Here is a 144,179-nt window from a genome sequence, read left to right on the forward strand (position 1 = left end):
AGGTTGTATTGGGAAATTTTATTATCCATGTGAGATTTCTGTGTGGTTTGAAGTATGAAGTGTATTTTTATCAACTCTAAATTCAAAGATTCTTATATATGTCTTGGGGAGAATATCAGTTAATATCAGTTGATGTAAGTTAATAGAGTGAGCTATAAATTACTACTTCCTTTTCTTGAGATGTTCCTGAAGAGAGGAAGATTTTGAAGCAACTCATAAAGAGAGCATTACCTCATGCCTCTACCTGGAAAACCTGGTTAGTTGAGAAGGAAGGTAATCAGCAAAAGGTCACAGAAGCCCCCTAGCTCAGGATGGAATATCCTTAAGAGAAGAATAATGTGAAACAGCTAAATTGTCCAACAATTTTTGGTTATTTTGCTGTAAAAGCTTTAAAAAAGGACCAACTGGGGTTTCAGTTCCAGCTTTTCTTCTCAATAGCTTTATAATTTTGACAAGTTGACTAACCTCCTTAAGTTTCCATTTTTGTCAGTAAGATGGAAACATTAATAAAACATAATTCAAGTGATTGTTGTGATAATGAGATGACAACATAATTCCATGTGAAATATTTCTCACAAGGAGTACCTGGGTTGCTCAGCTGGTTAGAGATGTCATGACTCCTGGTTTCAGCTCAGATTGTGATCTTGGGGTTGTGAGATCTAGCCCCATGTCAGGCTCCATGCTCAGTGGGGAGGCTGCTCAAGGTTCTCCCTCTCTTTCTGCCCCTCCTCCTGCTATATTTCACTGTCATAAATAAATAAATAAATAAATAATAAATTGTAAAGAAAAATAAAATGTTTCTCACAATGCTCACACATAGTGAAAATCCCATTAGTTATCAATCACTGCTAAGTCATTTTGTGCTTTAGTCTGGGCTAATCTTCATAAAGAAAAAGGTGATAAAGGTGGACCAAGCTATGCCTTCTCCCACATGGTGCTCACTGGGGAGAAGCCGAGTTCCAAGAACCCAAGTTCTTGACATCCAAGATGGCATCTAGAAATGAGAATGGATTATGACTTTCTTTGATGACCCATCAGTAGATCCTAAACATTGGTTTTTGTAGTTATTGCTAATCACATTCTCTTTTGCATCTTGTTTGCCTCTGTAATACCATTCTGACTCAATTCATCCCCAAAATTACATCTCCCTCTCACTTCTCCATTCTCTTTTTCATTCATTCTTCCTGCATTCTCTTGGGAGAGTGGGCAAAGAAATAGAGGTAATACATACTTAAAATCCTATATTTAACTTTTTCATTAGAATGTGTCATACATAGAGAAATAGGCTTACATCATAAAGTGGACACCCCCATTTAAACACCCAAGGGAAGAAAGAGAAAGAGAGAAAGAGAGGAGGGAGGGATTGAGGGAGGTAAAAAAGAAATTTCCAGCACCCCAAAGCCCCTTCATGAGCCATTCCCTTTCACCCCCTCAAAAGCAAATGTTATCTGTTCTGTGACACTATTAGACTAGTTTTTCTTTCTTTTAAATTTTACGTAAGTGTAACCATACAGCACTTATATTTTTATTTCTATATTATTTTGCTTGATTTTGCTTTTCATTGTATATAGTATCTATTTCATGAATATTTTCATTGTATATAGTATCCTTTTCATGAATACAACATATTTCATTTGTTCACGTCCTTGTGGATAGTTATCAAGTTGCTTCCAGTCTGGGATGGTTACTAATAAGGTTATGAGTATTACTGTACATAGTTTTTGATATAGATGTGCACTTACATCTGATAAATATATACCTAAGAGTAAACTCATGATCTTAGAAAATGCATATGTTCAAATTTACTAAGAAAAATGCCCAGTAGTTTTTTTTTCAAACTATCTTAACAATCATGTTCCTACCAACAGTGAGTGGAGTTCCTGTGCTCTTCTTCTCCCCCAATGGGTATTTGTCAAGGCTTAACTTTCAGGCCACGTACATGTTAGTGGCATCTCAGTGTGTTTTAAGATATATGTCACTGATTACTAATGAGTAGCACATCCTCTCCTATACTCACCATTTGTACATCCTCTTTTAATAGGTATTAAAGTTTAATACTTAATAGCTTTTAAGTATTTTGCCCATTACTCTATTGTATTGCTACATTCCTGTTTCTTTATCTATTTGTAGAATATTTTTAGAGAGAGAGTGCAGGGGGACAGAAGGGAAAAAAAGAGTCTCAAGCAAAATACATGCTGAAGTATGGAGTCCAATGTGAGACTTGATCTGACCTGAGCCAAAATCAAGAGTCAGATGTTTAACTGACTGAACCACCCAGGCGTCCAATAGGGACTATTTTACAAATAGTGTAGAAATTTTTAATGTGCTCTGGCTATTATATCTTTACTAGTTATGCATATACAAATATTTTTATCCAATTTGATGCATGCCTCTTCATTTTTCAATGTCATCTTTGGATGTAATCCTTAAACTAGAAAGGCAAAATACCAAAACAACTTTGAAACAAATAAAATGGGAAGAATCAGTCTACCTGATATCAAGATTTATTCAAGGTATAGTAACGAACTCTAGGAATTATTAGAGAAGGGATAAACACAGAGACCAATAAGACACAATAGAAAACCAAGAAATAGGCTGATACAAAACATGGCTAACTGATTTTTCACAAAAATGAAAAAACAAATCAATGGAGAAAAAGTACCCTCTTCAATGAGAGTTGCTAAAACAACTGGACATTCACAGGCAAAAAAAAAAAGTCTTTTTAAGTCACACACAGCTTATACAAAAGTTATAGATTATAAACTCAAATACAAACAGATGACAGATCATACAGAAAGTTCTTACACTTGGTAACAAAAGTACAGTCCATAAATGAAAAACTAGTAAATTGGGCTTAATCCAAATTAAAACTTTCATTCAGTAAAAGATCTCATTAAGAGAATGAAAATACAAGCCACAGACTGGGAGAAAATATTACAGTATGCATAAATAACTCTTAAATACCAACAATAAAAACACCTAATTAATCCAAATGGGTAAGGCAAAACCAAGTGATGTCACCAAGATGGCTGGGTAGGAGAGCCAAGATGCATTCTTCCCACAAAGATCAACAATCAGAAGCTATCCACAAACAAATACAGATTCTTGAGAACTATGGAGTCCACTTAAGGAGTTTCAGCTACAGAGTGGAACAAAAAAACCTTAGAATAACTGAAAACCCCAAAGTCTCCACTTCCTAGTGCAATCACATTGGGCATTAGTCTCCAACATTAGAATTTTTTTTTTTGGTGGGAGGAGAAACAAACATGAGACCATAGCATTATTTTCATTTGTATATTTTTTATTCCCTTTTGATTTTCCTTTCTTTGATATGTCATTTGCAAATATCCTCTCCCATTCCACAGGTTGCCTTTTAGTTTTAGATTGTTTCTTTCACTGTGCAGAAGCTTTTTATCTTCATGAAGTCTGAATGGTTCATTTTTTGCATTTGCTTCCTTGCCTCCAGTGACATGTCTAGGAACAAGTTGCCGTGGCTGAGTCAAAGAGGTTGGCTCCTGCCTGTGTTCTCCTCTAGGATTTTGATCGTTTCCTGTTTCACATTTAGATATTTCATCCACTCTGAATTTATTTTCTATTTCAGCCAATGTATTATTCCAAAATGCATTTTTGAAGTCCTATCCCCACAACATGATGATATTAGGAGGTGTAGATGTTGGGAAATGTTAACCTATGAGGGTGGAACCTCCAAAAATAGGATTAGGGCCCTCCTAAAGGAGACCCCATAGAGCTCCTTAGCCCTTTCCAGCAGGTGAGGACACAATGAGAACTCTGCAGCCAGAAAAGAATCCTCAATCAACCATGCTGGCACCCTGCTATGAGACTTCCAACAGCCAGAAGTGTGAGAAGTAAATGTGTGGTTAATACATTACCCAGTCTGTAGCATTCTGTTTGTAGCATTTTTTGTTTTCTTCATTTATTCATGAGAGACACAGAGAGAGAGGCAGAGACATAGGCAGAGGGAGAAGCAGGCTCCCTGTGGGAAGCCTGATGCAGGACTCAATCCCAGGACCTGGGGTCACATCCTGAGCCAAAGGTAGATGCTCAACCACTGAGCCACCCAGGTGCCCCTATAGCATTTTGTTATAGCAGACCAAATGCACAGAGACGGATGCCAAAACTTATGAGATACAGCAAAAGCAGTTCTAAGAGGGAAGTTCACAAGAAAAACAAAACAGGATGGAGGGGCAAGATGGCAGAAGAATAGAGTCCCCAAGTCACCTGTCCCCCCCAAATTACATAATAAACTCCAAATCATCCTGAAAACCTACAAATTCGGCCTGAGATTTAAAGAGAGAACAGCTGGAATGCTACAGTGAGAAGAGTTCGCGCTTCTATCAAGGTAGGAAGACGGGGAAAAAGAAATAAAGAAACAAAAGGCCTCCAAGGGGGAGGGGCCCTGCGAGGAGCCGGGCTGAGGTCAGGGCGAGTGTCCCCAGGACAGGAGAGCCCCGTCCCGGAGGAGCAGGAGCTGCACCAACCTTCCCGGGCGGAAAGGGGCCCGCAGGGAGTTAGGGCAGGACCCAGGAGGGCGGGGATGCCCTCGGGCTCCCGGGGACACTAACAGGCACCTGCGCCCCGGGAGAGTGCGCCGAGCTCCCTAAGGGCTGCAGCGCACACGGCGGGACCCGGAGCAGCTCGGAGGGGCTCGGGCGGCGGCTCCGCGGAGGGGGCTGCGGGGCGGGAGGGCGAATCCAACAGCGCAGGCCCCGGAGCACAGGGCGCCGGGACACAACCCAGGATCCGGCCTCCCCCCGGGACAGGCAGAGGCCGGGAGGGCCCAGGACAGCGAGGACGCTCCTGCCCCGAGCTGAGCAGATCAGCGGCCCGCACCGGAGCCTCCAGACCCTGGAGACAGAGCTCCGGAGTTACTGCAGGAGCTGACTCCAGGGCTCCAGAGCTGGCCCCGCCACTGGGGTCGTTCCTCCTGGGGCCTCATGGGGTGAACAACCCCCACTGAGCCCTGCACCAGGCAGGGGCAGAGCAGCTCCCCCAAGTGCTAACACCTGAAAATCAGCACAGCAGGCCTTTCCATCAGAAGACCAGCTACAAGGACAAGTTCCAGGGGGAGTCAAGGGACTAAAGTATACAGAATCAGAAGATACTCCCCCGTGGTTTTTGGGTTTTTTTTTGTTTGTTTGTATGTTTGTTTGTTTTTTGTTTGTTTTTGTTTCTTTGTGTTTTCTTTGTGGTTTTTTTTTTTTAATTTCTGATTGCTTCCCCCACGCCTTTTATTTCCACTTTCTTTCTTTTTCTTCTCTTTTTTCCTTTTTTCTTCCTTTCTCTTTTTTCTTTTTCTCTTTTCTTTCCTTCTTTCTCTCCTCTCATTGGCTCCTTTTCCCGATACAACTTGTTTTGGGCCACTCTGCACTAAGCAAAATGACTAGAAGGAAAACCTCACCTCAAAAGAAAGAATCAGGGGATCCCTGGGTGGCGCAGTGGTTTGGCACCTGCCTTTGGCCCAGGGCGCCATCCTGGAGAACCAGGATCGAATCCCACGTCAGGCTCCCGGTGCATGGAGCCTGCTTCTCTCCCTCTGCCTATGTCTCTGCCTCTCTCTCTCTCTGTGACTATAATAAATAAATAAAAAAATTTAAAAAAAAGAACTCACTTGAGAAACACTCCTCTCTCCCACAGTGTTACAAAATATGGATTACTATACATTGTCAGAAAGCCAATTCAGAAGCACTATTATACAGCCAATGGTGGCTCTAGAAAAAAGCATAAAGGACTCAAGAGACTTCATGACTGCAGAATTTAGATCTAATCAGGCAGAAATTAAAAATCAATTGAATGAGATGCAATCCAAACTAGAAGTCTTAACAACGAGGGTTAATGAGGTGGAAGAACGAGTGAGTGACATAGAAGACAAGTTGATGGCAAAGAGGGAAACTGAGGAAAAAAGAGAGAAAAAAAGTTCATGAGGATAGATTAAGGGAAATAAGTGACAGCCTCAGAAAAAAAAATCTAAGATTAATTGGGGTACCCGAGGACGCCAAAGGGACAGAGGGCCACAATATGTATTTGAACAAATCATAGCTGAAAACTTTCTTAATCTGGGAAGGGAAACAGGCATTCAGATCAATGAAATAGACAGATCCCCCCCTAAAATCAATAAAAACCATTCAACACCTCGACATATAATAGTGAAGCTTGCAAATTCCAAAGATAAAGAGAAAATCCTTAAAGCACCAAGAGACAAGAAATCCCTGACTTTTATGGGAAGGAATATTACAGTAACAGCAGACCTCTCCACAGACACCTGGCAGGCCAGAAAAGGGTCCTAAATGAGGAAAACATGCAACCAAGAATACTTTATCCAGCAAGGCTCTCATTCAGAATGGAAGGAGAGATAAAGAGCTTCCAAGACAGGCAGGAACTGAAAGAATATGTGACCTCCAAACCAGCTCTGCAAGAAATAGTAAGGGGTACTCTTAAAATTCCCCTTTAAGAGGAAGTTCAATGGAACTTGATGACACTAAACTCATATCTGTCAATAATAACTCTGAACATGAACGGGCTTAATGACCCCAACAAAAGGCGCAGGGTTTCAGGCGGGATAAAAAAACAGGACCCATCTATTTGCTGTCTACAAGAGACTCACTTTAAACCTAAGGACACCTCCAGCATGACAATGAAAGGACCATTCAAATGGTCCTCAAAAGAAAGCAGGGGTAGCCATCCTCATATCAGAAAAATTACAGTTGATCCCAAGGACTGTAGAAGAGATGAAGAGGGACACTATATCATATTTAAAGGATCTATCCAACAAGAGGACTTAAAAATCTTCAATATGTATGCCCCGAATGTGGGAGCTGCCAAATATTTAAACCAATTAATAACCAAAGTGAAGAAATACTTAGATAATAATACACTTATACTTGGTGACTTCAATCTAGCTCTTTCTACCCTCGATAGATCTTCAAAGCACAACATCTCCAAAGAAACGAGAGCTTTAAATGATACACTGGGCCAGATGGATTTCACGGATATCTACAGAACTTTACATCCAAACTCAACTAAATACACAATCTTCTCGAGTGCACATGGAACTTTCTCCAGAATAGACCACATACTGGGTCACAAATCGGGTCTGAAATGATACCAAAAGATTGGGATCGTCCCCTGCATATTCGCAAACCATAATGCCTTGAAATTAGAACTAAATCACAACAAGAAAGTTGGAAGGACCTCAAACACGTGGAGGTTAAGGACCATCCTGCTAAAAGATGAAAGGGTCAACCAGGAAATTAAGGAAGAATTAAAAAGATTCATGGAAACCAATGAGAATGAAGATACAACCGTTCAAAATCTTTGGGATGCAACAAAAGCAGTCCTGAGGGGGAAATACATCGCAATACAAGCATCCATTCAAAAGCTGGAAAGAGCTCAAATAAAAAGCTAACCTTACACATAAAGGAACTAGATAAAAAACAGCAGACAGATCCTACACCCAGCAGAAGAAAAGAGTTAATTAAAATTCGAGCAGAACTCAACGAAATCGAGACCAGAAGAAGTGTGGAACAGATCAACAGAACCAGGAGTTGGTTCCTTGAAAGAATTAATAAGATAGATAAACCATAAGCCAGCCTTATTAAAAAGAAGAGAGAGAAGACTCAAATTAATAAAATCATGAATGAGGAAGGAGAGATCACTACCAACACCAAGGAAATACAAACGATTTTATACACATATGATGAACAGCTATACACCAATAAATCAGGCAATCTAGAAGAAATGGACGCATTCCTGGAAAGCCACAAACTACCAAAACTGGAACAGGAAGAAATAGAAAACCTGAACAGGCCAATAACCAGGGAGGAAATTGAAGCAGTCATCAAAAACCTCCTAAGACACAAGAGTCCAGGGCCAGATGGCTTCCCAGGGGAATTCTACCAAATGCTTAAAGAAGAAATCATACCTATTCAACTAAAGCTGTTTGGAAAGATAGAAAGAGATGGAGTACTTCCAAATTCCTTCTATGAGGCCAGCATCACCTTAATTCTAAAACCAGACAAAGACCCCACCAAAAAGGAGAATTACAGACCAATATCCCTGATGAACATGGATGCAAATATTGTCAACAAGATACTACCCAAGAGGATCCAACAGTACATTAAGAAAATTATTCACCATGACCAAGTAGGATTTATCCCCGGGACACAAGGCTGGTTCAACACTCGTAAAACAATCAATGTGATTCATCATATCAGCAAGAGAAAAACTAAGAACCATATGATCCTCTCATTAGATGCAGAGAAAGCATTTGACAAAATACAGCATCCATTCCTGATCCAAACTCTTCAGAGTGTAGGGATAGAGGGAACATTCCTCAGCATCTTAAAAGTCATCTATGAAAGCCCACAGCAAATATCATTCTCAATGGGGAAGCACTGGGAGCCTTTCCCCTAAGATCAGGAACAAGACAGGAATGTCCACTCTCACCACTGCTATTCAACATAGTACTGGAAGTCCTAGCCTCAGCAATCAGACAACAAAAAGACATTAAAGGCATTCAAATTGGCAAAGAAGAAGTCAAACTCTCCCTCTTCGCCGATGACATGATACTCTACATAGAAAACCCAAAAGACTCCACCCCAACATTGCTAGAACTCATACATCAATTGGACAGTGTGGCAGGATACAAAATCAATGCCCAGAAATCAATGGCATTTCTACACACTAACAATGAGACTGAAGAAAGAGAAATTAAGGAGTCAATCCCATTTACAATTGCACCCAAAAGCATAAGATACCTAGGAATAAACCTAACAAAAGAGGTAAAGTATCTATACCCTACAAACTATAGAACACTTCTGACAGAAATTGAGGAAGACACAAAGAGATGGAAAAATATTCCATGCTCATGGATTGGAAGAATTAATGTTGTGAAAATGTCAATGTAATCCAAGGCAATTTACACGTTTAATGCAATCCCTATCAAAATACCATGGACTTTCTTCAGAGAGTTAGAACAAATTATTTTAAGATTTGTGTGGAATCAGAAAAGACCCCGAATAGCCAGGGGAATTTTAAAAAAGAAAACCATAGCTGGGGGCATCACAATGCCAGATTTCAGGTTGTACTACAAAGCTGTGGTCATCAAGACAGTGTGGTCCTGGCACAAAAACAGACACATAGATCAATGGAACAGAATAGAGAACCCAGAAGTGGACCCTGAACTTTATGGTCAACTAATATTCAACAAAGCAGGAAAGACTATCCACTGGAAGAAAGACACTGTCTTCAATAACTGGTGCTGGGAAAATTGGACATCCACATGCATAAGAATGAAACTAGGGATCCCTGGGTGGCGCAGTGGTTTGGCGCTTGCCTTTGGCCCAGGGTGCGATCCTGGAGACCCAGGATTGAATCCCACATCAGGCTCCCGGTGCATGGAGCCTGCTTCTCCCTCTGCCTATGTCTCTGCCTCTCTCTCTCTCTCTCTCTGTGACTATCATAAACAAATAAAAATTTAAAAAAAAGAATGAAACTGGACCACTCTCTTACACCATACACAAAGATAAATTCAAAATGGATGAGAGATCTAAATGTGAGACAAGATTCCATCAAAATCCTAGAGGAGAACACAGACGACACCCTTTTTGAACTCGGCCACAGTAACTTCTTGCAAGATATATCCATGAAGGCAAAAGAAACAAAAGCAAAAATGAACTATTGGGACTTCATCAAGATAAGAAGCTTTTCCACAGCAAACGATGCAGTCAACAAAACTAAAAGGCAACCTACAGAATGGGAGAAGATATTTGCAAATGACATATCAGATAAAGGGCTAGTTTCCAAGACCTATAAAGAACTTATTACACTCAACAGCAAAGAAACAAACAATCCAATCATGAAATGGACAAAAGACATGAACAGAAATCTCACAGAGGAAGACATAGACATGGCCAACACGCACATGAGAAAATGCTCTACATCACTTGCCATCAGGGAAATACAAATCAAAACCACAATGAGATACCACCTCACACCAGTGAGAATGGGGAAAATTAACAAGGCAGAAAACAACAATTGTTGGAGAGGATGCGGAGAAAAGGGAACCCTCTTACACTGTTGGTGGGAATGTGAACTGGTGCAGCCACTCTGGAAAACTGTGTGGAGGTTCCTCAAAGAGTTAAAAGTAGACCTGCCCTATGACCCAGCAATTGCACTGTTGGGGATTTACCCCAAAGATTCAGATGCAATGAAACGCCAGGACACCTGCACCCCGATGTTTCTATCAGCAATGGCCACAATAGCCAAACTGTGGAAGGAGCCTCGGTGTCCATCGAAAGATGAATGGATAAAGAAGATGTGGTTTATGTATACAGTGTAATATTACTCAGCCATTAGAAACGGCTAATACGCACCATTTGCTTCGACGTGGATGGAACTGGAGGGTATTATGCTGAGTGAAATAAGTCAATCGGAGAAGGACAAACATTATATGGTCTCATTCATTTGGGGAATATAAAATATAGTGAAAGGGAATAAAGGGGAAAGGAGAAAAAAATGAGTGGGGAATATCAGGGAGGAAGACAGAACATGAGAGACTACTAACTCTGGGAAACAAACTATGGGTGGTGCAAGGGGAGGTTGAAGGGGTGGTGGTAGTGACTGGGTGATGGGCACTGAGGGGGGCCCTTGAGGGAATGAGCACTGGGTGTTATTCTGTATGTTGGCAAATTGAACACCTATAAAAATAAATTTATAATAATAAAAAATTAAATTAGAAAAAAAAACAAAAAACAGTAACTAAAATTGTAAATAAATGAAACCTGCAGAATCAGGAAGCCGATATATAGATATATGTAGTTGCTATTACAGGTTCATTGTTTTAACGAATACAGAAGACTCATCAGTAGACATATCCTATTATTTTTATTATTTTTATTTTTTCATATCCTATTTAAATACTGAAACTGGAGCCACAAGTGAAGGAAGATCAATTCAGGAGGCACTAAATACAGTCACCCAGAGTTTTACTTCTGAAAAAGGAATCTATACACCTTTTTCAGTGTGTCTTCCCCTCTCCAATCTAAATTTACCTTATTTCCAAAAAATGCAGTGAGTCTTGCAAAAAAAATTATCCTAAAAAACTTCTGTGATAACTTGCAATTGTTATATGACAACTCTGTGTCAGGGCCCATCCTTCTAAAATTTTTAATATAAAATGAAAATTAGGTAGTATGAGAAGTACGATCAGATTAGTGAGAGGAATGCACTGTAGCAATATGGCACTCAGGGTTTCTAAACACTATACAGTACCTGCCCCTCTGGCCTATTCCAAGGACAACTGCAACTTATTGAAGGGTAAAACAATCATGATGGCATCGCGGGATAAAAGAATTGAGGGTAAAAGCTTACCCCACAACTGAGTAATGGTGGGCTGAGTTTGGGAAGTGCTAAGTTTCAGATATTGGTGGGACACTCCAAAAAAAAATCCTATAAAAGATAGGGATTTGAAAATGAAATTATGCATTTTGAAAATTCATAGCCTACAGATAAGATTGGAGACAACACCATTTTGGAAAGAATGTTGCGGAACACAATGGGGAATTTAAAAGATGAAATGAAAAGAAGGAAAAGATGAAACAAGGGAGAGAAAGATGAAAGAATAAACAGTAAAATTACCGAAAACTAGGAAGACCAGAGTTAGAAGAAAGAAGAGGAAACAGAATTGCACAAAACAAGACTCCAGCTGACGGCCTCCTCCCCAGAGAAAGAGTCTGTACTGTTATGTAGCTGTAATCACCCTCCAACTCTATCCTGTCTATCCAAGCATCCAAGGTTCTTCACTGGACTGAACTAAAAGGAAACATGATGGAGTGATTCCTTTGAAGACTTTTCTGAGAGAAATGTGCCACATTGAAAGGATTAAATGTCCCTTTCTTGATGGCATGAGAGCACTGTGCTTTATTAATAGACTGGGAGAGAGAAACAGGATGTGGAAAGGGAGAGACAGACACACGCACAGAATGAGGGAGAGACTAAGAGAGAAGGGAAAACAGAAGAAAGAAGAGAGAGAAAGGAACAGAGAGGGACGGAGCACAGGCATAGACACAGAAGAGGGGTTAGATAGAGATGACAGTGGCTAACACTTCTGTAGACCTCATTGTGTGATATAGGATGATGAAGAGAAGATACTAGGTTGACAGATGATGATGGATAGATAGATGACATAAATGGATGATAGATGATAGATATCCATTACAGATAGGTTATAAATATATATATATATATACATTATAATAAGTGATAGATGACATTAATGGGTGATTGATAATAGATATAGATAGATAATAGAAATAGATGATAGATAGATTAGATAGATAGATAGATAGATAGATAGATAGATAGATAGATGATAGATGATAGATACAGGCAGACCTATTTATATAAAAATTCTTTTTAAGTTTTTCAAAGAATCATGTAAGATGAGGACTATTTTTGTGCTCACTTTTTTTTAAGATTTTATTTATGTATTCATGAGAGACACACAGAGAAAGGCAGAGACATAGGCAGAGGGAGAAGCAGGCTCCCTGTGGGGAGGCCGATGTGGGACTCGATCCCTGACCCCCAGATCATGCCCTGAGCCAAAGACAGACGCTCAACTGCTGAGCCACCCAGGTGTCCCTGTGCTCACTTTTAAATGAGTAAACCAAAATGTGAAATGGTTAAGTGACTTGGCCATGTCACAAGTGACTGAGACTCAAGTATTCACTGCACTCAACCACTACACTATACAACAGAGTTGAGCACAGAGAGAAATTTAACCTAACTGGACTGAAGAAAAAGAATCAGATAGTGTTTTCTTTCATTTCTTTTTAAAGAAATGTGCCAGATTCAAAGGGTTGCATGCCACTTTCTTTTTGCCATGAGAGAAATATGTCATAAACACTTGGGCTGACTGGGCTCAAGGAAGAGTTTCTCATCATATTTAGGATATCCCAACCCTATCCCTACTTCAGTACCAACTGCTAAAGCAGTATTTATACAGAATTACACCCATCTTTTAAGAACTTCTCATAACAATTAGAAAGATTTTCCCAACATAGTTGAAGTTTTCAGGATGGTGTTTGTTGAAACACAACAGTCATGCCCATCCTCTAAATTGTGTGTGTCTCTCCCTCCAGTCAGACATAAGGTGGGTACCATGGAAGGAAAAAATGTGTTTCCCCAGCACAACTGTGTTGTTGGGCTTCTCAGACTATCCATGGCTAGAAATGCCCCTCTTTGGAGTGGTTCTGGTGTCTCACACCCTTACCGTGATGGGGAACAGCTCCATCATATTTCTTTCTTTTCTTTTCTTTTCTTTTTTTTTGCTCTATCATATTTCTTTCCATGGTGGAATGCAGACTCCAGACCCCCATGTACTTCTTACTGGACAATCTCTCTGTGCTAGACCTCATGTCACCTGCACCATAGTACCCCAGCTGCTGGCCAATCTCGGGAGGCCAGAGAAGACAATTGCTTCCTGGGGCTGCATCACCCAGGCCTATCTCTTCCACTGGACAAGATGCACTGAATGTACCTTGTTGGCAGTAATGGCTTTTGATCACTATGTGGCTATTTTCAGGCCTCTCCAGTACACTCTCATCATGCAGCCCCAGGTGTGTGTGCAACTGGCAGGTGCTGCCTGTACCAGCATTCTACTTGTACCTCCAGCCTCCTGCCAATAGAACCCAGGCCAAGTTAATGTCCTTCCTCTACTGTCTTATCACCCCACTGCTCAACCCACTCATCTACACCTTGAGAAACAAGGATGTGAAGAAAGCGTGAAAGAGGATCCTACAACTCCAGAGTGAGGTAAAATCCTAAAAAGGATGGAAGTCATAAAAAAGGCCAAATAATCTCTCTCTATCTCCTGGGCCAACCACATGCACAACTCAGTAAATACTGGTAGGTCTGTTTCCAAATGAGTGTCCACAATCTCCAAGGAAAGAGTCCCCATCTCTGTCAATGTCAACCACCCAATGTTTAGAGAAACTTCCAGCTAGAAAGTGCTCAGTTCTAAAATCTCAAGTGGACCAATCTTGCTCCTTTTTGACCCTCCCCAAATGTCTTGTTCTTGGTGGGAAGAATGAGTTTACACATCTGTAGAAGGGTAAGCAACACTCTCTCTTCAAATCCCATTCTATAAAAGCTCCCTTTTATCAGAGAGCATTTGAGAAAAATTGCTGAAAAGATTTTGTACAGATCCCAACAACACTTTTAAATAAGAATTCATTGGGGGATCCCTGGGTGGCGCAGCGGTTTGGCGCCTGCCTTTGGCCCAGGGCGCGATCCTGGAGACCCGGGATCGAATCCCACGTCGGGCTCCCGGTGCATGGAGCCTGCTTCTCCCTCTGCCTGTGTCTCTGCTTCTCTCTCTCTCACTGTGTGCCTATCATAAATAAATAAAATTTAAAAAAAAAATTAAAAAAAGAATTCATTGGATTCATCACATCTCATATCCAAATCATTGTAATCTCTCCTGTCTCTGAGCATCTCAGGTGATCTCTCCTTTCTCAAATACTTTATCATCCTATCTATAACTTATCATATTCTTACCTCATTGGTGTCCTCACCATCCATCTTCAATTATTCATTTAAAAAAACAATTAAAGGCACATCTAGCTGGCTCAGTCAGTGAAGCATGGGAGTCTTGATCTTGGGTTTGTAAGTTTAAGACACATGTTGGGGGTAGAGATGACTTAAAAATAAAATATTTCAAAAAAAAGAGAAAGAAAGAAGAAAAAGGAAACATCCTCATAACAAATTTCTTACACTTCTTTCAATTAATTTATGACAGATATGATTCAATATGCCTTTATGTTTCCTAAATATGTATAAACTAATTCCCTCATTTGTCTAATTTCTCTATTTCACTATATGCTTCTGAAGATTTGAGACAGATTTCTATTATATACTAGCCAATAAATATTAGGCTCTAAATTCCCAAGGCATATCTAACATACAGCAGGGGTTGAATGAAAGTTTGAATCAAGAGTAGAGTACAAAGGTAGTCCCCACTTATTGGGGATCAAAAGCACATAACGTCCTCACCAAGCTTGTTTTAGACATTTGCCAGAGCTCTGCACAACTCCCTTTGTTGAGTGATGCCTACTTTTGATCTCTTGTAATGAAGATCTATAGATGCCAGTTAACTAATAGACTTGAAACAGTTTAATACTAACACCTTATTTTCTTTCCAGGATATTATTTGAAAGCACTTATTACCTAAACTTAATTTAAGACCCTCCTTTCCAGAATGAAACTAGACCACTCTCTTGCACCATACACAAAGATAAACTCAAAATGGATGAAAGATCTAAATGTGAGACAAGAGTCCATCAAAATCCTGGAGCAGAACACAGGCAACACCCTTTTTGAACTCAGCCACAGTAACTTCTTGCGAGATACATCCACGAAGGCAAGAGAAACAAAAGCAAAAACGAACTATTGGGACTTCATCAAGATAAGAAGCTTTTGCACAGCAAAAGATACAGTCAACAAAACTAAAAGACAACCTACTGAATGGGAGAAGACATTTGCAAATGACGTATCAGATAAAGGACTAGTATCCAAGATCTATAAAGAACTTATTAAACTCAACAGCAAAGAAACAAACAATTCAATCATGAAATGGGCCAAAGACATGAACAGAAATCTCACAGAGGAAGACATAGACATGGCCAACAAGCACATGAGAAAATGCTCTACATCACTGGCCATCAGGGAAATACAAATCAAAACCACAATGAGATACCACCTCACACCAGTGAGAATGGGGAAAATTAACAAGGCAGGAAACAACCAATGTTGGAGAAGATGTGGAGAAAGGGGAGCCCTCTTGAACTGTTGGTGGGAATGTGAACTGGTGCAGCCACTCTGGAAAACTGTGTGGAGGTTCCTCAAAGAGTGAAAAATAGATCTGCCCTCTGACCCAGCAATTGCACTGCTGGGGATTTACCCCAAAGATACGAATGCAATGAAATGCCGGGACACCTTCACCCCGATGTTTCTAGCAGCAATGTCCACAATAGCCAAACTGTGGAAGGAGCCTCGGTGTCCATCGAAAGATGAATGGATAAAGAAGATGTGGTCTATGTATACAATGGAATACTCCTCAGCCATTAGAAATGACAAATACCCACCATTTGCTTTGCCATGGGTGGAACTGGAGGGTATTATGCTGAGTGAAATAAGTCAATCAGAGAAGGACAAACATTATATGGTCTCCTTCATTTGGGGAATATAAAACATAGTGACAGGGAATAAAGGGGAAAGGAGAAAAAATGAGTGGGAAATATCAGAAAGGAAGACAGACCATGAGAGACTCCTAACTCTGGGAAACGAACTGGGGGGGGGGAGGTGAAAAGGGAGGTGGGTGGGGGGTGGGGGTGACTGGGTGACGGGCACTGAGGGGGGCACTTGATGGGATGAGCAACAGGTGTTATTCTATATGTTGGCAAATTGAACACCAATAAAAAAATAAATTTATTATAAAAAAATATTTAAAAAACAACCAAACCAACAAACAAAACCAACTCATTTTAACTTGCAACAAACTATGAAGGTAAGGACTATGGCTTCCTACACTTTCCTGGTCACATGAGTATAGCACAGAGAGGTTAGGTAATCTTCTCAGAGACACACAAACAGTGAGTGACTGACCATGGGGTTGAACCTGTGCCTTGGCCACACTCTAACTGAAATACATGCTCCACAAGTTACTTTTCCACTCTGACTTTATGGCCACACCTGCCCAAAAGAGTTAAAAAATACAGTTCTCATTCCTTATTATTGGCTTATTCCTTCTGGCCTTCTAAGATTTGCCATTAATTGCAGATATTCCAAGCTCACACACTACATCAATTACCAGCTAACCCCTCAGACACTAATTAACCAAAACATCAGGGATAACTTCTCAGCAGAGGAAGACAAGGTTTTACTCTCAGTGTCTGGGGAGAAAAAGCAGAGCCCTTATAGAAATGAATGGAAGGAATGAGGTCAAGAGTAACTTCGGGGTAATTTTGAAAGTAGGGGGCATGACACAGGGATGGCTTGTAACCTAAGAAACGTATCTTCAGAAGTAATCTCTACTGCATAAACATAAGAGCTAGCTGCTCCACGGTATCAGAGTCTCTGCAGGCCCTCCAGGCACCATGGCTAGAGCAGATCCGCAGAGCTCCTCATTACCCAGAAAAAGTCCAGAAAGCAGAATATCCCCAGTGAGCAGATTCTCCTTCTTGCCTGAGAATAATATCTCCACACTTGCTCAGAGGGTGAAACTCAGGTGAGGAGAAGGTCTCAGCAGCCTACTCAGAGCAAACAGGTTGTGTCTTCCTAGAATAAAAGAGCATTCCCAATGACTCCATCCCTAAACACCCCTCCCCAGCTAAGACCTCCACAAGCTAATAAAGCCTCCATTCCTTAATGGAGCCCTCTGAGGAAGCCAAAGAGCCATGGAAGTAGGTGGTTAGTGGACTGTAAGGGAACATGAGATGGAGGACGAGTGAGTCGATGTATAGCAGCCATTTATTAAGCAGCATGTGTAAAATTGTGTACTTCAAGCTATAGGCAGACCAGCTGTCCAGTACTCATTAGAAGAGAGGATGTTGCTCATAGTATGTGAGAACCCGGAACCTCAGTTCTACTGCAGCTCAGTATTTTTTAAGACTTATTTATTTTTTATTTATTTTTATTTTTAAAGATTTATTTATTCATGAAAGACACAGACTGAGAGAGAGGGAAAGACACAGGCAGAGGGAGAAGCAGGCTCCTTACAGGGAGCCGGATGTGGAACTCAATCCTGGATCCTGGGAGATCGAGATCATTTCCCCTGAAATCAGCCCCCCAACCGCTGAGCCACCCAGTTGTCCCCAGGCTTCTTTTTCTTAGAGAAAAAGTTGAGAGCTGCCTTCAAGGAATCCTTGTGTCTTGGAGTTATGTACAGTGCATTTCCATTGGCCTCCACAGCAACTGTTGTCTTAGATTCTAACTCCCTTATGTTAGAGGTTGTCAGAAGCTGCATGCAAGGAATCCTTGTTTCTCAGAGTGCAGTAGGCCGCATATCCATGAGCCTCCACAGGTACACTGATCTAGAGTCTAAGGCAAGGAGGTCAGAGGGTAGTAGAAAGCTGCTTTCCAGGAAGGATGGTTGCTGACAGGACACTATGTAGCATTTCCATGGGCCATCCAAAACTGTCGAGTTGTTTCATTCCTAGGTAACTGGAAGACTTAACGGTATTTCTGCTCTCGAGACCTGAATCTTAGAAAGACAACTCCACTGTGAACGTGAGTAATGAGTGGATAAGAGGGGTCCAGGGGATGGTTCTGGCCAAGGACAGCTGAGGCAGAGACACAGATAGCATGTGCTGCAACATTAGGCTAGGAAGGCAATATAGGACAATGTTGCTGGTGACATATGGCCAATGAGGAATGTTGTCAGAAATATGCTGAGCACTGCAAGTCAGGGTGCAGAGGCAGCCAGGAATAGGAAGGAAGGTGCTGGACTAAAGTTGGAAGAACAGCTGACTAGGTAAATTAGGGATGCTCCCATGACTGGTGTCAAAAAGATTAGACGTCAGGGAGGAAGTGACAGCTAGAGACACAGGTCTGGAAGGACTCTGCTGAGTGTGACTGTGGTAGACATGGAAATCACTGGGTTCATCCAGGGAGGCAAGGCAGTGCCCTGGGGAACACCTCTATTTGGGTGATAGAAGGGGGAAGGAGGTCCAGATGCAAAACAGTTCCAAGTGGACAGGGCAGGACCACAAGGCATCAGATGCAGAGAGAAGAGGGCCAAGGTTGGGCTGATGCACAGCTCTGCAGTCAGCCCACTGGGTGTGTGTGTCCATGCATGCCCAGCACACTGACCTGGAAATTAGTGTCTCCCCTCACCCTTTTCTCCTGGATGACATTACTCTCCTGTTTCTGTCATGCTTTACTGTCTCACTGATGTGTGTGAATGCTGTCCCTGTTTTTAAAAAAGCAAAGTACTAAACAGAATAGTGTTAAGAGCGAGAGGTTAGCTTTCAGTCTTGGCTTTACCACGTGTTGCTATGTAAGCAATCTACAGTACACCAGTTGTCTTCCCCAAGCCACTCTGCTCAACAGCAAATGGGGGTAAAAACATCCCCCTCACTGAGTCAGAAAAGTCCTAAGGAACCACAGCATCTGGCTCAGAGGGAGTGTTTAATAATCTGCATTCATTATGAGGTGTGACCCATACCTACCTTCTATCTTTCTCAATTCGCCATCCTTGTATATCTTTCCTCACTATCCTTGCAATGCTTCTTTTCTCATCTGGTGTAGACTCTGAGAAGACACTTTGGAATCAGAAATCTAAGAAAGGAAATGGTGTGATCTTGAAAGGTGAACAAACCCAATTTTGCCCCACCCAGATCACTGAATCGAAAATGGTGTCCTGAGCTCCCATTAGAGATAAAACAACTGTGTTCTATAAGAGTCTCCCTAGGAGTATTTCCCATAGAATAGTGGGAGCAGTGTAATAACTGGCTGTTCCACCAGAATGTTGGAAACAGTATGCAGTTTTGAGACAACAAAGGGAGAAAGGTAGTTTGCACATACATATCCATTGAAACCCCAGAGGTGGAGCTGTTTTCAAGGAATATCAGGATTCTTAAGAATGCAGGACTTGGAGGGGAGGGTGGCACTTCATTATTGAAGCAGTGCTGAATAGATCTCCATGAATTTCATAGTTTATGCATAAAGCACCTAATAATAAACTTAGAACTAATCTTTCATAAATAACCTGTACTCAGGATTTAATTTCTTCTCGGTCCTATCATGCACCATATCATCACCGTCATGAACTTGAGGGTGTGCAGTCCTGGGAGGAGCGTAGGAGGTGGGGGCTGGTGGAGTTCAGTGGAAAGGACCCATGAATCAGCAGGTGGCAACCCAATTGCTTCCTAAAAGCTACAGAATCCAAAAACCAAATCAGCTGTAATTTTTTATTGTGATAAGAAGCAGTGCTTGGCAAAAAAAAAAAAATTGTTCAAGAAACATAAATGTCACTAAAACTGCCCAATAAATGTGAGCTCTGGAAGTAATCTGACCCTTCAGAGACAACTCCAGGGACTGCAGTTCTTACATGGTCCAGATCTTTCTCATTCTGCTTAAAACCCAACGCTCTGGGATCTTGTTAGGTGTCATGACCAAGTCAACAGCTAAAGTGACTTAGCTCCTTCACTCCAGGGTCTCAGAGGATCTTGGATTGTGCCTTTTTTTTCCTTTTTTTACTGCAAAGTGCATAAGAGTTCTGCTATGTGGGAGCTGCCTTGAGACAGAGACCAGCATGTGCAGAAAGCCAGAGATCACCTCTTCGTGGTGACAGAGCCAGATGTAAACCTTAGCAGGTAAGTCGAGCATGTTCCTCTCTTGCTTTCTGCTATTTCTCATCCTCCTTCTACCACCACTTCCAAAAGGCAAAGCAAGAAAACCAAAATGGTCAATTCCCTGTTCATGAGTTTGTAGAGAGAAATCAAATATTGTAATAGTGGTAGAAGATACAACAGACTTTGACCAAACTGGAAGAAAATTCTCGTTTATTTTTGGTACACTTCCCCAAACACCATGCCACCCTACCAGCCCCAGAACTTGACAGTTGAAGCAAGTATTTTCTCCCCACATCACAGATGGAGAAACCGAAGTTCAGAGATTAAATGATATAGTCAAGGTCATAGAGCAGGAGGCAGAGCAAACACATGGGCAGCTGCTCTGCCTCTTGGTTCTGACTTCCCTGCATCTCAGGGTCTCCATGGAGGTGATACAGGATGCAACTCTGTTATATCATCCATGAGGAAAACTGCTGTTCTCAGGTTCTGTTCGCTTTGACTCATCACAGGCACCAGAGGATGTCTCGGCATGAGAGGTGAAAACCAGAGCTTCTTGGGGGGTCCCCCCAAGTACTTCATCCTTCTAGGTGTTTCTGACAGGCCATGGCTGGAATTCTCTCTGTATGTGGTCCTGCTGGTGTCCTACCTTCTGGCCATGTTGGGGAACATTGCCATCATCCTGGTGTCCAGACTGGACCCCCAACTCCACAGCCCTATGTACATTTTTCTGAGCCACCTCTCCTTCCTGGACCTCTGTTACACCACCACCACTGTCCCACAGATGCTGGTCAACATGGGCAGCACCAGGAAGACCATCAGCTTCGGTGGCTGCACAGTACAGTATGCAATTTTCCACTGGCTGGGATGCACTGAGTGCATTATCTTGGCTGCCATGGCCCTGGACCGCTACGTAGCCATCTGTGAGCCGCTGCAGTATGCCATTATCATGTACCACCCTCTGTGCCAGAAGCTCGTGGCTGTGGCCTGGATCAGTGGCTTTGGAAACTCCCTTGTTCAGGTGGTCCTGACAGTACAGCTTCCTTTCTGCGGGAGGCAGGTGCTGAACAACTTCTTCTGTGAGGTGCCAGCCATGATCAAGCTGTCGTGTGCTGACACCACCATGAACGATGCCATGCTGGCTGTACTTGTGGCCTTCTTCGTGCTGGTGCCCCTAGCTCTCATTCTTCTCTCCTACGGCTTCATTGCACGTGCGGTGCTCAGGATCCAGTCCTCCCAGGGAAGGCGCAAAGCCTTCGGGACTTGTTCCTCTCACCTGGTGGTGGTCTCCCTCTTCTACCTGCCTGCCATCTACATGTACCTACAGGCCCCTTCCAGCTACTCCCAAGAGCAGGGTAAGTTTATCTCCCTCTTCTATTCCATAATCACCCCCACCCTCAATCCCTTCATCTACACCCTGAGGAATAAGGATGTGAAAAGAGCTCTAAGGAGACTCCTGTCAAGGACCTGGAGGTTCTGCAGGAGGCTCTGAGATGTGACTGTCTCCATGGGTGACAGAAGCCTGGGCACCCAAACAACACAGGTCTTAGGACAGATTCAAGAGCCCCTCAAGCCCCTGTCCCAACATTTCACCTTCTGTGTGGTCATGGTGCCTGAAATCCCACTTCTCCCAGTAGTCTTTGTTCTGAGAGGCCATTTGTTTTGGGGAATCATTTAAACAGAATTGGTGTTCAATAAGCATGTGTCAAATTATTTCATTTCTAGTTTCCTAATTCTTGCCCCTTTTATCTTCCTTTTTTTTTCTTATTTCTCTCCCATTTGTCTCTTTCCAATCTTCCCTCTTCCATTTTCATTACTTCTATCTATGTATAATGTGAAACTGAATCAATATCTGATATTATGTATAATAAATTTGTCTCCTTATATTTGAATTCCATAAATTCTATATAACTTTATTTTTCCAAAAACAAAGAGGATTACTTTCTTCTTTAGATGATTCTTTTTTTCTAAAGTCTAAGTTTTTTTCTTTAGGAAATTTCCCCTCCATTGGTTAGAAATAAGCATATTCATTATGGATGCATAAGGCTCTATATTAGGTTTATGGGTACAAACCAAAATAGCATATCTAAAAAAACAAATAATGCTCTAGTTGAGAATACAAGATATATAAATACAGTCAAAGCAAAGGACACTAAGACCTTAAATAACAAGTTCAAGGTCATTGCAACAACTAACAAGGCCCCCAAGATGCAGGTACTAGATTAAGTGTGCTTATGCGTGCCATCTTGTTTAAAATGATGTAAGCACTTTTATATTTTTCCTTTGTCGTTTAAGAATTTGATTCTTGGAGAGGTTGCCACAACTTGGCCATAGCTACTCTAGTACCTGAGGAATTGAGCCCAGCTCAAAGTCCATACTGGCTGCCTCATTTAGCAGAACAGAGCCACGATGCTAGGACTCTATATTTTTTTGCGTTTTTGTTATGTTTTGTATTTATTTATATTTAATTTATACATTTTCATCCTGATGCCACACATATGCCAGACACTAACATAACCTAGCAGAGAAAATATAGGAACAACAACAAATGTATGACAATCAGGACAAAAGGAAAATTAAAGAAGTCTTTCTCACAGTAAAGAGCAAAAAGAAAATATAAATTACAAAACTATAGCATGTGAAAGAACCATTACTATTCCCATTTCCCTGGGCTGCTACAGCAGCCCTTGAGTAATAACAGATAGCCCTTTAGAACTGCCTTAGTGACATGCATACTGATATATAAAAGCCTCCTCTTCTGACTTTTCCTAGTGGCATAGGTCCAAGACAGAGTTCAGGGAAAGCAATATAGCATAGACGTGAAGACCTTAGTCCATCTGTCTAGCTATGTAGTGATACGACCTGATTTTAGAACACATTTGAAAGGACTGTGGACTGTTTCTCAAAATAGGTGGCTAGAGGTAAAAATGCTATTTCAGATCTTCCACGGTGAGACCATAAGAAATCTGCTGGTGTCAAGCTAATACATTCTTTCTGGGTCTGTGAGCCACCAGGTGAAAAGGCTGTTAGCCCTAAAGTGGCCATGCTGAGGAGACTATAGGTGGATGCTCTCACCTGCAGCCCGGCCTCCACCAGGCTTCCCCCAGTCCTGCCACATCTGAGAGGAGGTATCCTAGTGCCTCCTTCCCAGCCTGCCCATGAGTTCAGTTATGCCTGGTGACCTTGGTACCACAGCACAGAGCAGAAGAACCTCCCAGCTGAGCCCTGCCCAAACTCCCAGCCCACAAGATGGTGAGATTTAATAAAACAGTTGTTTTCCTAAGCCACAGGGTTTGGAGATGGTATGGCAGGCAGCTGGAACACTGGGGACCGCTAGAAGAGTCCACATCAGAGTTACATGAAAGCACAAAGTAAACAGGGTGAACTTTCCAGAAACATGGATAGTCTTTGACACATGAAAAGATATTTAAATAATTGAACTGATAATGAAAGGAAAGCATTTCCATTATAATAAACTGACATAACAGATAGAAAAATGTAGATTAATTTTTATCATACAACCCAAGACTTCAAATATTCTGCATGCTTTGGTGTGCTGCTCTATATATTATGGTAAGTTTCCTGAAATTCACTTTCCTCTGTGTTTCTGAGTACTTTGTGGAAAAGTGTGAGAAACACTCAAGAAGAAAACAGGATAGGGTGTGTGCTTTTCAGGTACTCTTCCAAAAATGCCACTTTGCCAGGAAAGTTTTGGAAATCTATTGGTCTGTACTGTGATGATAGACTATTTTGGGGGAAGGGTGGGGTTTGTCAAATTAATTTTATTAGGCTCCATGATCAATTGCCTCAGTGCAACATCCTATCACTATACATTAAAAAAAAAATAACTTCACACACTCAACAAAATTTCAGTTGGTAAATGGAAATAAACAACTGAAAAGTCTTTATGAACCTCACACACACAATAATATCTGGCTAGCTGAAATTATCTATCACGTAGCATGTAGATATAAAAGGTCTCTGCTAGTTTGTCAAATGCAAAGGCTAGCAATCATTTAGCTGCCGTTTCTCCGGGAGGCTTTCAGATGGACAGAGCATGGGTGCAGTGATGCCCACAGTGCAAGACGGCAGAGAGCTCAATGTAGACTTGGTCTTCATGCTGGGATTGACACCCACAGCTGCTAGGTTCTAATCCGTAGTAACTTAGACTTTGTGTGACAATAGCGGAAAGACTTTTATTCTTTAAGGTGAATAAACTCAATTACCTTTGGCGAATGTTATACCCATCTTACCTGTTTAATATTGTGTTTCCAACTCAAAGAGTTGGCCCTGTCCTTTACCCAGGGCAGCTCCTGATAAATACTCGTCATGCCAAAGTCAACTGGAAAGCTCTGAATTCCTTGGCCACGAGTGAAGATTCAAAATTGGCATTATCTTCAAAACATATCTAGGATATTTAAAATGTTTTTTTATAATGTCAAAAAGAAAAACATGGGAGATGTTTAATATAACTTAAGATAATCATAATGTTCTATTTACCATTTGCACAAATTCCTAATTCTATGGGTTGGTAGTTATCCATTCTCATCCACACCAGACCCAGTGTTACCAAGCTGAAGCCACAAAAGGTTTCCAACAGGAAAAGACACTGTTTTTGCAACATGCAAAAATCCTAGAATCTTTCTGATAGGTTTAAACTACTCTTGCAAGAAAGGTAACATTTTTAATTATTTTACTGCACTTCAGCTTTTAGCAACAAGATCTTTTAAATGGTTTCTTGTGATAATTAGATGCATGATCACGAGAATCGATGTGATAACTGGTTAAAACTCAAGCAAGGATCTGTAATCGTCATTAATTGGGTGCTATAGTCAACGTGGCCTGGCATCCACCTTCTCAAGGTGTCCACCTGAGTAGAGGACTCTTCAACAGAAAGCCAAAATCTTCCTCAAGAAAACTTGATAATAACACTCTAAAAATTTCATTGACACCGTAGAGGATCTGCCTTTGGTCAATAAAGGTATCTCACACACTAAATAGTGTTTGTAAAAGATTCAGGTAGTTGAAAATTTATTAATAATAAATTAAAAATTTTTGTGTATTTTTATTGGAGTTCGATTTGCCAACATATAGTATAATATCCAGTGCTCATCCCATCAAATGCCCCCCTTAGTGCCTGTCACCCTGTCACCCCATCCCTCCGCCCACCTCCCCTTCCACTACCCCTTGTTCATTTCCCAGAGTTAGAAATCTCTCAGGTTTTGTCACCCTCTCTGTTTTTTCCCATTCATTTTCTCTTCTTTCCCCTTCAATCTCTTTCACTATTTTCTATATTCCCCACATGAGTGAAACCATATAATGTTTGTCCTTCTCTCAATGACTTACTTCACTCAACATAATACCCTCTAGTTCTATCCATGTTGAGCAAATGGCAGGATGTTCTTTAATATCCACGTATTTGAGCTTCTTCCAAATTTCTTCTTGTGAATTGAGTTCTAGCTTTAAAGCACTGTGGTCTAAAAATATGCAGGGGAAAATCCCAATCTTTTGGTATTGGTTGAGACGTGATTTGTGACCCAGTATGTGGTCTATTCTGGAGAAAGTTCCATGTGCACTTGAGAAGAATGTGTATTCAGTCGCATTTGGACGTAAAGTTCTGTAAATATCTGTGATATCCATCTGGTACAGTATATCATTTAAAGCTCTTGTTTCTTTGGTGATGTCATTTGCAGAAAGTGCCATGTTGAAGTCTCCCTGTATTAGTGTATTATCTAACTATATCTTTACTTTGGTTATTGATTGATATACATGTCAGCTCCCACATTAGGGGCATAAATATTCATGATTCTTAAGTCCTCTTGTTGGATAGATCCTTTAAATATGATATAGTGTCCCTCTTCATCTCTTCTACAGTCCTTGGGATAAACTGTAATTTATCTGATATGAGGATGGCTACCCCTGCTTTCTTTTGAGGACCATTTGAATGGTCCTTTCATTGTCATGCTGGAGGTGTCCTTAGGTTTAAAGTGAGTCTCTTGTAGACAGCAAATAGATGGGTCCTGCTTTTTTATCCAGTCTGAAACCCTGCGCCTTTTGTTGGGATCATTAAGCACATTCATGTTCAGAGTTACTATTGAAAGATATGAATTCAGTGTCATCATAATACCTATTCAGTCCCTGTTCTGGGGTTATTTCTTTGGGCTTCCTCTTTCTTTTACAGGGTCCCCCTTAATATTTCTTGCAGAGCTGGTTTGGTGGTCACATGTTCTTTCAGTTTCTGCCTATCTTGGAAGCTTTCTGGCCTGCCAGGTCTCTGTAGAGAGGTCTGCTGTTAATCTGATCTTTCTCCCCATCCCAAGTTAGGGATTTCTTGTCTCTTGCTGCTTTAAGGATCTTCTCTTTATCTTTGGAATTTGCAAGCTTCACTATTAAATGTCAAGGTGTTGAGCGATTTTTATGATTTTAAGGGAGATCTCTCTATCTCCTGGATCTGAATGCCTGTTTTCCTTCCCAGATTAGAAAAGTTTTCAGCTATGATTTGTTCAAATACAGATTCTGGACCTCTGTCCCTTTCAGCGCCCTTGGGAACCCCATTTAAACATTGATTTTTCTTCCTCAGGCTGTCACTTATTTCCCCTAATCTATCCTCATGATCTTTTGTTTGTCTCTTTTTTCCTCAGTTTCCCTCTTTGCCATCAACTTGTCTTCTATGTCACTCACTTGTTCTTCCACCACGCCTCCGCCATGTTAGGTCAATTAAAATACTCTATTTTTTTAAATTAAAAAACTAGATTTAGGTAGTTGATTGACCAGATTGTGTTGTTACAGGGTCATCAGTCATTGGGACGTGTATGTAAAAGAGAACATTTACTCTCATCTTTCTTGGCACTCTTTCTGACATTAATTATTTAGCAGAGCCAAACATCTAATTATACCACCCCCATGTTTTCATGATTTAAAAAAAAAATCAAGAGTCACCTGGGTGGCTCAGTGGTTGAGCATCTGCCTTTGGCTCAGGTTGTGACCCCAGGGTCCTAGGATCCAGAGCCACATCTCAGGTCCCTGCAGGAAGCCTGCTTCTCCCTCTGCCTGTGTCTCTGCCTCTCTCTGTCTCATGAATAAATAACTAAAATCTTCTGAAAAAACAAAAGCAGGGTAGCCCAGGTGGCTCAGCAGTTTAGCGCTGCCTTCAGCCCAGGGCCTCATCCTAGAGACCCAGGATCGAGTCCCACATTGGGCTCCCTGCATGGAGCCTGCTTCTCCCACTGCCTGTGTCTCTGCCTCTCTCTCTCTCTCTCTCTGTGTCTCTCATGAATAAATAAAATAAAATCTTTAAAAAAACAAAGCAAAGTCAAGTGTATCCATTTTTTAAATAATCTTAAAGAATTACTACTCTCTTTCATGTTTTCCTCATTAACCATCCTCAGATGTTTTTAAAAATAAATGATCAGTTAAGTACACAAATTTGACCATATCTTTCTTTCTTTATTTTTTATTGCATTATAATTAATGTAGTGCTGTATTAGCTTCAGGTGTGCCCCATAGTGAGTCAACAAGTCCATACCTTTCTCAGTGCTCAGCAAAGTGAGCATTATATTATCACCATCACCTATTGCTCTTCCCCTCCGGTACTCAGCAGTTTGGGCTCTGTAGTTAAGAGTCTGTGTTTTGTTTCTTCTCTTTTTCTTTGTTCATTTGTTGTTGTTGTTGTTTTATAATAAATTTATTTTTTATTGGTGTTCAATTTGCCAACATACGGAATAACACCCAGTGCTCATTCCATCGATTGATCCCCTCATTGACCGTGACCCATTCACCCCCACCGCCTGCCCTCCTCCCCTTCCTTCACTCCTAGTTTGTTTCCCAGAGTTAGGAGTCTTTATATTCTGTCTCCCTTTCTGATATTTCCCACACATTTTTTCTCCCTTCCCTTATATTCCCTTTCACTATTATTTATATTCCCCAAATGAATGAGAACATACACTGTTTGTCCTTCTCTGATTGACTTACTTCACTCAGCATAATACCCTCCAGTTCCTTCCACGTTGAAGCAAATGGTGGGTATTTGTCGTTTCTAATGGCTGAGTAATATTCCATTGTATACATAAACCACATCATCTTTATCCATTCATCTTTCGATGGACACCAAGGCTCCTTCCACAGTTTGGCTATTGTGGACATTGCTGCTATAAACATCGGGGTGCAGGTGTCCCGGCGTTTCATTGCATCTGTATCTTTGGGGTAAATCCCCGGCAGTGCAATTGCTGGGTCATAGGGCAGGTCTATTTTAACTCTTTGAGGAACCCCCACACAGTTTTCCAGAGTGGCTGCACCAGTTCACATTCCCACCAACAGTGCAGGAGGGTTCCCCTTTCTCCACATCCTCTCTAGCATTTGTTGTTTCCTGTCTTGTTAATTTTCACCATTTGTGGTATCTCATTGTGGTTTTCATTTGTATTTCCCTGATGGCCAGTGATGCAGAGCATTTTCTCATGTGCATGTTGGCCATGTCCATGTCTTCCTCTGCGAGATTTTTCTTCATGTCTTTTGCCCATTTCATGATTGGATTGTTTGTTTCTTTGGTGTTGAGTTTAATAAGTTCTTTATAGATCTTGGAAACTAGCCCTTTATCTGATACATCATTTGCAAATATCTTCTCCCATTCTGTTTCTGTTTTTTATATTCTGCACATAAGTGAAATTATTCATATTTGTCTTCCTCGGACTGACTTATTTCACTTAGCCGAGTGCTCTGTGGGTCCCTTCTTGTTGTTATGAATTGATCTCATTCTTTTTCATGGCTGCATATTAATTCACAAAGATATATGTGCCCCTATGTGTAGTGCAGCCTTATTTACAGCAACCAGGACACAAAGGCAATCCAAGTGTCCTTCCATAGACAATACATATGTACCATCTACCATTCAGCTCCCAACCCCCAATAGTGCACAAAGCCTTCCTTGACAAACTGCAATTAATTGTCAAAAATCCTCATAGTGGGATGCTGGGTAGTTGGTTACATGTCTGATTCTGGGTTTCATGGGTTTCAGCTCAGGTCATGATCTCAGGGTCCTGGGATTCTTCAACGGAGAGTGTGCTGCAGATTCTCTCTCCCTCTCCCTTAAATAAATAAATAAATATTTTTAAAAATTCTCCCTGTTTCCTGTTTCCTTACTCCTAACTTCCAACACCTCATTTAATCATCTCTTGACACACACACTTGATTCTCAAAAAAAAAAAAAAATTTTTTTTTACACCCATGCTCTCTACTAAACAGTACTGTGTCAGCTCTGTGGCTATGGTCTTTGGACATCAAGTTGAGCGCCCTATACACACTCTGCTTCATGATGACAAGTTGGGGCCTGGGCAACAAAAATGACGCTCTCAGTCGGCTGCATCCTGGGAGCACGTCCAGTGGGAGCCAGGCTGTGGGAGACAGGACTTTCTTTGCCGGCTGCGGTCTGCCCATCCACATGTTCTCCACAAGCCTGCCTCCCGCCAGGCCACGGCTGAGTCCCCTCTGCACACCTGCAAGCTCAGCCTTTACGGCCTTCAGGGGTGGACACCCCACAGTCCAGAGGCATTCCCTCCAGCCCTCCTCCAAACACCTGCTCTGGTAAAGCCAGCTATCATTTGCTGATCTCACGCCCCCCCCCCCACCCAGCCCGAGACACGTTACGTCCTCGTTCTCCTCTGATAGCCAAGCCCTAACTGACAGTCCTTACATTAAGTTCCCTCAGCTAAAACACTGGTCTAGGGCAGCCTGGGTGGCTCAGCAGTTTAGCGCTGCCTTCAACCCAGGGCGTGATCCTGGAGGCCCAGGATCGAGTTCCACATCAGGCTCCCTGCATGGAGTCATTTCTCCCTCTGCCTGTGTCTGTGTCTGTGTCTGTGTCTGTGTCTGTGTCTGTGTATGTGTCTGTGTCTGTGTCTGTGTCTGTGTCTCTGCCTCTCTCTGTGTCTCTCATGAATGAATAAATAAATTAAAAAAAAAAACACTGGTCTAGGCTCTGTTTCTGGCTGTGCTCTGAGACACCCGTATGTCACTCAGATGCTGCCATTACTGCTCCAGTTACCGAAAGGCAGGACTCCTACCTGACAACTCCTTAGTTAGAATGCGTCGCACAGTCTCAGGGCAGAAAGGCACTTAATGCAAAGGAGTTCCTGCTGCCAGAGCCGTTCCTGTGCTCCAGGCAGCGATGCCCTGAGTCCCAATGAGGCTCACGTTAAGGTAATTCTCAGCACAGCTAAACAACGTACCACAAAGTCGAAAACAGATGCCTTTTTCCACTCATGGTCACAGAATGAACTTTTCTACCCTGGGAGCTGGGCTCCAGGGGTCCCATTCCCAACAAAGTCCCCCAATCCTTGGAGAACATTGCCCACTAGAATGGAAACTGAAACTGAGCCTTTAACCCGTGACCCTGCTCCTGAAATTTGCCCCTCAAAGGTGATGAGAGGTGAGAGGAAAATAAACTTCATTGTACCCCACGCAGTGCTCTGAATGCAATAGTAGGCTTTTTAAATCTCAAAGTAAGAAAATGACACACATAATCATCCCTCGAGTTTCTGCACAAAACAGAGAGTAGAGTGACTAGCCCATGGCAACGAGGCGAGTGCTTGGGACCCTACATGCTTGCTGACCGATTATTCACCCCAGTCAGGTGTCCGATCATGCAATCCAGTATAGACACTAGCTGAGGAGTTACCACAGAACTCACAGGACCCCCCCTCCCACTTCAAAGGCTGGTGGCAAATCTCAAGGGCCACCTACAGTTTTGAATGATTTACCTATAAATTCTGAGCTTCCCACAGCCCACCCTTCAGGTGCAGTGATCTGCAAGAACTCACAGAGCACATTGAAACATGTTATGCCTGTGATTACCACTTTATCTTGCCCAACATAACTTGGAAACAGCCAAAATGAGAGAGATGCACAGGGTGGGGTCAGCTACAGGGAAGGGAATGCAGAGCTTCCAGGCGCCACCCTCAGGGGCAGAGTGCATCACTTTCCTGCACATCAGTGCATGTAGCTCTGTGAGACCTGGATGCCTGGAGTTCTCATGGGGGTTTATCACACAGGCATGTACTTGTGACATTGTAACTGGCCCAGTCCATCCCTTGTGCCCTCCCCAGAGGTGGAGGAGATGAAACTGAAGGTCCTCAGTGCTTAGTCTTTCTGGTGGACCAGTCCCTCCCTTGAAACCCTGCAAAGATACCACATGAGTTACATCCGCATAGACCCAGGTCTGGTTGAAAGGGGCTTTTTCCCAACACTCCGAAAATCCAAAGGGTTTTTGAAGCTCTGTGCCAAGCACTGGGAACAAGGATCAAATATACACATTTTTTATTTTACCTCCAACACTGAGTACAGAAGCCTCATGTCATTCACTACAGTGTCTTCATATAAAGGGAACTAGAAGTTCCAACCATGGGGGACGTGAAGAGCATCCCTGGGGGACCCAATTTATGCCAGCCTGGAGCATGAGAACTGCAGCTGGAACAGAGTAGCACAGGTGTGGTGGGACAGAGGGGAGACATCCAGGCCCCGAGGCCCCATGAGCAGCGCATCAGTGTGTTCCTGATGCTGGAAGGTCAACACCAGAGCTGAAGGGTTGCAGTATGTCCTAGGAGCTCAACAGTCTCCAAAAATCAGTGCCTTGGACACAGGAGCAGGGTGAGGTCAGCTTCGGGCAGGAGCTCACAAAGATCTCTGGTTCAACAACCTGCAAGGCCCCAGGACCTTGGTTTCCTGCATCCTTCATGCTTGGCTCCCACTAGGCACAGACTGAAGGAAATCCATAATCTATACTTTCTCCAGAGGTCTTGGCAGACCTGAGGCCTCATGGGCCTGCCCCTGCTCAGGCTGCATTCCCTACATGGCCACTGTGTTGCTCCAGTTAGACAACTGAGTCTGATGTGCAGAGAGGGAGGCTGAGGACACCATCTGGAGCTGTTGCGTCACAGCTTTCCACCAGGTCTGCATGCCAGACTTGAAAGGCAACCGCTTATCCAAGAAAGCAGCATTTCTTTAAAAAGAAAAAGGAAAAGAAAGCCTTGCAAACACCTGTCATTGACTGCTGGTGCTGTTCCCAATTCTTAGCAACTTTGGAAATGTAAATCATGGATGTCAAATTGCCCTCATGAGGGCAACAGCATTTATCAAAGGCGGTGAGTCACCCTCAGAGAAATCCAATTAAACATCCGGATTTCAAATGATCCTGCTTTTTTAAATGTATTTATGTATTTATTATTTAAAGATTTTATTTATTTACTCATGAGAGACACAAAGAGAGAGGCAGAGATACAGGCAGAGGGAGAGCAATCTCCTTGTGGGGAGCTCGATACAGGACTCGATCCTAGGGCCCTGGGATCATGCCCTGAGCCAAAAGCAGATTCTCAACCACTGAGCCACCCAGGCATCCTGAGGACTATTTCAAATGATCCTGCTTTGCATTCTGCTATCAATACAGTTTCTACTCTGGGCCCCTTAGCGTTTGGGCCTCCTGTGCCCTACTGAGTCTCCGCCAGTTTGCTAGGTCCTCTCCTAAACCTACCTTCCCCGCTCCCACGGCCATCTCTCATGCTCATACAGTACTAGCAGCAGCTATCATTCACCTGAGCACATACACAGGTCGGGAATGGGACCTGGTACTACCTCATTTCATCTGTAGGGCAGGTATTATCATTCCTAACTTTATCTAAGACTCAAAGAGGTTAAGTAAATCATCCAAGATCACACAGCTGGCAAACATGAAAGTAAGATTGAGGGCACCTGGGTGGCTCAGTGGTTACATGTCTGCCTTTGGCTTAGGGCACGATCCTGGGGTCCTGAGATCAAGTCCCACATCAAGATCCCTGTAGAAACTCTGCTTCTCCCTCTGCCTGTGTCTCTGCCTCTCTCTGTGTGTCTTTCATGAATCTTAAAAAAATAAATAAATAAATAAATAAATAAATCTTTAAAAAAGAAGAAGAAAAGGAAATATTGGCATATGCAATGACATGAATGAAGCTAGAGTCAAATAAGTCCATCAGAGGAAGACAACATCTGATTTTACTCATGGAATTTAAGAAATGAAACAGATGAACATATGGAGGGAAAAGAGCAAAGCATAAAACAGACTGTTAACTTTGGAGGACAAACTGAGGGTTGATGGATGTCAGTGAGCAGGAGGGTGAGCTGAATGGGTGATGGGCTTTAAGGAGGGCACTTGTCATGAGCACTGGGTTTTGTATGTTCATGTTGCAGGACTAAATTCTACTCCTGAAACTAATATTACAAGGCATGTTCACTAACAGAAATTTAAATAAAAACTTGAAATGAAAAATTAAAAAAAGAAAAAACAATAAAATCAAAATTATTGGAAAAAAAAAAACAGTGTCTTTATCACTCCTGGAAGCTATTTGTATGAGAAATAGTGTTCCTGCATGTATGGCAATTCGTCAAAGCCAGGTTCCTGGACTAGACCTTCCTTCCTTCATCATTTTCAGTGCCACAGATTGCGTTTCCATGCATTTCTACACCTGCACATGAACTCTATCCTGCCTCTAATACGTAGACCAATTATAGCACCAGAATATGTGGTGAAGCAGATCCTACTAGGTTGTCAAAATTTCCCTCTATACTCTGCCCCACTATTTCCCAGATACATTTTCAAAATCATCTTGCTCAATTCTATTAAAATCCCCATTAGTATGTTAATTGCAATTGCGCTGCATTTTTGTCGATGGAAAGGCAGTGGAGCTCGGAACCTTCCCATCCATGAATAGTTCTCCATTCATTTAGGTCTCTTTTGTATAACTTTTGTACAGTTTTTGATATATTTATTCCAGGTATCTGATAGTTTTTATTGCTATAATTAATAGGATTTTATTACATTTTAAGTTGCAGGTGCTTAGGAGTGCTATTAAGCATTTTTATTTTTTATTGTTTTATTACTTTTAATTAGGAAATAATGCCATATGTACAGAAAAGATACAAGAATAAGAATGATAAGGGTGTCTGGGTGGTTCACTTGGGTGACAGGATGACTCTTGATTTGACTCGGGTCATGATCTCGGGGTTGTGTGCAAGGCTTTGTGCTCTGCACACAGTCTAAGTGAGATTCTCTCTCCCTCCACCCACTCTCCTGAGTTCTGTCTCTCAAATAAATAAATCTAAAAAAAAGAAAAAGAATATGAATAGCATAGAGTGCAATCCAATAACCACCCCCCTCCCAAGAATTACCTGTTATCAATACTGACATGGATGTTCTTTTTTTATATATATAAATTTATTTTTTATTGTTGTTCAATTTGCCAACATATAGAATAACACCAAGTGCTCATCCCATCAAGTGCCCCCCTCAGTGCCCGTCACCCAGTCACCCCCACCCCCTGACCACCTCCCCTTCCACCACCCCTAGTTCGTTTCCCAGAGTTAGGAGTCTTCATGTTCTGTCTCCCTTTCTGATATTTCCTACCCATTTCTTCTCCCTTCCCTTCTATTCCTTTTCACTATTATTTATATTCCCCCAAGTGAATGAGAACATATAATTTTTGTCCTTCTCTGATTGGCTTACTTCACTCAGCATAATACCCTCCAGTTCCATCCACGTTGAAGCAAATGGTGGGTATATGTCATTTCTAATGGCTGAGGAATATTCCGTTGTATACATAGACCACATCTTCTTTATCCATTCATCTTTCGATGGACACCGAGGCTTTTTACACAGTTTGGCTATTGTGGACATTGCTGCTAGAAACATCGGGGTGCAGGTGTCCCAACATTCCATTGCATCTGAATCTTTGGGGTAAATCCCCAACAGTGCAATTGCTGGGTCATAGGGCAGGTCTATTTTTAACTCTTTGAGGAACCTCCACACAGTTTTCCAGAGTGGCTGCACCAGTTCACATTCTCACCAACAGTGTAAGAGGGTTTCCTTTTCTCTGCATCCTCTCTAACATTTGTGGTTTCCTGCCTTGTTAATTTCCCCATTCTCACTGGTGTGAGGTGGTATCTCATTGTGGTTTTGGTTTGTATTTCCCTGAGGCAAGTGATGTGGAGCATTTTCTCATGACATGGATGTTCTTGACGATGACAGTCCCCTCTTCAGATAGAATTCCTCTTTTCAATTGTACTGTCTCATCTGGAATTGGTGCAGTGTTTCCCAATGACAAGATTCTGCGTATACATCCTGTGCTGCAATTATTCACCAGGGATAGCAATCCCTTCTTAAGTCATCTCACCAGAAAGGAAACATCCATTTGCCTCCATTGATACCTTTTATGAGATGGTTAGGATGCTATCTAATTTCTGTTCCTTACATAGTTAATATTTTTCTTTCACAACTGATTAGCCAACTGTGGAGAGAGACTCCCCAAATATGTAAGTACCTGCTCTTCTTTCACATCCCTTTAGAGTTTAGCACTCATCCATTTGCTTCATACTTGATACAATTTTTACTATGATAGTTGGAAAGAATTATTTTTTTCCAGTTGCATGCTGTTGATGTTTGTATATTAATCTTCTATCCAGCAACTTTGCTTATTTTTTGAGTTCTACTGGTGTAGGAAGCCTCGTGGATTTCTTCCAAATTAATAGTCATATTGTAGCATTTTTATTTATCCAGATATTCCTCTGGGTGAGTGATTGGTAAACTCTCAATTCAGTTTTAAGTTCCTGGTGCCCAGAAGTTTTTCTCTTTCCAGAATAAGTGTGTTTTAATTACATTTTACCCTGTATGTCAATGCGTGTGTGGCAGGGAGACAGTGTGTAATAGCTCACTTCACCAAGATGCAGAAAACAAAAATCTAGATCAGAGTTACTCCCAAGAGCTGGTCCTAGACAAGAAAAAAAGCTTGCAACAAAATATAAATCAGACACTGTTTCCTTTATTGAGGCATTCTTACCAAGAAAAAAAAATCAGCTTATCTAAAAAGCATGCTTAGTAATGTGATTGATCTACATTCTTGCACAAGTTTCTTATATCAACAGTTGGCAGGCAGTGCTTTGAGCAGCAGAACTCTGGATGCCTCATTTAACAGAGGAAAGAGTGTTTCCATCCTGAACAATCCCATGTGGTTCAACAGTTGTCCCATGCATAGAAAAGCAATTAATCAATATGAAGTATGGCAGATGAACTGCTCCTGAAGTCAGATAAACCCAAGATAAACTCTTACAATTGAAGGTAAAATGCATTTTCTACATAATACTTCTATTTATTAGTATAGGCTCCATGTACTCTAAAACCTTCTTTTGCATGATTTTCAATTTTCTATCCCAGCAGAGCTGCAATTTCAACCACTAGAGTCAGGGTAAGATGATTTTTTTTCTTCATCTATTACTATTAAGTCATTTGGCAAAGAGATTTTTTTATTTATTTTTTAGGATTATCTTTTTTTATTTTTATAAATTTATTTTTTTATTGGTGTTCAATTTGCCAACATATAGAATAACACCCAGTGCTCATCCCGTCAAGTGCCCCCCTCAGTGCCTGTCACCCATTCACCCCCACCCCCCGCCCTCCTCCCCTGCCACCACCCCTAGTTCGTTTCCCAGAGTTAGGAGACTTTCAGGTTCTGCCTCCCTTTCTGATATTTCCCACTCATTTTTTTAAATGCATAAAGCAATTTAATTTATCTACAGTAGTTTATAGTAAAAAAGATTTCTAGCCAATTTCTTTTAAAATTAAGGGGAAAAAAACAATTTAAATCAATAAATACCAAAAGGTCTTATATTTTCTGAATTTTCAACTATCTACAATAAACATGAATTCTTTTATTAGAAAATAAAACTGTTACAAAAACCAAAAATAAATAAGTCATTGTCACAAAATTGCAACATAATATATAGTTTACTTGTTCTGTTATAGTCAGTTAAGGGAAAGATAGTAGGAGTGGTGATGTGTGAAAGTGAACAGAACAAAGATGGGTAAAAAAGATATGGGGGAAATGGGATTTAGAGAGAGTAAGAAGCGAAAAAGAAACAGAAAAAGTGCTTTATTAAATGAGTTAGTTACATGAGGTCACCAAAAGGAACATATCTGACTAAGGTTCTATACTGAGAACCACCTCATTTGGATGATGTGATTGTCCTGTGTCTTCAAACTGGGACAAAGGGGGTGCTCACATTCTCTGTACAAAGGCACCATCAGCAGGATTTGGCATCCCACCCTGGACCAGGGGAGTCGTCGAGAGATGGTCTTCACCCTGGATGGAGGAGTGCTCGCTCCCACTTGTGGACACCTAGATGGCAGGGAGCCCAAACGCTGGCATCTGGCAGCCTGCTTCTGTCACTACCAAAAGGCTCAAAGACAATGGTCAGCTCAGGCTTTTCTTCTTGAAGTGTTTTTAATGCACATTTTGTATCATAATTGAAATACATTTCACACAACCTGCAAAAGGAAATCAAGAGCCTTGCATTATGTTCTTGGAAAAACACTCTCAGAGTGTTTGCCTTAAAAGTCTCATCTCCTTATTTCCCTTAACCTAACACATTCCTAAACTCTCCAATGCTATAATTCATGCCTCATGTTTTCCGGTTATATTTTTAACCTTCAAGTTTGGAAATGTTTAAATATATGTACATTCACAGAGAATAGTAATGAACCCCTAGGCCTGTTACCCAGACTTGACAACTCATGGCCAAACTTGTTTCATCTCTCACCCACCTACTCCTCACATCAGTGGATTATTACAAACACAACATTGCATGCATCTGTAAATATTTCACTATATGACACTAAATGAACGCTTTTTAAAAACACAACCACAATTCCATTATCACACTTTAAAAAGTTAACAGTGATTCTTTAATATCAACATATATATCTAATCAGTGTTTAAATTTCCTCAACTGGCTGATACACTTTTTATATTATGTTCATTTAATCAGCAGCCATGTAAGTTCACACACTGCAATTATTCGGTATGTCTCTCAAATCTTCTTTGATACACAATTTCTTCCCTATTGTCTCTCTCTCTCTCTCTCTCTTTTTTTTAAGTTTCCCTTACAACTTAGCTAAGAAATCATTCCATTTGTCCTGCATCATTTCTAACAATCTTGATTTGTTTGTGTGACGGACTGATTATGTTTCTCCAAAATTCATATATCGAAGTCCTAATCCTCCATATGATTGTATTTGGAAAGAAGCCTTTGAAATAAATTAGGGTTAGATGAGATCATGGGGGTGGGTCATCATGATGGGATCAGTCCCCTATGATAAGAGAAGCCACAGCACACACTCTGTCTCCCTGTCCTTGTCTCTGTCTCTCTCTGCCATGTTGGGACACAGGGAGAAGGCAGCCATCTGCAAGCCTGGAAGAAAGCTCTCCCCAGAATCTGAATCTCTTGGCACTGTGATCTTAGGCATTCCGTATTGAAAACTGTGAGAAATGAATGTGTGTTGAGCTAAGACATGTTGACTGCATAGAGGTTCCTCAGTCTATTTGAAGCCTGTCCCTCATCTCCAGAGAGTCCTTCAGGACTGGGTGAGCAACTCCACATACAGAAATGTCCCAGCTTCATCCTGGCCTATCCTTCCCTTTGTCCCTCTATTTTCTTAGCTCTGAGAATTTTGGCTTTTCCAGCAGCACATGTGCTCCACTGTGTCTGCTTAATGATGCAATGCTGATGCATACTTCTGCTTAAGCGAACCTGCATTCCAGTTGGTTCTCAGCCTTGAGGTCATGAACTAGAAGTCCCAGGACTGATAGAATTTATATTATTTGAGTAAGATATAGATAATAAATAAACAAGAAAATGATATTGCATGTTTGTACAATGGTGATCAACACTATGGAAGAAAATAAGCAAAGAAAAGGGGATGAGGATATGCTGGACTGCTGTTTTCAGTAGGATGATCAGAGACAGATATCTAGAAGACCTTTCAGCAGAGAATTTAAAGACACATGGGAACAAGACACCAATGTCAAAGGGGAGAGAGGTCCAGCAGAGGGAACAGGAAGTGCAAGGTTCTGGGGGTGACAGTAATTTTGCAAAACTACAAGGAGATCAGTATGAGTGGAGCAGAAGGAAAATGAATTTGCATAAGAAGCAGGGGCCAGATCACAGGGGGCCGTGCGCACTGCCATGAGTTTGTGCAATTTGCTTTAAATGTGACAGGAAGTCACTAGACCATTTTGGTAGGAAAGATATGATTACTTGTTCATGTTTTAGCTGCACCCTCCATCTGCCATGGTAATAATAATAATAGATGCAGAATGCCATCAGAACATTCCAGACAAGAGGGCACAATGGCTTGAACCAGGGTAGGAGTCACAAAACTGGCAAGAAGAGGTCAATAACAGGTATGTTATGAAACCTATCAGGGCATACCAATGAGTTGGACGTGTGCATAACAAAAAAGAGGTGTCAAAGATGACACAGGTTTTATTTTTTCTTTTTTTTCTTTTTTTTTTTTTAGCTTGAGAAATTCACAGTGAGTAACCATTGACTGAGATGGGGACAAATCAGTTTTTTCGCAGAAGGGGTAATGCGGTTTGGATTTGGACATGTAAAGTTTAGAAGGTTTATTAGACATACAAACAGAAAGGTCAGACTAGCACTTGGACATGGAATTCATGCAGGTATAAGTTGGGTAACACAACATATATATGGTAAAGCAAGCCAGAAGACTAGATGATGTCAACATGGGATGAAGTATAGAGAAGAAAAATTAGCCCAATGATTGAATCCTGAGGATTCAGCATGTGCAGGTCAGGAGGATAAAGAGAATCCACAAAGGAGACTGAGCAGAAACAGCAAATGAAGTGGAAGAAATCCACTGTGAAGAAGGTGTGACCCCCTAACACTAAGTGAAGGGAGTGTCTTCTGTGGAGAATGTGATCGTCAGGGCTGACAAACGTACAGGACTCATTAGGAAGCTCTTACTGGAGAGGTAATGAATATCTGGTGGTATCACTAATAATGAAACCCAACACAATGCACATAAGCTGGTTCATGGAACTTCTAAACTTCATGTTTCTGGAACTCTCTTTTCCCACTTAGAAATCCTCAGAACACCCCCCTGTGCAAAGACCTTTGCGATTAAGATGAACCACGGATGCTCTCATTCTCAAAGTACGTATGGTCACTTAAAGAGCCATATAGCCCTAGTCTTCCACTTTCATTGGGACTTGTGTTTTTTGGGGAACATGAATGGAAACTTTTCACACCCAACTGAATGTTAATTATTCTGACTGTCTAGATAAAGTTAAATACTGGTTCATAACTCATACCCTATAAAAAAAAGTCTGGGACAAAAGGCTCAGGCTCAATCTCAGTCTGAGTACAGATGAAACTATCTGGGGTTTTGATAACTGATCAACTTGTCCTTGGGACTCTGAATGATGCCACATGAGTCTGTGCAGAGCACACTTACTTCAGGTTTCGTAGGATACAGCCCTGCTGTTTTAGCACTTCGCAGAGCAGCATGACCCCTAGATCTCCCAGGTCATTGCTGCCCAGGCTTAGCTCCCGGAGGCTCTTGCTGGAGGTCAGAAGCGTGGACAGATCCCAGCAACAGTGTGAGGTGAGGCTACAGCCATCCAATCTGCAAGGAAGAGGGTGATTTAGAAAAAATGCCCTGTTCACCATCCCCCCAACTCCACAAGCTCTCAGCTTGCAATGTTTCAAATGCACAAAAAGCGCAGTATTAACTAACTTGGAATAACTTTTTGTGCCCATGGTTATTTTTCTCCCCTTTTTCAGATGAAAGTATTTTTTCCAGTCTACTAGATTGTGAAGATCAAATTAGTAATTGTGAATTGATTTTTGCCAAATTCTATGCCTCTCTTCAAGTTTCCCTAAAACACAGTGCAAATCACCCTATTCTTTTGTGGTAAGGGAAATCCAGTATTTACAAGAAGTAGAAGTCCTCTCAGTCTCAGGATCCTGAAATAAGCTGAACCTCAAGAGGACACCATCACTTCTCAGATACAAGTCATCCCATTATTATACCCCCACATTAGCCACCATGCATCCCCATCATTGTAATTAGCTATGAGACCTACTCTAATATCTGAAGCTTGCAGTTCGGGTGCAAGAGGCCCTCACAGAGTAGCTTCACCCCTGTGTCTCCAAGAGCATTGCCCCGTAGGTAAAGGTGTGTGAGCTTCTGGTTAGTGCTGAGCATGGAGGCCAGAGCTGGACAGCAACCTGGTGTGAGGCCAGAATTCACCAACCTGGAGAAGGAACAAGAACAAGCCTTCAATTTTCAGCCTTCCTTGAACATGGCTCAGCTATCTTGCCACAGGAATCTCATCTTATCTAAAAAGGTGCATCCTTGCATCACCTGGGGGACTCAGGTTGTGATCCTGGGGTTCTGGGATCAAGCCCTGAGTCAGGTTCTCTGTTCAGTGGGGAGTCTGCATCTTCCTCTGTCTTCCTGCACTGCCCACTGGTGCTCTCTCTCACTCACTCTTTCTCTCTCTCAAATAAATGAAATCTTAAAAAAAAAAAAAGTTGCATCCTTCAACTTCAAGGGCAGGAGCCAGCATCTTGCATACAATCTTAGGAGAGCATAACTCTGCCTGTGGACCCATAAGAGAGACAAGTAATGGTCACAGCAGATGTCTTGCTGGGATCATTAGAAGAGACAGAGCAAAAGCAAACTGATCCAGATTCCTTCCACATTCTTATTCTTTCTTACACATATTCCCTCTCCTATGCATGCTCCTTACCACCACATCTTAATACAAAAAACAAATCCCAGATTATCCTCCACTGCTAATTCCTATAACAATGCAGGCACTTGCCTTATTTGATTCTCACACTAACTGAGCGAGGTGGCAGTGCAGCTGTAACTATTATATATCTTTTACAGATTACACATCTGAGGTTATCAAATCACATGTTTCTCTTAAGGTCAAAGAGCACGTGTTTAGTGGAGAGGGGACCTGGACGTAAGCCTTATAGGGTCATTGCTCCTCTGTGTCCCTTCTATCCATATCACTCTTCCTTCTTCACTGGAAGGGGTCTCTTGGAGCAGAGATCTAGATTTGCATTACACTCATTAATTACACTCAGGGATTGAGATGTTTGGTGTGCTGCACTTGGGTCAAGGTGAATATATCCTATCACCCAACAGGAGCATGATGCTCTGAGGTAGAGAGCTGCATCATTCTAGCATAGAAGCTCAGAAGGTGGTACACATACACAGAAAGCCACATATGCTAGACCTTCAACAAAACTTTGACTTAACAACATCTCATGCAATCAAATTCTTCTTGCCAGAATCCTTAACAATGTTATGTTTTTAAGCTCTAAGCTGTTTTAGAATCAGGAAAAACAGACACATAGAAAGTAGTACCAGCAGGTGATCAAAAGAAAGCAGAAGTACTTATCTACACAGTGCTTTCCATCTCCCCAGTCAAGGATGAATCATAATTTAAAAAAAAAAAAGAATAAGCATGACAAAGAGGAGAATAAAGCCCAAGATGGATGAGTTTTTTTTAAAAAAAAAAAAAAACCAAGGCAAGTTTTAAAGGGCTTCTAGTAATAACTTTATTTCCAGCTAGGAACAATTTCATCAGGTGGTCCTTAATTAGGATACAGAAGGTATTTGCAAGATTATCAGCTGTTATGAACCAAACATTTGTGTCCTCTCAAAATCATATTGAAATCTTAATACTTATTGTGATAGTAGGCAAGTGCAGCCTTTGAGAGGTAATCAGATCTTGAACACAGAGTATTCATTATGGAATTAGGGCCGTGATAAAACAGACCCTAGAGAGTTCCCTTGCCCCTACTGCCATGTGAGGACACAATAAGATGGGTGTCTGAAAGCCAGGAAGAGAGTTCTCACCAGGAACCAGATGATCTACAGACACCTTGATCTTCAGCTTTCCACCTCCAGAACTGTGAGACATAACTGTTTGTTGTTTGAGTCACTCAGACTATGGTACTTTTGTTACAGCAGCCTGAACAGACTAAGACACCAGCAAAGATAAAGATCATTCCAGAAGACTGAACATGTCATTCTAAAGGAAAGGAAAAAATATTTTGCAGGATACAAAATGGAAACCTCTGCCATAATTTCCATAAAAGGACTGGAAATGATTATGAAACTAGTATTTGAGGAACAGTGCACCATGAAATGCAGCAGTTACAAGCACAAGGTGGTTTTGTTAAGAATAAGTCACATCTGAATTATCAAAATGTTAATAACCATTGAGACTGAGTGATGGATTCATGGGGTGCATGATGAAATATTTAGGCAATCAAACAACCACTTGATTAGAGGGCTGTAACCATCATTTCTCTTGGTCTCAACCAATCCATTCAACTCAGTTCTACATTCACTGAGCACAGATATCTTGCCATGTACTCTATTGTCAAATTATTGTGTTTTTTAAGTGTACTGATACACTTTACATTATAAAAATGTGTCACAAAAGAAAACTGAGGAAGAATATTTAACATTTTTTAAGTGTTTACTATATGCTTGGCTGAAATAATGACTTTAAGTAAGATTATCTCATAGATTTACTATAAAACCAAGATGGAGCTGTTGTTTTGTTTTGATTTTTTTATTTTATTTTTCAGCTTAAAGTGTCCTTTAATAAGTGAAAATATAGTTCATAAAATTCCCTAACGCTAATTCCTTTTTTATTTAATTTAAATTCAATTAGCCAATATATATGCATGATTGCTTTCATCCTTATTTTTAAATGGAAAATCTGAGACTCAAGGAAATTACTTGAAAAATAAGAAGGAGCTTCCTAGATGGACTGTGAGGATGGGAGAGTATTTTGCATACCAAGCAAAAAGAAAGTGATAAGCAAGGGAAGGAAGGATGAAAGAGGTCAACTTTTTAGAACTAAGACTTATTCAATATGACTTAAAATGGAGTAAAAGGTATGGCAAAGGCAGTGATCTAGAGGTGATCAGGGACAGCTCTGTGTAATATGCTAAGACACAGCAAGTACACTCTGACTTCAAAGAACTTTTGAAGTTTTTTAAGAAATACCTCAATATTACCAAATCTACACTTTATTATTTTTTAAAGACTTTATTTATTCATGAGAGACAAAGAAAGAGAGGCGGGCATTAGAAATGACAAATACCCACAATTTGCTTCAACGTAGATGGAACTGGAGGGTATTATGCTGAGTGAAATGAGTCAATCGGAGAAGGACAAATATTATATGTTCTCATTCATTTGGGGAATATAAATAATAGTGAAAGGGAATAGAAGGGAAGGGAGAAGAAATGGGTAGGAAATATCAGAAAGGGAGACAGAACATGGAAGACTCCTAACTTTGGGAAATGAACTAGGGGTGGTGGAAGGGGAGGAGGGTGGGGGGTGGGGGTGAATGGGTGAGGGGCACTAAGGGGGGCACTTGACAGGATGATCACTGGGTGTTATTCTGTATGTTGGCAAATTAACACCAATAAAAATAAATTTATTATTTAAAAAAAAAGAAAGAGAAGCAGGGACATAGGCAAAGGGAGAAGCAGGCTCCCTGCAGGGAGCCTGAGGTAGGATTTAATCCTAAGACCCAGGAATCATGGCCTGAGCCAAAGGCAGACACTCAACCACTGAGCCACACAAGAATCCCTCAAATCAACATTTTAGAAAACTCCTCTGGTGTTGTGTAAAGGAAAGAAGGGGGTAGAGGGAACTGAAAGTAAAGAAAACCTAATATTTTCCTGTTTACTGGCTAATCAACCCCCTGGAAAGTCCCACTGTTCAACAAGGCAGTAAAGAAAGGATAAGAAGGGAACAAAAGATGAGGGTGGGCAGCACCCTTTAATTCTTTTAATTCAGCACCCTTTAATTCTTACAAGAATTAAAGAATTTTGCAAATGCCCACCATGTGGTATTTATGTAATATTGGTGTGGGGGGAGAGTGGTGCAAAATGCCACCAGAGATAAAGGCCTAAATTCAAGACATTTAGCCATATTTAGCAATATGTAAAATACCTAAAAGTGTTATCTCATTCATTATACTTGTAGGTATCTACCTCAAAAGAAAGAAATAATTTTATGCACACATAAATAAAGTTATATATATACTTTGTTTTTTCATACTTACTTATAATTGTAAAAAAAGAACTTCATCCAAAGATTTATCATTCAATGAGAACCTAAATAAAATACTATAATGCATACTATGTAATATTAAATCCAAATATGTAGATCTGTATATACCAGCATGGCAACAAATTCATAATAAATTTAAGAAGAAATCATAAGAAAGACTCCACTAAAAAAAACTGTGAGAATTGATAAACAAATTTAGTAAAGTCACAGTATACAAAATCAATGTATGGAAATCCATTGCATTTCTGTATGCTAACATTGAAGTAGCATTGATTGAAAAGAAATCAAGGAATTGGTCCCACTTATAATTGCACCAAAACCAATTAGATACCTAGGAATAAACCTAACCAAAAAAGGTAAAAGATCTGTACTCTAAAAACTATAGAACATATACAAAAGAAATTGAGAGGACATAAAGAAATAGGGTAGAAATTCTATGCTCATGGACCAGAAGAACAAACATTATTTAAAATATCTATACTACCCAAAGCAATCTACACATTTAATGCAATCCCTATCAAAATACCACCAGCATTTTTCACAGAGCTAGAGCAAACAATCCTAAAATTTCTATGGAACCACAAAAGACAATGAATAACAAAGCAATCCTGAAAAAGAAAACTGATGCTGGGGGCATCATGATTCCAACTTCAAGCTATATTACAAAGCAGTAATGACCAAGACAGCATAGTCCTGGCACAAAAATAGACACATAGATCAACGGACCAGAACAGAGAACCCAGAAATGGGCTCTCAACTCTATGGTCAACTCATCTCAACAAAGCAGGAAAGAATATCCAATGGAAAAACAACAAATGCTGTTGGGATAATTGGACAGCCACTGACAGAATGCAGCTGGACTATTCTCGCACACCATACACAAAAATAAACTCAAAATGGTTGAAAGACATAAATGTGAGACAGGAATCTATCAAAATGTTAGAAAAGAAAATAGGCAGCAATTCCTTTGACTTCAGCCACAGCAACTTCTTACTAAGTGTATCTCCAGAAACAAGGGAAACAAAAGCAAAAATGAACTATTGGGTCTTCATCATATTGGGTCTTCATACTTACTTATAATTGTAAAATTATATTATATATTATTATTATCTATATTATTTAAAAAAATAAAGAATTAACAGCAATCCTTCTCAAATTCTTCCAAAAAATCAGAGAAAGGAACATTTCTAAACTTATTTTTAGATTAGTATTATCCTAATACCAAAATTGATAGGACACTACAAGAAAACCACAGGCCAATATTCTTGATGAATTTAGAACAAAAATTCTCAACAAAATAATAGTAAACTGAATTCAACAACACATTTAAAGGGTTATTCATCATGTCATGTGGGACTTATCCCTGATGCCAGGATGGTTTCACATATGCAAATCAATTAATGTGATAAATAACAATAATAAAATGAAATATAAAATTAATTTGATCCCCTCAGAAGAAGCAGAATAAACACTTAACAAAATTCAACAGAAGATGGTGGAAGACTAGGGTCCCCAAGCCACCTGTCCCCACCAACTTACCTAGATAACTTTCAAATCATCCTGAAAACCAACAAATTTGGCCTGAGATTTAAAGAGAGAACAACTGGAATGCTACAGTGAGAAGAGTTCATGCTTCTATCAAGGTAGGAAAATGGAAAAAATAAATAAAAAGCACCGAAGGGGGCCCCGGGAGAAGCTGTGGTAAGGCGCACATGGAGTGCCCCCAGGATGGCCCCATCCTGGAGAAACAGGACCTTTACCAATCTTCCCAGATGGAAAGGCGCTTTCAGGGAACTCGGGCAGGATCCCAGGAGGGGAGTGATGCCCCCAGGTTCCCAGGGTCACTAACAGAGGAAGTGCATCCCAGGGGACAGCGCCACACACTGCAGGCCGAGCTCCCTAAAGGGCTGGAGCCTGCGCCCAGTGGGGACTCAGGAGCAGCTCAGGTGGCTACTCCGTGCAGAGGGGGCTTCACAGCCCGAGAGTGTGATTCCAGAGAGTGTGATTCCAGCGACACAGGCCCCAGAGTCCAGAGTGCCGGGGAACACAGCCCAGAATCCAGTGCTCCTCCAGGACAGGCGGAGGCTGGAAGGAAACAGGGCAGCAAGGATGCTCCTGCCACCGAGCAGCCCTAAGCTGTGCGAATCGGTGCCCCCCCCCCAGCCCCCGGAGCATCCAGGCCCTTGCAGACTGGGAGCTGCAGTAGTTACTGCGGTAGCTGGCTCCAGGGCTGGAGAGCTGGCCGCCAACACTGTTGTTGTTCCTTCTGGTGTCATCTTGTGCCTGGGACTGAATGGCCGCCAGGGAGCAGGGTCCTCACAGGAAAAACAGCTCACACTGAGCCATGTACCTGGCAGGGGTGGGGCAGCTCAGCTGGGGGCACACACCTGAGAATCAGCACAGCAGGCCCCTCCCCCAGAAGACCAGATGGAAGGACAGGGGAAGAGCAAGTTCTTGATAAAGAAGTGCTGGAAAGTTCCAGGGGAAGTCTAGGGAATTACACTATATAGATTCAGAGGATACCCCTCCTTGTTTTTTCTTTTTTGTTCCCCCCTTTTATTTTCTCTTTTTCCTTCCCTTTTTCCAGTACAACTCGTTTTTAGTCATTGTGCACTAAGCAAAATGACTAGAAGGAAGAACTCACCATAAAAGAAAGAATCAGAAACAGTCCTCTCTCCCACAGAGGTACAGAATTTGGATTATAATTCAATGTCAGAAAGCCAATTCAGAAGCACAATTTTAAAGCTACTGGTGGCTCTAGAGAAAAGCATTATCCTTAATGCTTTATCCCTGCTAAAGCAAAAAAAGAAAAAAGTTCAACACCTCGACATTTAATAGTGAAACTTGCAAATTGCAAAGCTAAGGAGCAAATCCTTAAAGTGGTAAGTGACAAGAGATCCCTAACTTCTATGGGGAGAAATGTCAGATTAACAACAGACCTCTCCACAGAGACCTGGCAGGCCAGAAAGGGCTGGTGGGATATATTCAGGGTCCTAAATGAGAAGAACATGCAGCCAAGAATACTTTATCCAGCAAGGCTCTTATTCAGAATAGAAGGAGAGATAAAGAGCTTCCAAGATAGGCAGAAACAGAAAGAATATGTGACCATGAACCCAGCTCTGCAAGAAATACTAAGGGTGATTCTGTAATAGAAGAGGAAGTCCAAGGTAACAATCCACCGAAAGAGGGACTGAATAGGTATCATGATGATACTAAATTCATATCTTTCAATAGTAATTCTAAATGTGAATGGCCTTAATGACCCCATCAAAAGGCACAGGGTTTCAGACTGGATAAAAAAGCAAGACCCATCTATTTGCTGTCTACAAGAGATGCATTTTAGACATAAGGACACCTACAGCCTGAAAATAAAAGGTTGGAAAACCATTTACCATTCAAATGATCCTCAAAAGAAAGCAGGGGTAGCCATCCTCATATCAGATAAATTAGAGTTTCTCCCAAAGACTGTAGTAAGAGATGAAGAGGGTCACTGTATCATACATAAAGAATCTGTCCAACAAGAGGACCTAACAAACATGAATATTTATGCCCCAAATGTGGGAGCTGCCAAGTATTTCAATCAATCAATAACAAAAGTTAAGACATACTTAGATAATAATACACTTATACTTGGAGACTTGAATATGGTGCTTTGTACAATTGAAAGATCTTTTAGCACAACATCTCCAAAAACAAGAGCTTTAAATGATACACTGGACCAGATGGATTTCACAGATATTTACAGAACTTTCCATCCAAACGCAACTGAACATACATTCTTCTCAAGTGCACATGGAACTTTCTCCAGAATAGACCACATACTGGGTCACAAATCAGGTCTTAACTGATACCAAAAGAGTGGGATCATCCCCTGCATATTTTCAGACCATAATGCTTTGAAACTAGAAATACACCACAAGAAGAAGTTTGGAAGGATTTCAAACATGTGGAGGTTAAAGACCATCCTGCTAAAAGATGAAAGGGTCAACCATTAAATTAGAGAAGAATTACAAAAAAATCATGGAAACTAGTGAGAATGAAGATACAACCATTCAAAAGCTTTGGGATACAGTAAAAGCAGTCCTGAGGGGAAAATATATCACAATACAAGCATCCATCCAAAAACTGGAACGAACTCAAATACAAAAGCTAACCTTGCACCTAAAGGAGCTGGAGAAGGAACAGCAAATAAAACCCTCACCCAGCAGAAGTGAGTTAATAAAGATTCTAGCAAAACTCAATGCAATAGAGACCAAAAGAACTGTGGAACAGATCAACAAAACCAGGAGCTGGTTCTTTGAAAGAATTAATAAGATAGATAAACCATAGCCAGCCTTATTAAAAAGAAGAGAGAAAAGACTCAAATTAATAAAATCACGAATTAAAAAGGAGATATCACCACCAATACCAAGGAAATACAAATGATTTTAAAAACTTATTAAGAGCAGCTATACGCCAATACATTAAGCAATCTAGAAGAAATGGACGCATTTCTCAAAAACCACAAACTACCAAAATTGGAACAGGAAGAAATAGAAGACCTGAATAGGTCAATAACCAGGGAGAAAATTGAAACAGTCATCAAAAAACTCCCAAGACACAAAGGTCCAGGGCCAGATGGCTTCCCTGGGGAATTCCTTCAAACGTTTAAAGAAGAAACCATACCTATTCTACTAAAGCTGTTCGGAAAGACAGAAAGAGATGGAGTACTTCCAAATTCGTTCCATGAGACCAACATCACCTTAATTCCAAAACCAGACAAAAACCCCACCAAAAAGGAGAATTATAGACCAATATCCCTGATGAACACCGATGCAAAATTCTCAGCAAGATACTACCCAGTAGGATGCAACAACACATTAAGAAGATTATTCACCATGACCAAGTGGGATTTATTTAAAAAGAGGATCTCATTTCCAATAATATCAAAAACAATAAAATATTTAGGAATAAATTTAAAGAAGGAATGTAGAGATCTTCATTGAAAACTATGAGATCGAATAAGGCACGAATAAATGGATTTTTCATGGATTAGAAATCCTTGTTCATGGATTAGAAATATTAATATTATTGGAGCACGTGGGTAGTGTACTCAGTTATATGCCTGACTCTTGGTTTGGGCTCAGGTCATGATCTCAGGGTCATAAGATCAAGCTCTATGTCAGGCTCCACACTCAGCACGGTATGGGCTTGAGATTCTCTTTCCTTCTCTCTCTGCCCCTCCCACTTATGCTCTCTTTCTGTCTCTACAAATTAAGTAAATCATTAAAAAGGGAACTATATTTAAAAAAAGAAAAATTAATATTGTTAAAATGTCCATACTACCCAAAGCCATCTATAGATTCAATACAATCCATATCAAAACTCCATTTTTTATAAATTTATTTTTTATTGGTGTTCAATTTGCCAACATATAGAATAACACCCAGTGCTCATCCCATCAAGTGCCCCCCTCAGTGCCCGTCAACCCAGTCACCCCCACCCCCCGACCACCTCTCCTTTCACCACCCCTAGTTCGTTTCCCAGAGTTAGGAGTCTTACATGTTCTGTCTCCCTTTCTGATATTTCCCACTCATTTTTTCTCATTTCCCCTTTATTCCCTTTCACTATTTTTTTATATTCCCCAAGTGAATGAGACCATATAATGTTTGTCCTTCTCCGATTGACTTATTTCACTCAGCAGAATACGTTCCAGTTCCATCCACATCGAAGCAAATGGTGGGTATTTGTCATTTCTAATGGCTGAAAACTCCATTTTTAATTGGTAAAAAACAAATACTAAAATTTGTATGAAGCACAAAAGATCCCAAATAGCCAAAGCAGTCCTGAGAGAGAAGAACTAAGCTAGAGGCATCACACTTCCTGATTTCAAACTATATATAAAGATGTAGTGATCAAAACAGAATGGTACTAAATATCTGAAAGGGAGACAGAACATGAGAGACTCCTAACTCTGGGAAGGAAACAAGAGGTGGTAGAAAGGGAGGTGGGCGGGGGGTGGGGGTGACTGGGTGACGGGCACTGAGGGGGACACTTGATGGTATGAGCACTGGGTGTTATTCTATATGTTGGCAAATTGAACACCAATAAAAACTTTTTCTTATTTAAAAAAATGAAAAGCAAAACAAAAAAAAATAAAAAATAAAAACATGAAAATAAAATAAAATAAAATAAAATAAAATAAAATAAAATATAACAGGATGATGGTTCTTCCACTTCTTCTACCTGAAAGGCATTTGGGTTTGGTGTGTACACACTGTAAATTGACATGAGTATGTATATGTGTGTCTGCATTTTAGTGCGCCCCTTCTCTCATCTATAGACGTAACAATAAAACACTAAAGAAAGTGCCTGAAAAAAATAAAACAAACTTCTGGGGGGAATCAAATTATATTTGGTAAAAAGGAAAATTTATGGGATTTTGTTTGTTTGTTTGTTTTACACGGTGTACTTTTTATAGAGCTAAATATATTTTGTTACTTCAGGTCCATAAAATTCTTTATGTATTTTTTAGTGTGCTCATAACATTTTGATGTATACTTAAAAATATTTAAAGACTTAAGAACGTTAAAAAAATAAAATTTTCAATTAAAAAAAACAAAAACAGAATGGTCCTAGCATAAAAACAGACACCTAGGTCAATGGAACACAATCAAGAGCCCAGATATAAAGCCATGTATATATGGTCTACTAACACTTAGCAAGGAAGCCAAGATTACTCAGGAATAAAAAGACAGTTTATTCAATAAATGTTATTTGGAAAACTAGATATTAACATGTAAAAAAAAAACAAAGCTAGATACCATTCATAAAAATTAACTCAAAATGAACTAAAGATTTAAATATAAGACCTGAAACCATAAAACACCTAGAAGAAAACACAAGGGGAAAAAGCTCCTTGATGTAAGTCTTAGGAATTTTTTTTAATATGATGTCTGATGCACAAGCAACAAAATAAAAAACAAACAAGTGGGACTCCAACGAACTAAAAAGCTTCTGCACAGGGACTCCTGGGTGAGTCAGTAGTTGCACGTCTGCCTTTGGCTCAGGTCATGATCCTGGACTTCCTGCATGGAGCCTGCTTCTCCCTCTGCCTTGTCTCTGCCTCTCTCCTTGTGTCTCTCATGAATAAATAAATAAAATATTTTTTTAAAAAAAGAAACTTCTGCACAGCAAGGGAGGTGATCAACAAAATGAAAAGGCAATCTACAGAATGTAGAATAAACTGTGAATGATATATCTGATAAGAGGTTAATATCTAAAACATGTAAACATTAAAAATATCAACATCATTAATCATTAGTGAAAGGCAAATCACAAATACCATGAGATTGCCACCTCACCTCTGCTAAAATGACTATCATAGCAGAGACAAAAGATAACAAATGCTGGGAGGATGTGAAATAAAGGAAGTCCTTTTGCATTGCTGGTGGGAATGAAAATTGGTACAATCAGTGGAAACCAATGTGGAGGCCAAAAATTAAAAATACAACTACCATGATTTACTAATTTCTCAAATGAAATCTGTATATCAAAGAGGTACCTGCACCCCATGTTCATTGCAGTATTATCTACAACAGCCAAAACAAGGAAACAATGTAATTGTCCATCAAAAGATGAATGGATAAGGAAGATATGATTATGCATGCAATTGAACACTACTCAACCATAAAGAAGAAAGAAATTCTGCAATTTGCTACAAGATGGATGGACCTTGGGGGACACTACACAGAGTGAAACTAGTCATGATCTCTCTTATATATCAAATTGTAAAAAAAAATTAAAACTCAAACCAAACTTACAGAAAAAGAGATTAGATTTGTGATTATCAGATGTGTGGGGAAATGATGAAGGTGGTGGAAGGGACAAAATTCTATTTATAAATAAGTGCTGGACCTGTAATGTACAACATGATGACTATAGTTAATACTGCTGTATGATATCTTTCAAAGTTACTAAGAAAGTAAATCCTAAATGTTCTCTTGACAAGGGAAAAAACATATTTTTTGTAAGTAAATGAGGTGATGGATGCTAACCTAACTCATTATGATGATCCTTTCATAATATAGGTACATCAAGTTATTATTTTGTAGACCATAAACTCATACACTGCTGTGTGTCAGTGGTAGCTCAATAAAGCTGGAGGAAAATTAATGAGTATTGTTTAGATAACCATTTTGTGGTCCTTTGTTACATCAGCCCTAGAAAACCAATTCACAGGGTGTATTAAGATGGGTGGTGGATGGACAGACAGACAGGTAAATGTTAATGCATAGTAGAATGTCTGGAAGCTTTGCTCATCAGCTCCTTGTAAATGGTTCTCTCAAAAGTGGGCCGAGTAAGAACTTTTGCTTCTTATTCATGCATTTATATTATTTGATATTTACACACTAAGCATGTCTTACTTTTGTAATAAAAGACCCACATGCAGAACTTCCAGTTTCAGTCCAGCATGTAGAAAGCTGAGAACCCACCACTCATCTTAACAGCAAGTTAAAAGCTGAATGAGCTACTAAACAACTCATCCTTAGGTCCACAAGAGAGAGTGGTCACAGGGCAATCTGCTGCCCCCAAAATTGGAGACAGAAGGGAACCATAACTGCCTGGATCAGAGCCCTACAAGCTGAAACCACCATGGGAATCAGTACACAGATAAGGAAGCCTGACTACAATTGATAAATCATTGGATGTTGGGTATAGACAAGTCTGAGAGATAAAAACACCAGAGGAACCCAGTCATAGGGGAGTCTCCTTTCTTCTCTAAGTTTTATCTCTAGGGGCTCAACCATATTCTCACAGTATCAGAGCAAAATCACTTTGTGCTTCATGAGGAGGGGAGAGAAGACCACTTTAAAATATCGCCAGTTGCTCTGCTTTTCTTAATAAAGCTAATTCTTAATGAGAAAAACTAGTTAAATCGGATCTAACCTGATAAGATATTATTAGAGCCTAATTGGCCTTAGAAAAGAAAAATACTCAACCCCAGCTGAATTTAGCTCTCTTGGAAGGCCTGGGTGGCTCAGTGGTTGAGCTTCTGCCTTCCGCTCAGGGCATGATCCCAGGGTTCTGGGATTGAGTCCCATATAGGGCTCCCCACAGGGAAACTGCTTCTCCCTCTGCCTCTCTGACTCTCTCTGTGTGTCTCTCATGAATAAATAAATAAAATATTTTTTTAAAAAAAGGACCCATAATTATCTACATAATTATGAAGGAAAAGAATGAGGTCAGAGAACCGGTATCACTGAATTCCAAGAGTCGCTATAAAACAATAATAATGAGGACAGTGCAGTACTGGCAAAGTAACAGACAAATTGATCAACAGAACAGAATTTGAAACTCAGAAATAGACCCACATAAACATAGTCAACTGATCTTTGACAAAGGAGCAAGGCCAAGACAACGGACAAAAGTTAGCCATTCAATGCCTGGTGCTAGAACAACTAGACATTCACATGCTAAAAAAGAAAAAGAAAAAAAATACTCTAGACCCTGACCTTAATGCACTGCACATGTAAAAATATTTTTAATTAACTCAAAACAGATCTAAATGTAATAAGCAAAATTATAAAATATCTAGGAGATAACATAGGAGAAAATCTAGATTATTTGGTGTTTAACAATGACTTTTTAGATACAATACCAGAAGCACAATGCAGGAAAAAAATAATTGCTAATTGGACTTTATAAAAATTAAAATTATCTTCTCTGAGATGCTACCAAGAGAATAAAAAGACAAGCCATATTGGGAGAAAATATTTCCAAAGACATATCTGATAAAGGACTGCAATTTAGAATATACAAAGGACCCATAAAATCCAATAAGAAAATAAACAACATGATTTAAAAATGGGCCAAAGACTTTGACACTTACCAAAGAATACACACAGGTGACCAAAAAGTTTATGAAAATACACTCTACATCATAAGTCACCAAAGAAATGCAAATTCAAATAAAAATGAGATATGACTACACACATATTACCATTGCCACAATAGGAAACTGACAATGCTGAATGCTGGTGAGGATACGGAGCAACAAGAGTGTTCACTCATGGCGTCAAGGATGCAAGATGCTATTACACCCTCTTTGGAAGGCATGTTTGAATTTCTTACAAAACTAAACATCCTTTAATATATGATGCAGCAATAGCACTCCTTGATATACTTTTTAAAGGTTTTATCTATTTATTCATGAGACACACACATAGAGGCAGAGACACAGGCAGAGGGAGAAGCAGGCTCCCTGTGAGGAAACCAATGTAGGACTCAATTCCAGGACCCCCGGATCACACCCTGAGCTGAAGGCAGACACTCGACCACCCAGGTGCTCTCACTCCTTGATATTTAAGGAGCTGAAAACTTATTTCCATGCAAAAACTGCCACAGAAATGTGTATCCCACCTCTATTCATAAATATGAAAACCTGAAAGCAAGAGATTTAATAAGATGACAGAGTAGGAGAAATTCAGAAACTGGCTGCAGAGTAAGAGGACAGTAGGCTCCTCTCTTCCTATGAACATAATTAGATAACTATCAAATCATCCTAAATACCCCAGAAGCCAATCTGAAGACTGGCAGACCACATTACACAACTAAAGAGACAGAAGAGACCACTTTGAAGAAGGTAGGAAGATCAGAGATGTGGTTTAGGGGAGAAACAGATCACAGATGCCATGGTGGGGAGGGATTCATGGTCACAGAGAAGGGTGAGAAAGAGAGGAGTACATAAGGAAATACACAAAGAGGACACCTCCGCCGCATTCATTTGGCTTGAAAAATGAGAAAGGCTGAAGTTGTGAGTTCTTGAAACCAGCAGAGCTTAAATCCTGGAGTTTTAAAAGCCAGCAGGCTTGGCTGGAATAGAGCCTGGAGGGTGCTACCTACTTCTGGAGCGAAGACAGGCAAAAAACACAGGAGCAGAGGGCATAGAAACAGTGATCTGAACACACCTGGGGCACACAGTGGGGGAGATCATTCCTCTTTTTGGAGGGCTTCCCTGACAGCATTCAAGGAGACACCTCTCCAGGAACAAAGAGCTGGCTGGTGCCATTTCCCCCTCCATCCCTCAGCACAAACACAGAGCCACCTGCAGAAAGTGCAACACCTACACTTGTTTACCAATCTGCTTACTGCAAGCCCCACACCCTTGTGGTCTGATGTGACTTGCCCTTCTCAGGAAAGATTGCCTCAGTCTTAGCATGGTGGGCCCCTCCCCTCTTCAAATCCCTGTCCACACCATCTCCTGACCAGAGAGTTCTGCAGGGCCCCCTGAACTCATGGAAGTGGTGTCAGGTCTCATATCACAAGCAGACCAGAGCACACCTAGTTACAATTCACCACATGCAAGCCAGGGACCAAATATGTCCACAGCGGGCAAGGAGAGCCTCTGCAGATGACTGGCCTGGAGGACAGAGAGGTCAAAACACAGCAGAAGAATACACAACACACATCAGAGACACTCCCTGGAGGACCAGGTACTGGACACTACATGACTCTTCTTCATAAAGCCATGACTCCCAGGAGGAGAAAACACAACAGCCTTTTCTAACATGGAGAAAAAGGCAGTCTTAGGCAAAATGCCAAGGTGGAGGAATTTATTCCAAATGAAAGACAAGATAAGAGATGGCCAGAGATCTATTCAAAATCGATTTAAGTAATATCTGTGGTGGAAAATTGAAAGAACCAATTATAAGGATACTCACTGGGCTTGAGAAAAGAAGACATTAGTGAGACCCTTACCACAGAGATAAAAACAAATCAGTCAGAGATAAAAAATGCAACAAATGAGATTAAAAACAGGCTTGGTGAAATGAGTAGCTGGCTGGAAGAAGCAGAGGAATGAATTAGTGGCACAGAAGACAAAATAGCGGAAAATAATGAAGCTGAACAAAAAAGAGAATGAAGAATTCTGTAAAATAAGAATAGACATAGGGAACTCAGTTGCTGCCATCAATCATAATAACATCTGTATTATCAAAGTCCTTGAAGAAGAAGAGAGAAAAATGGACAGAAAATTAATTTGAGAAAATAATAGGTGAAAACTTCCCTAATCTGGGGAAGGAAACAGACATCGAGATCCAGAAAACAAGAGAATTCCCGTTAAAATCAACAAAAGCAGGCCAACACCAAGCATATTGTAATTAAATCTGCAAAATATGTTTAAAAATCTTAAAAGCAGCAAGAAAAAAGTTCGTAACTTACAAGGAAAGATCCATAAGTTTAGCAGCAGATGTTCTCAACAGAAACTTAGCAAGTTAGAATAAAGTGGCATGATATACTCAATGTGCTAAATGGGAAAAATCAGCAGCCAAGAAGAATTTGTCCACAAGGCTATAATTCAGAATAGAAGGAGAGATAGTTTCCCGAACAAAAATGAAAGTAGTTTGTTACCACTGAACCAGCGCCACAAGAAATATTAAAGGGGATTCTTTGAGGACAAAGGAGAAACCAAAAGTGGCAAAGAAAAGAAAAGCTCAAAGAAATTTTCCAATAATAATAATGAAGCCAGTAATAAAATGGCTATAAATATGTATCCATCAATAATTACATGGAAGAGGGGGGAGGGGAAAGATGGAGGAAGAGGAGGGTCCCCAAGTCACCTGTCCCCACCAAATTACCTAGAGAACCTTCAAATCATCCTGAAAACCTACGAATTCGGCCTGAGATTTAAAGAGAGACCAGCTGGAACGCTACAGTGAGAAGAGTTCGCGCTTCTATCAAGGTAGGAAGACGGGGAAAAAGAAATAAAGACACAAAAGGCCTCCAAGGGGGAGGGGCCCGTGAGGAGCCGGGCTGAGGCCGGGGCGAGTGTCCCCAGGACAGGAGAGCCCCGTCCCGGAGGAGCAGGAGCTGCACCAACCTTCCCGGGTGGAAAGGGGCCCGCAGGGAGGTGGAGCAGGACCCAGGAGGGCGGGGATGCCCTCGGGCTCCCGGGGACACTAACAGGCACCTGCGCCCCGGAGAGTGCGCCGAGCTCCCTAAGGGCTGCAGCGCGGCGGGACCCGGAGCAGCTTGGGGGGGTTCAGGCAGAGGCTTGAAGCATGGAAACTTCCAGGGGAAGTCAAGGGACTTACAGTATAAAGAATCAGAGGATACTCCTCCTTGTTTTTCTTTTCTTTTCTTTCTTTCTTCTTTCTTTCTTTCTTTCTTTCTTCTTTCTTTCTTTCTTTCTCTTTCTCTTTCTTTCTTTCTTTCTTCTTTCTTTCTTTCTTTTTTTTGCTTTTTGATGTCTGTTTGCTTCCCCCACCCCTTTTATTTCCTTTCTTTCTTTTTTTCTCTTTTTTTTCTCATTTTTTTAATTTTTTTCCTCCTTTTTGCTTTTTTCTTTTCTTTCCTTCTTTCTCTTCTCTTTCTCTCCCCTTTACCCAATACAACTTGTTTTTGCCCACTCTGCACTGAGCAAAATGACTAGAAGGAAAACCTCACATCAAAAGAAAAAATCAGAAACAGTCCTCTCTCGCACAGAGTTACAAAATTTGGATTACAATTCAATGTCAGACAGCCACTTCAGAAGCACTATTATAAAGCTCCTGGTGGCTCTAGAAAAAAGCATAAAGGACTCAAGAGACTTTATGACTGCAGAATTTAGATCTAATCAGGCAGAAATTAAAAATCAATTGAATGAAATGCAATCCAAACTAGAAGTCTTAACAACGAGGGTTAACGAGGTGGAAGAACGAGTGAGTGACATAGAACACAAGTTGATGGCAAAGAGGGAAACTGAGGTAAAAAGAGACAAACAATTAAAAGACCATGAGGATAGATTAAGGGAAATAAATGACAGCCTGAGGAAGAAAAACCTACATTTACTTGGAGTTCTCAAGGGTGGTGATAGGGACAGAGGTCTAGAATATGTATTTGAACAAATAATAGCTGAAAACTTTCCTAATCTGGGAAGGGAAGCAGGCATTCAGTTCCAGAAAATAGAGAGATCCTCCCCCCCAAAATCAATAAAAACTGTTCAACACCTCGACATCTAATAGTGAAGCTTCCAAATTCCAAAGATAAAGAGAAGGTCCTTAAAGCAGCAAGAGACAAGAAATCCCTGACTTTTATGGGGAGGAGTATAAGGGTAACAGCAGACCTCTCCACAGAGACCTGGCAGGCCAGAAAGGGCTGGCAGGATATATTCAGGGTCCTAAATGAGAAAAACATGCAACCAAGAATACTTTATCCAACAAGGCTCTCATTCAGCATGGAATGGGAGATAAAGAGCTTCCAAGACAGGCAGGAACTGAAAGAATATGTGACCTCCAAACCAGCTCTGCAAGAAATTTTAAGGAGGACTCTTACAATTCCCCTTTAAGAAGAAGTTCAGTAGAACAATCCACAAAAACAGGAACTTCAGTTCATGATGACACTAAACTCATATCTTTCTACAATAACTCTGAACGTGAACAGGCTTAATGACCCCATCAAAAGGCACAGGCTGTCAGACTAGATAAAAAAGCAGGACCCATCTACTTGCTGTCTACAAGAGACTCATTTTAGACAGAAGGACACCTACAGCCTGAAAATAAAAGGTTGGAGAACCATTTAACATTCAAATGGTCCTCAAAACAAAGTAGGGGGTAGCCATCCATATATCAGACAAACTAAAATTTACCTGGAAGACTGTAGTGAGAGATGAAGAGGGACACTAAATCATACGTAAAGGATCTATCCAAGAAGAGGACTTAACAATCCTCAATATATATGCCCCGAATGTGGGAGCTGCCAAATATATCAATCAATTAATAACCAAAGTGAAGAAATACTTAGATAATAATACACTTATGCTTGGTGACTTCAATCTAGCGCTTACTACACTCGATTGGTATTCTAAATACAACATCTCAAAAGAAACGAGAGCTTTAAATGATACACTGGACCAAATGGATTTCACAGATATCTACAGAATTTTACATCCAAACTCAACTGAATACACAGTCTTCTCAAGTGCACATGGAACTTTCTCCAGAATAGACCACATACTGGGTCACAAATCGGGTCTGAACTGATACCAAAGATCGGGATCGTCCCCTGCATATTCGCAGACCATAATGCTTTGAAATTAGAACGAAATCACAACAAGAAGTTTGGAAGGACCTCAAAAACGTGGAGGTTATGGACCATCCTGCTAAAAGATGAAAGGGTCAACCAGGAAATTAAGGAAGAATTAAAAAGATTCATGTAGGGATCCCTGGGTGGCGCAGTGGTTTGGCGCTTGCCTTTGGCCCAGGGCGCGATCCTGGAGACCCGGATCGAATCCCACATCAGGCTCCCGGTGCATGGAGCCTGCTTCTCCCTCTGCCTATGTCTCTGCCTCTCTCTCTCTCTCTCTCTCTCTGTGACTATCATAAATAAATAAATAAATAAATAAATAAATAAATAAATAAATAAAAGATTCATGGAAACTAATGAGAATGAAGATACAACCATTCAAAATCTTTGGGATGCAGCAAAAGCAGTCCTGAGGGGGAAATACATCACAATAGAAGCATCCATCCAAAAACTGGAAAGAACTCAAATACAAAAGCTAACTTTACACATAAAGGAGCTAGAGAAAAAAAAAACAGATAGATCCTACACCCAGCAGAAGAAGAGAGTAAATAAAGATTCAAGCAGAACTCAACGAAATCGAGACCAGAAGGATTATGGAACAGATCGACAAAACCAAGAGTTAGTTGTTTGAAAGAATTAATAAGATAGATAAACCATTAGCCAGCCTTATTAAAAAGAAGAGAGGAAAGACTCAAATTAATAAAATCATGAATGAGAAAGGAGAGATCACTACGAATACCAAGTAAATACAAACGATTTTAAAAACATATTATGAGCAGCTATACGCCAATAAATTAGGCAATCCAGAAGAAATGGATGCATTTCTGGAAAGCCACAAACTACCAAAACTGGAACAGGAAGAAATAGAAAACCTGAACAGGTCAATAACCAGGGAGGAAATTGAAGCAGCAATCAAAAACCTCCTAAGACACAAAAGTCCAGGGCCAGATGGCTTCCCAGGGGAATTCTATCAAACGTTTAAAGAAGAAACCATACCTACTCTACTAAAGCTGTTTGGAAATATACGAAGAGATGGAGTACTTCTCAAGTCCTTCTATGAGGCCAGCGTCACCTTAATTCCAAAACCAGACAAAGACCCCACCAAAAAGGAGAATTATAGACGAATATACCTGACGAATATGGATGCAAAAATTCTCAACAAGATGGTAGCCAATAGGATACAACAGTCCTGTTACATTAAGAAGATTATTCACCAGGACCAAGTAGGCTTTATTCCCAGGACACAAGGCTGGTTCAACACTCGTAAAAATATCAGTGTGATTCATCATATCAGCAAGAGAAAAACCAAGAACCATATGATCCTCTCATTAGATGCAGAGAAAGCATTTGACAAAATACAGCATCCATTCCTGATCATAACTCTTCAGAGCGTAGAGATAGAGGGAACATTCCTCAACATCTTAAAAGCCATCTACAAAAGGCCCACAGCAAATATCATTCTCACTGGGGAAGCACTGGGAGCCTTTCCCCTAAGGTCAGAAACAAGACAGGGATGTCCACTCTCACCACTGCTATTCAACATAGTACTGGAAGTCTTCGCTCAGCAATCAGACAACAAAAAGACGTTCAAATTGACGAAGAAGAAGTGAAACTCTCCCTCTTCGCCGATGACATGATACTCTACATAGAAAACCCAAGAGCCTCCACCCCAAGATTGCTACAACTCATACAGCAATTTGGCAGCGTGGCAGGATACAAAATCAATGCCCAGAAGGCAGTGGCATTTCTATGCACTAACGATGAGACTGAAGAAAGAGAAATTAAGGAGTCAATCCCAATTACAATTGCACCCAAAGCATAAGATACCTAGGAATAAACCTAGCCAAAGAGGTAAAGGATCTATAAACTAAAAACTACAGAACACTTCTGAAAGAAATTGAGGAAGACACAAAGAGAAGGAAAAATATTCCATGCTCATGGATTGGAAGAATTAATATTGTGAAAATGTCAATGTTACCCAGGGCAATTGACACGTTTAATGCAATCCCTATCAAAATACCATGGACTTTCTTCAGAGAGTTGGAACAAATTATTTTAAGATATGTGTGGAATCAGAAAAGACCCCGAATAGCCAGGGGAATTTTAGAAAAGAAAACCATAGCTGGGGGCATCACAATGCCAGATTTCAGGTTGTACTACAAAGCTGTGGTCATCAAGACAGTGTGGTACTGGCACAAAAACAGACACATAGATCAATGGAACAGAATAGAAAACCCAGAAGTGGACCCTGAACTTTATGGTCAACTAATATTCGATAAAGGAGGAAAGACTATCCACTCGAGGAAAGTCTCTTCAATAAATGGTGCTGGGAAAATTGGACATCCACATGCAGAAGAAGAAAACTAGGCCACTCTCTTTCACCATACACAAATATAAACTCAAAATGTATGAAAGATCTAAATGTGAGACAAGTTTCCATCAAAATCCTAGAGGAGAACGCAGGCAACACCCTTTTTGAACTCAGCCACAGTAACTTCTTGCGAGATACATCCACGAAAGCAAGAGAAACAAAAGCAAAAACGAACTATTGGGACTTCATCAAGATAAGAAGCTTTTGCACAGCAAAGGATGCAGGTCAACAAAACTCAAAGCCTACAGAATGGGAGAAGTGATTTGCAAATGATGTATCAGATAAAGGGCTAGTTTCCAAGATCTATAAAGAACTTATTCAACTCAACAGCAAAGAAACAAACAATCCAATCATGAAATGGGCAAAAGACATGAACAGAAATCTCACAGAGGAAGACATAGACATGGCCAACATGCACATGAGAAAATGCTTCGCATCACTGGCCATCAGGGAAATACAAATCAAAACCACAATGAGATACCACCTCACACCAGTGAGAATGGGGAAAATTAACAAGGCAGGAAACCACAAATGTTGGAGACGATGTGGAGAAAAGGGAACCCTCTTGCACTGTTGGTGGGAATATGAAATGGTGCAGCCACTCTGGAAAACTGTGTGGAGGTTCCTCAAAGAGTTATAATTAGACCTGCCCTAGACCCAGCAATTGCACTGCTGTGAATTCATCCCAAAGATATAGATGCAATGAAACGCTGGGACACCTGCACCCCGATGTTTCTAGCAGCAATGTCCACAATAGCCAAACTGTGGAAGGAGCCTCGATGTCCATCAAAAGATGAATGGATAAAGAAGATGTGGTTTATGTATACAATGGAATATTACCAGCCATTAGAAATGACAAATACCCACCATTTGCTTCGATGTGGATGGAACTGGAGGGTATTATGCTGAGTGAAATAAGTCAATCGGAGAAGGACAAACATTATATGTTCTCATTCATTTGGGGAATATAAATAATGGTGAAAGGGAATAGACGGGAAGGGAGAAGAAATGGGTAGGAAATATCAGAAAGGGAGACAGAACATGAAGACTCCTAACTCTGGGAAATGAACTAGGGGTGGTGGAAGGAGAGGAGGACGGGGAGTGGGCGTGATTGGGTTGCAGGCACTGAGGGGGCACCTGACGGGATGAGCACTGGGTGTTATTCTGTATGTTGGCAAATTGAGCAGCAATAAAAAATAAATTTATTATTAAAAAATAATAATAATTACATAGAATGTAAGTGACTAAATACTCCAATCAAAACACAAAGATTTTCAGAATGGATAAACACACAGACAGACAGACAGACAGACACACACACACACACACACACATACACACAGACAAGATCCATCTTTTTACTGCTTACAAGAGACACATTTTATTTTATTTTTTCGAATTTTTCTTATCCCCGTTAAATTTTTTAAATTCAAGTTACTTAACATATAGTGTAATATTGGCTTCAGGAGTAGAATTTAGTGATTTATCACTTACATCCAACAGCCAATACTCATTCCAACAAGTGTTCTCTTTAATATCCATCACCCATTTAGCCCCATCCACTGCCCACCTCCCCTCTAGTAACCGTTAGTTTGTTCTAGAGTCCAAGGGACTCATTTTAGCCCTAAAGACAGCTGCCAAGTGAAAGTGAGGGGATAGAGAAACATTTACTACTCAAATTGTTGCCAAAAAAACTGGCATAGCAATATTTATATTGGACCCCTGGATTTTAAAACAAAGACTGTAACAAGAAATAATGAAGGGCACTAAGTCATAATGAAGGCGTACAATCATTCAATATCTAAAAACTATAAATATTACGCACCCAACATGGGAGCACCTGAACATAAATGCAATCTATAACATAGATTAATGTTTTTTAATTAATAAAGAAACTGCTAATAATACAATAACAGTATGGGACTTTAACACACTGCTTACAGCAATGGACACATCACTTAAGCAGAAATTCAACAAGGAAAACAATGGCTTTGAATGACACACTGGACTAGATGAACTTCACAGATCTAGTCAGACATTGCATCCTCAGCACAACACACAAGCTTAAATTCAAATGGGATATTCTCCAGAATAGATCACATATTAGATCACAAATCAAATGTCAAAAAATACAAAAAGATTGAAATTATACCATGTACCTTTCCTGACCCAATGCTATGAAAGCAAAAGTCAATCACAAGAAAGAAGCCTGGAAAGATCACAATATGGAGGTTAAACAACATGTTTAAAAAATAAATAGGTCAAATGGAAAAATCAAAGATGAAATCTAAAAAATACATGGAAACAAATGAAAATGAAAACACAAGTATCCAAAACCTTTGGGATAAAGCAAAATAGGTTCTAAGAGGGAAGTTTACAATAATGCAGACCTATCTCAAGAAGCAAGAAAAATCTCAAATAAACAACTTAACCTTACACCTAAAGGAGCTAGAGAAAGAACAACAAACAAAGCCCAAAGCCAGCAGAGGGAGGGAAAGCATAAAGATGGAGCCAAAATAAATTATATAGAAACTTAAAAGAAACAATAATACAGATCAATGAAACCAGAACCTGGTTCTTTAAAAAATAATAATAATTAGAAAATAAAGGACCCAAAGAAATAATCTCATACACAAGAGAGGAGAAATCACAACCAACACCACAAAAATGCAAACAATCATAAGAGAATATTATGAAAAGCTTTATGCCAACCACTCGGACAAGCTGGAAGAAATGGATAAATTCCTACACACATATAAACTACCCAAACTGAACAGGAAGAAATAGAAAACTTAAACAGACTGATATCCAACAAAGAAATTGAATCAGTAATCAAAAAATCACCAACAAACAAAAAGTCCAGAGTCAGATTACATCACAGGTGAATTCTGCCAAACATTTAAATAATTAACACCTCTTCTTCTCAAACTATTCCAAAAATATAAATGGAAGGAAAATTTCCAAACTCATTTTATGAACCCAGCATTACCCTGATACCAAATCAGATAAATATTCCACTAGAAAAGAGAACTATAAGCCAATATCCCTGATGAGCATGGATGTAAAAATTCTCAATAAAATGCTAGCAAACCAAATCCAACAGCACATTTTAAAATATCAATCTCACCATTATCAAGTAGGATTTGATTCTGGGTTGCCAGAGTTCCTCAATATTTGCAAATTAACCAATTTGTTACATCACATTGATAAAAGAAAGAATAAAAAACATGATCCTTTCAATGGATGCTGAAAAAGCATTTGACAACATACAACATCCATTCATGATAAAATCACTTAACAAAATGGATTTAGAGGAAACATACCTCAACATATTAAAGGTCATATATGAAAAACCTACAGATAATATCATCATCAATGGGGAAACATTGAGAGCTTTTCCTCCAATTCCTCCAGACAGTCAGGATAGGACAGGTCTGTCCAATTTCACCACTGTTACTTAATGTAGTACTGGAAGTCAGCCACAGCAATCAAGGAAAGAAGAAAAGAAAGAAGGAAAGAAAGAAAGAAAGAAAGAAAGAAAGAAAGAAAGAAAGAAAGAAAGAAAGAAAGAAAGAAAGAAAGAAAGAAAGAAAGAAAGAAAGAAAGAAGAAGAAAGAAAGAAAGAAAGAAAGAAAGAAAGAAAGAAAGAAAGAAAGAAAGAAAGAAAGAAAGAAAGAAAGAAAGAAAGAAAAAGAAAGAAAGAAGAAGGAAGGAAGGAAGGAAGGAAGGAAGGAAGTTAGTTTCCAAATTGTCAAGGAGATAGCAAAATCTTCCCTAAAAGCAGGTGACATTACACTCTATTAAGAAAACCCAAAAGACTACACCAAAATATTGCTAGAATTGATACATGAATTCAGTAAAGTTGCATAATACAAAATCAATGTACAGAAATCTGTTTAATTTCTATATATCAATAATGAATCATCAGAAAGACAAATTAAGGAATCAATACACTTATAATTGCATCCAAAAGGTAAAAGTTCTGTACTCTGAAAACTATAAAAAAAAACTTACAAAAGAAATTGAGGAAGACACAAAGAAATGGAAAGATAGTCCATGCTCATAGATTGGAAGAGTAGATATTGTTAACATGTCTATACTACCCAAAGGAGTGCACACATTTAATGCAATCCCTAACAAAATACCACCAGCTTTTTTTTTTAACAGAGATAGAACAATCAAAAGAACAACAAACAAAAGATCCTGAATAACCAAAGCATCCTTGAAAAAGAAAAGCAAAGCTGGAGACATCACAATTCTGGGCTTCAAGCTGTATTACAAACCTGTAATCATCAAGACAGTGTGGTACTGGCACAAAAAAAAAAATGACACATAGATCAATGGAACAGAATAGAAACCCCAGAGACAACTCTATGGTCAACTAATCTTCAACAAAGCAGGAAAGAATAACCACTGAGGAAAAACATTGGGAAAACTGGACAACATCATGCAAAAGAATGAAACTGGACCACTTTCTTACACCATACACAAAAATAAATTCACAATGGGTAAAAGACCTAAATGTGAGATTTGAAACTATCCAGATCCTAGAGAACACAGGCAGTAACCTCTTTGACATCAGCCACAGCAACTTCATTCTAGATATGTCTCCTGAGCCAAAGGAAATAAAAGCAAAAATGAATTATTGGGACTTCATCAAAATAAAAAGTTTCTACATAGCAAAAGAAATAATCAACAGGGGGATCCCTGGGTGGCGCAGTGGTTTGGCGCCTGCCTTTGGCCCAGGGTGCGATCCTGGAGACCTGAGATCGAAACCCACGTCGGGCTCCCGGTGCATGGAGCCTTCTTCTCCCTCTGCCTGTGTCTCTCCTCTCTTTCTCTCTCTGTGACTATCATAAATAAATTAATTAAAAAATAAAAAAAAAACATAAAAAAAAAGAAATAATCAACAAAACTAAAAAGCAACCTACAGAATGGGAGAAGTTGTTTGCAAATGACATATCAGATACAGGGTTAGTATCCAAAATCTATAAAGAATTTATCAAACTTAACACCCATAAAACAAATAATCCAGTTAAAAATGGGCAGAAGGGCAGCCCTGACGGCCCAGCAGTTTAGTGCCACCTTCAGCCCAGGGCGTGATCCTGGAGTCCCGGGATCGAGTCCCACGTCGAGTTCCCTGCATGGAGCCTGCTTCTCTCTCTGCCTCTGTCTCTCTCTCTCTCTCTCTCTGTGTGCCTCTCATGAATAAATAAAATAAAATAAAATCTTTAAAAAATGGGAAGAATATGTGAATCAACATTTTTTCCTTAAAAAACATACACATGGCTAACAGACTTGGCATTAGGGAAAAACAAATCAAAATGAGATATCACCTCGCACCTGTCAGAATGGCTCAAATGAACAAAAGAAAAAAAGTTGTTGGTGAAGATGTGGAGGATTATACTGTTGGTGGGAATGCAAACTGGTGCACCCACTATAGAAAACAGTGTGGAGGTTCCCCAAAAAAGTTAAAAATAGAGCTACCCTATGACCTAGCAATTTCACTATTAGGTATTTACCTAAAGGATACAAAAAAAAACTAACTCAAAGGGACACATGCACCCCAATGTTTATAGCAGCATTATCTACAATAGCCAAATAATGGAAACAGTCCAAATGTCCATTAACTGATGTGTGGATAAACAAGATGTGGTGTGTGTGTGTGAATGTGTATATATATACATATATATACATGTATACATTCAGCCATCAAAAAGAAAAAAATCTTGCCATTTGCAACAATATATGTGTGTGTGTATATATATATATATACATTCAGCCATCAGAAAGAAAAAATCTTGCCATTTGCAACAATATGGATGGACCTAGAGCATATCATATTAAGCGAAATAAGTCAGTCAGAGAAGGACAAATACCATGTGATTTTACTCATGTGTGGAATTTAAGAAACAAAATAAATGAGCAGAGGGATAAAAGAGAGACAAAGAGAAACCAAGAAACAGACTCTTAACTATAGAGAACACACTGATGGTCACAAGAGGGGAGGTGGGTGAAGCGATGTGTGAAATAGGTGATGGGAATGAGAGAGAGCAATTGTTATGTGGAGCACTGACTGCTGTATGGAAGTGGTGAATCACTATTACTGCACACTTAAAACTAATATTATACTGTATGTTAACTAACTGGAATGGAAATAAAAACTTTTTTAAAAGATCATGGTGTAGGAGGATCCTGAGTTCATCTTGTCCCACAGCACAGCAATAGCTACATCTATGCAATTGAAGCTCTGAAAACAACTGGGAAACACAGGAAAGACAATCCATTGGGAGGAGGCCACATGAATTAGATAGCAGGTGTGGGGGCACAATGAAGAACCACATGCCTGGCAAGTCCTACCCCATGTGAGAGGCATACCACAAGCATGGAAACCCAAACTGGGAAGAAAAGCCCCCAAAACATCTGACTTGAAAGACAGTGGAACTTAGCTCTGGGCACTTTAAAAATTAGCAGATTCCACCTTTTTTAAGATTTTATATATTTATTCATGAGAGACACAGAAAGAGAGGCAGAGAGAGGAGCAGGCTCCATGCAGGTAGCCCGATGTGGGACTCGATCCCAGAAACCTGGGATGATGACTTGAGCTGAAGAATATCAACCACTGAGCTACCCAGGTGCCCCAGCAGACTCAACTTTAGGAGATCCGGGGTAATAAAAAATTATGTGGAGCCAGTGCTCCACATAACAATTGCTAAAATAGCCAGCATAACAGAGGCATCTGGCTGGCTCAATCAGAAGAGTGTGTGATTCTTGATCTCAGGTTCATGAGTTTGAGCCTTGTGTTGAGTGTACAGATTACTTAAAAAAAAACTTAAAAATATATTTTTTAAAGATGTTATGTATTTATTTATTTGAGAGAAAGGGAAGGAGTGCAAGAGGGAGAAGGGGCAGAGGAGGATGGAGAGAAAACCCCAAGTAGACGACCCACTAAGTGGAAAGCCCAATCCAAGGTCCAATCTCACAACTAATAAGATCATAACCTGAGCAGAAATCAAGAGTCAGAGCAGCCCAGGGGTTCAGCGATTTAACACTGCCTTCAGCCCAGGGCCTGATCCTGGAGACCCAAGATCGAGTCGCATGTCTCGCTTCCTGCATGGGGCCTGCTTTTCCCTCTGCCTGTGTCTCTGCCTCTCTCTGTGTGTGTTTCTCATGAATAAATAAATAAAATCTTTAAAAAAAGAAAGAAATCAAGAGTCAGACACTTACCCAACTGAGCGACCCAGGTGCCCCAACTAAAAAATATTTTTAGAAATAGCCAGCATAATAAATAATTTAGCCCAAGAAACAGCACAAAAGCAACCACTGAAAAGTGCCTGAAGGGGAGGGGCCTGGTTGGCTCAGTAGGTTAAGCATCAAGCTCTTGGTTTCAGCTCAGGTCATGGTCTCACGGTTGTGAGGCTGAGCCCCATGTCAGGCTCCACACTCAGTGGGGAGTCTCTACCTCTCCTGTCCCTCACCTCTTTTTAACATAAATTAATTAATTAAATATCCCTAAAAATAGAAAAAAAACATGCCTGGGGGGTATGTGCAAGAGATTTGTTTCCTAATCTCAGATCACATGCTGGAAAGGTGGTGGTCTTCAGAAGATGTCTCTGAGAATCAAAGTGTTAGTGGGAATCACTTCTCTTTTCCTCCCTGAGCCTACATAGCTGGAAGTTTGCTGGAGCCAGCATTAACATCCCCCACCTCTCTTGCCATTGCTCCATGTCTTGCTCTCTGTTCCCCTGCAGAACCACCACAGCTAAATCATCCATCTCAGCAAGTGACCATCCAATGTGACTTCCACCCCAGCACAACCAGCAAGCAGCCCCAGTAGGGACCTGCACTACTCCAGGGGGACTCCTGCCCCAGGAAGATAGGGGGGTAACCCCACACACCAGTGTGCCCACATTTTTGGCAGCTTAGCCTTTTAGTTGCATACACATGAAGAATGCCTTACCATTCCATGCAGCAACATCTGTGGCAGAGAGGCTACATCCAGACAACTAGCCTGGTTGTGGCCCCCACCTACCTATGAGCCTGCAGCAGCCTCAAAAGCCCCATTAAAGGGCAGGAACTAAACTCCACCCCCTGCCCATAGCAGCCACAAAAAAAGTACATGCAGCCCACATAGGACAATACCCCAGGACTGTCTGATTTTGTTGACCAGGAGCATTGCGTCAAGGATAACCGAAATCTTTTCTGTACAAAGGCACTATTTTTATGACCAGGAGATTAGCCAATCTCTTTAATACTTGGAAACAAACAGAGAGTCTGACAAAATGAAGAGATAGAGGAATAGGTCCTACATGAAAGAACAAGAAAAGGCCCTTTAAGCCTTTACAGGAAAAGGGCTAAATAAAACATTGATGAGCAATATATCTGATAAATATTCAAAGTAATGGTCATGAAGATACACAAATTAAGAAAAGATGAAGCTAAAGAGGTTCATACAAAGATATACAATAATTTAAATGATAAAAAAGTAATGAGAAGAGAAGTAGGCAAGATGAAGGAAGGGTAAGAGTCCTTGTTTCATCTAGTGCCCCATATTTAGCTGGATAACTTTCAAACCATCTTGAACACCTATGAATTCAACCTGAAATGTAAAGAAAGAGCAGCTGGAACACTACAGAGAGAAAAGTGATCGCTTCTGGCAAGGTAGGAGTGCGAAGAAAAGAAAGGAGGGGATATATCAGAAGATAAATTGAGGGGGGGAGCTTTTGTAAACCACTGCAGAAAGTGATACAGCCCTAGGGCATACAATCAGAACTCTTAGAAATCTGCTCCTGAGAGAGGCTTCCAGGCCTGAAAAGTGCTCAGGTGTGAAATAGGGCAGAATCATAGGAGGGGCAGTGAGGTCTCAATATTCCCAGAGGCACAGAAAGTTCACAGGTGCTTAAGCTGCAAAATTCCTGAACATTTCAGTGGGAAACAGATTTGGGTCAATGAGGCTGGGAGAGAACTCAGCTTTCACCATAAACCACAAACCATGGTCGGATCGGGGGATGGCTGCCAAGGTCCTGGTGAAGGACTAGAATGCATCAAACCTCTGATTGCATCTGGGAGAGGTGGAGAGGGTGCACACTCTAGCAGGTGAATGCTCTCTGCCCCAGGGCCCAGCAGTGGAGAGAAGCAGGCTATCCTCCACTTCCTCCAGGAGAGGAGGAGCTGGTGAGAGCACAAGACGTGAAAGCTCTCCCGCCACCCAGCACCTTCAAATTGTGGGAAGCAGTACTACCAGGCCCTCCCTGAGGAAGATCTGAGCCAGTGTGCACTGAGAGACTGCAGTTCTGCACATGCAGGGAGCTCTTGGCTCTGGGACTGGAGGTCTGGCTACTGGCATTTTTTTTTTCTCCTCTCACCCTGGAGAGGTGAGGCCTCCAGGAAACAAAGACTTCAGAGGAAAAACAGCTGATATGGAGCCCGGAAACCTGACAGGGAACGTGGCATCTCTGCCCAGGTTCAGACACCTGAGAATCAGCAATCAGCACAGCAGACCCCTCCCAGAAGACCAGCTGAAAGAACAAGGGAAGAGCAAATTTACTGACCACACTGGAAAGCTCCAGGACTGAGGGAAAATAGTATATTTTCAACAAACTAGGGTTTGTTGTTTGTTTGTTTGTTTTTTAAGATTTCTTTATCTTTTGAATTAAAAATTTCCAACATTCTTTCTTTTTTCCTGTCTTAACTACAATATTTTATCAACTGTTTTTAATTTTTTTCCTTTTTGACTTTCTTATTCTTACAATTATATGTCATAGATATATTCTTCATTTGTTGCTTCCTTTCAACATATTCAATTTAATTTTTTGTAGATATTTAAGTTTGGGGTGGGTGAGGGTTTTGTTTTGTTTTGTTTTGTTGTGTTTTATAAATCTGGAATTTAGTACCTCCTAACATACAGACAAAAATACAATCAGAGTCAGTGGAGCACTGTGTTGGTCAATTCTGTGAGATTTTATCCTTCTTTCATTCTGTTCCCCTCTTTTTTCTTCACATTTTTGTTGTTGTTGCTGCTCCTGTTATTTCTCCATATAAGTTTTGCTTTTTATAGGAGGAATTTTTATAGGAAGGAATTTAATACCTTCTAACATACAGACCAAAATACACTCAGAACCAGGAAGATCACCATGATAGTCCACTCTGCGAGCTTATATTCTCTCTCCCTCACCACTTCCTTCCTCATCTTTTTAAATTTTTACTATTTTTATTAGTTTTTCACTTTTGCTGTCTTTCTTTCTCTTTTTCTTTTATTCTCTGGTCCCTTACCTCTTCAGATTTGTCTAGGTTGTATTTTACTTAGGTCATGGTCGATATTTTTGACTCTGCTTACTCAAACATCCACTTTGCACTAGACAAAATGACTAGAAGAAAGAATTCATCACAACAGAACTGGAAGTAATTCTCTGCCACAGACTTAATGGATATTGATTTAAGGAAGATGGCAGAGATACAATTTAGGGTTATAAATATAAAATTATTGGTGGCTTTTGAAAAAAGCATAAAAGACTAGAGATTCTTTTACTGCAGAAATGAGGTCTAACCATTAACTGAGATGCATTTAACTGAGATGCAGTCTAAACTGGATGCTCTAACAGCTAGGGTTAATGAGGCAGAAGGGAGACTGAGTGACATAGAAGACAAGTTGATGAAAAGGAAGGAAGATAAGGAAAACACAGAAAACAAATTAAGAGCCCATGATGAGAGGCTCCAGGAAATATGTCATAGTTTGAGAAAGAATAATATCATCTTAGGGGATTCCAGAAGATGTGGAGGGAGAGGAAGAGAAAGTATGTTTGGATGAGAATTTACCTAATCTAGGGAAGGAATCAGGCATTCATATCCAAGATGTATAAAGGACCCGGCATACACCAAACCAACAAAAATTGATCAACACTCGGTATATAAGAGTGAAACTTGCAAATTTCAGAGATAAAGAGAAAATCGTGAAAGTAGCTCAAGACAAGAGATTCCTGGGATCCCTGGGTGGCACAGCAGTTTAGCGCCTGCCTTTGGCCCGGGGCGCGATCCTGGAGACCCAGAATCAAATCCCACATCGGACTCCCGGTGCATGGAGCCTGCTTCTCCCTCTGCCTGTGTCTCTGCCTCTCTCTCTCTCTCTCTCTGACTATCATAAATAAATAAAAATTTTTAAAAAAAGACAAGAGATTCCTGAATTATATGGAGAGAAATATTAGATCAATAGCAGACCTTGGGGGATCCCTGGGTGGCGCAGCGGTTTGGCGCCTGCCTTTGGCCCAGGGCGCGATCCTGGAGACCCGGGATCGAATCCCACATCAGGCTCCCGGTGCATGGAGCCTGCTTCTCCCTCTGCCTGTGTCTCTGCCTCTTTCTCTCTCTCTGTGACTATCATAAATAAATTTTAAAAAATTTTAAAAAAAATAGCAGACCTTGGAACAAAGACCTGGCAGGCCAGAAGTTGGCATAATCTTTTCAGGTACTAAACAAGAAAAACGTGAAGCCAAGAATACTTTTTCCAGCCAGAGTATCAGAATAGAAGTATAGATAAAGATTCCAGGACAGACAGAAACGGAAAGAATATGTGACTGGGGGGACGGGGCAAGAGGGCAGAAGAGTAGGGCCCCTAAGTCACCTGTACCCAACAAATTACCTAGATAACTTTCAAATCATCCTGAAAACCTACAAATTCAGCCTGAGATTTAAAGAGACAACAGCTGGAATGCTACAGTGAGAAGAGTTTGTGCTTCTAACAAGGTAGGAAGACGAGGAAAAAAATAAATAAAAAAGCATCCAAGGGGAAGGGGCCCCCACGAGGAGCCAGGCTAAGGCCATGGGGGCAGTGCTGCCAGGACAGTAGACCCCAGTCCCAGAGAAGCAGGAGCTTTACCAATCTTCCCAGATGGAAAGGTGCTCACAGGGAGCTCAGGCAGGATCCCAGAGGGGCAGGGATGCCCTCAGGATCCCAGGGGCACTAACAGAGGAATTGCGCCCCAGGGGAGAGCACTCCACACACTGCCGGCCAAGCTCCCTAAAGTGCTGCAGTGCATGCCCTGCAGGCCCCCGGGGACCAGCTCAGGCAGCAGCCCCAAGCAGCGGCTCAACACGGAAGCTCCATTCAGATGGGGCTGCCTGGCCTGGGAGCAGCTCAGGTGGCGGCTCAGGTGGGGGCTCTGCGTGGAGGGGGCTGTGCTGACCGGGAGGGAGGGAGCAATTCCAGCCGAGGAGGCCTGGGAGCCCAGGGTGCTGGGAGACACAGCACAAGATCTGCCGCTCCCCTGGGACAGGCAGAGGCCAGGAGGACAAAGGACAGCAAGGACACTCCTGCCACTGGGCAGCCCCAAGCTGTGCAGATTGGCACTCCCCATCCCGGAACATCCAGGACCCTGACTACTAGGAGCTGCAGTAGTTACTGCAGGATCTGACTGTAGGGCTGGAGAGCTGGCCGCCACCACTACTGTTTTTCCTCCTCCTACTGTTGCCTTGTACCTGGGACTAAGCAGGGGAGTCACAGGATAAACAGCTAACACTGAGCCCTGCACCTGGCAAGGGGCTGTGCAACTCCCCCAGAGGCACACACTTGAGAATCAGCACAGCAGGCCCCTCCCCTAGAAGACCAGCTAGAAGGACAGTGGAAAAGCAAGTTATTGAACAAACAGCACCGGAAAGGTCCAGGGGAAATAGAGGGATTTACAGTATATAAAATCAGAGGGTACTCCCCATTGTTTTTGGTTTTCTGTTACTTTCCCCCCACCAACCCCCTTTTTTTCCTTTTCTTCTCTCTTTTTCTCTCTTTTCGAGTACAACTTGTTTTTGGCCAGTCTGCACTGAGCAAAATGACTAAAAGGAAAACTCACCACAAAGAAGGAATCAGAAACAGTCCTCTCTCCCACACAGTTACAATATTTGGATTAAAATTCAAATGTCAGAAAGCCAATTCAGAAGCACAATTATAAAGCTACTGGGGGATGGAGAAAAAAAGTATAAAGGATTCAAGAGACTTCATGAATGCAGAATTTAGATCTAATCAAGCAGAAATTAAAAATCAATTGAATGAAATGCAATCCAAACTAGAAGTCTTAACAACGAGGGTTAACGAGGTGGAAGAACGAGTGAGTGACATAGAACACAAGTTGATGGCAAAGAGGGAAACTGAGGTAAAAAGAGACAAACAATTAAAAGACCATGAGGATAGATTAAGGGAAATAAATGACAGTCTCAGAAGGAAAAATCTACATTTAATTGGGGTTCCCGAGGGCGCCAAAAGGAACAGAGGTCCAGAAAGTGTATTTGAACAAATCAGAGCTGAGAACTTCCCTAACGTGGGAAGGGAAACAGGTACTCAGATCCAGACGATAGAGAGATCCCCCCTAAAATCATAAAAACCACTCAACACCTCGACATTTAATAGTGAAACTTGCAAATTCCAAAGAAAAAGAGATGATCCTTAAAGCAGCAAGAGACAAGAAATCCCTAACCTTTATGGGGAGAAGTATTAGGATAACTGCAGACCTCTCTACAGAGACATGGCAGGCAGAAAGTGCTGGCAAGATATATTCAGGGTCCTAAATGAGAAGAACAAGCAGCCAAAATACTGTATCCAGCAAGGCGCTCATTCAGAATAGAAAGAGTGATAAAGAGCTTCCAAGATAGGCAGGAAGTGAAAGAATATGTGACCACCAAACCACCTCTGCAAGAAATATTAAGGGGGACTCTTTAAAAGAAAAAGGAAGTCAAAGGAAACAATCCACAAAAACAGGAACTGAATAGGTATCATGATGACACTAAATTCATATCTTTCAATAGTAACTCTGAATGTGAATGGGTTTAATGACCCCATCAAAAGGCGCAGGGATTCAGACTGGATAAAAGCGCAAGACCCATCTATTTGCAGTCTACAGGAGACTCATTTTAGACTTAAGGACACCTCCAGCCTGAAAATAAAAGGTTGGAGAACCATTTACCATTCACATGGTCCTCAAAAGAAAGCAGGGGTAGCCATCCATATATCAGATAAATTAAAGTTTCTCCCAAAGACTGTAAAAGAGATGAAGAGGGATACTATGTCATACTTAAAGGATCTATCCAACAAGAGGACTTAATAATCATGATTATTTATGCCCCGAATGTGGGAGCTGCAAGTATATCAATTAATAACCAAAGTTAAGACATACTTCGATAATAAGAAACGTATACTTGATGACTTGAACACAATGCTTTCTATAATCGACAGATCTTTTAAGCACAATATCTCAAAAGAAACAAGAGCTTTAAATGATACACTGGACCAGATGGATTTCACAGATATTTACAGAACTTTACATCCAAACACAATTGAATGCATATTCTTATCCAGTGCACATGGAACTTTCTCCAGAATAGACCACATACTGGGTCACAAATCAGGTCTTAACCAATACCAAGAGATTGTGATCGGCCCATGCATATACTCAGACCATAATGCTTTGAAATTAGAACTAAATCATAAGAAGAAGTTGGAAGGATTTCAAAGAAGGGTAGGTTAAGATCCATCCTGCTAAAAGATGAAAAGGTCAACAAGGAAATCAGGGAAGAATTCAAAGATTCCTGGAAATTAAGAGAATTAAGATACAAGCATCCAAAATCTATGGGATACAGCAAAAGCAGTCCTGAGGGGGAAATACATCACAATACAAGCATCCATCCAAAAACTGGAAAGCACTCAAATACAAAAGTGAACGTTGGACCTAAAGGAGCTGGGGAAAAAAACAGCAAATAGATCCTACACCCAGCATAAGAAGAGAGTTAATAAGATTTGAGCAGAACTCAATGGAATAGAAACCAGAAGAACTGTGGAACAGATCAAAAAAACCAGGAGTTAGTTCTTTGAAAGTTCTTTGAATTAATAAGACAGATAAATCATTAGCGAGCCTTACTAAAAAGAAGAGAGAAAAGACTCAAATTAATAAAATCATGGATGACAAATTGGCAAAGAAGAAGTCAAACTCTCCCTCTTCGCAGATGACATGATACTCTACCTAGAAAACCCAAAAGACTCCACCCCAAGATTGCTACAACTCATACAGTAATTTGACAGAGTGGCAGGATACAAAATCAATGCCGAGAAGTCAGTGGCATTTCTATACACTAACAATGAGACTGAAGAAAGGGAAATTAAGGAGTCAATCCCATTTACAATTGCACCCAAAAGCATAAGATACCTAGGAATAAACCTAACCAAAGAGGTAAAGGATCTATACCCGAAAAACTACAGAACACTTCTGAAAGAAATTGAGGAAGACACAAAGAGATGGAAAAATATTCCATGCTCATGGATTGGCAGAATTAATATTGTGAAAATGTCAATGTTACCCAGAGCAATTTACACGTTTAATGCAATCCCTATCAAAATACCGTGTACATTCTTCAGAGAGTTGGAACAAACAATTTTAAGATTTGTGTGGAATCAGAAAAGACCCCGAATAGCCAGGGGAATTTTAAAAAAGAAAACCATAGCTGGGGGCTACACAATGCCAGATTTCAGGTTGTACTACAAAGCTGTGGTCATCAAGACAGTGTGGTACTGGCACAAAAACAGACACATAGATCAATGGAACAGAATAGAGAACCCAGAAGTGGACCCTGAACTTTATGGTCAACTAATATTCGATAAAGGAGGAAAGACTATCCACTGGAAGAAAGACAGTCTCTTCAATAAATGGTGCTGGGAAAATTGGACAGCCATGTGCAGAAAAATGAAACTAGACCACTCTCTTGCACCAGACACAAAGAGAAACTCAAAATGGATGAAAGATCTAAGTGAGACAAGATTCCATCAAAATCCTAGAGGAGAACACAGGCAACACCCTTTTTGAACTTGGCCACAGTAACTTCTTGCAAGATACATCCATGAAGGCAAGAGAAACAAAAGCAAAAACGAACTATTGGGATTTCATCAAGATAAGAAGCTTTTGCACAGTAAAAGACACAGGCAACGAAACTCAAACACAACCTACAGAATGGGAGAAGATATTTGCAAACGACGTATCAGATAAAGGGCTAGTTTCTAAGATCTATAAAGAACTTCTTAAACTCAACAGCAAAGAAACAAACAATCCAATCATGAAATGGGAAAAAGACATGAACAGAAATCTCACAGAGGATGACATAGACATGGTCAACAAGCACATGAGAAAATGGTCCGCATCACTTGCCATCAGGGAAATACAAATCAAAACCACAATGAGATACAACCTCACACCAGGGAGAATGGGGAAAATTAACAAGACAGGAAACAACAAATGTTGGAGAGGATGTGGAGAAGGGGGAACCCTCCTGCACTGTAGGTGGGAATATGAACTGGTGCAGCTACCCTGGAAAACTGTGTGGAGGTTCCTCAAAGAGTTAAAAATAGACCTGCCCTATGACCCAGCAATCGCACTGTTGGGGATTTACCCCAAAGATACAGATGAATGAAATGCCGGGACACCTGCACCCCGATGTTTCTAGCAGCAATGTCCACAATAGCCAAACTGTGGAAGGAGCCTCAGTGTCCATCGAAAGATGAACAGATAAAGAAGATGTGGTTTATGTATACAATGGAATAGTACTCAGCCATTAGAAATGACAAATACCGGGGATCCCTGGGTGGCGCAGCGGTTTGGCGCCTGCCTTTGGCCCAGGGCGTGATCCTGGAGACCCAGGATCGAATCCCACATAGGGCTCTCAGTGCATGGAGCCTGCTTCTCTCTCTGCCTGTGTCTCTGCCTCTCTCTATCTCTCTCTGACTATCATAAACAAAAAAAAAAGAATGACAAATACCCACCATTTGCTTCAACGTGGATGGAACTGGAGGGTATTATGCTGAGTGAAATGAGTCAATTGGAGGACAAACATTATATGTTCTCATTCATTTGGGGAATATAAATAATAGTGAAAGGGAATAGAAGGGAAGGGAGACAAAATGGGTGGGAAATATCAGAAAGGGAGACAGAACATAAAGTCTCCTAACTCTGGGAAACCAACAAGGGGTGGTGGAAGGGGAGGTGGGTGGGGGGTGGAGGCACTGGGTGGTAGGCACTGAGGGGGGCACTTGACGGGATGAGCACTGGGTGTTATTCTGCATGTTGGCAAATTGAACACCAATAATAAATAAATTTATTATTAAAAAAATAAAATTAAATTAAAATAATTTTCAATCATTTCAAAAAATAGGAAAGATGAATGGATAATGTAGATGTGGTTTATGTATACAATGGAATATTACTCAGCCATTAGAAACTACAAATACCCACCATTTGCTTCGACGTGGATGGAACCAGAGGTTATTACGCTGAGTGAAATAAGTCAATCAGAGAAGAACAAACATTACATGGTCTCATTCATTTGGGGAATATAAAGAATAGTGAAATGGAATAAAGGGGAAAGGAGAAAAAATGAGTACGAAATATCAGAAAGGAGACAGAACATGGGAAACTCCAAAGTCTGGGAAAGGAACTAAGGGGTGTGGAACAGGAGGTGGGGGGGGGGTACTGGGTGATGGGCACTGAGGGGGGCACTTGATGGGATAAGCACTTGGTCTTATTCTATATGTCTGCAAATTGAACACCAATGAAAAATAAATTTATATAAAAAAAAGCATGGGTAGAAATCCTCATATCAGATACATTACATTTTCTAATAAGGGATGGCGAGTGACTCTATATCATACTTAATGGGTATATGCGACAAGAAGACACAACAATTATGAATACTGATGCCCCTAATGTGGGAGCTGCCATGTATATCAATCAATTAATAACCAACATAAAGAGATATTTACATAGTAATACATCGATAGTAAGAGACATCAACATGGCATTTGCAGCAAAAGACAGATCCTCTAAGCAGAACATCACCGAAGAAACAAAGGCCTTAAATGATATACTGGACCAAATGTATTTAACAGATATATACAGAACTTTCCATCCAAGCACAAGTGAATGCACATTCTTCTCAAGTGCCTATGGAACCATCTCCAGAATAGACCACATGCTGGGTCATAAATCAGGTCTCAACCAGTACCAAAAGACTGGGGTTGTCCCCTGCATATTTTCAGACTACAATGCTTTGAAACTAGAACTCAGTCACAAGAAGAAATTTGGAAGAAACTCAAACACATGGAGGTAAAGAGCATCCTGATAAGGATGAATGGGTCAAATATAAAATTAAAGAAGAATTAAGAAGATTCATTCAAACTAAGAAAATGAAGGCACAACTGATAAAAATCTCTGGGATACAGCAAAGGTGGTCTGAAGAGGGAAATACATTGCAGTACAAGCCTCCCTCAAAAAACGGGGGTGGAGGGATCTCAAATACACAAGCTAACCTTGCACGTAAAGGAGCTGGAGAAAGAAAAGCAAGTATAGACTAAACCAAGCAGAAGAAGAGAAATAATAAAGATTCGAGCAGAACTCAATGAAATAGAGACCAGAAGAACTGTAAACAGATCAACAAAATCATGAGCTGGTTCTTTGATAGAATTAATAAGATAGAGAAACCCCTTGCCCGACTTATTTAAAAGAAAAGAGAAAACACACAAATTAATAATATCATGAATGAAAGAGGAGAGATCATAAACAATCCCAAATAAATAAAAATGATTTTTAAAACGCATTATGAGCAACTATACGCCAACAAATTAGGCAATCTGGAAGAAATGGATGTGTTACTGGAAACCTACAAATTACCAAAACTGAAACAGGAAGTAATAGAAAATCTGAGCAGATGAACAACCATCAAGGAAATGGAAGCAGCAATGAGAAATCTCCCAAGAAACTAGTCCAGAGAGAGATGGCTTCCCAGGGGAATTCTATCAAACATTTAAAGAAGAAATAATACCTATTCTACAAAAGTGTTTCAAAGGATGGAAATGGAAGAAAAACTTCCAAACTCTTTCTATGTGACCAGCATTACCCTGATCCCAAAACCAGACAAAAAGGTGAATTACAGACCAATATCCCTGATGAACATGGTTGCAAAAGTTCTCACCAAGATACTAGCCAATAGATTCCAACAATACATTAAGAAGATTAATCATCATGAGCAAGGAGGATTTATCCCTGGGATGCCAGGCTGGTTCTACATTGATAAAACAATCAGTGTGATAAATCACACCAAAAAAAGAAACGACAAGAACCATATGATCCTCTCAAGAGATGCAGAGAAAGCATTTCACAAAATACAGCATCCTGATCAAAACCATTCCTGATCAAAACTCTTCCGAGTGTAGGAATAGAGGGAACATTCCTCAGCATCTTAAGAGCCATCCAGGAAAAGTCCACAGGAAAAATCATTCTCAATGGGGGAAAACCTGAGAGCCTTTCCCCTAAGATCAGGAACACGACAGGGATGTCCATTCTCACCTCTGCTGTTCAACATAGTACTAGAAGTCCTAGCCTCAGTAATCAGACAACAAAGAGAAATAAAAGGCATTCAAGTTGGCAAAGAAGTCAAACTCCCTCTTCACAGATGACATGATACTGAATATAGAAAACCCAAAAGACTCCACCCCAAGATTGCTAGAACTCATACATCTATTTGGCAGTGTGGCTGGACACAAAATCAATGCCCAAAAGTCAGGGGCATTTCTATACACTAACAATGAGACTGAAGAAAGAGAAATCAAGGGGTCAATCCCATTTACAATTGCACCCAAAAGCATAAGATACTTAGGAATAAACCTAACCAAAGAGTTAAAGGATCTATACCCAAAAAACTACAGAAAACTTCTGAAAGAAATTGAGGAAGACACAAAGAGATGGAAAAATATTCCATGCCCATTGGTTGACAGAATTAATATTGTGAAAATGTCAATGTTACCCAGGGCAATTTATAGTTTAATCCAATCCCTATCAAAATACCATGGACTTTCTTCAGAGAGTTAGAAGAATTTTAAGATTTGTGTGGAATCAGAAAAGATCCCAAATAGCCAGGGGAATTTTAAAAAAGAAAACCATAGCTGGGGCATCACAATGCCAAATTTCAGGTTGTACTATGAAGCTGTGGTCATCAAGACAGTGTGGTCCTGGCACAAAAACAGACACATAGATCAATGGAACAGAATAGAGAATCCAGGAGTGGACCCTCAACTTTATGGTCAACTAAGATTTGACAAAGCAGGAAAGAGTATCCACTGGAAGAAAAACAGTCTCTTCAAAAAAAAAAAAAAGAAAAAGAAAAACAGTCTCTTCAATAAATGGTGCTGGGAAAATTGGACATCCACATGCAGAAGAAGGAAACTAGACCACTCTCTTGCACCATACACAAAGAGAAACTCAAAATGGATGAAAGATCTAAATGTGAGACAAGAGTCCATCAAAATCCTAGAGGAGAACACAGGCAACACCCTTTTTGAACTCGGCCACAGTAACTTCTTGCAAGATACATCCACGAAGGCAAAAGAAACAAAAGAGAAAACGAACTATTGGGACTTCATCAAGATAAGAAGCTTTTGCACAGCAAAGGATACAGTCAACAAAACTCAAAGACAACCTGCAGAATGGGAGAAGATATTTGCAAACAACGTATCAGATAAAGGGCTAGTTTCTAAGATCTATAAAGAACGTATTAAACTCAACAGCAAAGAAACAAACAATCCAATCATGAAATGGGCAAAAGACATGAACAGAAATCTCACAGAGGATGACATAGACATGGCCAACATGCACATGAGAAAATGCTCTGTATCACTTGCCATCAGGGAAATACAAATCAAAACCACAATGAGATACCACCTCACACCAGTGAGAATGGGGAAAATTAACAAGGCAGGAAACAACAAATGTTGGAGAGGATGTGGAGAAAAGGGAACCCTCTTACACTGTTGGTGGGAATGTGAACTGGTGCAGCCACTCTGGAAAACTGTGTGGAGGTTCCTCAAAGAGTTAAAAATAGATCTGCCACAGGACCCAGCAATTGCACTGCTGGGGATTTACCCCAAAGATTCAGATGCTATGAAACGCCGGGACACCTGCACCCCAATGTTTCTAGCAGCAATGTCCACAATAGCCAAACTATGGAAGGAGCCTCGGTGTCCATCAAAAGATGAATGGATGGAGAAGATGTAGTTTATGTATACAATGGAATATTACTCAGCCATTAGAAACGACAAATACCCACCATTTGCTTCGACGTGGATGGAACTGGAGAGTATTATGCTGAGTGAAATGAGTCAATCGGAGAAGGACAAACATTATATGGTCTCATTCATTTGGGGAATATAAATAATAGTGAAAGGGAATATAAGGGAAGGGAGAAGAAATGTGTGGGAAATATCAGGAAGGGAGACAGAACATAAAGACTCCTAACTCTAGGAAATGAACTAGGGGTGGCGGAAGGGGAGGAGGGTTGCGAGGTGGGGGTGAATGGGTGACAGGCACTGTGGGGGGCACTTGATGGGATGAGCAGTGGGTATTGTTCTGTATGTTGGCAAATTGAACACCAATAAAAAATAAATTTATTATAAAAAAAAAGGATGAATACCCACCATTTGCTTTGATGTGGATGGAACTGGAGGTTATGATCCTGAATGAAGTAAGTCAATCGGAGAAGGACAATCATCATATGGTTTCACTTATGAGTGAATATAAGGGAATATAATAAATAGTGAGAGGGACTATAAGGGTAAGGAGGGAAACTGAGTGGCAAAAAATTACAGAGGTAGACAAACCATGAGAGTCTCCGAACTCTAGGAAAGAACCTGAGAGTTTTGGAGGGACGTTGATGGGGTAGTGTGGTAATGGGTGACAAGCATTAAGATAAGATAAGTACTGGGTGTAATAGTATATGTTGTCAAATTGAATTTAAACTAAAAAATTTTTTAGGTATGATCAAAAGAATTTTACATTTTTTTAGCAAAAGCATTGCAGACCAGAAGATAGTGGCATGATACATCCAAAATGCTGGAAAGGAAAACTCTGTAACCAGTAACAGTCTACTTGGCAAGATTATCATTCAGAATAGGACAGATACAGTATTTCCCAGATGAATAAAAGTTAAAGGTGTCCATCACCATTACACCAACCTTATGAGAAATGTTAAAGAGGATGCTTTCAGTGGAAAGAAAAACCCATAACTAGAAATAAGAAAATTTTAAAAGGGAAATAGTCACAGATAAAAACAAATATTCAGTAAAGAAGTAGATTAATCACTTATAAAGACAGTATGGAGGTTAAAATCCAAAGCAGTAAAATCAATTACATCTACAAACACCAGTCAAGAGACACACAAGAAAGAATAGAGATAAAATATGACATCCTATACATATCACATGCAGAGTAAAAATATAGTGCTTTTAGAATGTGTTCAAATTCAAGCAACCAAAAACTTAATATAAACTGCTATATACATAAAATGCTATATATGAACCACATGATAACCACAAATAAAAAACCTATAATAAATACACAAGAAATAAAGAGGAATTAATTCAAGCATAACACTAAAGTATGCTATCAAACCACAAGGGAAGAGAGCAAGAGGACAAGAAATGAACTACAAAAACAACCAGAAAACAAAATGTTGTTAACCAGATTAACAAAATGGAAGTAAATACATGCTAACCAATAACTACTTTCTTTTTTAAGATTTTATTTATTTATTCATGAGAGGCACACAGAGAGAGAGGCAGAAATATAGACAGAGGGAGAAGCAGGCTCCTTGAGGGGAGCCCGATGTGGGACTAGATCCCGAGACTCCAGGATCACGCTCTGGGCCAAAGGCAGATGCTCTACCACTGAGGCACCCAGCGTCCCACCAATAACTACTTTAAATGTAAAAGGACTACACTCCAATCAAAAGACATAGGTTGACTGAATGAATAAAACGAAATAGACTCATCTAATATGCTGCCTGCAAGAGAATCACTTCAGACCTAAAGATATCTACAGACAAAAAGTGAAAGGATGGAAAAACATATACCATGGAAATAGAAAAAGAAAAAAAAAAAGCCAGGGAAGGAATACTTATATCTGGCAAAATAAACTTTAAAGCGAAGTTATAACAACAGACAAAGAAAGGCACTATATAATGATAAAGGGAGTAATCTAATTATAGGACACAATTATTGTCAATATCTATGCGCCCAACATAGGAATACCTAAAATGCAATGCTGTTATTAACAGACATAGAGGGAGAAAATGACAGTGATACAATAATAGGGGATTTTAACACCCCAATTACATTAATGGATGGATCATCCACACAGAAATCAATGAGAAAACAGTGACTTTGAACAATACATTGGACCAGGCGGACCTAATGGATATATACAGAACATTCTATCCAGAAACAGCAGAATATACATTCTTTCAAATACATAGAAAACATTCTCTACAAGACAGGTTTCAATAAATTCAGGAAGCTTGAAGTTAGATCAAGCATCTGTTCTGACCACAACAGTATGAAACTAGAAATGAATTACAAGAAAAAATCTGGGAAGAACATCAATACATGGGGGTTAAACAACATTCTCCTAAACAACTAATGGGTCATACATAAAATCAAAGAGGAAATTTTTAAAAACATGGAGACAAACGCAGATGGAAATACAACAACCCAAAATCTTTGGTATGCAGTAAAAGCTGTTCCAAGAGAAAGCTTACTGCCAATACACACTTACCTCAAGAAACAAGAAAAATCTCAAATAAACTGCCTAACCTAACACCTGAAAGAGCAAAAAAAGATGAACTAACAAAGCCAAAACTAGTAGAAATAAGGAAATAATAAAGATCAGCACATGAGTAAATTAAATAGAGACTAAAGAAACAATGGAAAGGATCATTGAAATCAGGAGCTGGTTCTTTGAAACTATAAAGAAAATTGATAAACCCTTAGCCAGACTTACCAAGAAATAAAGAGGAGTCAGATAAATAAAATCAGATATGAAGGAGAAGAAATAACAATTAACATCACAGAAGCACAAATAAAGATAAGAGAATTTTATGAAAATGTATATGCCAACAAGTTGGACAACCTATAAGAAATGGATAAATTCTTAGAAACATACTTCTCCAAAATTGAATCAGGAAGAAATAGAAAATATGAAAAGATCAATTAATGAAATTTTGTCAGTAATCAAAAAATTACCAACAAAGCCCAGGTCCAGACACAGGTGAATTCTACCAAACATTTAAAGAAACATTAATACCTATTCTCAAACTATTACAAAACTTCCAGATTCATTCATTACCCTGATACCAAAACCAGAAAAATACACTACCAAAAAAAAAAAAAAAAGAGAGAGAGAGAAAGAGAGAAGCTTAGGCCAATATCACTGATGAACATAGATGAAAAAATTCTCAACAAAATATTCAACAATACATTAAAACATCATTCATCATGGTCAAGTAGTATTTATTCAGAGGTGCAAGAGTACTTCAATATTTGCAAACCCATCAATGTGATACATCACATTACTAAGAGAAAGGACAAAAACCATAGGATCATCTCAATACATGCAGAAAAATCACTTAACAAAATACAACATCCATTCATGATAAAAACTCCCAACAATATGGGTTTGTAGGGAACATACCTCAACATAATAAAAGCCTTATGTGAAAAACCCACAGATAACATCATATTCAATGGTGAAAAACTAAAAATTTTTCTTCTAAGGTCAGGAACAAGACAAGAATGTCCACTCTCACAACTTTTATTCAACATAGTTCTGGAAATCCTAGTTGTAGCAATCAATCAGACAAAAAAGAAAAAAAAAGGAATCCAAAGTGGTAAGGAAAAAGAAAAGGGGGAGGGAAACTACTTTCTGTATTACTACAGTAGTAGATACATGCGGTCATACACTGATCCAAACTCACACGATGTGCATAAGCAACAGTGAATTCCAATGTAAACTGCACTTTGTGTGATTATGATGTATCATCAACTCCTCAATTATAACGAAAGTATCACCCTGTTCAGTGATGCTGATGACAGGGGAATCTATGCATGAGTGGGGAAAGAGTATGTAGAAATTCCCATACTTTCCTCCCCATCCTGCTGTGAATCTAAAACTGCTCCAAGACATCTAAATCTATTTTAAAAAAAGAAGAAGAAGAAAGAAAGAAAAGAAAAGCTAATGAATTATATATGGGTTTAAGACTTGTTTTCAGAGCTATCTCTATCCACATTGTTTTTGAAGCTAAGGGGCACAGGAGTGGTCCCAGAGAGGGTACACACATCAGTAAGAAAAGAAAACCAGCGGTGAAATCCCCATACCACAGGAAGAGAAGTCAGTGCAGGACCCAGAGAAGCAGAAGCTGTAGAAATAGCAGGAAAGACTGAGTAATTCTCCAAAAACAAGAGGAAGGTGATGAGTAAATGAAAAGCAACAGATGTTAAGTAAAGACTGGGGAGGCTGCTCAAGTCAGAACCGGAACCACTCCCAAAAAAAAAAAAAAAATGGGAAAAACAAATAAAAAAAAAAAAAAAAAGAACCGGAACCACTGAGGGCCCTCTGAGAGTCTGTGCTCTGGGTCTCTCCACTTCTCTTTTTTCCCTGGAATATTCCTTTTCCCCAGGCTCCTTCAGAGCTCACAATTCCCCTGCAGTTAGTACCTGATCCTAGGCCACTCGGGAGACATTTGCTGCCCACCTGGCCAAGAAAGCAGCCCTCACCATCAACTCCAGGTTTTATGATACCCCATAGATGTATTACACATTGTTTGCCTGCTGTCTGGGGTGCACTGCCCCCTGTAAGCAGTGACTCTTGGTCTGCCTCACTCACTGCTACTGTCGGCACCTACAGGCAAACCCCCAGAGTGCTCACAAGTAAAGAGGCCCAAGGACGCCTTTGAACAAACCAAGAGTTGCAGAAGCCAAATTGCTGAGGTTGAATCATGCTGAGAGGATGTGGAGGTGTTGGATACAGTGTTCTTTGAGGACAGAGGCACAGTGACATGTGTGGGTGGGTTGATGGGACAGGTGGAAGGATAACACAGTGTGTAACCACATGTGGCTTGTAAGGATGAATTAAGGGATTATTTCTCAGTGAAGACCCTCCCTGCTCTATTATGTCTTGGTGCTGACGTGGATTTGTATTCATATCAGTAATGGGAACAAAGACATTTACGGTTTGCTTGTTGTAGATAGATAACATTGTAGATAGATAACATTGACAGAACCACAATTCAAAAATGCCTAAACAATTCATCAAAAGAAAGGTAAGAGGACACCTAGCAGAGCTGACGGTGAGGCCCATGCAGGTTGACGAAGCAGGACGTGGAAGCCCCCTAGACAGACCCGACATCATGAGGCAGTGCACTGCACTGGGCTGTGTTTGCACATGCTCCACTGCCTCCGATCTGGGTGTCCTTGGGCAAATGTCTTATGCTCTCTTAGCCTTATTTTTTCCTATTGAAGTTGGAGACACTGATATCTACTTGGCATAATCTTTATGAGGCCAGCTGAGATAACCCATATGAAGATCATGTTTAGGTACATGATTATCAGTTGTTATTTTTGTGTCGTAATGAGAAATATGTATAGTTTGCAGTTTGGTTTGCAGAACTATGTATATATGCAGTTTCTGGCACAGGGCTTCTAACACCTTTGGAATGTCCAAAGTGGAGCAGTCTCTTTTGCAACTCAAAGGAGCCCCCTCTGAGCACACCTGAGTTTATACTAATGGGGTGACTGAAGGTGAGACCCATAGATGCCCTTAGGATGGGGCTGGTCACCAGAATGACCAAGTGATTAGCGAATTGGAACCTTCAGCCCCACCCACCAAACTCAAGGAAGGAGAAAGGAGGAAGGCCAGAGATTAAACTCTGTGAACTCTGAATAATGAGATTCAGAGACCTTCTAGGTTGAAGAAAGCATCTGTGTGCTGGGAGTGTGGCCCACCACAACTACATGGGGACAGAGTCCCTGCGCTCCAGATCTTAGCCTATATGACTCTTCATCTGGCTGTTTATTTACATTCTTTATAATATATTTTATAATAAATGTAAGTTGTGTTTCTCTGATTTCTGTGAGCTGTTCTAGCAAATTTTCAAACCTGAGAGGGGATTGCGGAAGTCCCCAGTTCATAGCTGAGTCAGAGAGATGTGCAAGTGAACTGTGCCCACTACCTGCATTGGTATCTGACATTGCCAGCATGGGGAGCACACAGGACTAGGCTCTTGACCCGTGGGGTCTGCGCCAACTCTGAGTATATAGTGTCAGATCTGAACTGACATGTGAGACACGCAGTTGGGTTCTGTAGAGATTTGGTTGTTAGTGTTAGAAAACATGCCAGAGGGGTGCTGGGGTGCTCAGTCAGTGAAGCATCTGCCTTTGGCTTAGGTCATGATCCCAGGGTTCTGGGATGGAGCCCCATGGCTGGCACCTTGCTCATGCTCGCTCTCTCTGTCTCTCTCAAATAAATAGATAAATATTTTAAAAATAATGAAAGGAAGGAAGGAAGGAGGGAAGGAAGGAAGGAAGGAAGGAAGGAAGGAAGGAAGGAAGGAAGGAAGGAAGGAAGGAAGGAAGGAAGGAAACACGCCAGAATTTCACATTATTATTTACTACAGAATTCCAATATGATGTTGTGATGCAATGTGCCTGCCAGAAGAACAAGGAAACCACAGGGCCCCCTGTGACAACACAGTGCCCTGCCACAGGGGGTGAAAAAACCACCACATATCTTTAGGAGTATCAGGCTCAGGTCTTGGCAGTATACTTCTCAGAGGGACATGAACAGAGCAGCCCTTCCTGGGACAGCATGACTACATAGGCGAAGCTGGGAAGCCGCATCCTTCTTCAGAATTCAGAGACGTCCAGGCAAGAGAGGAGAAGCCTAGAGTTTGAGTGTGGTCTCTGGGGAATTGAGATCAACATCTCTCAGCAGAGCCCTGGGGGGTGAAACAAGGACCAACCCCAGAAACTAAAGAAGGTGCTGCATAGACACAACTCTGTCCTCCTGCTGTGGCTTCACTGGGCAGCAATGACTGGTGTGCTTCGAAGTGTTCACATGTGAAGCCAGTAACTATCCGTGTGAGTGTCTGAGGAGCAAGTGGGGGCCTGGGCTCAACAACCCCTACAGTTTCCTTCAACTAAGAATCTCCAGTTCGGGGTCATAAATACCTTACAGTAGAAAGTAGTATCTAGCACCTGCAACCACCTCACATACTGGCTCCTCAGTTCTCTACCCTCCATTCCATCTGACCAACTTTCACAGAGCAAACCCCATCGTGTTTCCCATTACATCCCTAAGGAGGGGGTGTTTGCTTCTCCACTGAGACACCCACAATGACTTACCCCAGTCTCTGAAGTTTACATTGTGGGTGCTTTGCTTTTTCACATAGAACTCCAACTCCTGCATCTTCCAGGGCATTTTCCCCAAGGTAGAGTCTGGTCAGGGACTGGTTGGTGCTCAGCACAGATGCAAGGTCCTCACAACATGCTGGTGTGAGACAGCAACTGACCAACCTTCCACAGAGATGGCAGAGTGTCATTCACTTCCCTCATCTCAGCTGTGAATCGCGGAAGCGCTGGCTCTGACACTGCCTCTAGTCCAGTCCGCACGTGGGAAGCACATCCAAACTACTCAAACTTTCTATTTCCTTTCCTTTGGCATAATACCAAGGAAACACCTTCCAGCCCATGCCCAATCTACATCTCTTCGGGTCCCTGCACTAATCCATATAGTGTAAAATATACATGGCATAACATTCACCATTGCAACCCAATTTAAGTGTACAGTTCATGAGCATTTAAGTGTCTTCTCTGTGTAACTGTGACCCCCATCCATCTCCAGAAGTTTTTCATCTTTCCCAAACTGGAAATCAGTGTCCACTAAACACTAACTCCCCATACCTCCCTCCCCCAGCCCCTGGGACCCACTATTCTACCACTTGTCTCTGTGAATTTGACTATTTTAGGTGCTTCCTGTGAGTGAGATTGTACATATCTGCTCTTCTATGTATGGCTTATTTTAATTAGTTTAATGTCTTTCAGGTTCATCCACATTGCAGGATGTGTCCAAATTCCTGTTAAGGATGGATGCATGTCTGTACCACATTCCCTGACTCCCAACCGCAATCCCGCCCACATTTATTCATCAATGGATATTTGAGGTATTTCCACTTTCTGGCTATTGTAAATAATGCTGCTGTTGACACAGATGTGCAAATACACATTTGGGTGCCTGACTTCACTCTCTTTATATGTACCCAGAAGTAAAATTGCTGGGTCATGTTTCTGAGGAACTGACATTCTATTTCCCACACTGGCCATACCCTTTACATTCCCATCAGCAATGCGTTATAGTTCCAATTTCTCCACATGCTCATCTACCCTTGTGGTTTGGTTTTGTTTTATAACAGTCCTCCTAATGGGTGTGAATCGTCACTACCATTTTCAAGTGTTTTCTCTTCTTCAAAATTCAAGTCTCCCAGAAGCAGTAAATGAAAGGCTGCATAAAATACCAGGTGTCTGTATTGTGTTAGCACCTCTCTTCTTGCTTAGCATGGAGACCAAGAACTTGTCATCAACTCCCAAAATTCTTCCAGAGCAATGCATCACACTGGTTTTACTTTCTTAGCTAGACTGTAAATACCTTAAAAGCGAGCATGATTTGATTCTTTAAGTTCCCTCCCTAAGGCTTAGTATGTGGCTCTTCCCACAATAAACATAACTGACTGAATTATTGATCAACATCTGGAAATCTTCTGAACAGTGATGGCCATTCTCATGCGAAAACTGTAGCCCATCATGACTCATCGAAGCCACAGCTCACGCTTTGTGAAGGAAAATAGTTCAGACTCACCAAAGCTTGTTCAGATTGCAGAACAGATGCTTCAGCCCCACACAAAGAAGTCTAATTCCAAAGTCTCCCAGGGCGTTGTGGCTGAGATCCAATTCCTCCAGCTTCTGGTTGTTGCTCAGGACCGAGGAGATGTTGAAGCAGCACCGATAGGAAAGGCAGCACTGCCCCAACCTTCATGCCAAGCACAGAAGCAGAAACATCAGAACACAGGCTGTTTCTCTGTCACTGCCTTCTGATCTGTGCTTGTTTTCAGCACCAAACAGGGGCATTTGCATTCTCACATTACAAAAGGAAAATTTTAATGAAAGTTACGTGAAAGTGTGATCCTATCAGAATGCCTGTATGCAGCCTGAGTTTTAGTGTGACTTTGGTTCCCAGGCTCAGTGAACTCTCTATGTAAATAATGGTCAGCTCTCCAATGTGTACATGGCATGTCCCTGTCTTAAAAATGGAAAAGGTGGTGAACCTGTGTGTTCCACCTCGTCATCACACATTCCTCACTGTGAAAATCCCTCAGGTGGATATTGTCTCTCTAGGGTTTTACCCATCTACTTCTCTTTGTCAATCCTGTTCCCATTGTTCTGTTTAAAGATCAATTACCAGCCCCCCACCTACACTGAAACAGCAGGAATCTCTAGTTCTTGACTTGTTTTACAACGACACACACACACACACACACATACACACACACACACACACACACACACCATTATCACCATCACCACCAATAACAACACTTTGTGTCCCTGTCAGAGGAGCAAGAACAACATTCTCCTTTCTAGGTGAATAATTCATCATCCTAGAGCCTGTTAAACAATCTTCCAGGGGTACCTGGGTGGCTCCATCAGTGAAGCTGGATCACCATCCCAGGATCCTGGAATGGAGTCCGTGTTGGGCTCCCTGCTCAGTGGGGAACCTGCTTCTCCCTCTCCCTCTGCCTCTCCCCCTGCTTGTGATCTCTCTCTCTCTCTTTCTCTCTCTCTCTCTCTGTCAAATAAATAAATAAATAAATAAATAAATAAATAAATAAATAACAATCTTCCTTTCTGCTACTATCTTCACACCAACCAGAAGTAAATGCGTAACTAAACCCCTGGTTACCTCCAAAATATCTCAGAATCACCCATGTCTCCCTCATTGTGTCTCCCTCTCTGGAATCACACAGGGGCACCCACCAGGGCAGTTGAGGAGACTGGTGTGGGATGGAGACAGAGAGGCAAGTAAAGAGCCAAAACCAGCCAGAGCCTTGAAGGTAAGAAAAGAATTTGTAATTTACCCTGCATTATACCATTCCCTTACCTAAATGCCCTGGTGGGTGCCCTAGTGTGATTAGATGCTTAAATAAGACACAGAGGGAGAGTCAGAGTCACAGGCAGAGAAAGAAGCAGGCTCCCTACAGAGAGCCCAATGCGGGACTTGATCTCAGGACCCCAGGATCACGACCTCAGCCAAAGGCAGATGCTCAACCACTGAGCCATCCAAGTGCCCTTATACAAAATATTTTCATGAGGTCCAGCCCAAGCAGCCATTGTATACGACAAAACTCTCCAATTCTCATCTATGAGGATGACCAGTGAGGAAATGGAAGATCATGAAGGTCATGTGCTTTTCGTTGTATCACCAACACAGGCCTTTCACTTCCCCTACCTTCTTCCCCATTTGAAACTTCCCAAACAACTGGCCTCTGATCCATTCTTCCTTCTCACTTGTTATGGACTGAACTGTGTCCACCTCTCCAAAAAAAAATCATATGTTGAAGTCTTAATCCCTAGGATTTCAGAATTGTGACTTTATTTGGAAATCAGGCTTTAAATGAGGTCATCAGGACAGGCCCCAATCCAACACAACTGGTATCCTTGAGGAGAGCCAACATGAACACAGAGACCATGTGAAGACACAGGAAGAAGACCATCATCTACAAGTCAGAAAGAAAGGCCTCAGAAGAAACCAGCCCTGATGACACCTTCATCTTGAACATCCAGCCACCAGGACTATGAAATAATGAATTTCTATTGTTTGAGGCTCTTGGTTTGTGGTACTTTGTTATATAGCAGCCCTAGAAAACTAATAAACCACTGATCTGGGGTCTTCCTCTCTCTGTCTCACTCATAAATACATGCAACAGGTGATCGCACACACACACACACACACACACACACACAGGTTCTTACCACAATCTCCGAATATTACAGCCAGGATGCTGGAGCATTTCACATAACACATTTACCCCTTGGTCCCCCAGGGCATTGTCACTGAGATTCAGTTCAGTGAGGCTCAGTGAATTACTGCTCAGGACTGAGAAGAGACCCTGCCAAAGGCTGACAGTGACCTGGCAATTCACCAACCTAGAAATTGTAAACAAGGAAGAAAGAAAAGAAAAATCAGTTCAGACAAAGACCTCCTGAGGATTAAGAGCTGACTCACAGAACCACAAATGGCCTACTGAGGAATAACAAAGGCCAGGGGTGGGAGGGGAGGGGGTGGCCTGGTAAGACTATCCTGCACACTCTATTATGGAAATAGCATGAGTCTGTGACTTGCTGCCTTTGCACACCCTCCAGAGCCTCCCCCAGGTGTCTTTCTCTTCCCTCTCTCATCAGTCAGCTGTCCTGCCCATGGCCTTGGTCACTCTGCTAAGTGACCCAGAGACCAGTTCTCACACGGGCTGCATAATAGCATTAGCTATGCTGCCAAAAATCCCTAGGCCAGGTGACACCATGAGACTAATATCAGAATCTCTGAGATGGGACCACATACATCAATATTCTTAAGACTTGCAGTGGTTCCAATGTGCAGCTCTTTTTAAAATGCAGATTCTGACTTTGTGTGTCTAGAATTAGACATGCAGCTTTGCACTTCTAACAAGCATGGGATGGATGCCCAATGCTGCTGGTCTTTAGAAGGTTCTGGAACACACAAAGCAAGCTCTTGCCCTCAGAGGAAGGTAACTATCATCTAATGAGATGAGTGTCAGGCTTCATCAGGAGTTTTAGTCTGAGTCTCTGCAAGCCTTCTTCACAGCTCTGTGTGATCTTGGTCAGGTTTCTCCTCAGCATAGTTTTTAGGGCCCTATAGAGCAGATATGCTTCCTTCCCTCACTTTCTCTTTCTCACCCTCTACAGCTACCCTAAACTATTTGCCATTATAGGGACACACCCTGCTTCACCACCTCTGCCCTCTGAACCCACTATTCCCTCTGTTCAAGCCACCCTTTGCCCACACTTGGGTTTCTCATGCTCCGTCTCTCAGAGGCCAGCTGGTCAAGGGCTTCCCACCAGGCGTTTCTGGTACATCCTATAGATGTTCTTGCCATAGTCCATCTCTCTCTACTGTCCATCTTTGTTTTCCAACTGTCTCCACAACTGAACCTTAAGTTGCTGTGAGCAGGGCCAGGTCTTAGCTAATGCTGAAGCTCTAGCAGGTGGTCCTTGATGACTGAATGATAAATAAAAAGGTTGTCCTGGTAGCAGTGCCAAGCATGAGAGAGGGAGTTGAAAAGTCATGATCCCTGGTGGAAGGACCAGTCCCCTTTCTCCTTAATTTTGTCTCATGTCAAGTGTTTTCTAGGCAGGTTAAACCCAAGCATTCACAGAGCATCCACCTTCCCACCATAGCTGTGGCAGTTCCCAAGCAGGGACTTCAGAGGTCAAGCAACTGAACTGTTTTGCTGTTCAGACACAGCAACTGGCTTCTGATCTCCTACAATATTGATGAACAGACCCTGAAGAGGGTGCTGTTGGTGACTTCCTGGTTATAAACATAATGTGGGACTTAAAATCACCCTCTCCTTCCCAGCTCTGTTACCCTCAATTTTCCCTCATTATAACTTCCAATGAAACCATGTCCCTCCCCATAGTGTCCTGCCTAATCTGTTCCTCAGACACCAGACCCCACTGCCAAAATCCCCTTACCTTCTCCTGCACTCACCCATATCCTACCAAACCTTCAAGGCAGGCTCAAACCTCACTCCTCTGAGAAGCCTCCCTTCAGCACCCAGCACTAAAGGCCTTCTGTCTTCTGTGCTCCTGAGAGTCACTGGGGTTGTTTTGCTCCTTGGGTATTAACTGAATACTAAGCACTAGTATTCAGTATGTAATCTACCAAGTAGATTACAAGCAATTTGAGTTTACAACATTTTTATTCAACTCTCTACCCCACAGAATACCTTGCACTGAGTTGCCATCCACCAATCATTTGTTTATTTTCTTCATTGCCTTTTTCCTCACCCATTTGTCCACTTTCCTTTCCCGTACTAGTCAACCTCTGTCATTGAAGGTGTCTGGTAGAAATGAGTGGTGGTGGCATTATTATGTAGCTGTGGCAGCCACATTTTAAAGACAGTTGAGAAGCAGGGAGAGACAGCAAGTGCCCAGAGAAAGGTGGCTAGAAGATGGAGACCAGCACTACTATTCTACACCTGCCGGAAGCCAAATCTCCTTACCGATAAGCATAGGTGGTATGAGGATCTAGGGGGACACAGTGATCCACATCACAGTGTTGCATTTCCTTCTCATTCTCCTCTTCCTCCTCCTCCTCTTCCTCCTTTGGGGAGTTATGAAGCAGCCTCAGGGAAAGTGATTCCACCCTGCAACAGTTCTCAATACAAAAGGAAGAAACCACATGGTCCATTCTGGTGGAAAGACTGATCTCGATTTTGGGAAAATGGCCCATGGCCTTTCGCACAAAATCCTCCTCTTGCATCTCATACAAACAGTAGAACAACTCCAGCTGGCTGGGCTGGATCTGCAGATTCTTGGCCTTGGCTTTCTCTTCAATCCATTTGAGCAGCTCCAGTCTGATTTGTTGAGAGATCTTGCAACTCAATTTTTTCTCCAAGTAGGAGGTTCTCTCCTGGTTTACAAGGCCAAAGAGGAAACGAACAACAAAAATCAGATACCCCTTTTCAAATTTGCCATAGTTTTCAAGAAGAACCTTCACATCTCGGTTGGGAAGCTTGGAACTACTCCATGGCAGGTTCCTCATCCTTCCCTGTTCCTCCTCTTCCAGAAGGTAGTACATGGCAGCAAAGAACTCCTGGAAAGTCATGTGGATGAAGCTGTAGAATTTCTCACAGTCCACTTCCTTTTGGAATAGGTTCATTCTCAAGAAAGCAGACACATCTGCCTTCTGAAGGCCATGATTCCTAAGGTCACACTCATCAAACAGGATTTTCTGGTTCCAGATTCCATCTGCTGCCAACGAGCAGAGACCCCGGAGGCTGGCAGAGACTTGGTGCTTCTGGGTCTCTCTGTGGGATTGCAACAAACTGGAGAGGAAGAAGATATACACTGAAGTGGTAGTCTTGGATGTCTGGGCAAGATTCTTGCCACTGTCCATTTGCTGCTTCAACCCAGTGCACACAATCCAGCAGACCAAGGGGATAAAGCACATGGTAAAGAGGATCTCATTCTCCTGAATCAGCCTGAAAGCTTCTGTGGCTTGTTGCTCATCTGAGAAATACTTGAAGAAATATTCCTTTCTTTTGGCCTCTGAGAAACCCAGGATCTCCACATGACGGGGACGGTCCAGCAAATGCTGCAGTTTCTCCAGAGCCACAGGTCTTGTGGTGATGAGTAAAGAGGCCTCAGGAAGCAGCCTCTTCCTGATAAGGCTGCTCAGGAGAATGTCTCCCCGCTCCACCTTCTGCCAGTTTGTGCAGAGAGCCTCTGTATGCTCATCAAAGGCACCCTGCAGCTCATCGAAGCCATCCATAAGGAAGAGAATCCTGGAAGGCTTGCTCACAATCTTACATATGGGTGGGTTTGGGTCAGGGCAGCAGCTGACAATCAGGTCCCCCAGGCTCCTCCGTGTCCCGAGGCTCACCTCCCGACAGTGGATATAAAACAAGTAGTCAAACCTGTCTTGGTAAATTTTGTCTGACGCCCAGTCCAACATGATCTTCCTGGCCAGTATAGTTTTCCCAATGCCTGCCGATCCCTGGAATACCACTGTGTGAACGGGCTCCAAGTGTTGGTCATCAGGCTCAAACAGCAATTCCACATTCAGGGAACTCATGGGGCTATCCAGCGTCTTGGCTGAAGTCCTGCCAATGGCCAGGAGCTCATGCTCCCTCTCCTGCTGGCTCTGGTGTTCCTTGACGAGACGCAGCCTAGTGTAGCGTTTGTTGAGGTTCACAGTCTCACCCAAACGGGCATTCCTGTCTTTAATACACTGGAATCTGCTCCTCACGTGTTTTTTGTACTTCTTGCAGTAATCTGGGGCAAAGACAGAAAGATAAACTTTGGGAGAACTCCAAGCACATATGAGCTATTGACAATGGTCTGTGGTCCATAGGGAATGATGACCAGAATTAAGAAAAAGGAGGTGCAGACTCTCTTCACTGTGTGGGTATGGACCGTCCCAGAAAATCTAGGCCGTCAAAATCTTCAACAAAATACACAGTTGAGCAGAAGAACAGCAAAGTACCAGAGGCCCTGTTACCTGCCAGAAAATCCTTTTTATTCAGTCTTATTCCTCTAGGTAGTCTGCAGCGCATACCTTTTAGAACCTGAGACACTCAATCACCTCCCCTTGGTTCTGGGACTGCAAGGAGCCATGTGAACACTGGTTTGTTTCTTCAGCTAAAGTGGATTTCCTGAAATGGGCCTTTGCTCCCCAAGGAGCAGGAACATACAGAATGACCAAGCTTTCAAAACTGGATTTCCAAACCCAATAGGAAGCACTAACCCCACTGTTTACCTTTCTTTTTTTTACAAATAGAGATTCTGGATAGGTACCCCAATAAACCCATCCACTCCTCTTCAAGGCTTTCTTCTCGGCATTCCAGATGTGAATTATCTGGGGGAAAAAAAGGCAGGGAGGAGGGAGAAATACAAAGTTAAAAACCAGGACTCCTGACTAAGGTGATGTAATTGAGACTCAGTACTCAGCACATGGCACAGTGCAGTTACCTATCTCAGACATCTCCCAAACAAAAACATAGCTCAGGGTTGCAGATGACAGGGGTACAGTTGAACATCCAGTTCATGGCACTCATGCACTCCTACTTTCAAAGCAATGGGTGTCACTCACCCACCTAGCATTGTGCCCCCACTGTATCCAGTCTCAGGATCTCTCCCAAGCCAAGAAATCAATCAGCAAACACATGAGACAGGCAACGTTTCTCTTACCCTTGTTTGTCTTTGACAAACTTCCCCTGGTGTCCTTGTTTTGAGGCCACTCCCACGCTAAATGTCTAAATACCCCCAAGAGGCTATGAGACAACAGGATCGTCCTCCCTTGCCCCCAAATGCCTGAAATTAATCATACCCACATTCTGGGTCTTCAAGACTGAGAATTATCAAGCTGTTTTGTCTAAAAGTGAATCCCTGACTTGAGATTCACCTAGGAAGCTTTAAAAAAAAAATCCACTGCCAATGATTATTTTTCATTCTATCTGAGGTAGGGACCAGCACCATTATATTTTGAAAGCTCCAACATGCATCTACATTTGACATTCATAGACCTAAACAGTCACGAAATTACACATCCCAAAGAGGCACTTCATTGGAGAAATACAGGCACAACAGAACAAGTGCTAAGCACCAGGGGAAATATTTGGGAGATAACTTTAGATGAGCATGATCCCAAGAGCAAAATAAAAGATTCCTGGCAGGTGTCTACTTATTCTGAATGCAAATGCTATTGGCAACTTGATCACAAAACAAAATCTGAACAGTAACTCAAACCAAAACCATGACTTAATTCATATCTGAAGCCTAACCCTACAACCTGGTCCCCCTCGGGAAAAAAAAAAAAAAAAAAAAGCTTCTAACCCCAGATACCATTCTTCTATCTCACAGCCCAAGAAGCCAAGGTAGCACATAGAGATGAAGAGCCAGGTTCTAGCCAAAGACACATCCAGCGTTGAATTCATGCCTGGGCTCTGACTGAAACAGAGCCTTGGGCAACCAGAACCTCTTTCAGGCTCACTTCGCTTTGTTGGTCAATCTCCAGAATTATCTCTTATTTGTAAAACTAAAACTCAACATCCATTAAACAACTCCCCAATCCCCACTGCCTACAGCTCCTGGCTACCACTTCCTGTCTTTACAAATTTATCTGCTCTAGTACCTCTTACAAATGACGTCTTAAGGCATTTGTCTTTTTGTGACTAAAGTATTTCATTGAGTAATGAAATTGAAAGTTCTTTCGAACGCCTCAAGGTGTGTGGCTGGTGCAGTTGGTAAAGTATACAACTCTTGATCTAGGGGTTGTGAGTTCAAGCCCTCTGTTGAGGTGTAGAGCCTACAAAAAAAAAAGCCAGTCTCATAGAGTTTTTATGAGGAATGACCAAAATCCATAAAAACTACCTAATGAATGACTTGTGTAGCTGTGATCATTATACTTTAATTGGGTTAGTGAGCATATAATTACTGACACAATTACAATTCTGTTATTATATGCAATTTGTTTATAACATCCTGCTGCTATGCACCCCTGCCTCATGCTGGCATATCATTTTCTCTCCCTCATTGTGCCCTTATTGCTGTCCCACTCGCTGTGCTTCTCCTGATCTGCTGATTCATTTTTATTCCCATTTCCCACTAGCTCAACCGTATCATCCTGTTTTTTTCTAGATTCCTCTGAGCCTTTGCTTGCGCTCTTCCCTTGATCAGAACACCAAGCCAGAAAGCAAAAAACTTCACCCCCAACATGTCCACAGGTCCTAGGGGTAAATAAGCCCTAAATTCAGTTTTTAAAGGAGGTTAAAAAAATAGCAAACTGCTTTCCTCCAACTTCTCATGGCCCTCTTACAAGAGGAAGGCAGAATAAAGCCAAGATGATAAAAGGAATTATTTTAAAAAACAAAATACTAACTTCATTGCATCAAAGAATAGCATGGAATGGGAGGAATATTTGCAAATCATATATATGATAAAGTGTTAGTATCCAAGACATATAAAGAACCCTTATAAGTCAACAACAACAACAAAGCAAACAAACAAATAACCCAGCTGAAATATGGAAAAAAGTTGAGTGGACATTTCTCCAAAGATAGACAAATGGTGAAAAAGCACATGAAACGTCATTCAATATCACTAGTCGATAGGGAAATGCAAATCAAAACCACACCAAGATATCCCCTCACACCCATCAGAGTAACTACTATCAAACAAAATAAAATAAAATATGCATTGATGGGGATGAGGAAAAATTAGAACCCTTGTACACGGGCAGCCCCTGTGGCCTAGCGGTTTAGTGTCGCCTTCAGCCCGGGGTATGATCCTGGAGACCCGGGATCAAGTCCCACATCAGGCTCCCTGCATGGAGCCTGCTTCTCCCTCTGCCTGTCTCTGCCTCTCTCTCTCTCTCTCTCTCTCTCTCTCTCTCTCTCTCTCTGTGTGTGTGTGTGTGTGTGTGTCTGTCATGAATAAATAAATAAAATCTTAAAAAAAAAAAAAAGGAACCCTCGTACTGTTGATGGGAGTGCAAAATGAGGCAGCCACTATGGAAAACATCATGGTGTCTCCTCAAAGAATGAAACCTAGAGTCATCATATAATACAATAATTCCACTTCTGAACACATCCCCCAAATAATTGAAAGCAGGGTCTCAAAGAGGTTTGTACACTCGTGCTCTTAGCAGCATTGTTCAAAATAATCAAAAGCTAACAGCAATCCAAATGTCCACTAATGGGTGAATAGATGAACAAAATTTGGCATACCCATACCCTGGAATATTATCCCACCTTGAAAAAGAACGAAATAATGTTGTATACGACCACATGGATGAGGCTCGAGGACATTATGCCTCATAAAGTAAGCCAGCCACAAACAGACAAATACTTTATGAAGATGTTCATAAACCGTACTAAGAGTAGCCAAATTCTTAAGGATAGAAGGTGGTAGTTCCAGGTGCTTAGGGGAGGGGGACAGGAATTGTTGTCTAATGGGTACAGAGTTTTGCAAGACAAAGAAAAGTTGTGGAGATTGCACAATGTGAATGTGTTTAATGCTGCTGAACCATAGCTTTGAAATGGCTAAGACGGTAATTGTATGTCACGTGTATCTTATCACGATTTTTTAAAATGCTGTCTATCTTCCACTCACCCCACTCCAGCTCATCCCTCTTAGCTTTCTCATAAAGGTCTCTTCTGTTGATTGCAGCAAAAATCCACACTGCCATGGCCCATGCCTTCTCCTCACCATTGAAGTCGATCATCAGAGTAGCCAGATCCATGTGGTCAGCTTTCTCTGTCTGACTCCGAGGGAGAGGGCTGAACCCTTTCTGAGAAGGATAGTCTTGTAAGTGCATCTTGAATTTCTTAAAGTCTGCATCTTCCAGGTCCTCCAGGTAACGAGCCAGCTTGCAGCGGACGCTTGCCATGCTCCTCTGCAGCTCGGCTCAGGGCCCTTGGGCATAGGTCCACTCCAGGAAGCTGGATGATGAAAACAGCACATGGGTAAGCAGAATCTTCCTAAAAGTCTGCCCTCTTGAAAGAGAATGAACCCACGAAAAACCCAGAACATAAGGAGAAAAAATAGAGAATCGAACCATAATGAGGTTTTGAAAAATGACCCAAATACTCACCAGAACGTTTTCCTGTTGGCTTGACTCAGGAGTCTGTCCTGAGCCATGGAAGAACAGTGTCCCTCTGGAGAGAAACAGAGGTTAAACCCGCACAGGGAACCATGTCGATAATACTGTGAGCCCAACCTGCAGCCTTAAGCCACCACAGTGCACCACGGGGAGAACTTTGTTCTCACTGGTTACTGAGGAATGGCCGGAGGCAAAGTCTTCCTCAGCTTCTGTTTCTTCATCTATAAAATGACAGAATGGAAAATATGGCTTTTAAGTTCCTTCCATTGGAAAGGCTCTGGTTCCCTATTTCTGTTTTGACCCCGGAAATGAGTAAGTACGATAGTAACAGAGCAGCACACGGCTGGACGGAGGAAGAAGACAGACGCGCCTGGACAGGGGAGGTCTCCAATTGCGCATCCATCCATCTATTGATCGATAGCGATGAGTGGGTGACGCTCGAGGTGCGTAGGGGGAGGTGATGACCACATACATTTCCCTGAGGTGTCCTTGCAACATTCGCAATTGTGATCATCATTAGAGCCCACGGGGACTGAGAGCCTCTCCCAGCCTAGGCGCCGCACTCATGTGCTGTGCATCTAACTCTCCCGAAGCCCTAGGAGGTGCACATATGCCTAGACCCGTTTTACAGAAGAGGAACTGAATCTTAGCAGAAACTAAGTGACTTGCCCAGGATTTCGCAGGGAAAAAAAAGGGTTCAAAGCCAGAATTTAGGTCAGGGGCACTGATTTCTGAATTCATGTCCCTAAATACTACTTTTCATAGCAAGAAAAAGCATGTGATTCTTTCTTCCATCACTTAACGAGGTATCTCAGAAAAACACAGAAAAGAACAAAGACAATAAAACAGGTGGTTAAAAGGCAAAAAACAAAAATAAAAACAAACCACTTTCCCAGCATTTTCCACGCACAGCCCACCATTTTTTAGAGCTCAGGGTCTCAGCTTTTCTACAGGGATGCAGAGTTCCACATGGAGCAAAGGTCAGCTGCTGTGTCCTTGCTCTTCTGCGTCTCCAAGATTTGGGCTGATGAGCATGTTGGCTTTGTTTGGGATCCATCCCGCCACATGACTGAGTTTGGGAAAGCACAACATCAACCCAAGGCCATGAATGAGGGACGCTAACAGGAGGGAAAGGAAGGGTGGGACTGCAGGAGAGAGTGTGTGTGCACAAGGCCTGAAGCATGCTTGCTTCCCCTGTGCCTTCATCTTGCCCTGCACTCCTGGCTCCATGCACCCACCAAATCCATTCCTCATGCGTTTGGCGGTGGGCTGGGGCATGTCCAGGTAGACCCACCTTTTTTGTGGACCATCCCAGGACCCCCGTCGGCCTTGCCATCCACACCAGGACTCTACGTCTCCTCTGTGCCCCCCAGCCTCTAAGCCCCGTGCGCTCTACCCTGACCTTTGCCTTCTGTGTCCTGAGGTGTCCAGGATATCCACATCCCCACCACATCCCCTCCATCCACTCCCTGGGGGGATGCTGGGCAAATCCGCCCCAGGGGTGGGTGTGAGCTGTGGTGGCGGTCCCTACCCCCTCCCCACTCCCCAGTCCCTACGCACACACTTGCACACAAGCCTAGGACCCAGTAATGAAAAACAAAAAAGGGTTTTCCAGAATCGTGGAAGGGCAGGCTTGGAAGCTGGCCAGAGAATCCCTAGTGTGCTAACCAGGACACCCCCGGCTCTCCATGGCCCCTCCTCATTCTCCCCACACTCTTGCAGCCATGCAGCTCCACAGAGTTAGACTCACCCGGACACCAGCCTCAGAAACAGCCCAAGAGGAAACTTGATGAATTTATAGTGGTCACAGCCCAGCAGGGGCAGGAAGGATGTGGCCTCAGCATGGAGTGAACAAGCTTGCATCACCAAGTTGGAGACTAACAGTTACTCAGATTGTGGATTTTCCACACCAGTGAGCAGCGTGCTTATCTCTGGCCATAGCCAGAGACGTCTGCCGTGCTCTCGGGGGCCCCTGAGGCGGGGTGTCCCCCTGGGCCTCCCAGCGGCCATGAGAGGGCTGTGAAGGTAGTGAGCACAGTGGGGCAGGGGACCCCCGGGGCTGGCAAGTAGAGCATCAGGAGCATGCCTGGCCCTCCAGCCATCAGGCACAGTCTGCTGGCCGGCACAGGCTCTGTGCACCACCTGTCAACGTCCTCAACTGCTTTTCTGAACTGAGGATACGCCTGTGAGAACCTCACCTCTGCCGAGGCCATGCTCATCACCTCCCAACGTCTCCTCCCGCCCCTTTATTATTGTTGCTGTTTTAATGCTATTCTGTGTGTATGGTGAGAACCCTTAATACAAGACCTGCCCTTTGGCAAGTATTCCAAGCACAGCAGAGAATGACCAGCTGCGGGCACAGAGCCATATGCCCATCTCCAGGACTTAGTCCTCTGGCGTCACATAGCCTGCGTGCCCCCAACCGATACCTCCCACTGCCCCCTCCCAGCCCCGGGCCCCTGACCCTTGCACTCTCTGTCTCTGTGACTCTGACGAACTTGGAGTCTACGTACAGTGATATTACACACTTCACGTCCTCCAGCTCCACCCACGTTGTTGCAAATGGCAGCATGTCCTTTTTCCCCGTGGCTGAATAATCCCCATGGCATGTGGTGTAGACATGTGTACCTACCGTCTTCACCCTTTCTTCCATTTGTGGACACTTAGCTTGTCTCCGTATCTGACTTTTCTAAATAATACCACAGCGGACATGGGAGTGTGGCCATCTCTCCGAGATCCTAAGTTCAATTCCTCGGGGCAGACACAAACCCTGCTCCTAGACTCATGGACTCACTTAGTCTGTGAGCACTTACGGAGCGCCCAGTGGGTGCCAGGCAAGAATGCCAGCCTGGAGGGACGCCTTGCTTTGCCCCAGAGGAGCCAGAGGACCAAGCAGCACCGGGACCTTGTTTCCAGGCACGTGTGGCGGCTGCAGGGCCACAGTGTGATTATGGCCCGCGTACATAGAGCAAGCGTGGTGAGGGAGAGGAGGTCAGCTCTTCGGGCCAGCATGGGGCCTAGAGCAGGAGGGATGAGAGTCCACGTCCAGGGGGCAGCACTGGAAGCGAGTCCATTTCTCTGTGCCGATAGCATCCATTGCAGAAGGTTCTTGCAAGGACTGAACAAATGAACTGATGACAGGGACCTGAGTCAGAGACGCTGGTGTCAGTGGTTAGATCCCGACACCTGCACTGTTACTGGACGGTGTGCAGAGGCCCTGATGGAGGGGATAGAGGTACCTCCTGCAGCCGCAGCCAGCGCAGGACAGCATATGTGAGTGCCCTGGTCCGCCTCTGCGAGGAGTCTCAGGGCCCTCAGAGCCCTGCCATACACACAAACACCAGTCACGCCCAGAAGGAAACAGTGCACCAGCAGCCAGGGACTTTAACTTTTCTCTTAAGGATGACAGTGCATTTTCTCTTTTTATTTAAATCTTTCTGGGGTATCTGAATTTTATTTTGTTGCAATAAATACATATTACTCATATGAGTTAGAAAAAAATTAAACAGGCCACCTGGGGGACTCAGTGGTTGATCATCTGCCTTGGCCCAGGGTGTGATCCCAGGATCGAGGCCCGCATCCGGTTCCCTGCAGGGACCCTGCTTCTCCCTTTGCCTGTGTCTCTGCCTCTCCTTGTGTCTCCATGAATAAATAAATAAAATGTGTTGTTTTTTTAAGTCTATCCTTCAAATCTATTAGCTGAGTATTTTTTCCTTGTTTTTCTTTGTGTAAATTTAGTGAGTGGATCAGCTGAATTTCTACACAGGATAACTTCCTGCCCTCTTCCTGTATAGACGGAGGACTTCTCAGCAGGACCTAGGGCATCAAACCACCAGGACCTCTGACATTCAAGGCACTTCCAATACCCCTGACTTCTTGTCCCTCTTGGTAGCCATGCTGTGTCCTCACCCACCAGACTGGGCCTCACTGACCTGGGCACCCGCCTACCTGGGCACCCACTGGCCTGGGCACCTGCCTACCTGGGCACCCACCGACCTGGGCACCCACCGACCTGGTTTCTGCAGCTAAAGCTGTGCTTCTCCAGAGTGTCACAGAAACAGTATTCTCAGGCAGCAGGCTTGTCAGGCACTCCCACCTGCTGGAGCCTCACCGCAGCATCTCCACCCCTCCCCGCAGGGATGTACTGACCACTGTGCACAGAGCATGGTGACTTTGTCCGTTTCCCACACTAACCATGCCATCCCACACTAACCTGGACACACAGGGTTGTGTCCAGGTTCTGGCAACTGTTAACAAAGCCATGGTAAACACTCACATCAGCTTCTTATGCAGGCTTCCGTCTCCTGGGAGAAAATACCTGGGCACGGCGGAGTGGCTGGGCTGTGTCAGGAGAAACCACCACCACACTGTCTTCCCAACCGGTCCTGCCAGCGGCTGCACGTGACGGCTCCAGGCCCTTTGCCTCCTTCCTGGCACTTGGGAGAATCGGTGCTGGACGTGTTAAGCCGCTGTAACTGGTTTGTAGGGAAATTAAGGAAATAATTTGAAAATCCATGAAGTTGAACTAGATGCAATGACTTAGAGACATTAATCCTCGGGATACTGGAGAGGAGCAGGTGATTTCCAGCCTTCAGGGCATCTACACCTGTTTCCTCCTTGCCGTCAGCTGCTCGTGCTCCCGGCTGTGGGCTACCCGATGGAATGCAAGACACACTGTTCAAAGTTCAGTCCAGAACTTTGGAAAGATGCTCTAATCACACGTGAAAACTAGACAAGAACACAATCATGATGCTTTGCATGTTCTGAGTCCTGACACAAGTTCTCTTTCCGGTGTGGGAATATGAGAGTCGACAAAAATAATAAGCAAGGATGGTCTCAGGAGTCTCAGGAGGAAAACCTTCCTTTGAGTTCAAGCTTCATCCAAAAGCAGCATGGAGAACCACGGTTTTACGCTGTGCACCAAAGAAAAGCCCACTAAACACTCAAAGCTCATGCCAGAAGGCAAACCCAAAGTTGTCACAAATTCCTTCTCCTTGAACAAACTACAGGAAACCAAAACAGAACCAAAGGAAACAGTCTGGGACTCCAGTGACTGATGGAAGCTACAGGGACCACAGCCGGCCGAAGGCGACAGGGAAACACAGAAGGCCAGAGCAGACAGCCGCGCTCCCAAACTGCTGCTGTGCGAGGAGGGCAAGCCCTGGTTCTGCAGGTGGGAGCAGAGCCAGGAAATGCCACATGGATTTTTCTGACCCAAAAATCCAGACACCAGACATGAGGACAAAGACCCAAAACAATGAAAGTCAGATTATATTGGAAAGCCCAAGCCAAGCAGTAAGGACAAAGCAGGACACCCCAAATCCTGCTCCACCCCGGGTGTGTATACCTCCAAGTCCTCACCCAGCTCCCGCCTCCTTCTACCCGCAGGGCACAACATGATGCATTAATCATCACCTCTGGGTAGCAGTTTCGCTACTCCTCCCCACCCCACCCCACCCCCGGCAGTGAGAAGCCACATTGCTTTCCTGGAAGAGAGATTCTTAGTCTGCAGGGATGCCTGCCACTTGGCATCTGTCAGCCTTCCACGATCCCTCCAGAAGCCACTACCACCTGTGTCTAATGAAATTCTAATTTATTTTCCCCCCACTTTTCTAAGGATTTTTTTTTTATTTTAAGCTTTTATGTAAATTCCAGTTAGTTAACATATAGTGAGATACTAGCTTCAGGTACAATGCAGTCATTCAACAATTACTGAGTGTTCATCACAACAGGTACACAACTAGTTCACCCATCGCCCCACTCACCTTCCCTCTGGTAACGTTCAATTTCTTCTCTAGAGTTAAGAGTCTGTTTCTTGTTTTCTTTCCCTCCCTCTTATTTTTTTTTAATTTTCCTTGTTTGTTTTGTTTCTTAAATTCCACATATGAGTGAAATCATTTGGTGTTTCTCTTTCTCTGATTGACTTCTTCACTTAGCATAATACACTCCAGCTCCATCCATATTACTGTAATTGGCAAGATTTCATCCTGTCTGATGACTGAGCAATATCGCATTGTGTATATAGACATCTTCTTTATCCATTCATCTGCTGAAGGATATGGAGGCTCCTCCCACAGTTTGACTATTGTGGACATTGCTGCTATAAACACTGGGGTGCAGGTGTCTCTTTGGATCACTGCATTTGTATTTTTGAGATAAATACCCAGTAGTGCAATTGTTGAATCATAGGTTAGCTCTACTTTTAACTTTTTTTTAAATTTTTATTTATTTATTATAGTCACAGAGAGAGAGAGAGAGAGAGAGAGAGAGAGAGAGATGCAGAGACACAGGCAGAGGGAGAAGCAGGCTCCATGCACCGGGAGCCCAATGTGGGATTCGATCCCTGGTCTCCAGAATCACGCCCTGGGCCAAAGGCAGGCGCTAAACCGCAGCGCCACCCAGGGATCCCTACTTTTAACTTTTTGAGGAAACTCCACACTGTTCTCCAGAGTGGCTGTACCACCTTGTTAATTTTAGCCATTCTGATAAGTATGAGGCGGTATCTCATTGTGATTGTGATTTGGATTTCCCTCATGCTGAGTGATGTTGAGCATCTTTTCATTTGTCTGTTGGCCATCTGGTTGTCTTTTTTGGAGTAGTGTTTATTCATGATTTTTCCCCATGCTTTAACTGGATTATTTGCTTTTTGAGTGTTGACTTTGATAAGTTCTTTATAGATCTTGAATACTAGCCCTTTATCTGATATGTAATTTGCAAATATCTTCTCCTATCTGTAGCTTGTTTTTTAGTTTTGTTGACTGTTTACTGTGCAAAAGCTTTTTATCCTTGATGAAGTCCCAGTAATTCATTTTTGCTTTTGTCTCCCTTGTCTTTGTAGACATGCCTTATAAGAAGTTTCTCCCTGTATTCTACTCTAGGATTGTCATAGAGTCCTGTCTCACATTTAGGTCTTTCATCCATTTTGAGTTTAATCTTTGTGTATGGTATAAGAGAATGGTCCATTCTCATTCTTCTGCACGTGTCTGTCCAATTTTCCCAGCAACATTTATAGAAGAGTCTTCATTCCAGTGGATATTCTTTCCTTCTTTGTCGAAGATGAGTTGACCATAGAGTTAATGGCCCATTTCTGGGTTCTCTATTCTGTTCCCTCGATCTAGATGTCTGTTTTTGCCAGGACCATACTGTCTGCATGATCACAGCTTTGCTGCCACCATATTTGCTTTTCTTTCTCAAGATTGCTTTGTTATTTGGGGTCTTTTCTGGCTCCATACAAATTTTAGGATTGTTTGTTCTAGCTCTGAAAAAATGGTGATATTTTGATAGGGATTGCATTGAACGTGTACATTGCCTTGGGTAGCACAGACATTTTCACAATATTGATTCTTCCAATCCATGAGCATGGAATGTTTTTCCATTCCTTTGTTTCATCTTCAATTTCTTTCAGAAGTGTTTCATAGTTTTCAGAGTATAGATCTCTTCTTTAGTTAGGTTTATTCCTAGGTATGTTATTGTTTTCAGTGCAGTTGCAAAGGGAATCAATTCCTTGATTTCTCTTTCTGCTTCTTCATTGTTGGTGTTAGAAATGCAACAGATTTCTGTTCTTTGATTTTATATCTTGTGATTTTATGGAATTCCTGTATGAGTTCTAGCAGTTCTCTGCTGGAGTCTTCCAGGTTTTCTAGAGTACCAAGTCATCTGTGAAGAAAGAAAGTTTGACTTCTTCTTTGCCAATTTGAATGCCTTTTATTTCTATTTGTTGTCTGATTGCTGAGGCTAGGACGTCTAGTACTATGTTGAACAACATTGATGAGACTGGGCATCTCTGCTGTGTTCCTGACGTAAGGGGGAAAGCTCTCAGTTTTTCCTCCATTGAAGATGATGTCAGCTGTGGGTTTTTCATATGTGGCTTTAACTACGTTTAGGTACATTCCCTCTAAAACTACTTTGTTAAGGGTTTTTATCATCAATAAATGTTATGGTTCTTATCCTTTCTCTTATTGCTGTAGTCTATCACGTTGATTGATTTGTGAATATTGAATCACCCTTGCAGCCCAGTAATAAATCCCACGAGATCGTGGTGAATGATTCTTGTACTGTTAGATTCAGTTTGCTAGCATTTTGTCAGAAATTTTGCATCCATGTTCACCAAGAATATTGGCTTATAGTTCTGTTTTTCAGTGGGGTCTTTATCTGGTTTTGGTATCAGGGTAATAATGGCCTCATAGAATGTATTTGGAAGTTTCCTTTCTTTTTCTATTTTTTGGAATAGTTTGAGAAGAGGTACTAACTCTTCTTTAAATGTTTGGTAGAATTCCCCTGTGAATCCCTCTGGCCCCAGACTTTTGTTTCTTGGAGATTATTATTATTATTATTATTATTATTATTATTATTACTGATTCCATTTCTTTGTTGGTTTATTGGTCTATTCAAATTTTTCTATTTTTTTCTTGTTTCAATATCAATAGTTTGTATGTTTCTAGAAATTGGTTCATTTCTTCCAAATTGTTCCATTTGTTAACATATCATTTTCATAATATTTCCTCATGATTGTCTATATTTCTGTGTTTTTTTTCAAATTTAAGTTAATTAAAATGAATGATTCAGTTTGAGCTATACTAGTGGCATTTTCAAGGTTCCACAGCCACATGTTAAGAGAGCACCAAATAGGACATGTGTATCAATTGTAGAATTTTATTTGTTAGCCCTGGTCTAACTCTTCTCATTATCTGGAATGGCTGCCTGAAGCTTAACTTCTATTGCTTGGGAACCTTAAAAATTTCCTGCAGAGCTATTATTCTATTAGAAATTTGGCAATTTGTTGAAGGTATATATGATATTACTTATTTTTTTAAAAATATATATGCACTTACTAATACATATGTTGACAAATCTGGAAAAACTATATTTGAAACTACAAATATGAGGTTAAAGCATGCAGAGGATATTTATTTTCTATAGTAATAGAGAATGCTGTTATCTTGTACATTTCTTCATTAATTGACTTTTTTCCCAATAAGTATATGTAACTTTGTAATTGAAAAAAAGAGAGAGAAAGAATGTTATCTAAACCATGTAGCAAGTTAGTAGAATTTTGGTCACCTCAAAATAGAATGTACAGACAGCTGGGTTTCTCTATTCTTCCAGCCTTCATCAGTATACCAATCCTCTAAATAATAATGGTTCCTTTTCCTTTACCCAGAAGCTTAGATGGACACAGTAGATACCATTTTTGAGATCTGACTATTCTTCTGAGTTTCCACTTCCTGGCGTTGATTCTGAGCTAAGATTCGCTAGTACAGGCACAATATTGCTGACAATGTGCCTGTGCTAATGGGCAGGTGTCTGCATCCAAGAACTATGAAATATTTCTCCAGAGCTCTCCTGTTGGCTGCCATTCCCCTTCCTTTACTATTTGCTCATCTCACTGGGTGCTATTCTATATGTTGGCAAATTGAACACCAATAAAAAATAAATTTATATACTATTTGCTCATCATAGTTTTCTCTGCAGCAACATGGCCACAAAATAAGGAGTGTTCAGTCAGTTCTGAATTCCAAGTTAGAATGATGACCCATTAAGCTACCCATTAGCCTAAGCGTTTATGAAATCAGAAAATAAGTTTTATCTCATACTATCGCACAAGGAAGACTGTGAGGTAATGTAAGAACAATTTCAAAATATGAAAATTTTAACACTAGCCTGAATTGGTGAAGTGGCAAGTCCCTACAATGGGCAATTTAACATGTCAACTTGGCCAGGCCATGGTATCCTGATGTTGGGTCAATCACCAGCCTGGATGCTGCTGTGAGGGTATATTTTATATGAGATCAAGTCATGTAACCATAAAGGTCTTAGGAGAGACAACTGGGATACCCCAAGGGAGAAGGAGTTCTGCCTGTAAGGTAGAAACAAAACTGCAACGTCATTTCTTCCATCCTGCCCCGCAGATTTTGGATTTGCCAGCTTCCACAATCACATGAGCCAATTCCTTAAAATCCTCTCAGATAGATAGAGGATAGATAGATAAGTATAGATCAATATGTAAATATGGCATATGAAAAAAAAAAATAAATAAATATGGCATATGTACAGTATATATGTATATATTGCATCTGTCCAGGGTACTATAAAAAATATCAGACCATAAAATGGGTAACTGAAAAAAAAAGCATTTATTCATTTATTTTTCACAGTTCTGGAGGCCATGTAGTCCAAGATGAAGGAGTCGACAGATTTAACACCTGATGAGGGCCTGATTTTTGGTTCATAGGAGGCCATCTTTCACTGCGCCCTCACAAGGCAGGAGGAGGGAGGGCTTTCCCTGAGATCTTATACAAGGGCTCTAAGCACATTCTAGTCACTTAAGACCTCCCAAAGGCCCACCTCCAAATGCCATCTCATCAGGAATTAGGTTTCAACATGTGAGTTTCAGGGAGACACACACATTCAGTTTACTGTATTTAGGCATATATAAATGTACACATCCTACCAATGCTGTTTCTCTGCAGAACCCTGATTAATATAGTCCCTGAGTAAGGACCCAGAGCCCAAGCATACACCTGTGGTGTGATCCCCAGGATGAGGCGTTACAGAGGCTACTAGTAGTAGATGAGATCTGAACAGAGAAGAAAGCATGCCTCACTATCCCAAATGTAGCTCAAAAAGAGCACACACCTCTCAGAGAAATCTCTCTTCAAAAATAACCAAGTGGTACGTGAGATGCCAGGTGAGCAGGCCATATACACAAAACTTTACTTGGCCCAGAGCCAAGGATGGAGTGTGCATTCTGAGACTACCAGAAATCCCAGAGGACCCAAGGTCAATGAGGACATGGTGCCAGATGCAGCAGGGAGGGAGACTGGTGGCCCAGCTAACACAGCTGCCCAGGAGCAGGACGTCCTCCCTCCACCAGGAAGAAGGGAAGGGACAGGAGACAGGGTCCCAAGTCATCCAGGCTTTCCTTGAAAAAGACCACACCATGACCTATAGCTGATGAAGAAGTCACATGGCAGGAAGATGACATGGCTGGCGGGGGCAGTGCTGCATGAAAACCGTGCAGGCTTAAGAAAAATGGTTCTGATTTTGCATCACAGAGCCTGTGAGCTCTTGCAGGGAGAAGCCCAGTGCCAGCACCTTATGCTGCTACTGCGCCCTTCCTCTGTTTCTCTGCGGCCTGTACCGCCAAGGCCACCACCTCCCCAGCTGAGATGGCTTTCCAGTTTTGAGACCTCTACAGTGGACATAAGGATTAAAGATGTGGCTGGTGATCATGAAAAAAATTCTCAATTCCTGCTTTGTAATAGGGAAGTTGGCATGTGAACTGCCTGAGCCTCATATTTGTATAGTTGTTTTGTTCACATTTAGCCTTTGCCCCTGTCCATAAGCCTTTGTGCAGAATAGCTCTAAGCGTGAACATCAGAGACCCTTGTCATGGGTCTCCAACTGTGCTTATTGCCCCATGAGTGCTCCCCAACATTTCTGGGTGATGGGACCCAGGGGAGGGGATGCAGGAGCTGTCGAGTGGGTCCAGGGGTCCAGTTTGAGATGCATGGTGGTAATGGTTGCACAATAACGTGAACATATACAACACTGCTGAGCTATACACTTATAATGGTCTGTGTGATAAATTCACGTGTTACATCTTGTCCACAATTAAGAAAAGAGAAAAACCCTACATAAATTGCTGATGGGTTGAACACATGACATTTGAACATAAGCACAGAGAAAAGACTGGAAAGTAGACAGCAGGTATCTTTTCACCCCGTGGGTCACCCCTAAGAGAGGTAGCTGCATGGGGGAAGACACCCCTGCATCACGTGGCATGGCACACGGCTGAGTGCTGTCTCTTTGTTCTAAAGAACTTCAGCAACTTTAAAAAGAGAGTAATGCCTGGGCATTGGGTGTTATGTCACTGACCTCAACTCTGAAGCCCATACTACATCATATGTTAATTCATTGAATTTAAATAAAATTAAAAAATAAAAAGATAGTAATGCCAAAAGCTGAAAAGACTTCCTGTTGAGGAGGGCAGAACTTCCTGTTGTGTCATCTCTGAAACCAACCCGAGGACAATGAGAAAGAAACTGAGAAAAGACTTCTGCTTTATGAGGTCACCATGCATGAGCAGGTCCCTGGACATGTGGAGCTTAGGGCTGGGGTGCACAGGGACACAGGGAAATCAAGCAGATCCAGGGGTCTCCAGGGTAGAAGCAGCCACTCCAGGCCCACCATCCTCGGAAGAAGGCCCGCTGTCCACTTTCCACCAAACATGTTCTTTTTTTTTTTTTAAACTTTTTTTTTAATTTTTATTTATTTATGATAGTCACACAGAGAGAGAGAGAGAGGCAGAGACACAGGCAGAGGGAGAAGCAGGCTCCATGCACCGGGAGCCCGATGTGGGATTCGATCCCGGGTCTCCAGGATCGCGCCCCGGGCCAAAGACAGGCGCCAAACCGCTGCGCCACCCAGGGATCCCCACCAAACATGTTCTAAGCCCCGTGTGCCGCAGGACCAGCAGGCTTTAGGGACCAGCTACTGGTGTCTGTTTCCAGTGCCAGAGAGACCATAAAGAACACGAACCCAACCCACACTGATGTTGCTCAGCTGAGAAGTCCAAGTGAAATCACCCAAAATCTGGGGCATGAAAGTGTGATGTGAGTTAAGAACACTTCTTAACACTCAAGCCAGCAGAGCGGGGCTGCAGCTTCTCTGGGTGCCAAATGCTGGCAACCTGTGGACGCTACTGGGCTGTATGGCCCACATTGGTTATAGAAAAGTGAGATTAAACTTTCTGACATCCAAATTCACAGAGCCAAAAATAAATAAATACATACATACATACTAAATACATACATACATACATAAACAAGCAAACAAACAAACAAAAATTCACAGAGCCACAGGATCATCAGGGATGTGTGCTAGCTAGGCCAGGAAAAATCCTGTCTTTAAAAAAAATATTTTTTTAATTTTATTTTTAGGAAACCATCATGAAAACTGTGCAAACATAATTCAGGAGGAAAGGCATCTGGCCAATGGAAGATAACTGAGAGCAACCCAATGCAATAGCGTAGAACAAAGCATGTGGAGAGAGGTGGCAGGCAAATGATGCCCCCTACCCATATCCACGCGCCAATCCTCAGGGACCAGGAGTGTCACAGGTAAGGGCCATCAACGCAGCAGATGGCATGACTCGTGCTTGTCAGTTGGCAGCAAGTTAGAGAGAGGACCCTGGACGGTTCAGGTGTGGAGGGAGGAGTTCAGATCCCATGTGAGGAGGACTCTGGAAGCTGAAATACACGGGGAAAGAACTCCCCGCTAGAGCCTCCAGGAAGGGGCACAGCCATTAAAAAGCTTTAGCACAAAAATATGAAAGGCAACTTACAGAATGGGGAAGATATTTCCAAACCGTGCAACTAACAAGGGATTAATATCTAAGCATATAAAGAGGTCGTAATTCAACACCAAAAGTAAAGAAAATAAAAAGAATCTGATCAAAAAGGGGGCACGGGACCTGAATGAACATTTTTCTCCAAGACACATGAAGAGATGCTCCACGTCCCTCATCATCAGAGGGACACAAATGAAAACCACAGGAAGATACCACCTCACACGGGTCAGAATCAACCACGCAAGATGCAAGTGCTGGTGAGGATGCGAAGAAAAAGGAGATCCAACGTGTACATCAATCTTGTCCCCGAAGACAAGAGCAGATGCAATAGGAAAGAGGGAAAATAAAAGCAAAGACTTAAAGAAAACCTTCCTAAAATAAAGGAACGTTTGAATCTATGAAATGAAATGGCTCAGTGTGTCTCAAGGACGCACAACTTTTGCATGTATCTTTCAAAGACTGAGAATAATCCTCTGGGCAAAAGTAAACAGATGGAGGCATCTGTAGAGCATTGCAACCAAGCTGCCCACGGACATGACTGACATGTTGGCATCATTTAATCAGAATCTTAAAGTTTGGCTCAAGAATTGTCAATACAGTACCTTCATTGAGCAAATAGTCAAGGAAAACATTTTTACATAGATTAAAAACCTGAAAAACACCGTCGCAGCACCTGCTTTTTGGAAAAAAAGGAAAGCAAGGGAACAACCCTGCTAGAGTGCAAACTTCAGCCAATCCGTAACAGAAGGAGAAAACACTGCAAAACGACGTGCTAAGGACCTGAGCGTGTTTTCCTATTTTTTTCTGTTTCTATTTTTATTTTTTAATTTTTTTCTGAGCCTGTTTTCCTATTTTGAAATTAACTTCTGTAATGGTTCACACACATGCTTTTAAAGTGGAAGCCTCCTATGGCTGGCAAACTCGCTAAGCCATTCTCTCCCCTCCACATGTGGGTATGCACATCCCTGGGGAGGCTGCTTGTGCTCAGCCTCCCTAAGGGACTGGACCAGCCGTGTGTCATGGCCTTGGCCCAATGACATCTTAGGAGACATGACCAAGTGGCCCTTTTTAGAAAGCTCTTAGCAAGTGCCACTTCCAGAGAAGTTCCTGCACTCAGGGCGTCGCTGGGCCTCACTGCGAGGGCCTCCTCACCTGGATGCTAACCTGTGACCTTTACAAGAAGCTAATTGATGACACTGGAGTTGGAAGAGCACTGGAAGTGTGCTCCCCGAGGAGCTGAGATGCTGCAGGAGGGCTGGCCTGTGAGGACGCCAGGCTCCTAGCCCCCATGCTGTTCGGCCTCCTGCACCACCCCCCAAGGAGGAAAGTGGCTGAGACTGCTGGTGCACCTCACGGTGACTCCTTCTGGCCAGGGTCTCAGCCCCGTGGGCTCACCTGCCCTGGCCACCTGCCCTCACACAGCTGCATGTCTCCAGGTCAAGCTTGCACACTCACTTCTGCTGCACGGCTTTGTGTGATACTTGCTGGTAATCAAAGCCAGAAGCAGACATTCTTGCTTTACACTGAAATTTGATGTTTCAGTACAAGGGGTTTTGAGACTATGATTTAGAAATAAATGGCCTAATAAAGTATCATGAGTGTTACAAGGCGGGGAAGGTGTTCCATCTCCGGAGTGGTAGCATAAGGGGCCCCACCGACCTATTCCCAAGCAAAACCACCACCAGGGGGGAAATGTGGAAAAATAACAACCGTTTGAAAGTTTCTGGAGGGACGCCTGGCTGGCTCAGTCAGACCAGTGTGTGACTCCTGATCTTGGGGTCATGGGCCCAAGCCCCCAGTGGGTGCAGAAATCAGTTTCTGGAAATTGTCCTAAAGTTAGACAGCAAATGCAGATGCGTTTACCCAAGAAAATCTACTAAGCCTTCCAGAAACGGTGAAGAGCTGTGGCCCCGAGCAGGAGTGGCTGCTTCCTTCCCCTCCTATCTGCCCTGCCCCCTTCCTGGCAGGATGGAAGCTCCAGTCTGGGTGAATGAGGCCAAGAAAATACATCCTCGTCTGCCTGCATGTCTCCATAGTGGGGCGCATTGTCTCGGCAAGCCGGTACTTCTCACTCCCTCAAGTCCAAGTGGCAAAGGACAAGGTCCTGCCTCTGCCCTGGCATGGCAAGCTGCGCCCGTGAGTCCCGCGCATCTGCGCCCAGCTCACCCAGGGCAGGACTTCCACGCTGGCAATTTCGACACGGATGTTCGCGGTATTCCTAACAGCCTAACGTGGAAGCAGCCCAACGTCCGTCGATGGCTGCATGGCTGAACACAACAAGTGGAATATTATTCAGTAATGAAAACTAACCACTCAACGACAGGCATGATTCTTCAGCACAGAGGAAGAGAAAGAAGCTCCTCACAGCTGACCACAGTGATTCCAATTACACACACTGTCCCCAGGGGCCAAGTGGACAGAAACAGAAAGCGTGCTCATGGTTTCCCAGGATGAAGGATTCGGGAGGAAACGGGGACTGATTGTGAGTGCGGACAGGACGTTCCCCACAAGAACGTCTGTGGTGATGACAGTGTTCCGAAATTAGTTGTGGCGATGTTTGCACAACTGCACAAATATATTAAAAACTTCTGAACTGTGTCCTACAACTAGCTGAGTGGCATAGTATGTAGGTAACAGGATAGCGATAAAACTATTATTTTGCTTTAAATTCTTATTTTAACAAAAAGGAAGACAACTGGAGTGCGCCTCTTGGATTTTGTCCTTCCTCTTGTACCTGCCAGGAGTGCAGCTGCAGAATCCAAGGCCACGAGCGATGTCTTGAATCTATGAAACCAAAACCGGCAAGCTAAGGAAGACTGCACACGAGTAGTTGAAAGACTCTAGGGCCTCAGCGACATCCTGACCTGATCACCTTCCTCTGAATCGAATGCAAGCAACAACGACAATGAAGCCAGTGGGATTCAGACTTTTCATCACGTGCACCTGGGTGAAAACCCCATCCCATCCCACTCTCAGGGGCACCTTCTATTATTGATGTGGGCACTCCTTTCCCTTCATATCTTTGCTTTTAAATTTGCTTATACTGTGATATCTTGATCCTTCAATTTCAGATATTGTCCACTTCTCTTTACGACAGATGTACATGTCAATTTTTCGCACCTATTTTTCCCTTCCCTCCTGTCTGCTCTCCCAAAATATCCCACCGTAGAGTAAGGCAAGCCACTCAATGTCTACGAACCTATGGCTTTGCTCACACTCTTCACTGCAAAGCCAGGGACTGGGCCAAGCTCATCTGCTTATACTTCTTATTTTTCATGATTGATAAGCACCTTCATTTTTTCATGATTTTGTTTTGTTTTGTTTGAAGTATCTGGACATTCTATTATATGTGCTATCAAACCATGAATCCTATGAGTGCTTCTCTCTCTTTCTCTCTCTGTCTGATTTTCCTAAAAACTGTCATCCAGGTCCTCATTTCTTCTCATATAGCTTGGACAGGTTTCTCTCTAGGCCTACGACTCTTCCTTGAGTGACCGGACGCAGTGCCCTCATTCTCAGGGTCCCATAGCTTTCTCTTTCTTGATTCACTTCCTTGCAGAAGCTCCTGGAGAAAATGATCATCAGGTAAATATCCAGAGTCCTTCATGCTGGACAGTGTTTATGTTGATACTTTATCCAGGTTGAAAAATTTAAGTTGATAATCCTTATAGCATCCAATGTTGCTTTTGAGAAACACAATGATGTCTGAATCCTTGTCAGTTTAAATGTGACTTCTTTCTCTTTGCTCATTTCCTCCTCTTCTCTGCATGCTTATGGGATCATTTATTTGCTGGTCCTGAAATTTCAAAACAATGTGCATTGCATCTTTTATGCATTGATACTCAATGAGCCCTCTTAAAGTGAAAAGGAACGCCAGTCAGTACTGGAAACCCTCCTACGTAATTTCTTTGATGGTGCCGCCCTCCCCCAATCTCCTCTGCTTTGTTTTCCTAAAAATCTCAATGATTGACTCTGTAGTTGGCAAATTGAACACCAATAACAAATAAATTTATATTAAAAAAAAGATTGACTCTGTAGGCCTTTCTGGGTTGATCCACCCAGGCTCTTTCATCTGTTCATCATTTATATCTACTTTCTAATAGATTCTATTTACTTTAGCTTTTATCCCTTCCATTTTCTTATTAATTCTATGAGCATTTCAACTTGTAAAAGTTTTAGTTATCCAGTGATTCTTACTTCATAACATCCTGTTTCTGTTTAGCTATCTCTACACATGTATTGTTCACTGTTTTCCCTTAGTGTGATTTTGTCTCTCACTTTTCTCTTCTGTCATCTTGCAGGTTTTCTTCAAATGTCTCTAGATCCTTGATTGTCATTATATCCAACAGTGAGGCACTGAAATAATAGATTACAGCTCTGAGGGTATGGGTGAGCCTTATAAACTAGGGATGAGGAGCTTCTCTTGTGGAGCTGGGTATGGAACTATGCATTTTATTGAAAATACTCCAAATTTAAGGATAAGTTATTTCACAGGGCGCCTGGGGGACTCAGTCAGTCAAGCAGCTGACTCTTCGTCTCAGGGTCAAGAGTTCAAGCCCCACACTGGGGCTTATTTTAATTTTTTTTAATAAGGGTAAGTTATTTCCTTTACTGGATGTATCCGGTTTCTCCAGAAAGCTATGGACAGATCTTCTTCAGGAGCTGCTGACCTTAGGCAGCTGATGTTCTGTGGAGAAATAAGGTTGACATCTAACCTCTTTTGTCCTGCTGTGCTCTTATCCCATCTCATTTTGTGCACACTAGGGGTAGTAGTTTCTTTCTTTTTCTTCTTATTTTTTTGACAGTGAAAGGTTTTATTTTATTTTTTATACTATTATGCAAACATTCTTTTTTTTGAAAACATAAAAGCAGACACATTGATGGCATTCTAATAAAGAAAACCTAAGTAATAACTAAGTTGTAAATTGATAATAATAACACAAACAAAGGTTTAAATGATATGATGTGAAAAGATTTACAGGTAGATCCAGGGCTCTTAATTTTTGAAAATAATAACTCAAGTCATATCAACACATGTTAAAAAGAAGCTTCTAATTTTCCAAGTATTTTGATAAAAAAGTTTTAAACAAATACTTCATAGAACTTTTGTGAAAATATACATATCATAAGAAACATGATGTTCAAAGTGATCTTTTGTAGTTCACGGAGATTTCTTAAAATCGGCTGTGATCGATATAATTCCAATGGTATTTCTTCTTAAAACTTAAAGTTAGAGCATATCCATGATATTCAATGTAAGTTACATAACTTACACTCATGCTAATCTAATTAGAAAAGGTTCTAACTTTAGGATCGTTTAAAAAAAAAAAAAAGCATTAATAGGGGTGCCCGGCTGACTCAGTTGGAAGAGTGTGTGACTCTTGATCTCAGGGTATTAGGGTCAGAGATGACTTAAAAAAATAAGAAAGTTGTAAAAAAAAAATTAATACAGACTATTAATACAGATTGAATTGAATTTCACTTTATAGGAAAGAGAAAATTACAATTTGAAACGAGAACACTTTCTAAAGTTTTATGTACACCCCCGTTCATAGTCGACCACTGGTATCCTGGGGAAGTGTGTGTACACAGTTGTGTGTACAGATGCACACACTGACGTATGCAAACCAGTTCATAATACCCAGCTCGCATAGCTGCTGTCGGACATGGCCCACTGGGTCTGGGGAATCAGCCAAATGACATTTCCTTTATTTATTACTTTTATTTTGTTCCTCATGATTCAGTTTGTGAGTTTCATCTGGGGGCACTGATACTATTTTACAACAAAAATATTATCTTATGGTCACCTGTCTGGCTCCACTGGTGAAGCATCTGCCTTGGGCTCAGATAGTGATCTCAGAGTCCTGGGATCAGCCCTAAGTTGGGCTCCCTGCTCAGCAAGGAGTCTGCTTCTCCCTCTGCCTCACCTCTCCCTACTTGTATTCTCTCACTCTCACTCTCTCTAATAAATAATAAATAATCTTTTAAAAATAAAAAAATAAAATAAAACTAGACATTTTTTCATAGCCATAAAAAAGACAAAATTAGAATATACTATCAGCAACAAAGAGTGACTTTTTACTTTTTTTTCTTTTTAAGTAGGCTTTACCCTCAATGTGGGGCTCGAACTCACAACCCTGAGATCCAGAGTTGACCACTCTACCAACTAAGCCAGCAGGTGCCCCAAGAGTCACTTTTTAAATACATAAAACGTTCTTTCAGTTCAACCCAATAAAGATTAACATTTCAATAGGAAATAATTTAAACATGCAGTGCATGTTTGAAAAGACAAATATATAAATGCCTTATAAAATTATTTTTAAATATGCAGATGTCTGTGTGGCTCAGTGGTTGAGCACCTGCCCTCGGCCCAGGGTGTGATCCCGTAGTCCCAGGATCGAGTCCCACATCGGGCTCCCTGTCTGGAGCCTGTTTTTCCCTCTGCCTGTGTCTCTGCCTCTCTATGTGTCTCACATGAATAAATAAGTAAAATTTTTTTAAAAAGTATTTTTAAATATGCTTAAACAATTACAAATTGAAAAAAGAAATTGCCCTTTTACATTTCAGAAAAAATTATGACATTTTGTAAAACACAGTGTTGACAAGAATATGGTCAAACAGCCACCACGACCCTTTGGGAGTGTTAATGGTCATGAGTGTTGTCACACTTTGACCAATTGTTGTATCACTGAACCAGTATATCTATTTCTATGACTACCCTACAGCTCTATTTGTAATGTATACAAAAGGTGTGCCATGGGGATCCCTGGGTAGCTCAGTGGTTTAAACCCTGCCTTTGGCCCAGGGTATGATCCTAGAGTCCCAGGATCAAGTCCCACATCAGGCTCCTGCATGGAGCCTGCTTCTCCCTCTGACTGTGTCTCTGCCTCTCTCGCTCTATGTCTGTCATGAATAAATAAATAAAATCTTAAAAAAAAAAAAGTGTGCCAAGTATGCAAAAATGTTTGTTGAAATATTGCCTGTGCTTTTTTAAGGCTTGAGGCAACGTGAGATGAGGGTAGAGGTCGCACAGGTGAGGTTTGGGAATGATTCTGGGATGAGATGAGATGCTCTTGCCAGCATCTGTGTTAACCGCATGACTCTGCATACTGCAAGGCTGCCCCTGAGAAGAGGTAAGACGCTACTTGACATTTTGAAGAGCCTCCTTATTTCATGGGCTGGCTCAAGTCAGCCTTTGTATGACCAAAAAATACTCAGTCTTGAAAAAGAATGAGAAATTCTATTGAATTATTTTTACATTTACGAAAGAAATGTGACCCTGCGTGTGTCCAAGATTAATGGTTTTAGGTGTGTTTGTGTAAAAACAAGGAAAGGTATATTTAATCACATCCACTTCTGGAAAGAGCTAAAAGGACTGGGCAACAGTGTTTGTCTCTGGGGAAAAAGACCAGGGAAATTAGGGAACGAGAAATCCGAATGCTTTCCACTGTATTCCATTTATAGCATTTTAATTATTTGACCACGTGCATGCACACATAAGAGCAGAATATCTTAACACTTACATGTAGTAAACATTGGAAACACCAAAAAGAAAAAAGTTAGCCATTCTACCTCTAGAGGAAAATGGATGATATAAGTTTGGAGGTAATAGAAGACTTGTGGAAAATAATGAACTGGCTAAAAATAAATTACACATTTTAAATGTCTACATAATCCAGGACAAGAACATGGCGTGTCTGTGGATGTGGATACAGGCTCAGTCCTGCAGGAGGGAGTGTGCTTTCCTCCACAGGCAGCAACCCAGCCACACTTCAAACACCTGGTTTCCTCCAGTGCACCTTTAGCTCATTTACCGCTTCTCTCCCTAAAACAGCCTGACTTTCCTTTGTTCTCAGAAATGCCCAGTCCAGCAGCTTGTTTGGGCCACGTTGCAATTCTCTTTTATTCCCAAATAAACCCACCTTTTGCTGATAATAAATAAGTAAGTAAATAAATAAATAAATAAATAAATAAATAAATAAATCTGCAAAAAATATACATATAAGGCAAATGAAATTTTTCAGTTATATGAATCAGAAGCCTTTTTAATAATGTTAACCCCAAAACTGATGATGGAAACTTGAAAATTCATCAGTGCACATCTGCCGGGTTTTTTGTTTTGTTTCATTTCTTTTGTTTGTTTGTTTTGGGGCTTTGTTGTTGTTGCTGTTGTTAACATATAGTGTAATAGTTTCAGGAGTAGAATTCAGTGGTTTATCACTTAGAGCAACACGCAGTGCTCATCACAAGTGCCCTCTTTGATACCCATCCCCCATCTAGCCCATCTCCCACTCACCTGCCTGCATCAATCCTATTTGTTCTCTATTATTAAGAGTCTCTTATGGTCTGTTTCCCTCTCTTATTCTCTTTTCTATGTTCATCTGTTTTGTTTCTTAAATTCCACACGAGTGAAATCATGTGGTATTTGTTTTTCTCTCACTGACATACTTTGCTTAGCATAATACACTCTAGCTCCATCCACATCATTGGAATGACAAGATTTCACCCTTTCTGATGGCTGATGAATATTCCATTGTATATACACCACATCTTCTTTATCCATTCATCTGTCAAAGGATATATGGGTTCTCTCCATAGTTTGGCTGTTGTTGATAATGTTGCTATGAACATCGGGGTGCATGTGCCCTTTAGATTCTGTATTAAGGATAAATACTTACTAGTGCAATTGCTGTGTCAGAGGATAGCTCTATTTTTAACTCTTTGAGGAACCTCCACACAGTTTTCCAGAGTGGCTGCCCCAGTTCACATTCCCACCAACAGTGCAGGAGGGTTCCCCTTTCTCGGCATCCTCTCCAACATTTGTTGTTTCCTGCCTTGTTAATGTTCCCCATTCTCACTGGTGTGAGGTGGGATCTCATTGTGGTTTTGATTTGTATTTCTCTGATGGCAAGTGATGCAGAGTATTTTCTCATCTGCTTGTTGTCGGTGTATATGTCTTCTTTGCAGAAATGTCTGTTCATGTCTTCTGCCCATTTCTTAACTGGATTATTTGGTTTTTGGGTGTTGAGTTTCATAAGTTCTTTATAGATCTTGGATACTAGCCCTTTATCTGATATGTAATTTGCAAATATCTTCTCCCATTCTGTAGGTTGTCTTTTAATTTTGTTGACTGCTTCCTTTGCTCTTCAGAAGCTTTTTATCTTAAGTCCCAATAGTTCATTTTTGCTTTTGGTTCCCTTGCCTTCATAGATGTATCTTGCAAGAAGTTGCTACAACCAAGATCAAAGAAGTTACTACCTGTGTTCTCTTCTAGGATTTGATGGATTCCTGTCCCACATTTGAGTCTGTCATCCATTTTTAACTTATTTTTGTATATGGTGTAAGAGAACGGTCCAGTTTCATTCTTCTGCATGTGGCTGTCCAATTTTCTCAACACGATTTATTGAAGAGTCTTTTCTCCAGCAGATATTCTTTCCTGTTTTGCTGAAGATGAGTTGACCATTTCTGGGTTCTCTATTCTGTTCTATTGATCTATGTGTCTGTTTTTGTGCCAAGACCATACTGTCTTGATGATCACAGCTTGGTAGTACAACTTGAAGTACAGAATTGTGAAGTCCAGCTTTTCTTTTCTTTTTTTTCTTTTTTAAAAGATTTTATTTATTTATTCATAAGAGATGCAAAGAGAGACAGAGACACAGGAGAAGGAGACACAGGCTCCGCACCGGGAACCCAATGTGAGACTCGATCCCCAGAGGGGGGATCATGCTCTGAGTCGAAGACACTCAACTGCTGAGCCACCAGGCACCTCGCTTTTCTTTTTCAAGATTGCTTTGGCTATTCAGGGTCTTTTCTGGTTCCATACAAATTTTAGGTTTATTTAGCTCTGTAAAAAATGGTGGTATTTTGGTAGGAATTACAGTGAATGTATAGATTGCTTTGGGACCTGTTGGTGTTCCTAAAGGAAAGTGAGTGATAGAAGTCCCACTGGAAGTTACAGAGTTTATTTTCAATAAAAAGCTATTCTACAATTTAAATAAAATCTGATACATACTATGGAATGCTGCATAGCTGCTAAAAAGAATGAAGTGGCTTATACTGTAATAAACAGGTTATTTTAAAACCTGAAGTGGGTCCTGTGGTTCAATCAAGATGAAGTAACTCCATCCCAAGTCTTCCTTTATACAATAAAGAATCCTAATAAAAAAAGCATAGGAAGTCTCTGAAAGTTCTACAGAAGGTGGACCACCCTGAGATATCATGAGTACAGGACAGTGAGGGCCCTGGGTTTCTTCACTGCCTCCCTTCTATCCTGGATAGAGCATTAAAGAATCCTCTGTTGGAGTTCAGGACACCCTGCACCAAAATGTGGCATCTTAGCATAAATGTATATGTCAGCTGATGGAATTAAGAAAGAGCAGGTGCACGAAGGAATTTCTGACCTTCCCCCAAAGCAAGTCATAAAACCCTCATGGGACAGGTGCATTCACTGTCCCCAGAGAAGAGGAGCATTCTCATCTTGGAGGAGAAAAGGCACATAGGGAAGAATTGATGAACTGGCCCTTGTGGAGTTTTGCCCAATGTCTTGCCCTCGGCTGTGAACATTAATAAAGGGAAACATGAGAAAAACAGAGTCACAAGGTTCAGTGGGGTGGATACTCCTGTGCTGTGCGGCCCAACAGGAGGAACAATCACTTCCCTCCTTCCTCAACAGTGGCCCAGCCAACCAGAGACTGTCTCAGCTTAGCCAAAAACAAGCCACTGTGCTTCAAAGTGCCAGTTAATTCAATGCACAACCTCCCCTTTCCCCTGTGAATGAGGGCTTCTCTGCTCTGGCAGACGTCGCTGTGCTTTTGCTGTAGCTCATTTGTACCAAGTGCAATTCTCTGATACTCCTGAACGAACCTATTTTTGCTAGAGAAATAACTGTCAGTCTTATCTTTAACGTTACCCAAGCTTATACCCTTTTGTTATCTTCTCACATCTTTCCATGACTTCCCACTCTGCATCAAACCTCTTATAAAAATGTTCAGATGTAACTTCTTCCTCAGACCTCAATTTCCTCATGAAGGTTTCCAGGCCATGTAAAACTCATTTTAAATAAATCTGTAATATTTTCTCTTGTTAATCTGTCTTTTGTTACAGGGGCCCCCAACGAGAACTTTAAAAGGTAGAGGAAAAAGATTTCCCCACATCTGCAACTCAGAACCACCAACAGCAGACCAAAAAAAAAAAAAAAGTTGCAAGAGAAGTCTCTTGCCCTTCATCAAAGCACCAGGAAGAGAGTGACTGAAAAATGGAAATTTTGGAAGGCAATATCCATTCAAATAGCACTGCAAGACACAGACACCCCGAGGTTCCAGTGGAGCCACCCCACCTACCACCCTGTCATACTCCAATTCCACGGCTGTCTACAACAAAGTAGTTCCAAATACAATGAGAGGTAGATTGAAAAGCTAAAATAGGAAAAAAAAAAAAAAGACAGAGCATACAAAAATTAATACTTTAAAAAAAACCTCCAAACAAGAAAATGCAAAAACTGATAGAACTGAAAGAAGAAAAAAAAGAAATATATAGATGTACAATTGCAATTGGGACTTTGACTCCCAGGAGTCAATAGAATAGACAGCAATTCAGCAAGGTCATAAAAGAACTGAACACCAAAATTAACAGTTTAGATTGAATTGATATATATACAACACTCCACCCGAAAATAGCATATTTTTTTCAAGGATTCTTGGAACATTGGGATATTTATCAAAGTAGACCTTGCTCTGGACAATTAAAAAAAATCTCAGTAAATGTAAAAGAATTTAAATCACACGGAAAATTCTCTTACAATAATGCACTGACACTAGAAAACAGTAACAGAAAGACAGCAGGAAAATCTGAGCCCTTTCCAGGATCTGAACCCAGGTGTAAACAAGCACTAGTTGAAAAAGAATGTGGCCTCCTGCAGGCAAGCCCTAGGCAGTCCTACAATTCATCCTAATAGGTAAACCCAAACACTGATTAATGCCCATTTAAGAAGAGCAAAACCCCAAGGAGAAGGGTCAAATAGGAACATATAGTGAGCCACATATTAAGTATTGAAAAGTATGTTTCTTTATTAGTAACCTGAGAATAAAGCAGATAATGTATTGAATATGGTTTTTTTAATGATAAATTGCAGACAAATAGGAAATGCCATTGATTAGACAAAATCACAAAAAGTGCTGAAACTATCCTAAAATATGTGAAAGCTAAGTCTGAGTTATTCAATTTCAGGGCAAATGTGAGCAAGCATTGGGCAAACTGGTGTCAGGTGAACGAACTCTGGGGCAAGTGGCCTGCTTCGGACAGCAGGGGAATTAGGGAGGGACTCTTGCCCTAAACTAGACTTCCCCAGCTTGCCAGTTAGTCTAGGATTGTCTTTTCAGACGACAAATCCTTCTGTCCCATGTGAAGAACACAAAGGCTCAAATCCACAGAACATAAACAGGTCCCACCTCTGAGGACAGGTGCTGGTAAGAAGCAGCACAGTTTGTATTTGGAAAAAGGATCCGGATGGATGGAGGGATGATAGAAGTGTGTGGTAGGAGGACCCCCATGGCCCCATCATTGTGTCACCCATGATTACTCTTCATGAAAGGGCTGGGAGTCCTCAGGGCTAGGGAGGATGTACAGGGATAAATCCAGGACAGATGGGGATGCCTGTCTATTCCCAGGGCAGCATGGAGTGTCCTCACCTCTGTGATGCTGGAGATTAGAAGCCTCACACCAGATCAAAGGTCACTTATTCTCCATTGGTGGACACTTGAGTTGTTTCCATATCTTGGCTAATATGAAATGCTCCATGGAGGTGAAGATATTGCTTCGATAACATCTTTTCATGGATATATACCCAGAAGTGAGATAGCGAGATGATATGGTCATTTTATTTTACTTTTTTCATGCTTAAAAGATAGCCCTGATGTTTGATGTGGTGCTGGGACATGAGGCCACATGGACCAACGGAGTTTGACTTATCCCAACCCTGAAACATGTAAATGTCAAGTAATATATGAATTAACTGGAGTGAGAATTTCTCTAAAACTATGCACTGCTTCACAAATTCGTGTGTCATCTTTGCACAGGGACCATGCTAATCTTCTCTACATTATTTCAGTTTTAGTGTATGTGCTGCTGAAGTGAGTGCGTGGTCATACTATTTTTAATTCTTTGAGAAACCTCCATTCTTTTTTCCAAAGTCATTGGAACAATTTATGTTTCCACCAACAGCACACAAGGATTATAGTCAGTAATACCATATTACATATTTGAAAGCTGCAAAAACAGATCTTAACTATTGTCACCAAGAAAAGAAATGGTAATGCTGTGCTGTGATGGAGGTGTTAGCAAAGACTGTGGTGGTGACCATTTTGTGACATGTAAATGTATCCAGGCAACAATTTGTACTCCTTAAATTTACATGACGTTACATTGTCATATGTGTTCTACACCTCAAGAAAGCTGGAAAAAATAATAGACATAAAAGTAAAATTAAAAGTGCACTTTTAATGCTCAGCAGTTGCCTGAGCAGTTGGCTCAGCGGTTAAGTGTCTGCCTTCAGCTCAGGGCGTGATCCCAGGGTCCTGGGATCGAGTCTCCCCCATCGGACTCACTACAAGGAGCCTGCTTCTCCCTCTGCCTGTGTCTCAGCCTCTCTCTGTGTCTCTCGTGAATAAATAAAATCTTAAAAAAAATAAAAATAAAAGTGTGGATAGACATATATATATTTCACACACATAATTTTAAGCACAGGCCTATTTCCAGGCCATATTACCTACAATACAGCATTCTAGTTTTTTTTTCATATTTCTGCAAATTTTTTGCTCAAAACACAATATATCATTGCAAGGTATTTCTAAGTATGGTAGGAGATTTTTTAAAAGCAAAAACAAAAACACCAGCTTTTCAGGTAATGTTGACCAGTGACAAAGTGTCTCACCTTGACTAGACTTCACTTGGGTTCCTTTGAGCCCTGAAACCCTGAAATCTGGCTGCCTGGCCAGCAAGAATCCTAAGTCATCCTGGCTGGCTCTGTGGTCACCCTGGATCTGAGTAGGTTTCTCAGCACCTCCTGGAAGGCTAAGCCCCCAGGGGTCTTCAGCTGGAATCCTGTTAAGTGGGTTTGGGGAGCTCACTCAGCCCAGCTGGGCCACCCTCCCTGCTCTCAGGGCTGGCCCCCAGCCCTCTCTGCTGTATCCAGAGTTGAGCAGGAGCTCTGCCTCCTACTGCCAGGGCCCGTGATGACAGTCCTGCCAATGCTTCCTTACCACTACAACAGGTATCAGAAGATTTTGCCCCCTAGAACTGCTGCTCAGGCGCCTCATTAACACGGTGTCGAGTTCATCTGGACTCCAAAGTGAGATTACTGTGCTGGGAAACAGAACTGTACATTCTGCCCAGAGCAGAGAGCCCCATGGCTGTCTTCTTTTTGTGCATATAGAGATAAAATATTCCTGCCAAGGACCTTGAATAAACGTAAATTCGGGCCTATTCCAGGTAATCCGTTAAAACACCCCAGTTTTGTAACCCTGCTTTGTCATTTCTTCTCCTTTCTTTTAATGCACTGGGATTCTCAAATTACAAAAAAAAAGTGGGGGGGGGGGGAGGACAAAAAAATAGAAGTGGCCTGACACCGCTGTTGCAATACTTTTCCTGCCCACATTGCGGGCATTTCTCCTTTCCAGAACCTGAGTGCAGCCCCATCTCGCACGGGGGTCAAAGGCAGCAGGCTGAGCCGGTCCCTGGCGTCTGTCTCTGTCTCTGTCCCTGTCTCTGTCTCTGTAGGCCTCCCTCCCTCCCAGGACTCTAAGCAAAGCCAGCCGCGGCTGCCTGGGTCAGGTGCCCTCTGCGCTCCTGGTCCAGCAGGGGTGGACCAGATGCTCCCCACTGCCGCCTGTAGGGCTCCGGGCTGTCCGGCTGTCTGGGGCGTGCACCTCCCAGCCTCACCCCGAGGGAGAGACGGAGACAAAGAGAGAAACAGGGTATGGGGGGGTGAGGGGTGTTGGAGGAGGGAGGAGGGGCTGGCAGAGGCCTTACCAAGGAAAGAGCCCTCGTGGTCTGGAAGCCGCGGGGACGCAGGGCAGGAGCCAGATGCCCCAGGAAGGTGCTGGGTCTTGGGGGAGCTGCCCACAGGGGGGCGTACAGGACTGCGGGGGCAGCACCAGGCGTGTCCTGCGCTGGACCTCCGTGCGCCCCGACGAGCACCTGCGGGGCTCCTGACTTCTCCACGCCGTCTCCAGCCTGCGACCTACCCCCGGCGGTGCCTTCCTGGGCTCCCCGTCCTCCTAGATCTGGATGGAGGTCAGCTGTGGGACACGCTGGCCCCCGCCCGGTTCCTCCTAACCGAGCGCAACAACAACCACAACAAACCATAAGGCGCACGGGGAAGCCACAGCCTGCGGAGCCGCACGGGGCTGGGGGCCTCCGGCCCGCAACCCACCTCCTCGTCGTGCCCACCGACACCCAGACACCAGGAGGCCACTGCAAGCCTGCAGGCCTAAGGACGTCGCCTTCAAGCGCCCAGAAATACAGGGACGTTGGGAACCATCCAATCTAAGCCTCTCTGTGTAACCGCGAGGCGGGAAGGATGAGAGGTTGGAGAGGTTGGAGAGGTTGGCTCGCTTGGGGCAGCAGTTCTCAGCAGACTGGGACACAAGGCCCCTTTACACGCTCAGAAATGTGCACCCCGGGGGCTTTCGTGTAAGGATCTTGTCCATCAGGATTTCTGGTGCCATAAATTAGGAAGGAGAAAAATGTCACATAATCATTAATGTGTTCTAAAACAATAATACACATGTGAACCTAAGTAATGCAGTTTTCTTAAAAAGAAGTTTCCCAAAACAAACCAATGTCTCATAAGGGGAGTAACACTGTTTTGCATTTTGCGTATCTGCTGAAGGTGTGACGGATGGGAAAACAGCTGAAGTTTCACAGCTCTCTCTGTCCAGTGTCGCAACATCCTACATCATATAGCAACCCGAAATTCCCTGGCACCCTTCTGAGAGTGAAAAATACTATTATGAAAATAGGGTTTTTCAAGTATTTTTTAAAGATTTTGTGTATTTATTTAAGAGAGAACAAGAGTGAGAAGGATGGAGAGAAAGAATCTGAAGCAGAGTCTACACTGAACACAGACCCAAGCCTTAGGGCTCCATCCCACCACCCTAAGGTCATGACCTGAGCTCAAACCCAGAGTCAGGCGCTTCACCCACTAAGCCACCCAGGCACCCCTACCATGAAAGAAGTTTTAACCTTGCAGATCCCCCTACAGGCTGCCAGGACTCCCCAGGCTCTGGGCCACATTTAGGAACCAAAGGTATACATCTATAGTGCATGTCTCCCGAGTCATCGCCTGCTGCCTTCACCTCCTAACCACACTGTTACGCATTACCCTGTTATCCCTGACCTATCTAAAAAACAATAAAAATTTTTGTTGGAACTTTATAGAAAAATCTGGAGAATATATTAGGGAGGACCAGACGAAAAGAAGTTGCCTGAGTCATCCCACAAAGATGGTCCATTTTCTGTTCAGAGAAATGGACCTGGAATTCGGGAAAATGGGTTCAGATGTTGCTGTGGGTGTGAGAACAGTGGGTGGCTGCTGCAGGGCATGGCACACACCAGCTGCTTGTGGCCACTGAACTATCTTTCACATGGAAACTCTACGCGATGCACTCTAGGGATGAAAAATATGCCTGCTGGGTTTGTTTGGGTTGTCTTAATTCAGTGGTGGTTAGGGGTTTAGGTCATGCAGTTCCAGTCAACCAGCAAGCAGAGGAGGTTTTGTCTCCAAACCATTATCAAGGAGGTTATTGCAGGGGGCACAGCTGCAGCCCTGGGACCCACAGGACGAAGTGGGGTTTCTGCAAATCTGCATGCTTTGTGCCTCTGCATCTCCCTGCCTCTCCACTGTGTCAGCGCTGCTTAGCCCTGTGGCCTCCTGCTGAGCCCCGTGTCCTCCTCTCTGCTCCAGGACTCAAGGTCCTTTTGTTTGTTTTTTATTTTATTTTATTTTATTTTACATTTGTTTTTATTTCGATTCAATTTGCCAGCATATAACACCCAGTGCTCATCCTGTCAAGTGCCCTCCTCAGAGCCCATCACCCAGTTACCCCAACCCCTCACCCACCTCCCCTTCCTCACCCTTTGTTTGTTTTCCAGAGTTAGGAGGCTCTCTTGGTTTGTCTCCCTTTCTAATTTTTCCCACTCAGTTCCCCTCCTTTCCCTTATAATCCCTTTCACTATTTTTTATTTTCCACATATGAGTGAAACCATATGATCATCCTTCTCTGATTGACTCACTTCACTCAGCATAATTCTCTCCAGTTCCATCCACGTTGATGTAAATGGTGGGTGTTCGTCCTTTCTAATGGCTGAGTAATATTCCATTATATATACAGACCACATCTTCTTTATCCATTCATCTGTCGATGAACATCGAGGCTCCTTCCACAGTGTGGCTGTTGTGGATATTGCTACTGTGAACATTGTGGTATCACCGGGACTTAAGTTCTAAGGCAGATGAGAGGAATAGAGATGCAAACGTCTTAAGTACCCACAAACCCACTAATAAGAAGACCACTAATGAGGGCACGTGGCTGGCTGGCTCCATCGGTGATGCAACTGCCTGCAGCTCAGGTCGTGATTTCGGGGTCCTGGGATCAAGCCCTCACCCCCTTACCCCTGACCTTCCCACTGATCCTGGGGGAGTTTGCTTCCCTCTCTCCCTCCGTCCACCTCTCCCCATGCTCTCTTGTGCTCTGTCTCTCTCTCAAATAAAGAAATAAAATCTTTAATAGACTTTCCATTAAAAAAAAAGAAGAAGAAAGGCTAAAAAAGGCAGAGGGAGTGGAGATTTTACAGCGTTAAGAAATTGGTTACCCAGGAGGAGGGGCAAGATGGCGGAGGAGTAGGGTCTCCAGGTCACCTGTCCTCAGCAAATTACCTAGAAAACCATCCAATCATCCTGAAAACCTACGAATTCGGCCTGAGATTTAAAGAGAGACCAGCTGGAACGCTACAGTGAGAAGAGTTCGCGCTTCTATCAAGGTAGGAAGACGGGAAAAAGAAATAAAGAAACAAAAGGCCTCCAAGGGGGAGGGGCCCGCGAGGAGCCGGGCTGAGGCCGGGGCGAGTGTCCCCAGGACAGGAGAGCCCCGTCCCGGAGGAGCAGGAGCTGCACCAACCTTCCCCGCGGAAAGGGGCCCGCAGGGAGGTGGAGCAGGACCCAGGAGGGCGGGGATGCCCTCGGGCTCCCTGGGACAGTAACAGAGGAACTGCGCCCCGGGAGATGCGCCGAGCTCCCTAAGGGCTGCAGCGCTCGGCGGGGCCCGGAGCAGCTCGGAGGGGCTCGGGCGGCGGCTCCGCGGAGGGGGCTGCGGGGCTCCGGGAACAGCTCGGAGGGGCTCGGGCGGCGGCTCCGCGGAGGGGGCTGCGGGGCTCCGGGAACAGCTCGGAGGGGCTCGGGCGGCGGCTCCGCGGAGGGGGCTGCGCGGCTCCGGGAACAGCTCAGCGGCGGCGGCTCGCGCAGAGGAAGAAGCTCCGCGGAGGGGGCTGCGCGGCTCCGGGAACAGCTCGGAGGGGCTCGGGCGGCGGCTCCGCGGAGGGGGCTGCGCGGCTCCGGGAACAGCTCAGCGGCGGCGGCTCGCGCAGAGGAAGAAGCTCCGCGCGGAGGGGGCTGCGCGGCTCCGGGAACAGCTCGGAGGGGCTCGGGCGGCGGCTCCGCGGAGGGGGCTGCACCGCCGGGAGCGCGAATCCAACAGCGCAGGCCCCGGAGCACAGGGCGCCGGGACACAGCCCAGGATCCGGCCTCCCCCGGGACAGGCAGAGGCCGGGAGGGCCCAGGACAGCAAGGACGCTCCTGCCTGGAACTGAGCAGATCAGCGGCCCCGCCCCGGAGCCCCCAGGCCCTGCAGACGGAGAGCCCCGGAGCTACTGCGGGGGCTGACTCCAGGGTCCCAGAGCTGCCCCCGCCACTGTGGCTTCCTCCCTGGGCCTCACGGGGTGAACAACCCCCACCGAGCCCTGCACCAGGCAGGGGCAGAGCAGCTCCCCCAAGTGCTAACACCTGAGAATCAGCACAGCAGGCCCCTCCCCCAGAAGACCAGCGAGACGGACCAGTTCCAAGGGAAGTCAAGGGACTTAAACTACACAGAATCGGAAGATACTCCCCCGTGGTTTTTTTGTTTGTTTGTTTGTTTGTTTTTGTTTTTGTTTTTTTTTTTTGTTTTGTTATGTGCTTTTTTTTCTCTCTCTTTCTTCTTGATTTCTGATTGCTTCCCCCACCCCCCCTTTTTTTCTTTTTTCTCCTTTCTTTTTCTTTCTTTTTCTTCTCTTTTTCCCATATTTTTTTCTTCTTTCTCTTTTTTCTTTTTCTCTTTTCTTTCCTTCTCTCTCTTTTTCTCCTTTTCCCAATACAACTTGTTTTTGGCCACTCTGCACTGAGCAAAATGACTAGAAGGAAAACCTCACCTCAAAAAAAAGAATCAGAAACAGCCCACTCTCCCACAGAGTTACAAAATATGGATTACAATTCAATGTCAGAAAGCCAATTCAGAAGCACTATTTTACAGCTACTGGTGGCTCTAGAAAAAAACCATAAAGGACTCAAGAGACTTCATGACTGCAGAATTTAGATCCAATCAGGCAGAAATTAAAAATCAATTAAATGAGATGCAATCCAAGCTAGAAGTCCTAACGACGAGGCTTGACGAGGTGGAAGAACGAGTGAGTGACATAGAAGACAAGTTGATGGCAAAGAGGGAAACTGAGGAAAAAAGAGACAGGCAATTAAAAGACCATGAGGATAGATTAAGGGAAATAAATGATAGCCTGAGGAAGAAAAACCTACGTTTAATTGGGGTTCCTGAGGGCGCCGAAAGGGACAGAGGGCCAGAATATGTATTTGAACAAATCCTAGCTGAAAACTTTCCGAATCTGGGAAGGGAAACAGGCATTCAGATCCAGGAAATAGAGAGATCCCCCCCTAAAATCAACAAAAACCGTTCAACACCTCGACATTTAATAGTGAAGCTTGCAAATTCCAAAGATAAGGAGAAGATCCTTAAAGCAGCAAGAGAAAAAAAGTCCCTGACTTTTATGGGGAGGAATATTAGGGTAACAGCAGACCTCTCCACAGAGACCTGGCAGGCCAGAAAGGGCTGGCAGGATATATTCAGGGTCCTAAATGAAAAGAACATGCAACCAAGAATACTTTACCCAGCAAGGCTTTCATTCAAAATGGAAGGAGAGATAAAGAGCTTCCAAGACAGGCAGGAACTGAAAGAATATGTAACCTCCAAACCAGCTCTGCAAGAAATTTTAAGGGGGACTCTTAAAATTCCCCTTTAAGAAGAAGTTCAGTGGAACAATCCACAAAAACAAGGACTGAATAGATATGATGACACTAAACTCATATCTATCAATAGTAACTCTGAATGTGAACGGGCTTAATGACCCCATCAAAAGGCGCAAGGTTTCAGACTGGATAAAAAAGCAGGACCCATCTATTTGCTGTCTACAAGAGACTCATTTTAGACAGAAGGACACCTACAACCTGAAAATAAAAGGTTGGAGAACCATTTACCATTCAAATGGTCCTCAAAAGAAAGCAGGGGTTGCCATCCTTATATCAGATAAATTAAAATTTACCCCGAAGACTATAGTGAGAAATGAAGAGGGACACTATCTCATACTCAAAGGATCTATCCAACAAGAGGACTTAACACTCCTCAATATATATGCCCCGAATGTGGGAGCTGCCAAATATTTAAACCAATTAATAACCAAACTCAAGAAATACCTTGATAATAATACACTTATACTTGGTGACTTCAATCTAGCTCTTTCTACCCTGGATAGGTCTTCTAAGCACAACATCTCCAAAGAAACGAGAGCTTTAAATGATACACTGGACCAGATGGATTTCACAGATATCTACAGAACTTTACATCCAAACTCAACTGAATACACATTCTTCTCAAGTGCACATGGAACTTTCTCCAGAATAGACCACATACTGGGTCACAAATCGGGTCTGAACCGATACCAAAAGATCGGGATAGTCCCCTGTATATTCTCAGACCATAATGCCTTGAAATTAGAACTTAATCACAACAAGAAATATGTAAGGACCACAAACACGTGGAGGTTAAGGACCATCCTGCTAAAAGATGAAAAGGTCAACCAGGAAATTAAGGAAGAATTAAAAAGATTCATGGAAACTAATGAAAATGAAGATACAACCGTTCAAAATCTTTGGGATGCAGCAAAAGCAGTCCTGAGGGGGAAATACATCGCAATACAAGCATACATTCAAAAACTGGAAAGATCTCAAATTCAAAAGCTCACCTTACACATAAAGGAACTAGAGAAAAAGCAACAAATAGACCCCACCCCCAGCAGAAGAAGAGAGTTAATTAAAATTCGAGCAGAACTCAATGATATCGAGACCAAAAGAACTGTGGAACAGATCAACAGAACCAGGAGTTGGTTCTTTGAAAGAATTAATAAGATAGATAAACCATTAGCCAACCTTATTAAAAAGAAGAGAGAGAAGACTCAAATTAATAAAATCATGAATGAGAAAGGGGACATCACTACCAACACCAAGGAAATACAAACGATTTTAAAAACATATTATGAACAGCTGTACGCCAATAAATTAGGAAATCTAGAAGAAATGGACGCATTCCTGGAAAGCCACAAACTACCAAAACTGGAGCAGGAAGAAATAGAAAACCTGAACAGGCCAATAACCAGGGAGGAAATTGAAGCAGTCATCAAAAACCTCCCAAGACACAAGAGTCCAGGGCCAGATGGCTTCCCAGGGGAATTCTATCAAACGTTTAAAGAAGAAATCATACCTATTCTACTAAAGCTGTTTGGAAAGATAGAAAGAGATGGAGTACTTCCAAATTCGTTCTATGAGGCCAGCATCACCTTAATTCCGAAACCAGACAAAGACCCCACCAAAAAGGAGAATTACAGACCAATATCCCTGATGAACATGGATGCAAAAATTCTCAACAAGATACTAGCCAATAGGATCCAACAACACATTAAGAAAATTATTCACCATGACCAAGTAGGATTTATACCCGGGACACAAGGCTGGTTCAACACTCGTAAAACCATCAATGTGATTCATCATATCAGCAAGAGAAAAACCAAGAACCATATGATACTCTCATTAGATGCAGAGAAAGCATTTGACAAAATACAGCATCCATTCCTGATCAAAACCCTTCAGAGTGTTGGGATAGAGGGAACTTTCCTCGACATCTTAAAAGCCATCTACGAAAAGCCCACAGCAAATATCATTCTCAATGGGGAAGCACTGGGAGCCTTTCCCCTAAGATCAGGAACAAGACAGGGATGTCCACTCTCACCACTGCTGTTCAACATAGTTCTGGAAGTCCTCGCCTCAGCAATCAGACAACAAAAAGACATTAAAGGCATTCAAATTGGCAAAGAAGAAGTCAAACTCTCCCTCTTCGCCGATGACATGATACTCTACATAGAAAACCCAAAAGCCTCCACCCCAAGATTGCTAGAACTCATACAGCAATTTGGTAGCGTGGCAGGATACAAAATCAATGCCCAGAAATCAATGGCATTTCTATACACTAACAATGAGTCTGAAGAAAGAGAAATTAAGGAGTCAATCCCATTTACAATTGCACCCAAAAGCATAAGATACCTAGGAATAAACCTAACCAAAGAGGTAAAAGATCTATACCCTAAAAACTATAGAACACTTCTGAAAGAAATTGAGGAAGACACAAAGAGATGGAAAAATATTCCATGCTCATGGATTGGCAGAATTAATATTGTAAAAATGTCAATGTTACCCAGGGCAATTTATACGTTTAATGCAATCCCTATCAAAATACCATGGACTTTCTTCAGAGAGTTAGAACAAATTATTTTAAGATTTGTGTGGAATCAGAAAAGACCCCGAATAGCCAGGGGAATTTTAAAAAAGAAAACCTTAGCTGGGGGCATCACAATGCCAGATTTCAGGTTGTATTACAAAGCTGTGGTCATCAAGACAGTGTGGTACTGGCACAAAAACAGACACATAGATCAATGGAACAGAATAGAGAACCCAGAAGTGGACCCTGAAATGTACGGTCATCTAATATTCGATAAAGGAGGAAAGACTATCCATTGGAAGAAAGACAGTCTCTTCAATAAATGGTGCTGGGAAAATTGGACATCCACATGCAGAAGAATGAAACTGGACCACTCTCTTTCACCATACACAAAGATAAACTCAAAATGGATGAGAGATCTAAATGTGAGACAAGATTCCATCAAAATCCTAGAGGAGAACACAGGCAACACCCTTTTTGAACTTGGCCACAGTAACTTCTTGCAAGATACATCCACGAAGGCAAAAGAAACAAAAGCAAAAATGAACTATTGGGACTTCATCAAGATAAGAAGCTTTTGCACAGCAAAGGATACAGTCAACAAAACTAAAAGACAACCTAAAGAATGGGAGAAGATATTTGCAAATGACATATCAGATAAAGGGCTAGTTTCCAAAATCTATAAAGAACTTATTAAACTCAACACCAGAGAAACAAACAATCCAATCATGAAATGGGCAAAAGACATGAAGAGAAATCTCACAGAGGAAGACATGGACATGGCCAACAAGCACATGAGAAAATGCTCTGCATCACTTGCCATCAGGGAAATACAAATCAAAACCACAATGAGATACCACCTCACACCAGTGAGAATGGGGAAAATTAACAAGGCAGGAAACAACAAATGTTGGAGAGGATGCGGAGAAAAGGGAACCCTCTTACACTGTTGGTGGGAATGTGAACTGGTGCAGCCACTCTGGAAAACTGTGTGGAGGTTCCTCAAAGAGTTAAAAATAGACCTGCCCTACGACCCAGCAATTGCACTGTTGGGGATTTACCCCAAAGATTCAGATGCAATGAAACGTCGGGACACCTGCACCCCGATGTTTCTATCAGCAATGGCCACAATAGCCAAACTGTGGAAGGAGCCTCGGTGTCCATCGAAAGATGAATGGATAAAGAAGATGTGGTTTATGTATACAATGGAATATTACTCAGCAATTAGAAACGACAAATACCCACCATTTGCTTCAACGTGGATGGAACTGGAGGGTATTATGCTGAGTGAAATAAGTCAATCGGAGAAGGACAAACAGTGTATGTTCTCATTCATTTGGGGAATATGAATAATAGTGAAAGGGAATATATATATATATATTTTTTTTTTTATTTATGATAGTCACAGAGAGAGAGAGAGAGGCAGAGACACAGGCAGAGGGAGAAGCAGGCTCCATGCACCGGGAGCCTGATGTGGGATTCGATCCCGGGTCTCCAGGATCGCGCCCTGGGCCAAAGGCAGGCGCCAAACCGCTGCGCCACCCAGGGATCCCGTGAAAGGGAATATAAAGGAAGGGAAAAGAAATGTTGGGAAATATCAGGAAGGGAGACAGAACACAAAGACTCCTAACTCGGGGAAACGAACTAGGGGTGGTGGAAGGGGAGGAGGGCGGGTGTTGGAGGGGAATGGGTGACGGGCACTGAGGTGGACACTTGACGGGATGAGCACTGGGTGTTTTTCTGTATGTTGGTAAATTAAACACCAATAAAAGTTAATTAAAAAAAAAAAAAGAAATTGGTTACCCTTGCACAGTGTGGTGGAAGTGGACATCAGTACATCCAGGAGGGAACACAGCAGGGAAGTTCCTCAGAAACTAAAAATAGAACTGGCATGTGACCTTGCAATTCCACCTTTGGGTATATATCAAAAGGAAATGAAATTGATGGTGAACAGATGTCTGCACTCCCAGGTTCACTGCAGCCATGATGTGGCTACAAGCTGAGTGCCCATCCACAGGTAATGGATGGAGAAGATACGACATATATATCACTGCCTATACATCAAGATGTGTTTTTCTCATCCCGCCTGTGTGCTAGCTCTGCTTTCTAAAACGCTTCAGTATCCAGACGGACACATGTCTCCGCTTTATTCTTTCCTTTTTTTCTTTTTCAAGGATTTTATTTACTTATTCATGAGAGACACACAGAAAGAGCAGAGACATAGGAAGAGGGAGAAGCAGGCTCTCTCCAGGGAGCCTGATGTGGAACTTGATCCCAGGACCCCAGGATCACGTCCTGAGCCGAAGGCAGACGCTCAACCGCTGAGCCACCCAGGCATCCCAGGATTTCCTTCTTGGACCCGGTGCTGTCCCAAATTCCTAGGTTGAAGTCCTAATCCCCAGGACCTGGGCTGTGACCCTTTTTGGAGGTAAGGTCTTCGGAGAAGTAACTACAGTTAAATTAGGTCATTTGAACTGGCCCTGATCCGATAGGACTGATGACCTTATAAGAAGACATTAGGACACACACACACACACACACCACCACCACCACATACACATACACACAGAGGGATGGCCATCAACAAGCCGAGGACAGAGGCCCCAGGAGAAGCTAACCCTGCCCACACCGTGAGCTCAACCTCCAGCCTCCAGAACTGTGAAAACATGATTTCCCATGGTTTAAGCCCCCCAGTCTACCGTATTCTGTTACGGTAGCCCTATTAAGTCATCACACGCTGCCACCCCCTGCCTTTTAGTGCACCGTGCCATGTCCAAAGTGAGGGCAGGGGTGTGGCTGGGAGTGGACAGTAGTGGCATTTTAAGAGGAATGGTATGTTTGGAGGCAGAGCCTGGATCTAGGGAGACTCCTCCGTCCTTGAGAACAGCTGGAAACACTCACACACACAGCCCAGCACTCACTTCGGGGCGCCCCCCTGGACGTGTGCACATGGGACAGGCCAGGCTGGACTGACTAGGCTGGGAAAGACGCAGGAGCCATGCTGAGGTTCCCATATCTGACCACCGATATAGGACAAATAGAGCATCTGGCAGTGTACACCCTACAGCTCTCATCCCACACCCTGCGAAGACAGACTCCCCAGAGGAGACCAGGGGTGGGTACAGCAGATGCATGCTCTGTGCCCACTCCCAGCAGAGCCAAAGCTCCCACCAGCCCAGGAAGTCCTGAGAAACTGCCATATGCCCAGGGAGGCAGAGTGGGGATGGCCTCACCCACAGGTCTTCAGGGGCTGCCTGTGGCCTCGTGGGAGATCAAGACCTGGATGAGCCGAGCCTCATGCCCATGACAGGAATGCTCGTGCCCGCCCCCCATGAACATGTGGATGCTCTCGGCATTGGTGGGAGCTGGGGTCTCTGGGGCACAGTGTTGGACAAGCCCCCGCATGGGGATGAGCGCCCCTGATGCACCCTGCTTGTGGAGGTCCCAGGACATGAAGGACTCAACCACCAATCTCTGGTGCTGGAGGTCCACGTCCCCACTCTGGAGGCCTGGTCATGTGATCTGTTCTTCCATCCACCAGCCCCCAACCTAGGCCCCACCTAGAGTCACCTCATGAGCTTTAAACTCCACCTATGGTTTTAAAGATTTTATTTATTTACTCACAAGAGACACAGAGAGAAGCAGAGACACAGGCAGAGGGAGAAGCAGGCTCGCTGCAGGGAACCCAATGTGGGACTCGATCCCAGGACCCTGGGGTCACACCCTAAGCCAAAGGCAGACAGACACTCAACCACTGAGCCACCCAAGCGTCCCTAAACTCACCTATGTTTAAAAGGTGCTCCTCTGACCATGTCACGCTGTAAATTCCAAGCGTTTTAGAAATTCTGTGTGTGTGTGGTGGGGAGGGAGCCAGAGACAAAGACCAACTGTGTATTTATCTCCACACTCGCACAGCTATCCTTTGTGGCATGTGCCATGAAGGCCCAACATGTCCATTCTGCCAGTGGGGACACCCAGGCCCAGGCCAAACATCCCAGCATGCACCACAATGCCTGCTGCGCGTAAGCAGGGGCTCTGGGCCTACGGGAGACCACATTCTGTTTTCTGGGGTGCCTCGGAGGCTCAGTGGTGCAGGTCTGCCTTCAGTCAGGTCGTGATCCCAGGTCCTGGGACTGAATCCCTCATCAGGCTCCCTGCTCTATACCAACTCTACTGGAGTACACACACAGTCATACACACTGTACCAGGCACCATGCTGAGGTCTCCAAGATTGTGTGTTGTGTCATACAGCACGCTTATTAACTGTGTCATTCCTACAATAGCTCTATTGGGTCAAAAGCACTAGTACTGTCACTTAACAAAGGAGCAGATGCTACTGCAGAGAAGGTCAATAGCACCTTCAAGATCACACCACGAGGTAGTGGCCCAGGTGCTAATCTCCCCCAAACCATCCCTCTCTAAGCCCCATGCTGCAGTAGGAGTTTGTCTCAGAGCTCATAGTCACTATACCTGCCAGCCCTTCAAAGGATCTTCAGTTGTGTAATAAGGTCTCCCTTTTTTTGTCAAGGGGCCTGTATTTGAGGGCCCACAGCTAGGTGATCCCATGCACCCTGGGGGTGTGGGGTGGAGGGCTTGAGCACCCGGCCCAGACTCTGGAGCTGGAGACACTGGAGCTTGGAGACCCTGGAGCTCATGGAACCTGGAGCTCAGGGACACTGGAGCTTGGAGACACTGGAGCTCAGGGACCCTGGAGCTCAGGGACACTGGAGCTCAGGGACTTCGGAGCTTGGGGACCCTGGGGCACCTGGCCTCTCAGATCTGAGGAATCATATGGGTACTGTGAAGGCAGCAGCCCCCCAGGTCCGCAGTGTGACATCTCCACATCATTCTCTAGCTGGTGGGCTGGGAAACAGCCTGTTTTGAAACCAAACACTCAGCTCCTC

General features: G+C 42.2%; 2 protein-coding genes and 1 non-coding gene across 4 annotated transcripts; 1 reads left to right on the forward strand and 2 right to left on the reverse strand.

Moving 5' to 3' along the window:
• Positions 1 to 20,898: 20,898 nt before the first annotated feature.
• On the forward strand, positions 20,899 to 21,858 carry LOC121492605 (olfactory receptor 2B11). The gene has a single exon (XM_041757837.1). The coding sequence runs from the start codon at positions 20,899 to 20,901 to the stop codon at positions 21,856 to 21,858; it is 960 nt and encodes a 319-aa protein (XP_041613771.1).
• Positions 21,859 to 36,867: 15,009 nt separating this feature from the next.
• On the reverse strand, positions 36,868 to 103,297 carry NLRP3 (NLR family pyrin domain containing 3). Of its 2 annotated transcripts, XM_041757943.1 has the most exons (10): positions 103,054 to 103,297; positions 102,573 to 102,901; positions 99,220 to 99,318; positions 96,962 to 98,735; positions 94,692 to 94,865; positions 92,521 to 92,691; positions 91,011 to 91,181; positions 41,321 to 41,491; positions 40,690 to 40,860; positions 36,868 to 37,701 (listed from the first exon to the last, which is right to left on the reverse strand). In XM_041757943.1, exons 2-10 carry the CDS (start codon positions 102,847 to 102,849, stop codon positions 37,512 to 37,514), a joined length of 3,198 nt encoding a protein of 1,065 aa, XP_041613877.1. In that variant the 5' UTR covers positions 102,850 to 102,901; positions 103,054 to 103,297; the 3' UTR covers positions 36,868 to 37,511. The 2 variants fall into 2 exon arrangements, with proteins under 2 accessions (XP_041613877.1, XP_041613878.1); XM_041757944.1 differs by lacking the exon at positions 91,011 to 91,181.
• A 26,144-nt stretch (positions 103,298 to 129,441) lies between these two features.
• On the reverse strand, positions 129,442 to 129,548 carry LOC121493994. The gene has a single exon (XR_005988642.1). It is a non-coding gene; the product is annotated as a U6 spliceosomal RNA (small nuclear RNA).
• Positions 129,549 to 144,179: the final 14,631 nt, after the last annotated feature.

This window comes from Vulpes lagopus, chromosome 6 (assembly GCF_018345385.1).
Source record: "Vulpes lagopus strain Blue_001 chromosome 6, ASM1834538v1, whole genome shotgun sequence".
NCBI lineage: Eukaryota > Metazoa > Chordata > Mammalia > Carnivora > Canidae > Vulpes > Vulpes lagopus.

Excerpts from the sequence above, each read along its gene's own strand:
- LOC121492605 (XM_041757837.1), top strand. The coding sequence starts at position 20,899 with ATGAGAGGTGAAAACCAGAGCTTCTTGGGGGGTCCCCCCAAGTACTTC.
- NLRP3 (XM_041757943.1), bottom strand. The coding sequence starts at position 102,849 with ATGGCAAGCGTCCGCTGCAAGCTGGCTCGTTACCTGGAGGACCTGGAA. Across the intron at positions 94,866-96,961 it reads CATACCACCTATGCTTATCG|GTTGGTGAATTGCCAGGTCA; the intron begins GTAAGGAGATTT and ends TACAATTTCTAG. Across the intron at positions 41,492-91,010 it reads TGTAAACTTCAGAGACTGGG|GTTGGTGAATTCTGGCCTCA; the intron begins GTAAGTCATTGT and ends TTCCTTCTCCAG.